Source organism: Enhydra lutris, unplaced genomic scaffold (assembly GCF_002288905.1).
Source record: "Enhydra lutris kenyoni isolate GAN:26980312 unplaced genomic scaffold, ASM228890v2 scaffoldscaffold1, whole genome shotgun sequence".
NCBI classification, from domain to species: domain Eukaryota; kingdom Metazoa; phylum Chordata; class Mammalia; order Carnivora; family Mustelidae; genus Enhydra; species Enhydra lutris.
This window is the reverse complement of record NW_019154085.1, coordinates 101664066-101808244: the sequence shown is the minus strand read 5'-3', so window position 1 is coordinate 101808244 and position 144179 is coordinate 101664066.

The following is a 144179-nucleotide window of genomic DNA, read 5'->3' as shown; positions in this document are numbered from 1 at the left end:
CATAAAAACAAGTCAGAAGTACAAATGGACTTAGGACTTGAAAATAGGCAATGATTGTATTCTTGTTGTTGTGATTCGTGTGAAGTAACATGAAAATTAATGGGGACATTTTTGAAAAGAAATAAATTAAAAAGGCAGTGAGTGCATCCTCAGATTCTAGGGTATAAATCACAATGGCCTAAAAAACATGGCAGAAGAAAAGTTATAAGAAGTGCCTCTTCTTACACTGAAAAGACTCATTTGCCTCTTTGCTGTCCACCCTGTACTTTTGTAATCTTTCACACTATATAAGGGTCCAATTTTATGTAAATATAATACACATAGTTTGTTTTAGAATATACAAAAAATGTATGAAATTCCCAAGCATGCCATAATAAGCCACAGTGATTTTTCATTTCCTAGACTAGCCAGGTATTGTGATGCAGGTGTGTAATGCCACACATTTTGTCTACTATATTCTAATTTGTTTGTCTACTTCTATCATATGTTTAGATTCTGCTTCACCAGCTAGGCTGAAAGATTTTGAGGGCAAGCACTGGAAGATAATGGTTATCTGTGTTCCACCTATAATAGCAGGAAATATGGCAGGAACCGAAGGCAATCAGAAATGGAATCAAGTAGAAAAATCTCTTCCAGTGGCTGTGATAATGCTGCTAATGAATCAGATTTTTGTCACTGAACTCTTGTCTATCTTCGGTATAGCACATTTTAATAGAATTAAAACTAGTGCTCTAGTTTTGGGCTCTTAATTTTATTAATAATGAATATGGTAACTAAAGGAACAAAGTGAGATGCTCCATATCCCTTAGCTAATTGGATTGGGCGTGGAGACAAGATCCCACAATGCAAATATCTAGCTCTAGATCAACTAAGATGCCCGACATGAGGACAAGCAAAGCTGAAGGTAGGATTTAGAACTGTTAATAGGACTGTTTCTGTCTTTCTACTTATTTCCTTGTGAGTGGTGAGAGATTACCTTTTTGGTCAGGTCTTGTGACTTGGAAGTCTGTCATATACCATTTTATTCAGTATTTATATTAAGCATCACTGATCTAGAAATGGAATATCTCCAACAGAGCTGAAAGGACTCTTCTGCTAAATATCTCTCCAGTGTCTCAGCTAGCAGTAAAATTTCAGAACATTCAATTTGGCCAAGTTAGAAGTTCTTAGCTGTTGTCTTTTCTTTCCTTTCTTTTTTTCCCCTCAGTTTTGTAGAGGGAGGCTTGAGATCTATTTTAACATAATTATTTTTGACAGGCCAACTGTACCAAACAGGATGAAATTATAACCTTTTCAGTTAATTGTTGTGATTATCTACTTAGCATAATGTGCTTGCCTGTCACATTAAGGTGATGCCTGCTGTGGGGGCTGCAGCTGGTAGTTAGGTATGAGGGGTAAGTCTTAAGGCTTCATTAAAACACACACACACACCCCAAAACCAAACCAAAGCAGGTATGCCTTTGGGGATACACTAGAAGAGGATCAACACCTGGGTAACTGGTCAACAAATCAAAGTTTTCTGCAGATGAATGAATGATTAGACAGTCTCCCAGTCTGACCTTTTTCTATTTTAAAAACTAGAAGGACAAGAGTGAATTAGGGATTTGGTGGCCCATGAAGGGCCATTTTCCAACACCATAGGGAGGCAGCTGCCTAGGTAGGTCAGGGTGTGGGGTGAGGAGAGATGAAGCAGTTCCTGAGGAAATGCGATGGAGCCTAATAGAAAAAGGAAGTAACCTCAGTAACATCTTCCTGATGGTGGGAGAGAAGTGGTCTTGAGGTTCATGGGGGTAAGAGCGTAAAGGAAAAAAGGAGCTGTGGAAAAGAAGAGGATAAGCGGAGAAAGCAAATTTGGAGAAAAAACCCTTTGGGACATTGTTCCCACCACATCAATTTCATCTGAGCACTCCTTTGTCTTTTATTTTGGTCCAGATACATTACTGGGATGAAGGACAATCAGGACATTCATTATTAATTTTTTTTCATGAAGGGATAATAATGTCCACATTACAATTTCAATTTCTATTAGCTAAGGACAAGGAGAATCAGGACTCATGATTATATATAGGTCCAGGACCAGGAAATCTCATGTCTAAGGACTCTCTTGGTGTTTGCTGTGAGAACCAGAGCCTTCTTTTTATGGGTCCACCCTTGAAACTATAACCTTATTCTAATTGGCTTCAATATTATTCATAACTCGAAGATAATTAAAGTGTGTTCAAGACTTCAGAGAGGGCACCAAAAGTCAAATCCTTACTTAGGGATCCCTCATATATTCCTTCTATGGTGTCTGACCTCAGAAAATATCAGTATAATATATTTTGGGCTTTGTAACCTAATAACCTGGTCTAGTGTCCTTGAAAGAGTTGGTAAGTTTTGCCTTTCTCTCTTCTAAAATACAGATGTGGGACTCAGGTAGTTCTCCTTCATTTGGTACAGAGCAGAAGGGGAAGTTAAAATAATTTACAAATGTCTAATATTTCCCATTTGAAGAAATTTCCTAAACTCCATATTGGAAAAAGTGGGTTTATTTTATATGAAACATGGTGGGTACCTTTTGTACCTTTGCAGAGAAATGTGATTAATCCATTCATTAATACGTATTTGTTATTTTCTTGTATATGCCAGGAATTATGCCCTGATTGTATCCATTTGTTAGGCTCCTGTTCACATAAAATAAAATTGGGCTGAGGGTGTGGACTTTATGTATCTAGTATATATGTTCATTTAACTCAAGAATTCATTTGGGAGAATTAATGGTAATAAAGCTCAATGGGACAATGATCTGAAGTTAGTCCTGGCAAACTGCTTAAAAAAAAAATCAAAATCTACTTGGTTATAAGAGGCACTGGAAGGGAAAGGGAGATGTGGTTGGAGGCGGAGCAGTCCTGGTGTTTGAGAATGTGAGCTATGGAGCTTGATAGGCTGGGTTTCTATCCATGCCCTGCCATATGCTACCTGGGTGACCTTGGGCAAATTGTTTAACTCTTTATACCTCAGGTTCCTCGTTGTTGTGATTAGGGCCACCATAATGTTTATCCAAGGGATTGCTTGAGTTCAGTGATACAACATAAGTAAATTGCCTAGCAAAGCATGTGGTCTGTATTAAGGGCTCAGTAATTTTTAAATTACTTATCACAGTAGTCTCATTTTGTATTTTCCAAGATTCTATTTTGCCCTTGAAAAAAAAAAATTAGACATTTCCTTCTCTTTGGTGAGGGCCAGGGCTCAAGATCAGGAAAGAATTGGATTAAATAGTTAATAGTAATTTTGACATCAGGAGAAGTGAATAATATCATGACTCCCTGACTTTGTCATCTTAATGTTTTTTGAGGACTGCTCTTGTGTTGGATGGTGTTCATTTTTCCTCAGCTCCATACTTGTCTTGCTATAGACTGTTCTCTAGCAATGGAGCTAGAAGGCTGCTTAGTACATTTATGTCATATTTCTGCCAGCAGGAAGTACCAACAGGAGATTGGCTGGTAGGACAAGGAGAAAAGAAGGTGCCTCTGGTCAGTGACGGCAATAGGAACAGTGGCAGCATTGGCATTTTAACATCAAACATCAGCACTCTAGATGAAGCAGGGCTTGATCAGATTTTCAACACTGAAATGAATTGCATGAGAAGGTAAGACACATTCCCTGGAAATCCTGCTGTATTGAAGTCACTGGTTATAACATCTACCATGTCTTTCTGAAGCAGTTGGTTATAAAGAATAATATGCTACTTTTGACACCCCTTAGAAGACAACACCTTGGGAGGTTGGGCTGTTTTCTTACTGGGTATGATAGATGCCTTTTTTTTTTTTTTTTTTTAAAGATCTATGTATTCATTTGAGAGAGAGAGAGAGCATGAGGGCAGGGGTTGTAGAGAGAGGGAGACAAGCAGACTGCCCACTGAGCAGGGAGCCGGACATGAGGCTAGATCCCAGGACCCTGAGATCATGACCTGAGCTGAACATTTAACCCACTGAGTCACCCAGGTGACTCTGATTTTTGCTTTGGACCTATGATGAATATATCATGCTGTTTTCCTCACAGCAAGAATACTGAGGTCTGAAAATCAAGAGTGGGAACAAGAATGACTCATTCACTAATGCGCTTAATAAGACTCACAAATATTTGCTTCCCATCCCCACAGTTTTGGACTTTACTGATTTAGGGATTTTTGTCCCCAGGAGGGAAATTTCTAAGGATCACAATACTATTTTCAATAAAATCCAAGTTGAGACTGCTACCTGGTTATTTTGAGCTCCTCATGCTGTTGAGCCTAGAGGCAAATAATGGGATTACTGTACAGGCTGGGGTTTATTTATTCTGTTATCCAATGGAAATAAAATGTTGCTATTAGAAGCAGGGGAAACTAAGAAACCCAAGGAATTCTCTGGGGTGCTTCTTAGTACTTCCATGCACAGTAAGTAAGCATTAATGGAAGATTACAGAAATCCAATAAAAGCAGAGCCTATAAATAACCAGAATCTTCAAAAATAAATATTTAGGTCAAACACCAGACAAAGAACACCAAACAACAAGTTGGAATATTGGCTGGGGCAAAGAGAATATGACATAAGTCATTGATTAAAGGAAATTATAAATGTCAACTATGTTCTCATAGATAGTTATAGAAATGAGGTCTGTAGTGACTACTCATATTTTCCTATATGCATATTTTATATATTTTTCATTTTTTCCTCTCCCCCTTTGCTACTATATTATGCGGGAAGCATTTCCATTTGTTCTTTAGGTAACAGTATATCTAGTGGGCTTATAACTAACTTAGAAATAGAATTAATAGTATCCACTTATTTGACCTCATGTGTGGTCTTTTTGGGGGGAGCAATTATACTTATGAGGGTTAACTGCTTTTTGCTGTGCAGAAAACTGATGTCATTAAGGTTGTTGTTAAGAAGTGCAATTATGGGAGGCATGGTGGGTATGGAAACGAATTGCCAGGAATGGACTGTGCCAAATGGTATCTGTATTCTCTCAGCTCTGTATGAACACTTTTATAATTTTCCCTTGCCTACCAGGGCTGGAAGACCCCCTTGCCAGCTGGCTTCCTGTCATGTTCAGCCAATGGGACGTACTGGAGCGAGATTACAAGGCAGGAGAGCGGGAGAGCCATCTTTTCCTACTTCCTGGCAGTGCTTTCTAACATGGCAGTGGTACCACTGGCAGAAACAGTGGAGATGCTAGCATTGGTTACTGGCAGGTGTGTGCCTTGGTTCAGGATGAGGCAGCTCAGATCTGAACACGGTTTTTTCAAGGGGACAGCGGTCATGTGTTCTGCGTGGTGACATACCTTTGTTTCTTCAGCCCTAAGGGAGGTAGCAGCCACGTTCAGTTATGAATTTGGTGATAAATCTACCTTCCTTTGTTGCTCTTCTGACTCTTTCATCTCCATTAAGCCAAAGTCTTACATTAAACTCAATTTTTAAAAGTACCTAGAATTTTCGTTATTGTTGTGGACTAATATAGTCTCACCAAGATGGAGTTTTCCATTGCCCACCATTCCTTTATCCTCTGTTTGAATTGACTAAGACTATTGCAGAACAAGGTCAAAATGATAGAATGGAGGGCTGGCGGGGGAGAGAGGGCACAGATTCAGTACCTCCCACTTCAGTTTTTGGTGGCTTTCTAGTAGGTTCTAGGCCTTCTGCCACCGCTTACTACTTCTGCAACCTGCTAACCAGGACCAAGCACCATCCACTTGGGAGCTGGACCACTAATTCAAAGCACTCATCACCAGTCCTATGGTGTTTCTGAAGTCATCTTTAAAATTCTCTCTATATCTCTGGTTTAGGAGATGGAATTATTGGACTTCACTCTTCTAGAAGCTTTCCCATATTGGTTTTTCAGAGATAGGATTGGTAGATAAAATACAGAATTTCTAGTAAATTTGAATTTCAGAACCATATTGCACAGAACATGCTTATAACCCCAAAATATTATTGTTTATGTTAAACTTAAATTTAATTGAGGCATACATGCATTTTTCTAAACATATATGCATATGCATGCATATATGTGTATCTTTATTTATATATAATTTTCTTTTCTTTTGGTAAATCTGACAATCCTACTCTAAGAATTTCAGTAGAGTTTCTTTAAGAGCTCCTCATGATATAACAGAACTGTATGATATGAGGCTTTATACTGTATGGGCCTAAAAACACTTTGAATGTGTTTACTCTTCAGCAGAGAGTTAAAGATAATAGACTTCTCAAATCCAGTGTTTTCTTTAGGTTCCTACAGTCCAACAGTAAGGGGATGGTACCCAACATTCAAGCCAATAGTTCTCAAGGTCCCTAACTAGTAACATCAGCATCACCAGGGAATTTGTTAGAAATACAAATACTCAAGCCACACTCAGACCAGCTGAGTCAGAAATTCTGGGGTTGGGGCCCAGTAATCCATTTTGACACACCTTCCAGGAAATTCTAATGCAAGCTGGAGTCTGGGAATCATGGACCAGCCTAGTCAAACACAGAGTACCTGCAGTGCTATCTTCTAGTCCTCTCCCCATGATGGAAGTTTTCACCTATGACTATATTATTTCTCACTCTTTAAACATAGAATATTTCTCATATTTCTCATTCTTTAGGCAAGCACTACTAATTTATTTCTCAATGCATTATCATCTCAGAGTATCCTTCCAACTTCTTATCCCCAACTTTGGAATCTCAACTAAAACTCTTTTTCTTTCCCAGAACAATGCTTTATATTCTGAAATAACTTTGCTTATAGCCCACAATTTCTTCAGCTACACATTTCCTTCAGAGATGGATTAAAAAGGCCTAGGCTCATAGTGAGTTAAAAAGAGCCTCATGTGTTAATGCTAGTTCTGAGTATCATAAATTCACACCTGAAGCATTGAAATTCATTAGCCAGAGGGTCTCTATAATGGTAAAATTTAAGACACTGTGGAAGGTAAGTTAAATAAATTATCTTGGCTAAGAAAGATTTAACAGTGGCCTGCAAATCACATTGAAACAAGTAACAGTTTATTATGTCTATGCATAAATTGTGCTTTTGGTCTGTTGCCTTGGGGAAATCAAGGACATAAAATTCTTGTGGTAAATCCATTTGGGTTGATTTGGAGATTCTAATAGAGACACTGTTTGAATTCGCAGAGAAGTCTCATTTCCCAATAGGTAAACAATTCTTGAAATAAAATCATTATAAATTACAGTGTGGCTTATTTACCATCAATAGACACCCCCTTAATTAGGTGTTGACTGGATCAATTGCAAGACAGCACTGGGTCAGGTCAACGTTTGAAAAAGAATGATGACAGGTTTCCTGGCAAGAGGCCAGTTCTAATGAATAAAATTGAAGTGATTTCTTTCTTACTGCAGAGGCAGGATTCACGCTTCTGGGAGAGAAGCTTTATCTGAACCAGGAGTGCTGGGCAGAGCATATGCTGTAGAATTGGTCACAAAAGATGAAGACAACTAACCAACCTCATTACTAATAAAAATATTCTTATTGAAATGAGATAGCATTTTCAATCTATATTATTGACAATTTTTTTAAGTGACTAAGGATTTGGGACTATCAGGGATGTGATGAGGTCTAAGTTCTCTGATTCCTCTTACAGGAATGTTGATTAACACAAATTTTATGAAGGTTAATTTGATTATATACAGCAGAAGTCTTTCAAATAATTCCTTTGACCCAGTAATTCAACCTATTGTAATTTATCTTAAATAAATAACTAGACATGGGTAAATATTTATGTCCAACAAGTTTTCTTGGAGATTTTTAAAATAGCAAAATCTTGGAAATAGCTAGCTTGATGTCTAATGATAAGATAATGACTAAATAAATTATGTGCTTATGAGGCAGAATCATTATATGGCCATTACATCATTTTTATATAAAATTCTTATGATATAATGTGACAAGGAAAGCAAGATAGAATATTTGACATATAAAAACCTCAGGTTAGTGTATATACACACAAATATTTTTCCAATAAAATGGAGGAGAACAAAACATGTCAAAATGCTTATAACTGTTTTATCTGAATGATAAGACATTGAGCATCTGCAGCTCATTTCCTAAACATGTGTCACATCTGTATTTTCTAAAATTTATAAAATAATAATTTATTATGTTTGAAATAAAAAAGAAAATTATAGTATTTTATTTAAAAATGTTATTGACATTTCACCAAGAATTCCATGATTAGGTCCAATAATTTATTTATTCATTATTTTACAAAACGAATGTTTACTGAGTGCTTAGTGTGTGTTAAGAACAATGATACCTATGGAAACATACTTATTCACACATAAATTATCTCAGGTACTGATAAGTATTATGAGAAGCAAATTTGGAGCTTAAGAAAGAAAAGAATAGGGATATGTGTATGTGGTAAGGGAAGGCCTTTATTAGGACACTTGAAGGAAATGGGGAGGCTGGTCATATAGTTAGTGAGGGAAGAACATTCCAAGCAGAAAGAAGAGCAGGTATCAAAGTCCTTGGGTTGAGAGTGTGTTTGGCATGTTCAAGGTAAACAGTGATATGTGACTGGGAAGAATTGAGCAAGGGAAATTGTAGGGGCAAAAAGCAGAAAATGAAGCTGAAGCCAGAGTATATAGGAGGTTTTAGGCCATGAAAAAATTGGATTCTCCTCTGAGTGAGGATGAGAACCAATCTAAAAATTCTGAGCAGAGAGGTAACATGATTTTACCTGTTTCAAAAGCATTACTCTACTGACAGTGTGAATGAATATGCCATAGAGGGGACCAAGGGAGAAGAGAGAAGACCAATTGGGAGGCTTTCAATATAATTCACGTGAAGGATAGTGATGATTTTAACTAGGATAGGAGTGATGGAGGAAGTGAGAAATGGTCAGATTTTGGATGTTGTTGAAAACACAGTCAATGGAGTTTTTGGTGGAATAGATAGAAGGCACGTATGCACAGATACACAAAAAAAGAAGTCAGGATCACAAGATTTTGGTCTGAACAACTTGAAGAATGTAGTTACTTTATGGAGATAGAGAATATGGCGGGAGGAACCAGACTGATGGCTGGGGAGGGATGGACAGAGAGTCAAGAATTCTCTTTTATAGATGTTTAATTTTAGGTACCAGTTAGACATCTCAGTGGGGATATAGTAGAAGACAACTGAATGCAAACATCTGAAATGTATTGACAGAATGTGACTGGAGACATATATTTGGTCATTGCAGTTCTACAAAGAGTTCAAAGGGATGAGCTAAACTAAGATGTTGAGTGCAGATTGAGAATGTGTCTGAAGGCTGACACTTAAAGCTTCCTAAAGTTAGAAGTTAGGCAGGTAAACAAGAATAGTCAAAGGACATTAAGCATCTGCAGCCCATTTGAAACAATTATCTGGGGTAGAGATTCCTGGATTTTAATGTATATGTACGAATCACCCGAGTTTCTTGTTAAAACGTAAATTCTGATGTGAGTATGGGTACTTGACAGTTTGTGATTCTGCAAGAATAACAACAAGCTCCCAGGTGATGCTTATTCTGCTGGCTGTTGGGCCACACTAGCAGAACCTGGGACAGAATGACAAAGTAAATTACACAGGGGAATATCCTTATATGTGTGAGAATTTCTAGAGATCCCTTAAAATTTGTGATCATGAATTTAAAGTGAGGCTATCAAAGACTGTGTGTTTTTGAAGTCCTCTTCTCTGTTTGGGTCTAGGTGTGGAGTAGGTGAAGATCAGGATTTAACCTAGGCTGCCATTTTCCTAAATGTGTAGAAAGGAGGGGGGAGAAGGACAAATGAGAGGACATAGTATGAAAAGAAGTATAATAATGATGGATTATGAGGTATAAGAACAACAGGGAAAGACATGAAGATGTAGAGGGTGAGTGATTGGCAGTAAAAATTTGCAGTGGATGGGAGATCCCAATGGGGTGGGTGAATGGTAGGGTTGGGAGATGGGAAGGGTTGTGATGGAAAGATTGGAGGTGTTAATAGGAGAATGGCATGCCTGAGATTATGGAGAGATTACAATCAGACTAATTTCAAGGTGTAGGTTATGACCATAAGGAAACTAACGGTGATAGAATGACAAAGTCAACTAACTGAGAGGCAAATATTTGAAAGATAATTTATGTGGAGATTAACATCATTGAGTATTGGATAAAACTATGGAAGAGAGGGACATGAACCATCTTTTAACATTCCAAGGACTCAGGGACAATGGTCCTGAGATCTGCAGATGACTGTAATAAGGAGGGACATCTGGGTGGTGGGGGAATGAGAATTGTTAAATGTTGTTCAGATATATTTTTCGTTCTCCTCTTTCAAGTTGTGTGGTAGAAATACCCTTGAGCTCCCTGGGTAGCTCAGTTGGTTGAGCTAACAACCCTTGGTTTTGGCTCAGGTCATGGGATTGACTCCAAAGGTGGGTTCTGCACTCAGATGGGAGTCTGCTTGAGTTTCTCTCCCTCTGTCCCTTCCCCCTTCCCACTCACACACTCTCTCTCTCAAATAAATAAATAAATAAATAAATAAATAAATAAATGTAATCTTAAAAAAGAAAGAAAAGAAATGTCCTCAAGAAGTTATGCCTATTTGGCCAGCATCACCTTGATCCCAAAACCAGACAAGGATCCCATCAAAAAAGAGAACTACAGACCAATATCCTTGATGAACACAGATGCGAAAATTTCACCAAAACAAGCCAATAGGATTCAACAGTACATTAAAAGGATTATTCACCATGACCAAGTGGGATTTATTCCAGGGCTGCAAGTTTGGTTCAACATCTGCAAATCAATCAATGTGATACAACACATTAATAAAAGAAAGAACAAGAACCATATGATACTCTCCATAGATGTTGAAAAAGCATTTGACAAAGTACAGCATCACTTCCTGATCAAAACTCTTCAAAGTGTAGGGATAGAGGGCACATACCTCAATATTATCAAAGCCATCTATCAAAAACCCACCGCAAATATCATTCTCAATGGAAAAAAACTGAAAGCTTTTCTGCTAAGGTCAGGAACACGGCAGGGATGTCCATTATCACCACTGCTATTCAACATAGTACTAGAAGTCCTAGCCTCAGCAATCAGACAACAAAAAGAAATTAAAGGCATCCAAATCGGCAAAGAAGTCAAACTATCACTCTTTGCAGATGATATGATACTATATGTGGAAAACCCAAAAGACTCCACTCCAAAACTGCTAGAACTTGTACAGGAATTCAGTAAAGTGTCAGGATATAAAATCAATGCACAGAAATCAGTTGCATTTCTCTACACCAACAACAAGACAGAAGAAAGAGAAATTAAGGAGTCAATCCCATTTACAATTGCACCCAAAATGATAAAATACCTAGGAATAAACCTAACCAAAGGGACTAAGAATCTATACTCAGAAAACTATAAAGTACTCATGAAAGAAATTGAGGAAGACACAAAGAGATGGAAAAATGTTCCATGCTCCTGGATTGGAAGAATAAATATTGTGAAAATGTCTATGCTACCTAAAGCAATCTACACATTTAATGCAATTCCTATCAAAATACCATCCATTTTTTTTCAAAGAAATGGAACAAATAATCCTAACATTTATATGGAACCAGAAAAGACCTCGAATAGCCAAAGGAATATTGAAAAAGAAAGCCAAAGTTGGTGGCATCACAATTCTGGACTTCAAGCTCTATTACAAAGCTGTCATCATCAAGACAGCATGGTACTGGCACAGAAACAGACACATAGATCAATGGAACAGAATAGAGAGCCCAGAAATAGACCCTCAACTCTATGGCCAACTAATCTTCGACAAAGCAGGAAAGAATGTCCAATGGAAAAAAGACAGCCTCTTCAATAAATGGTGTTGGGAAAATTGGACAGCCACATGCAGAAAAATGAAATTGGACCATTTCCTTACACCACACACGAAAATAGACTCAAAATGGATGAAGGACCTCGATGTGAGAAAGGAATCCATCAAAATCCTTGAGGAGAACACAGGCAGCAACCTCTTTGACCTCAGCCACAGCAACATCTTCCTAGGAACATCGCCAAAGGCAAGGGAAGCAAGGGCAAAAATGAACTATTGGGACTTCATCAAGATCAAAAGCTTTTGCACAGCAAAGGAAACAGTTAACAAAACCAAAAGACAACTGACAGAATGGGAGAAGATATTTGCAAACGACATATCAGATAAAGTGCTAGTGTCCAAAATCTATAAAGAACTTAGCAAACTCAACACCCAAAGAACAAATAATCCAATCAAGAAATGGGCAGAAGACATGAACAGACATTTCTGCAACGAAGACATCCAGATGGCCAACAGACACATGAAAAAGTGCTCCATATCACTCGGCATCAGGGAAATACAAATCAAAACCACAATGAGATATCACCTCACACCAGTCAGAATGGCTAAAATTAACAAGTCAGGAAATGACAGATGCTGGCGAGGATGCGGAGAAAGGGGAACCCTCCTACACTGTTGGTGGGAATGCAAGCTGGTGCAGCCACTCTGGAAAACAGCATGGAGGTTCTTCAAAATGTTGAAAATAGAACTACCCTATGACCCAGCAATTGCACTGCTGGGTATTTACCCTAAAGATACAAACGTAGTGATCTGAAGGGGCATGTGCACCCGAATGTTTATAGCAGCAATGTCTACAATAGCCAAACAATGGAAAGAACCTAGATGTCCATCAACAGATGAATGGATAAAGAAGAAGTGGTATACATACACAATGGAATACTATGCAGCCAACAAAAGAAATGAAATCTTGCCATTTGCGATGACGTGGATGGAACTAGAGGGTATCATGCTTAGCGAAAGAAGTCAGTTGGAGAAAGACAACTATCATATGATCTCCCTGATATGAGGAATTGGAGATGCAACATGGGGGGTTAAGAGGGTAGGAGAAGAATAAATGAAATAAGATGGGATTGGGAGGGAGACAAACCATAAGTGACTCTTAATCTCACAAAACAAATTGAGGGTTGCTGGGGGGAGGGGGGTTGGGAGAGGGGTGTGGGGTTATGGACATTGGAGAGGGTATGTGCTAAGGTGAGTGCTGTGTAGTGTGTAAACCTGGAGATTCACAGACCTGTACCCCTGGGGATAAAAATATATTATATGTTTATAAAAAATAAAAAATAAATGTGGGGAAAAAAAAGAAGTTATGCCTATTTATATGAATCACTTTGGTCCTTTAATGTGAACATAAGATGCAACTTCTGGAAGGCCATCTTCAAGAGCCAGTACATGAGTCTCCATGTCACTTATCTCCGCCACGATGAGTGACCAGATGCAGATTCTATCCAACTGGCTGCTAGATGACAGTGACATAGAGTAAAGTTTTTCATTGACCCAAGATGGATGCATTAGGTGAATGAGATATACACTTTTCTTGATTTAATCCAATAAAATAGTGGTTATTAGTGAATCACAATTAAGACTATCATAATTAATATGCTTTATTTGATCCCATGGATTTCAAAGAAACTTGGATTTTTTCAGAGAGAGAGAGAATAACCTGGAAGTGTCATGAAAAGCTGGGAGGATAGTATTTCCCATTCTAGGTTTAAAGCTACCAGCTCTGTGGGCAAGAAAAGAGGAATCTGTATCTTCAGAAGGTAAGGGGAGAGAAGATTTTGAGAATTTAGGGGATTTTGCTTAGAGCATGAGTATTTAAGGAGTTGTTAAATTGGGTCAGATTCAGAACTATGAGTGCAAGGGATTTGGGCAAGGGACAAGGGAAGTCCTGGGAGTCTTGTAGTAATCAACAATATAAGACAGAGGTCAGCAAACTTTTCCTCTAAAGAACCAGCTAGTAAATATTTTAGGCTTTGTGGGTCAAATGACAAAGGTAAGGATCTTCTGTAGGCATATGTATAACCATTTGAAATATAACCATTTATATATAATTTTTATATCTATATAAATTATATATTTAACATATTAATTATATCTATATGTTTTATATCTATATAAAGTATATATTTAATATATATTAATCATACATAATATTTATATAATCTATAAATTACATATTTATAAATTATAAATATATCTTTAATATGTTTAATATAAATGTTAAATATAGTTAATACATAATATAAATATATAAATATATATAAAAATCATATACATTTATATAGAACCAAAATATTACCATTTATATATGATTTTTATATTTATATATAAATTTTATATCTATAAAAATTATATATATTTAACATATAATTTTATATCTATAAAATTATATAGATTCGATATATATTAGTTATATATAATATTTATATAATTTATAAATTATATATTTTATAAATCATATATTAAACATATTTATTCATAAATACATATAAATTATAAAATTTATATATAAATGGCATATCTACATAATTTATGTATCATTATATATAATATTTATATAAATATGTAATTTTTATATATGTATATAATATAATATGTATATAAAATTCCTGGCCCTCTGGACATAGAAAACTAAGAGGCAGGCTGTAGTTTGCTGAGCCTTGTTACAGAGCATAATGGGATTAGGTCCCTTCTTGGTTTTCAGGAATGTCTACCTAATCAGTATATAATTACTGATAACAAACTCCCATTAGGTCTCTTCCTGGTGCTGTGCCTTTAACCTCCACTTCTACGTCCATGAACTATCAGTGCCATGACCACAGTAAACAATACTAGAATGACTACCATTCCTTTAACAACATCATGCCAATTACAGCTGGTGTTACCTACCAGTTCTGTGTTTGCTCTCTTCTATACTTTGCTAAGTGCCACAGACTCATTTGCTCATTTATGGTTTACCATAATCCTATGCAAATGGCAGTATTATTTCCATGGAAGAGTTGAAAAAACTACGATTTAGACAAGTCCAAATCTTCCTCGACCAGCTGTTTCGGTGTTGTGAGCAGCCCCGCAAGCAGCGTTCCCCTTTCCATATAATGTCAAACCTAAAAGTTATATGATGGCACTCTTTAATGCTTTTTCCCCTTTTTTAGACATTACTTGTGTTTTAATTTCCTTTGTTCAGAAATACTAGGGACAAGAAAGGGAAACAGTATAATTAGCTTTAAATAACACGAATCCCTGTGACTATTGATACATAGAAGTGTTCTTTGGTCCTACCTTTTATGACCTGAGTTATAATCTCTTCCAAATTAGTTGGCACCGGGCCTAAAAGGATGCCCTTGTTTTAGTTTGATCTTCTGAAGTAAAGTACTTGAGATTTTAAATATCAATGGGCAGTTTGAGAAAAAGAGGACTGATCAAGAGATAGGTATGTGACCTCAATTTCTTCAATCTCTTTGAAGTTGACTTTGTTTTCCTATAGGACTATAAAAAATACTGAAACTAAAACAGAAACCTGCACTTTTGTCATAGCCAGATAATGTGTATGAGCTGCTTGACCTGTCTTGGTGAAAAGAGAGACCAACTGAATAATATGATCAGATCTATGGGAGAGGAATATTCAAGCTGATAAGGCACAATAGGACAACACAAATAAGGTATGTTAACATCTTGCTGTTTGTTTATTTTACAAGCGGTTTGAAAAAAAAACAATGGAGTAGTACTGTTCATATTTTTCAATTTGCTTATTGCCTTAAACATTCTTTTCTGGACACATTTATTGGTGCCCATCCTTACTAAAAATTTGAGACAATTTTTTTTACACAGCATTACATGGTATGAATGTCATTGAATCTCGTTTTACATCAGTCTGTTAATACTTACTGTTTAATATGTAGGCTACCTAAAAAATTCAAATTATACATAATAAGAGGTATATACCATTATATATTAGTATTTGCAGACATCTGTGATTATTTCCTTAGAAGAATTTACTACAAAAAATAATTTTCTACAGATTGAATTTCTGATTAGATCTTAAAAGTCAACTGGATATTTCTTCCTGTTTTGTAGAGGATTATTTGCCCATAGAGTTGAGGGTCCATATCTGGGCTCTCTACTCTGTTCCACTGGTCTATGTGTCTGTTTTTATGCCAGTATCATGCTGTCTTGGTGATCACAGCTTTGTAGTAAAGCTTGAAATCAGGTAACGTGATGCCCCCAGTTTTATTTTTGTTTTTCAACATTTCCTTAGCAACTCAGGGTCTCTTCTGATTCCATACAAATTTTTGGATTATTTGCTCCAGCTCTTTGAAAAATACCGGTGGAATTTTGATCAGAATGGCATTTAAAGTATAGATTGCTCTAGGCAGTATAGACATTTTGACAATGTTTATTCTTCTGATCTAAGAGCATGGAATGGTCTTCCATCTTTTTGTGTCTTCTTCAATGTCTTTCATGAGTGTTCTGTAGTTCCTCTAGTATAGTTCCTTTATCTCTTTGGTTAGGTTTATTCCCAGGAATCTTATGGTTCTTGGTGCTATAGTAAATGGAATTGATTCTCTCATTTCCCTTTCTGTATTTTCATTGTTAGTGTAAAAGAAAGCCACTGATTTCTGTACATTGGCTTTGTATCCTGCCATGTTACTGAATTGCTGTATGAGTTCTAGTATTTTGGGGGTGGAGTCTTTTGGGTTTTTCCTATAAAGAATCATGTCATCTGCAAAGAGAGAGAGTTTGACTTCTTCATTGACAATTTGGATACCTTTTATTTCTCTTTGTTGTCTGATTGCTGTTGCTAGGATTTCTAATACTATGTTGAACAAGAGTGGTGAGAGTGGGCATCCTTGTCGTGTTCCTGATCTCAATGGGAAGGCTGCAAGCTTTTTCCCATTGAGGATATTTGCTGTGGGTCTTTCATAGATAGATTTTATGAAGTCAGGAATGTTCCCTCTATCCCTATACTTTGAAGCGTTTTAATCAGGAACGGATGCTGGGTTTTGTCAAGTGCTTTTTCTGCATCAATTGAGAGGACCATGTGGTTCTTCTCTCTTCTCTTACTGATTTGTTCTATCACATTGATTGATTTGTGAATGTTGAACCATCCTTGTAGCCCAGGGATGAATCCCACCTGGTCATGGTGGATAATCTTTCTAATGTGCTGTTGGATCCTGTTTGCTAGGATCTTGTTGAGAATCTTAGCATACATATTCATCAGCGATATTGGTCTGAAATTCTTTTTGGTAGGTCTTTGCCTGGTTTGGGGATCAGGGTAACAGGGTAATGCTGGCTTCATAGAAAGAGTCTGGAAGTTTTCCTTCTGCTTCAATTTTTTGAAACAGCTTCAGGAGAATGGGTGTTATTTCTTCTTTGAAAGTTTGGTAGAATTCCCCAGGGAATCCGTCAGGTCCTGGGATCTTGTTTTTTGGGAGGTTTTTGATCACTGCTTCAATCTCATTACTAGATATCGGTCTATTCAGGTTGTCAATTTCTTCCTGGTTCAATTTTGGGAGTTTATAGTTTTCCAGGAGTGCATCCATTTCATCTAGGTTGCTTAGCTTATTGGCATATAACTGTTGATAATAACTTCTGATGATTGTTTAAAGTCAATAATTTCTTCAAAAGCCATGTAGTCACCAAACCACAATGATGAAAATTAAGGAACTTTCCTTGAAATTTAAAGAAAGTAATGCAAAAATATCTTTTTTTCCTGTGTTAACTTGTGTGGGGTTGGCACTAAGTGTGGGGTTGGAATGGGGCATGGCTATATGTGAATTTCCTGGATAACAGAAACTGCATTTGCTAAATTCTGACATTTTCTAAAAACACTCACTGAGTTAGACTCATCAGTATAAACATTCAGTTTCTTTCACTTAGTCTAATTGTTCCAAGTATTTTGTATATAGTACATTGTGTACACACACACACACACACACACACACACACACACACGATGTTTTAATAAACTGTAGGATGATGGTTAGTGTATGTGGCAAGAGGGGCATTAATACCTCTTAGATGTTTAGGTTTGCTATGATATTTTGCACTAGAATGATGTTATCAAATGATAACATCGCTAATTAATGACAAATCTATTTTTAGACCTTCTCCACTCTGATACTGCATTTTCTTAAAAACATTAGAGTTTTAGTCTCATAAACAAATCATCATCCTTTAAAATTAAGTGGCTTCAAGAGACAGGTAATATAAGTAATTTTGGTGAAATGCATGTGTGGAAAGTGTTCATTTTTTTCAAAAATTACTGATGAAGTTATTTGGAAGCAGTTTTTTTTGTAAACAGATTTTTTAATTGAGTTTTAAAAATCTCAGTTTTATGCTGTAAAATGTAGCATGTTTTATTTTTAAAAATATTTATTTATTTATTTGAAAGAGAGAGAGGGAGCACATGTAAGCGGGGGACAGAGAAAAAGGAAGAGGGGCAGACCCCCTGCTCAACAGGGAGCCCAACTTGGGGCTTGATCCTAGGACCCCAGGATCATGACCTGAGATTAAGGTAGATGCTTAACCAACAGAGCCACCTAGGTGTCCCCCAAATGTAGCATATTTTAAAGAAAGTGAACCTTTAAAAAAAGGTTATTTGATAATTCCTTTGTGAAGTACTCATTATGTTTCCTTAAATCTATTCCAGCACCAACATACTCTGAAATAAAGAAGTTCCAGACATAGAGGACGCTGGCATTTCACAGCGCTCTCCAAGTGACCATTCTATGCATCCTGTGCTCCGATTCTAGAGACTCACAGGGAGAATCATTACATTTTCATTATGGGTATTTTCAGACTGATGGGATTTAATAAATCATGAGACTTAAAAGATGGACAAGTTAATAAAGTAATGAACATTTGTTTGAAAAGCTTTTAAAGACTGCTTTGCAGGAATAAAAGTGAAGAGCCATCAGAAAGGTTGATCAAGAAACCCAAAGTTGATTTAATTATCCTACTATCATTTTGAGGTCAAATACTTAACATTTCATGGCAGACATTGTGTAAGTTATTAGACACTAGAGCCAGAAGCAGTCTTCCAAACTAGTTAGTTCCACTGTCCCATTTTAAAATGATGAAGCTGAGGCCTGAGGACTCCCTAAAGGACATTGATGAGTTGTGATATATCTAGAATTAGATTCTAGGTCCCCTGATTCTCAAACCAGAGCTCTCCCACAAGTGGGCTTTCTTGTGAGGCCGGTGGCCAGTAACGCTCGTACCACGTGTCTACTTTCACTGAAGGGTATGTTGGATGACTCTTCCTGATGACATTTGAGTGGATAAGCAATATTAATGGCTTCTTCTCACTAAACCCAAGTGAAGGGATAGATTACATTACTTGGCCCCTTCCGTCTGTAATTCCCATTTTCTTTTTATCTGCCTGCAGGCCGATTTTTGGTAGTGGCATTTAATTTTCAGGCAGTCTGTGATTGGATCTATAGGTCTTTCCTTCTACTACCTTTTCTTTTTGTCAGCCGCTACACCTTCTCTTTATCTTCATTGTCATGAGATATTTCATCTGCTGAACGCTTTGCTCATTTGTAACCCATCACTTGATTTTATTATTTTCTCTCAGTCTCAGGCTCGTTTTGAGTAATGTGTTTTTCTCACTGTCTTTTCTCACAGGGAAATAAAGAGGAAGAAATACAAGACAGCAGAAGAAAACATCCTTTTTGAAAAGAGTGAAAAGCCAATCTCAGTTCACCCAGTGCTGTGTCTTGTTTTTCTTCCCCTTCTTTATTTTTGGAACTCCTTTCAGGATAAGTAGAGAGTAATCTCCTGCATCCCAGATTATACATGAATTCTCAGACATTTCCCAGTTACTCAGGAGTTCACTGTGTTCCTATCCATTTCAAAATTACCATGCAAGAAATTAGTCAAAACAAATCAAGAAATGAAATTAAGAGGAAATTGTGCTAATTAATTTACCCCCTTTTCTTGTCACTCTCTTATTAAATGTGTGACTGCGTTGTAAAACTTATTACATACCACATTAATTGCTATACTCATAATAGAGCTATTTTTTAAAGAAATCATTTGTAGACTGGCTGATTGTCATGAAATTTTGTTGCTTGAGATATGTTTGGAAGTAATTTCTGACCCACGCAGGAGAGTAGTCCCACTATTTTATGATGGCATCTCATTTTCTGACTCTCAGTCCCCATCTGATCTGAATGACCTTGTCATGGAGGTGGCCTCTAGGACACCTCAGAATATTTACAAAAATCAAATATATGCCTACAGTGGCAAGCTAAGGTTTGTGATCAGTGATGCACTATAATTCAATTTGTTGTAAATCACTGTTTATAAGCTCTAAAGACACACATTAACCTGCGCACACGCCTTCACCATGGCACACATCTGTGCAATTGTGTCTTCAGGAAGAAAATGCCCACCATGCCCACCATCAGCTTAAGTGGCTTCTGAGAATGACAGAGATGACAGTCTTCGTGTATTCTTTATCCATTAATCTTTTAGATGAAATAATGTCATCTTATATATTTCTATCTCTAAGATTGTTTTTTGTAGGGATTCACAGAATTCCCAAAATAAACAGGATTTGTTGTGAATGTTTAAGGGGGCTGCCTCACAAAATACCTTATCTTCAGACTCAGTGTCAACATGAATCAGTGCTTTCAGAGTCGGTCCGGTCCTTTTATCTCTCATCCCACCCTCCTGACCCCTTTATCTGTTTCTTCTGCACCTTGAGCTGTCTAGGTGCTTCCTTGTTAAGTCAATCTCTTAACACTACAGACATACTGTTCCAGATTTAACTTACTCAGTTCAGTTATTTACACCACACCACACTGCTTAGCACAGTCCTCGGATCCTCTTTTTTTCTCACATCTCTTGTCCAATCCATCAGTAGATTCTGTGGGTTCCACCTTCAGCTTCCTCCACTGTAATCACAGTGCTCTGTACAAACCATCATTATTTCTCACTTGGACTACTGCAGTAGTCTCCTCATTAGTTTCTCTACACTTACTTCTTATTGTTAGGACAGTGGCCAGAGAGAACCTCCAGGAATGGGAGTCAGATGGTGCCAAGGTTTTTCTCTACACTTGCCTGTGACCTCCCATGTCACTCAGAGGCAAACTCCTTGCGTTGGCTTGTGGGTCCCTAATGATTTGCTTTCCCGCTGTTTCTCTCATCTTCTCTCCCACCACTGTTGCCCTCTTTGGACTGTCTGCTCTTTCTTGGACATGTCCAGTGTGGCCTTGTTTTAAATCCTTTCTACATGTTATTTTTCTCTGCCTAGGACAATCTTCTTCCAAATTTCCACATGGCTGGTGGGAACATTTTCCTCAGGAACTGCCCAATTGTCACCTTGAAGACTTCACTGAGGTGACCACCTCCTTAAAACAGCATCATCCCTCTGCTACACCCCTTGTTCTTTCTTGCTTTTCTTTATGCCCACCCATAGCATTTATTATCTGAATATATTTGCTTATATATTATCTGTTGAATAGTTGTTGAAAGAATAAATAAATGAATAAATGGAAAGATATTAATAAAATACTTAAGAACATAGTCTTTGATGTAAAATATATGTAGGATCAAGTGACTGTATAATCATGGGAAAGAACTCTTTTTTTTTTTAAGATTTTACTTATTTGTTTGTCAAGGAGAGTGTGAGAGAACATAAGTATGGGGAGCAGCAGGCAGAGGGACTTGTGGGACTTGATCCCAGGACCCCAGGATCATGACCTTAGCCAAAGGCAGACGCTTAGCTGACTGAGCCACCCAGGCATCCCAGGAAAGAACTCCTTTGCAGAAAAGGAACAATAATATTGATTTCATAGGAGGGTTGTATGACTAAGTCCTTTGTAGGGTGAACTGTTTATCAAAGTTCCTATAGGTAATGAATGCTTACATAGAGCTCCCCTATGGCTGCTTCTCTTGCTGCCCCTTGAATTTGTATCTTTACTTTGATAATAACAGAGCAGAAAGTTCAGTGGCCACTGCCAGTGATCCTCCTTCCCTTCTCCCAGGACGTCAAATTGGGGAGCCATTTGCTCCTCTGGGCCCACAAGGTAGTATGGGTTATCACAAGACTGTTCAATGGGTACTGAGGAGGGCACATGCTGTGATGAGCACTGGGTGTTATAACAAATCATTGAACACGGCATCAAGGACTACTTATGTACATCCAGTGGCTATCCAATGAACATAATAAAAAAAAAAAGACTGCTGAATTTTATCTTTGTGATGCACCTCTTATTTTACTAACTATTGAGGAAAATCAACAAAGATATAACTGCTGCCCCTGTTGGCTTTTTACTGTTGAAATCAAATCAGGAAATCAACAAAATTGAAAGAAAATATATCTTTAAAATCCACTTGAAGCTGACGTCTTCCAGGGGAAACTTACGTTTCTGGATTGAGGATATTCACTATCATGGCCAGATGCATAACTGCCTCTTCTAGTTTGCATTTTTCTTTCCAAAGGAAATAAATACCCATCTGCCAAATGGATTTCCCAGCTCAAATACACTTTACTACACCAGAGGACTTCTTTGTCAAAATAGGTCACTTGGATCATTTGGGAGTGATTGTAACAAACGATATTGATAGATACAACTACCCCAGGCAGAGCCGCCCCTGGCTAAGTAAGTGCTAGCTTTGGGCTGGGCTTTGCTCCAGATTTTGATAAAACGTTCCATCAATAGACCCTCAGAGCAGCCCATTGAGTGGGATGTTATTTGTGGTATTTTGTAGACTCACCACAAGAGGCGTGGTAGGGTTAGTACAACTAGCAAGTGGCAGAGGCTGGATTTTACAGTGAACTTGCCTGGGCTCTTGCTATAATCACTCCAACAGTGACTTGAACCATTTGTAATACATGTCTGATAATAGATGAATTTAAAATGTATTGGCTGCAGGCAGAAGGTCAGTGAATCAGGATCAGTGCTCCTCTTAGCCAGGTGCCAGAACCTTCTTGATCCCATCTGCCAGTCAAATCTGGCTTTGCTTTTGGATTAGTGTTACCTCCTCTAGATGATTTCTGTGGTGAATAGATGAGTCCTTCAGAATCAGTGTCCTTTTTAAAAAAGTCCCGTGATAAAAATAATATCAAAATCTTAGTGGGTTGCTGCAATAAACATCTATTTTATTCTCATGATGTGTATGTGGTTTGGCTGATTTAGGCAAGACTTGGTTGGGCTCAGTTAGACTCCTCACTTCTGGGTGAGTTCCGGTTTATGCCTTCACTACCCGGGCCATGTTCCTTCCATGGTGGATTTCAGAAACGCAAGAGAGGAGCGGAGACACACGATGCTTATACATCTTCAGTCTGGAATCAGCCCACTGTCACTCTGGCCAAAGCAAATCATCTTCAAAGGCATGGGACCATATTCTCCATTGTCATGGGGACACTGCAAAGCCACTCAAGGTCATAGATGTCTAATTCTACTGGATGGAGAGAGTGAAAAAGGAATAATAATGTGCCAACAGTTTCTGCAGTCCAGAGAGCGAGTCCACAGCCCACACTCTGGTGGCATGGATTTATCTATCCAAAATGTTGGTGAGAACATTTATTCATGGCAATTTAGTGACGATGACATGGGTGTCTCAAAAACAAAGGGAACAATTTTTAGCATACTGAACGGTCAGTGTTTAGTGGTTTAGTGTTGTTTTTCATTCTGCAGTTCTATTTTTTTTTATATATTATTAGCTCTTTCATGCCCCTTTGATTCATAGGAATCAATGGATTCTGATCACTTGTTTTTTCCTTAATAAAAATTTTTAAGTAAGTATTTATTGAACTACTACTCTGTGTTGGCCTTGCCCATGAGTGATAAAATTGATCTGGTTTTCATTTGCTTGCTTGTTTAGTTTCTGTGCACAGTCAGATCTGGTCTCTGATGTCTCCTTTAACTTGCCACGATTAGCTTCCTTTCTGACTGCAGCTGTGCCTGAGTATATGCGAGTGGCCTTGGATGGCTGGTGATTAATTTTTGATCTCTACTAAATCTGTGAATTTTGATTCTCCATGACTTGCTGGCTTTTGTAATTTTTCATTCTTTATCATTTAAAAACTCTTTCAGTTGCAAGACAAAGAAAACGCAATGCCAACTGGCTGAAGCAAGGGGAGCTGACCTGAAGATTCCAGGGGTAAGGACAGCATATTGCAGAACTCAGTTCCCTCTCTTACCCTTCCTGGCATCTACCTTGCTGACTCAGCTTTAGGCTCATTCTTATTATTCGGAGACAGTGCCCTCTTTTGGAAGCCAAGGGCCTCAGCAGCTCTATACTAAATAATCTTCCTTAAGTTACTCTTCTCAAGAAGCTTCTGTGTAAGTTTCACTGCATAATGTTGTTTCTATTGGGAAACAAGTCCATCTCTGAACTAATGGTTATGGATTGGAAAACTACTCTGTCTTCAGCCTACGCAGCCTGCTCCAGTCCAGGGGGTGAGGGCTGACTTAGTCTCATCTGTATTCATGGACTAAAAGTAGGGGAATTGTGGTTAACAAAAATCAACCCTGGGAGGCAGGGGTACCTGGGTGGCTCAGTTTATTAAGCGTCTGCCTTCAGCTCAAGTCGTCATCCTATAGTCCTAGGATTGAGCCCCGCATTGGGTTTCCTGCTCAAGGGGGAGTCTGTTTCTCCCTCTCCCTCTGCCTGCCTCCCCACTTGTGCTCTCTTTCTCTCCCAAATAAGTAAATAACATCTTTAAAAATATCAATATTTACCGTACTTTCTGTCTTTTCTCTATCATTTTTAAGGCATTTGGTTTTCTGTCTTTTCTCTATTGTTTTTGAGGCATTTGGTCTAAAACAGTGCTCACTGAAAGAAAAATTCAGCAAATTACAGTTTAGGTGTATCTGTACAGACTGAGGTTCTGGGTTCTGGTTGAGAACTTCCTCTCTCCTCTCCGCCTACCCCAGTCTCCAGCGATCTAGCTCATGAGATGACTGACATTGGTTACATGCATTTATTCCACTGAGTGGAGCATTTAGATCTTGTCTTTGGGACTCTAAGGATCCCAGTGTCAAATGAACAGTCTGATTTCTGCAAACACTTAAATGCATTAATTTAGACTGTTCCAACAACAAAGATGAGGTTGCATAACACTTATTATTCCAGGTCCATTTTGCAGACAGTTCACAGACCTAGGGCTTTCAGTATCTTTTGGAAAATATTATCTTCCTTTTTCCTCCAATCCCTCTCACTCTAATGAACTATTAATATATTATGATCAACGTTTTAGTATCTATTGCTGATTATGATGATACTAATGTATATAATATTTCACACCACTGAGCATTGGCTCACCTATTCTTTTATTTAAATCTTATAAAAATTCTGGGAGGCAAGTATTATTATCAATTGAAATTGATAATAATTTGAAACCTATAAAAAGTCACACGAGGACTATGAGGTTTATGTTCTCAGATCTCACATTCAATACTCTTTCCCACTAGTGCTACCCAATAGTTAAAAAAAAAAAAAAAATCAACTCAGCCAGGAGCCTTGAGAAGAAGAAATAGAGGCTTATAGACACCTGGCAAAATAATGATAAGTGAAATGATAATTGAAATCAAAAAAATAAGTTTTGTCTTTGAAGTGGATTTTACTTGATCCAGTTCTATCTTCAGAGGAAAGATAATTAATAAAACTACCTATTCACAAAAGGTACAGATGTACTTATATTTCAGAAGTTTGAAGGGGTTATGTGGGGGTCTAAATCAATTATTTCACCTTTTCTGATTTTTAGATTCACCATCAATGTACTGTTAGAACAGATTGTATCTTAGACATTTTACCATGTATTAGAGATCATGGGCTCTGTAATTACATAATTTGTCTTGAAAAATTACAATGCTAGATAATATATTGTTACAACCATACATTATCTAGTCTTGCCTGACTAGACCAGATAAAGTAAATGATTTTCAGCACCACTTCTGCGGTTGTGAACAGAAATATTTCATTTGCTTTGTTCTTTACTGATCTATAGAATCGAGAAACGTTAAGTGGTATTGCACAGGTAAGACTATAGAATCTTCTTTGTCCCAAGGATTATTTATTCTTCCTGGTAAATTGCTGTCAATAACCACTAATTCCTGACTTAATTATAGCACTATTCATTGGAAAATGACTTTGCATATCACTAAATTATACTAAACTTACAATGAAATTGTTCTTGGTCTTCTTATATAAATAAATAAACCTACAGAGTACTTCCTCCAAAACATTGCTTTCTTCTTTTCCAAGCAGTACTGATAATGGGTGGTTCAGGGCCCTGAATATGGATATATGGTGGCAAATGTGAATAGAAGAGAGAGCGTGTTTTCTTAGTTTCACTGAATAGAAAAGGACTAAGATGAAATAGAAAAAATATTTTTTGTGTGTTTATTGCTTGTGAAAAACAAAATCAAAGTGATACATGTCATTCCAGATATACTTGAGTCTCATCTAGGCCGGTAAGCCGGCAGCTGCTGCTGTGCTGTAGAGGATCAGAGGATAGAAGGCTCCAACCACTGCTTTTCTGTCCTACACACATGGTTGGGAAAGCAAGCTATACAAAAGAGAACCAGGGATCTCATCAGTAGTAAAGTGTATAGTCAGGAACTTTTTTAAAACCATTTTTTTCTTTTTCTTTTTCTTTCTTTTCTTTCTTCTTCTTCTTTTTTTTTTTTTTAACAGAGAGACACAGCGAGAGAGGGAACACAAGCAGTGGGAGTGGGAGAAGGAGAAGCAGGCTTCCTGCCAAGCAGGAAGCCCAATGTGGGTTGACCCCAGGACCCTGGGATCATGAACTGAGCCAAAGGCAGACACGTAATGATTGAGCCATCCAGGTGCCCTGATTTTGTTTGTTTTTTAGGGAGAGAGGGAGAGTGTGTGTGCGTGTGCACATGAGCAGGGGACGAGCAGAGGGAGAGAGAAAAGCAGACTCCCTGCTGGGCAGCTCAGGTCTTGATCTCAGGATCCTGAGATCATGACCTGAGTCAAAGGCAGGTGCTTCATTGACTGAACTACCCAGGCACCCCTGCAATCAGGAATATTAATGTCATGTGCATATCTTTTTTTTTTCTTTTTTTAAAAATTTAAATTCAGTTAGCCAACATATAGTACACGATTAGTTTCAGATGTAGTGTTCATTCATTGCAAATAACACCCAGTGCTCCTCACGTCATGTGCCCTCCTTAATGCCCATTATATCTTTTTATTCTGTTGTGATCCAGATAACCCCTAACCCAAGTGCCATTGTGGGCCTCTTTGATTTCTGTTACCTGATAATTAAGGTCAATTAAAAGAATGCCTTTAACCCTAGAGAACTGGGGGACCTAAGGAAAAGGAACTTCCCCTTTCTGAACATATTTATATAGGCAATAACGTCAAAAAGAACTTGACATGCAGACATAACTGAAAAGAGAAATGCATTGGTAAGGACGGACAACAGAGCCGCATGGGGCCTAGTGAAGTTACGTTCGAGAGAGGGAAGCTGGCTTCTCTAGGTAGCCAGGGCCACCTCGCTGATGTCAATGTTTGGGAACTGGACTTAGTTTATAAAAATTCAAAGTTTCAGGGCCAGATTTGTCCCATTCATTTACTTTTCCGATTTGTTTGCTTGTTCGTTTTTTCAAAATTATTGGTCTTCAGCACTACCTGGTGCCAATCCTTGGAAAGCCTTCATTCTTCCCTTAACTTTGTACTCAAAAATTTGAAGGTATCATAGTAACTTCTCATTTGTCCTTAAAATTTAGATTTGGAATTCAGAAAACTTAATTAATCATTTCAAATATTCACTAGTTATATTTACTACGAAAAGAATAACTGAATCAACAAACATTTCTCTGTCTCTAAAGAGAGGGTATCTTTCCTCCCTGTGTTCTTTCTTTTTCATTACTCCCTCCTTTCTTGTCAAAAATGAGAAAGGAAAACTTAGCCTTATGTTGTGGCTTTGGGAATCCCAAGAAAGCTCCAATAACCTCCTTCTTGGCCCTAAATCCACTTCAGAATTCTAATGGCTTGACTTTAAAACTTCATCACACAAGACCTCCAATGTCTGAGGGATGGATCCCAAATCCAGACTAGACAAATCACTTCTCTATTAGACTTCCAATGGCTCCTGGTAGCCTACAGGACCGGTGTCAAATTCCCAGCATGGAAGACAAGGGTCTTTTCATTCGGTCTCTGTGGATACTGAGGGAAATAAGCCAGAGTCTGTACCTCTGAATCTCATGAAGAAAGACAGACGGGCAAACGTGGAGTTTCAACATAAATTGAAGGTATAGTGACAGAGTGAGTAGAAGCCCACATAGAAACACATCAAAGAGGCATTTTATCTAACCCAGTGATTCTTAAATATTGATGCGTATCAGAATCGCTTAGAGAACTGACTAGCCCCTTGGTAGGGCCACCTCCAGAATGCCGGATTCAGTAGGTCTGGGCTTGGATCCAAGAATTTGCTTTTCTAACAAGTAAGAGTCCAGCTACTGGTACAGAATCTACTGGCCTTAGGGATCCCGAGGAAGGTTTTCTGGAGGTGATGCATGATCAATTCTAAAAGGATAAATGAAGCACCAAAGGAAGAAATTTCAAGAAAGGGAAGAGCAGGCACAGAGACATAGTAGAACGCCTAGGGTATGGCCGTGTTTCTGGAGAATGCAACGAGCAGGAGATGAGGCAGGGGCTTCCAGACTTAAGAGAAATAAGGCATATCAATAAACCATGGAGGATTTCCACACACCCCCCCCCACCCCGCATTCAGTCCTGGAGTGGTTACTGTAACATTCAGTCCTGGAGTGGTTACTGTAACATTTCAATCTGAACAATCTGAAAAGGAATCACACAATTGACAAAAATTGTGGGTGATTCTTCCATCCTGGGCCACATTCAGAGATGGGCCTTATTTAATTGTGTCTCTGAAAGGTGAGGGTTGTAAGAATATTTTAAGCAGGCTGGAAAAATTTAGACACACAATGATTACAGCCTACATGAAAATGATGTAGAAATCCAGCAATATTCTGTATGGTACCTGTCAGAAACAGAAGGTTAAAAATGTTTGTTGGGTGGAATTCAAGAAATATGCTTTATTGAATGCCAACAGGAGCCTCAAGCATACATCTGTGACTATTATTTGCCATTTCTAGTTATATTGTCCAACACATGGAAGTTAAAGTACAATAAAATAAAATCCAGTCTAGAAAATCCTTTACATTTTTTTTGGTTTTAATTTGTGTAACTAATTTCTACTTATTAATAAAGTTGGAGTCTCCATTTATATAAAGAGAGAAATCCTCGTGCTAGCAGTGGAATAATTGTTTTTGTTCCATACACTTTGAGTCTTTATTTGCATTAATGTTATTGGTAATAAAATACATCATACCAAAAAAAGCATATACGGAGAGCAGGCATAATTTAAAAGCTTTTAATAATATGAATCTTATTTCGTACATTAGAACATTACCAGTGTCTCTGAGGCATCCAGATTACCGTTCCCCAATCTCATGCCCCACCATCCACCCAGAGGTAACTGACCACTAGCCTTACTTTTGTTTTAATAATTTCCTTCATTTCATATAGTCTTGCCATTTAGGTACTTATAAACTATCTATTTTTTAGTTCTGCCCCTTTTCTGAAATGTGCATAAATGGAACATCACTGTGTACGTGTCTAGCTCTCTTGCAAGTTTTACTTAACATGATGTTGCTGAGAATCGGCTCTGTAGACATAGATAGCTCTAGGCCATTCATTTCCACTGCTGTACAATTTTCCCTTATACGAACAGTCACAGCTTACTTGTCCAGAAGGTGGTTTCCATTCATGTGTGTGTTTCATTACAATCAATGCTCTTAATGTGTCCTGCTAAGTTATAAATCATGTGTATGTCTAGCTGCATTAGGTAATATTAAATTATTTTTGAAATAATTTGTTACAAATTTTTCATTGTTTCTAGAAGTGGATGAGAGTTCTCTGTCTTTTGGCAGATTTTTTATTTATTTTTTTGTCAAATTGGAAAAGTGTTAAATCATTGTTTTTTAATCAGCATTTCCCTGATAATTTACATCTTTATTTATGTGTTCTCTAAAAATCCTTGTTCACATCCTGTGTTCGCTTTTATTTAGGTTGATTGTTTATGGATGCATAGAGTTTTTAAAAAGCCTAGAAAACAGTTATGTTTTCCAAATGTTTCCTTATAGTTGTGGCATCTATCTACCTATATATGTATCTTCTGATAAACGGAATTTCTCATATTTCATATGGTTGATGATATCAAACTCTTCTTTATAATTTGTACTTAAAAAAATTTTTTTTTGAGAGAGAGAGAGAGGTGGGGAGAGGGTCAGAGGAAGAGGGAGAAAGAGACTCTTAAGCAGTCTCCAGGCCCAGCAAGGAGCTGATCTGGGGCCTAATCTCACAACCCTAAGATCATGATTTGAGCTGAAATCGAGAGTCAGACTCTTATCTGGCTGAGCCACCCAAGGACCCGTATAATTTGTGCTTTTTAAGCACAAACTCCAAATCTTAGATTTCTTCCTAAAGGTTTTTAAACTTCATGTTTTTCTTTTTACTTTCAAGTCTTTATTACATTTGGAGTGTGTGTGTGTGTGTGTGTGTGTGTGTGTGTGTGTGTGCATGCACGGGTGGGTGCAGTGTTATGTGTGATATAAAACAATCATTAACATATTTTTAATATTTGTAGTCAGTTGTTTCTATGCTATACACAGTGATCTGCAATTTTGGCTCTAGTTACACAAACATGATTTTTTGTTTCTAGAATTTTTTTAGTTTCATTGATCAGTCTATCTATATGCCACCACCACATTTTACCATTACTATACTTTTAAAGTGAAGTGATACTATTCAAGGCAATTCCCCATGCCAGGTTCTTTTATCCCAGAAACACATCAGCTATTTTAAACCCTTTTATCTTCTATATACAGTTTGGACTTTGGCTTTTCAAATTCCATTAAAACCAGGTTGAAATTTCATTGAGAAATTCTTTGAGTCCAGATAAATGGGGAAAAATCAGCATTTTGCAATACCGATTTTACACAACTAGGAACAGAATATTTATATATATATATATATACACAATAAGAATATATGTATATATATGTATATAATATATATATGTATATATATACATATGTATACATATATTATATATACATATATATACATATATAATATATATACATATGTATACATATATATATACATATATATACATATATAATATATATATAAGAATATATATATATAATTTAAGATTCTTTAGATACCTTTAAATTGGGTTTTATAACTTCTATATATGGGTATTATTTTTTCACATTTATTTTTAGGTTTATATTTTGTTGCAACAATATCTGGAATCTTTTTTCAATTCAATTTTGAGGAAATTATTGTTGGTCTATACAAATGCAATGAATGCAATACATGTTTCTTTTTATTTGAGAGAGAGAGAGAGAGAGAGAGAGCATGTACCCATGGAGGAGGGGCAGAGGGAGAGGAAGAGAGAGAATCTTAAGCAGGCTCCATGCCCAGCACAGAACCCAAGGCAGGGATCGATATCACAACCGTGAGATCATGAGCTGAAATCAAGAGTTGAATGCTTAGCTGACTGAGCCACCCAGGTGCCCCTGCAATAAACTTTTCTATATTCATCTTATATCTGGAAAATCTTCTAAACTATTCTTATTTATTTTTGTTATTTGTTGATGAAATTGATTGAATTTACAATATAGAGAATCATTCAATCTGTGATTAAAAACAATACTGTTCCTTCCTTTCTAATTTCTATACCTCCTTGTTTCTTTTTCTTATGTTATTACACTGATTATGACCTCTAACATTTACATACAGTAGGATACTATTTTTTATCAAATGTATCAGTCAGGATAACCTTGGCTGTTTAAACAAATAACTTCAAAAGTTAATCAGTTTAAACATTAAACTGTATTTGTTGCTCTGCTCACAGTCAGTTCTGTTACCCAGTGGCGGTGGGCACTTTACTACATTCAGTAACTTCCATCATATGGGTCTTAACCCTCAGAGTCCAGTCAATTTAATAGGCAGATAAAGAAAGTACACAAATTACGAGTGAGAGTTTATGGGCCAAGTCTGGAAATTGTGCACATCTCTTCCTCTCCCAATCTAATGGCCAGAAGTCTATCACATGATCACATCCAGTCAGAAGGGAGGTTATAGAGGTAAATCTTCTGTGCAGGGCTAAGAGGAGACCAAGGATGCTGAAAAGTCCTGATAATACCTGTCGTGGCATTTTGAGAAATTTATTTTCCATTCCTTGTTTGCTTCTTGCATCTATTTAGGTGATCATGTGGTTTTCTTTTTTAATATGCTAATTTGAAAAATTACGCTAATGCACTTTCTAATATGGAAAGCAATTTTATATCCAGGCAATAATCTGCTTAGATTTATTGTATTTAAAAAAATTTTTTTAATGCACCTCTCCTTTTCATTTGCTATTTTTGTTCATGAAAGTATAGTTGACACCCAATGTTACATGCTTTGTTTGGCATTTTTGTGTCTATATTTGGGAGTGAGCTTTGCCAATAGTATTCCTTTCTCATTAACATCTTTGTTTGATTTTGTTACTGAGGATGAATTAGACTCACAAAATTATCTGAGGATTTTTTCATCTCTTACTGTTTTTCCAATGGAGCTTATCCACTTACTGAATCATTTGTTCTTTGATTACAAGGCAGAATTCAAGAGATATTTGAATGTGTGCTAGAACTTACAAAGAAACTTCTCTGTGCCTATTTTTCATGGTCACAATTGGTAATTCATAGTTTTCCAAGAATTAATTCATTTATCTAAACCTTTGCATATGTAGGCAAAATATTGCTTATAATAAATTCTTATATATATTTTTAACCTCTGCTGTGTCTGTACTCCTAGCTTTCTTCCATTTCTAATCTTTTGAGGATGCTTTTCTTTCTTTTTCTCTATATCACTTGTTTGACTTGTTTTCATAATTCTTGCCAGAATTTTATTGTATTGGTTTTTAAAAGAATCAACTTTTATACTAGTTGTTTTTCTCTGTTGCTTATTTTTTTAATAACTAATTTTGGCTCTTATGTATTTTCTTCCTTTTGTTATCTTTGGGTTTATTCTTCAGTTTGTTCTTGCTTTGTAATTTGAATTCTTTGGCTATTATTTTCATTGTGTCTTCTTTTCTAACAGAGAAATCTTTGCTAAACATGGGTTTATGAAGATATCATTTTATGTTATCTTTTGAAAGTTTTGTCGCTTTACCTTTCACATGTAATTCTACAATCCATCAGGAATGTATTTTTGTTTATGATATGTGAACTAGGATTTAAGATTCATTCTTTTTCCTACAAATATGCAGTTAAACAAAAATCCTATTTATGTTTAAGCCTGTCTTTACATTTGTTCAGTGCCACTTTCTCATCCACCAAGTATACATGCATGTGTGGGTCTCCCCCTGAACTCTTTATTCCATTCCACTTCTGTTTGCATTTCTTTGCACCAAACCATGTCATTTTAATTGCTGTACATTTGTAATAAAACTTTCTATTTAATAAAGTTCCCCAATTCAATTTTTCCCCAAGATTCTTTGTGCTCTAATGATCTCTTGTATTTCCATAAAAATTGTTAAAAGCAGCCTATCGAATTTTCACAAAAACACTCAACAGAATTTTTAAAAATCCTGCATAATTACATATAGTAAAATCCACAGATCTTAAGTATACGTGCCAATGAGTTTTAACAAATTTATTCACCGTGGTTATTGTTATAATGGATGCCCCAAATCTCCTTTCAGCCTGGAAACTTCCTTCATGGCCATTTCTACTCCTGCTGCCTGGAGGCTGCTGTCTCAGTTATAGGGTCATTATCGAATCTCTCCAGAAATGTCAGTTTTCTGTATTTTAAGATAGAAAGGAGACAGATTGCTTGTGTTCTTTGGTATATTCAGGATTTGATTTTCAATAGCTCTCATACTCCCCATTTGCTGGAGGCATTTAGAGGATTTATGACTTACTGGGAGAATGGCTGGGAAGGCATTTTGTGCTTAGACCATACCTTTCTTACCAAAACTTGAAGGGCTGCTTCCCCATAGTACCTTCTGTCTTCAAAGCTCCCATAACTTGTTATCCTTCCCTTTCCCACCTGGGGCTGGATCCGATGCCTTTCCTTCAAGGAAAGTCTTTACGTAGAATGCTAGTGGGCCCTAAATAACTCGTGTCTAAAATCCCTGCCATTTCCACCCTCATTGTCCTGCTCCTTCTAGACTGAAACAGTCTGTCAGTAAAATCCATGGGCATCTTCTTATTTTTATTATATTTTTTTATCTTTGCTGGAAGCTACTTTAATTTTTCTTTTCTGAAAGATCTCCAGATGTAGGGAGATGAATGTGTCTCAACTTCTAGAGTAATTATTTGGGTTTTCAGTAGAGCAGAAATAGATCTATAGATCCACTTATATTTCTCTGTTTATGATCTTATAAAATTGTGTTCTATTGAGCAGTATGACCTATAAGTACCTAAGATCTTGTCGATTTCATTTTATATAATTTTTTTTTTAGTTTTCTTTCAACTTTATTAAAGGCTTGGAGGATATGATACCTTTAAAGGAAAGCTCAAAGATGTATAAATTGAACATGGGATCAATGATGTGAACTCTAACCTTCACCTCCAGATTGTCTCTCTGCCTGACACATGAGTGAACATTTCAGCACATGTGCTGGGATCACACACGACTTTTCCCAAAATGCACCTACTTTTCCTAACAACAAATAACTTATGCAGAATATTCTAGTCCAGAAAAGGGGGTTTATTATCCTGGAGGTAGAAACCAACTGTTCTGTAATATTGAAGACAGAAAAAGTAATGGAATTAAAACAATTCGGAGCAAGAACAAATGAAAGGAAACAGATGTGGCATTTAAATTCTTGAACAGGCTACAACATATGGAAGTGGGATTCTTTCAATATTTTGATCAAGTGCAAGAAATGTGTAAATCCCACGGACTGGAAAAGGTTGGCATTAATTTGAAGCCAGAGGATCTCAATTGCAGAGAAGAAGAGACTCAGATACAGTGTGAATAGCACAATTCTGGAATCTGCATTTTAACAAAATTACAAAGTCAGTCTGATAGAGGTAACCATGAGCCACATCTTGATAAATTGACCTTCTGATGATCTCTGTGTGTGTGTATGTATGTGAGGTGTACCTGTATTCAGATGCTAAATAAGCTAAAGATAGGTTTCTTTCTTTTAGAGATTATAAGCAACACACACACACACACACACACACACATGCAGGAAGTTTGCCTCCCATCCCAGAACATATCATTTTCCAGGCTGATCTTCCTAATGCCCCATTTAGGTATGGGGCCAATTGCGGAAGATGAGAGAAGTAGCAATTCCTCATCCTATAAGCCATTCAGATGGTCTATCTTGTTCTGCTAATGTACTCTTGATATTGCGGCAAAAAAAAATCAGATCCATAATGTATATAAAACCTATGAAAGATATCCCCAATGAGTTTAAACCATAACCGCTGCAGACTTCTTTTACCTCCATCTCAAATATATTTCAAGTGTGGAAGCTGAAAGGGAGAATATACTACATGTGACAACAATTTTTGGTAGTTTGTAGATATCCTTTTTTGTTTTTTCTTATCTTGTAGTCATCACTCATAAAATGATCTATCTTAGAGGTGTCTTTGGCTTTAAGCATCAAGCAACTTGTGAAACAAATTATAAACTTTATTTATGCCACTGTTTAATATGCTATTCTGGAGTGTCGCTTTCCTTTAATATATCAAAATAAGAATCACATCTGTTAATGCAGATGGCTAAAGATAGAACAGACCAAAAGCAGAACTCACGCATTCTCCTGCACTCACCCAGTTATGCCCCTTGGTGTAAAAACAAGACAACTTACTTGAGTAATGCACTGATGCAAAGATATGCATAAGTTCTGAATGGTCATATTCATAGAAGTTAATGAAATTCAGTCTCCCATTTTAATATGGGAAAGACAGGGAGAAAGAGAAGTTAATAAGAATCTGAACGAACACACTGGCCACTAATGTGTGTTCCCACCACTTGACAACACATCTAAAAATGAGGGAGCCCAGGACACTCAGAAAGTGATAATGACCATGTGGTCTAAACTATGTTAAAACCTCCAGCTTCAAGGGAAACACTAACAGACAGATAAAATGGAAAATAAATGTAACATGTTTAGTCCACCCAAAACTCTCCTCCTTTGTAGAGATCTCTGAGATGCAGAGGGACGAACATTTTAAAAGCTCAAAGCAAAGCATCTGAAACTTACTCATCACCCACTCAACCCAGAGTGAATGTAAAATCAGAAAGCTATAGGAGTTAGGGAGGACTGAGCAAAATATATCCAGTTGGTTATAAAGTTTTGGCTGTAAAATGAGGTTTTTAGAGGAAATTGAAAATGTAAATGCGATTCAACAAGAGCGAACATATGATACACACAGTATGCTTGTCTATAGGGAACCAAGAGCAAATTGAGTAAAATGAACACACGCGTGTTAAGTAGAAGTACGGTTGTCCACCATGGAGAAAAATGCTCCTGGGGTGTTTCTGTTTATATTTTTGGTGGAATGAGCTGTAATTGTGTCAGCATCTATCTTCACGTTTTGAGATTATTGGCTGAACAACAGAGAGAAGCCTTGCAAGTTGGGGCTTCCAAACACCGAGAAGCTTATATCATGTTCAACTGAAGCTTCTTTGTAAAAATTTGTACCACAACCTCCCTTCTCCTGCCCCATTGGCTCTGGTCCTCTCAGAGTCATGGAAAGAGATGGAAATAAAACTAAAGTCACATGAAATCAACCTTGGAAGTTGATATCATACAGAATAATTCTGCTCCTAAAGGTAAGTAAATGAATAGAATTATTTCTATAACAGTTATTAGTATTCAAGCAAATTATTTCCCGTATGTTTTAATCATAAAGTACTGTAAACAATTGAACTCCATTTGTGTTAAGGACTATAGGGATTAAAAAAATAAGATACATTTTGTGACTTCATAGATCTTCAAATATAGTGAGAAAAATGCAGGTGTGAATTTTAAAGCATAATGTACTTTAAGGTGGGTGTGAAGAACATGATAATGGAAATAGTTACAAAGTGCCAATGATGAAAAAATACTTAGGAACTGAGGTTTAGGGTAGGTTTCATGAAAGGGTAAAGTAACGTTTTCAAAAGGCTATAAATAATATTGGTGTTTGGATATGAACTGAAGAACAGAAAATATTTTTGGAAGAGAGAATGAAAAAAAAAACAAACAGTGAATACGTTGGTTTTAGGGAAAAAGGCCATGGGTTGAGGTGGCCAGCATCTTGGAAGAGCACATGCAGCAGAAATATGGGCTGGAAATAGAGTCAGTCTGTGAAATGTCAAGTCTGTGAAATGGCTGAAGTACCATGTTAGTGACCCTTGATTTGCAGATGGTGTGAGCAGCTCTGTGTTTTAGAGACAGAGTGATGTGCACATTATAAGGGGTAGAATCTGGGAACAGAGTGAGGAAGAGTAGAAGTGTTTAGAAAGAGATTCTTTAAAGGACATCATTAGGAAAATGTGGTGATAATGTAAATATGAAAACATTATGGAGAAGGAATAAGAAGGACTCCGTTGCCAAGTAGTTGTACCAAAATGGGAAAATATGTCATTTCCTAGGAGTCCAGAAATCCAGGGGAAGATATGCTGGCCTGATGGGGCTACTCACTAAGAAGAAACAGGACAGGTGCCTGTGGGGAGTGGAAGCTGAATGTGGGGGAGAGGTTGCCACTCTCAGCATGTGGGTTAACCCTGGTTGGAAGAAATAGTGCCCAGAGGGTATGGAAGCTGACAGATGCTGGATATGGTCTCTCCTATGTGGCACTCCCAAATCCTCAGGAAACTTACCACATTCACAAAATTGTTGACTTGAACATTTTGGGGTGGGGGGGTTGGAATTGGATAAACAAAGCATATCGAGTACCTCACTCATTGTAAAAACTCCATCCAAATTAGTCTTTCTTTTTTATGGCTTCCTCTCACTCTCATGACTAAGGAGCCCAAAAGAGAATGAGCCAGTGCAAGATAAAACGAAGATGACACATGCCGAAGAAGCAGCAGAGTTGGGAAGGCCTGAAGAAATAGAACAAAGAGTTAGGAGATGTTTGGCTACATGAGCTGGTGGAAAAGAGCTCAGGTGATGTTCACTTCAGTTTGCTACAGATAGGAAGGTCCCATTGGATTCTTGAGCTATTGAGATGTGAAGAGTAAGGAGCGAAAAGGCTGTGAGGATAACTCATGTTTTAAAATTAAATTCCTGGGGAAAAGGTGATCCTCTTTCAACAAAGGAGGAAAAATTAGATAAAGATGATGGGGAAAGATAGGATATCTGTGAAGCTCAAAGTGCTGGCGAGACATTAAAGGATGTCCAGGAATAGCAATCTGGAACTCCAGTGAGGAGCTCAGGGAACGGTGTGTACTTACACATCATTAGCACGGAAGTGCTCAATACCAGAGGGGATGGGAGGACAGATGGTGGAGACAGAATGTTGGAATTCATCCAATAACTATTTGCTGAACATGAGACACGTCCCAGAAACCCATCTCAGTGTTCGGGATTCGGCAGTGAACAAAGTGGACCAAATCCCTTTTTTATGAGGAATGTGGCTGGGGTGAAAGTGGGGCAAAGAAGATGATTTGGTAAGAGGAGAGAGTGAGGGAAGACAGATGGTAGAAATTCTTAATCAGAAGGAATGGGTACAGGAAGATCCAAAGGGAAAGAATGCACAGTTTGGAGTCAAGCAGAACAGAGTCAGGTCACATCTTACCTGCTTTGTAGAAAGTAGGATCTACATTAAGTTATTGAATCTCAGTTTTCAGCATAAAGGGAATTACAGCGTGGTGTGTGTGTGTGAGTGTGTGTGTGTGTGTGTGTGTGCGTGTTAGAGAAATAAAATTTGTTGAGTGCCTCACTCATTGTAAACATTCAATCAGTACCAGTCTCTTTTCAATCCTCTCACCCTGATTCCTGAGGAATTCACTAAACCCCTATGCCTCTCTCCCTGCCTTGGAACAGCACAGTGGCTTTCTTCTGCTCACAGTACAAATGCTAAGCTTCCTCCTGTGGCCAAGAGGGACTGGCATATTGATTTCCTCAGCCCCACATCCCCCTTTCCTTTGCTTCTCTCCGGGTGTGTGCTAGGGCACTGTTCTTCATGTGGCAACTTCAACATGTCATTACTGGTTGGAAACGCTCTCGTGTCCTTCCCAATTCACTACTCACGGATGGTTCATTCAGACTTCAGCATCACTTCCTCAGGAAGTCCTGCCTTCCCGGACCAGGCCAGGCCACACAGCTGTATTCTGTCTTGAAGCCCAGTGCTCTTTGTGACACATTTTACAGTTGTAAGTAAATAATTAACAGTGTAACTAGTAGCTAAATGTCCACAACCCCCAAATAGGACATGAGTTCCAGAACTGTCCATGCTCCAGTTAGCAGTTAGCTTGATCCACAGCCACAAAACAGATCCACAGTCTACATTTGTTGTGCTTATAAATAAAAGCACAAGGTAGACATCCAATAAAAGATTGTTGAATAAATGAATGGATAATGCCATTACAAACATGCCCTCGCTTCTACTTCTAGTTGGAAGCAGAAGGGAACATTACATAATGAAACAAAAACTATGAAATATGATAATGAAATGAAAATAAAAATTCACTATCCACAATAGTAACTTCAGGGTCTAGGTTCAGGTCATAAGGTAATCCCTCTTAATCATTGTATGTGTCTACCCCTCATAAACTTTTCTAAACACTTAAAATTCTTCATGTGTTTAGGTTGTGTTAAGTCTTACATAGTATTATTACAAGAACTTAATTCGTTCTTTCCAATATAATATTTACTTTATATGTAACAACTTACAGTATCAAACTTTCCCCCCCCTCTGTTGCAATTCAGAATTTCTAGTAGTAGCTCCACAGCTTGTCCGTGTTTGTTTCCTTCTGGATGGAAGATTCTGACACACAGAGCCCGAGTCTCACCTAGTGCTTTCCCATGATAGGCTTGCACGTGGAAAGCTTCTGTTTTTTCACTTGATGGACTAGCTCACTTCTTCCTTGGGCTTTTCTCTTCCTTTGAATATTTGTATCTTCTTGGAGGTACAAATGCAGTGATACATGGTGCGCTTTTAGGATTCACAGTGTCTGAGGCAGATAATTTCATATTGATTCATGGTCTTCTTGATGAGACCCTGGGTCGGACTAATGTTCCACTACCTGATAATTACAAATGACTATGTGGTCACAGTGAATACTTCAAAATCAGAAGATAAATTAGAGATTTAAAAACAGTCCACCATAATGAAATATACCACAAAGTAAAGTAACTGAATTTTTATAATCATTCTATAATGTAAAACAATGTGTGTTAGAAATGGATAGACATAGCCAAAAGTCTGGCTCTGTATTTTATTAATGATGTGACTTTGGCTAAGACACATTTCCTAGGGGTCAGGTTTATCTTCTCCAAAACTAGACTATAGCTAGTCTATACTATTGCTTTGGAGATTAAATAACAAACGATGAATTAGCAGAGGTGAGGACAGTTTCTCAGAAAATGGGACTTTGCTTCATTGTTTCTCTTCCTTTCAAATAAAACGATTTTAGAATATTCCCTCTCTCTGTCTGCTTTGCTGTTCTGTCACCTCTTTTCTTTGCATTTTCCTTCCAAATTAATGCCTTTATAAAGCTATCACAATTTGGAAAACACATCCTACAAATTATCTTTATAACATATGTAAGTAACAATTGTGACTTTGTCTTCTCGAACTGTAATATTTCTATACAACTTGTCTTGATGACCTAATGTAGCATTAAGGTATTCAAAATTCACTTTTATGCTAACAGACTTTTATTGAATCGCTGAATCAGGAATGTTCAAACAGAAGGGGTGGGCCATGAAAAACAGGATAATCAGAATTCTGAAAACATTTCTGACAATAGAATGTTTTATGCCTGTGGACTTGGGAGAGGGAGGGGCTGGTGGGTGTGAGTTCAAGCTGGAGATAGGGAAATCAGTCATTCATGGGAAAGAAATATTGTTAATAGTAAAATGTGTTAAGCATAGTACATCAGAATTACTCAGCAGTAGGCTTTTTTTCTTATTTAAATTCGTACTTTTAGTGCCTCAAGCGGTGTTTGGCACTTCCTAGGTCCTTGCTCAATAGGCGTGTGTTGAACTTGACTAAAATTATTACAATTCTCTATTATAAACCCTTCTTTATGTACATTTGTTTTTATCTTTAAGTTGATTGCCCTTCTCTTTTAAAAAGTAAAACTACTGGCAGCTGAGATTAGATACTTTTTACATCTTTCCAACTAATTACCAATTCCACATATGGTTAAAAATCAAAACATTGAGTTCACATCCCTGGAGTAAACACATTGTCATCTTCACCTTTTTTTTTTTTTTTAACTGTAGATAAGAAGTTTTCACTAATTAAGTTTTAAACATACACCAGCTCTAAGTAATAATGAATTTGGTTCTATGAGAAAAGTTGGCTTTTCAGTTTGAAAGTAAGTCATTTGACAAACTGATCCAAATGTCTGAGGAAAGAGAGTTGATCCTTGATGTATATGAGCCAATGAATCTGTGATCCCAAGTTCATGGAATCCTCTTGTCAGCCACAGAGTTACCATAACCTTATCAACAGCGGTAACAACACTAACAAGGATCCACCACTCCAGACAACAACATCTGCAAAAACTTTCACACAGCTGAGTGATTATGAGGGATAGGCAACATGCTAACTGCTTTGCAGGCATTTTTTAAGTCAACACAGTTATACAATCTGGAGAGTACTATTAGCTTGAACTAAAGACAAAGAAACCAAGATTAAGCTAATACTTTACTGAACTTTTTAAAAAACATCTTTGCATGTCCTCCAACTCCATTAGCTTCCAGAGTGGTAATATTTCCAATAAACTTGGGCCAATGAGCTAATGATTTAACTTATTGCATTAATCGAGGTCTTCACTTAATTAATTATGATCTCTGCCTAATCATCAGAAGGTGGCCATGAATAATAGGGAAAGGAGTCTAACAGGTGGGAACTGAGACTTCTGAAAATATTCATAAAAGCATGCAAATGCATGAATTTGGGGTTGGGATTTGATGTTAGGATAGTATTAGGAAAGGCAGCATATGGTTAGAATACTGAAAACCTCAATGAGGGAGTTTTAGAAGGACTGGGTCTGTCTTTACCACCTTTCTATGCTGAGTACTCAGCCTAGTATCTAGAACATAAGAGGAACTCAGTATATCTTCATTGCATCAAATCACATATTATTACTTCCTCTATTGTAATATATATGTGTGTATACATAAACACACACACACACACACACACATATATCTGTAGAGATATATATGTACTTTATATGTAGTTACAGATTTTGCAGTTGTATACTCATTTGTGAAAAATGGAATTTGTTTTATTTTCCTGGAATATCTTAATTTCTGCCTCGAGTTGCCATTTTGTCTAATAGCAAAATATTTAACTTAGTTACTTCCAAAAATATCGGTCAAATTCAGTGATTATTCCTCAGTTAATTCAAACTTGAAAATTACTCAGATATATTTTCTTTTTCTCCTTCTTGGGCTTATGCTTTCATGTGGTTAATAAGGTTAAGGCATCATTTACATGTGCCCAAATATTAGGCAGATTTTTATTTCTTCAAACTTATACCTCAGAAAAGACAAAGTTATCTTACTTTGCATTGTTCACATTTTCTCTTTCTCACTGTATGTACTCTCTCTCTCTCTCTCTCTCACCTTTCCTCTCCTCCCCCTTCTATTTTGAATAGTACAATACTAAGTAGGGGTGCTGATACACATAGCTTGAAATGGAAAGTTTTGGGTGCTTATGGAGATAAGAAACGGATAGACATGACCAAAAGTCTGGAGATCACCTGACAGTGTTGGTATCCACAAATAGACAAATAGCTTTAATACAGATTTATCTTAGTTTCCTGGGTGTATTACCTCATATTGCAAGTTAAGTGTTAGAATAAGTGAGGCTTTTAAAATACCTTTAAAAAGCAAAAGGATAAATGATTATAAGGAAGAGACCAACCATGTATTTCAATTGCAGAGGAGATAAAAAACAAATCTTTGAAAGTCTTGCAAAAGAATGCTTGGGACTTGGGGCAACTTTTTTTTTTTTTTTTTTCCCAACAACACAGTGTTGCACAAGACTTGAAACATTCTGTATACCAAACAACGGAGACAGAAGTGAGGGCAATGTGCCCCAGAACATGTATTTGGTTCCTCAAAAGATGATGATGTCCTGCCAGAGGTCATCATTTGTGTCAAGAACATGAATAATCTGTTTCATGACATATGAGATCGAACATCACTATCTGTGATTTTAGATGTGCATGTGTAACTAATGAACTCAATATTATTACAAGTGGCTATTTTGTGATTTCTTCTCTATTTCTAGAAGTCAATATTTATGCGTTCATGTTGACCAAGAGAAGTAGGGAAAGAGCCTCCTTCCTGGGATCACTTTGTGTTTGGGCACATGTAATGCTTCTCTGTAGTTGCTGGTCTGCAGGGACTACCTGCTGAGAAGCCTGGAGTTGTAGGTCATGGCTGTTGTCACTTTTCACCCGAGCATCTGCTGAGACTTCCATCCCTCTGTCTTCTAAGCATGTGGTTTAGACCAACATCTTTAGCCAACCTCTTTCAATAGTCCTTTTTGTGTTGTGTGATCCTCTTTGCTGGCTTCTGCACCCAGCTGGGTTTCCAAAGTTGCTGCTGGCTCATGGAATGTTGCCTGTTTCATGATGCAGGTTGTCTCTGAGATGACTGGCCTTCTCAGAATTCAAGGTAGAAGGCAGGACCTAAACCTCTTTTACCATCAGAATCTCAAATCAACATGGGGCTCTGATGCTGTTTCCCTCACAACTTCAGTCTGTAGAAGGGGCAAGGGACCGCCAGCAGCCATAGTCTACCAAAATCTAGCCTTCTCTGTTAATGCCTCTTCCTTCTCCTCTGTTCAGAAAACAAACAAACAACAAAAAAACCAACCAACCACCCCCCCCAAAAAAAAACACACCATCTTTTTTTTTTTTTCTTCTTGTTCTTTCTGGGAACTCTTGTCTTACTACTTTGTGAAAGCTAAGATTCAGTCTTAGCCTGGACCCACAGACCCACAGATCCACGGACCCACGGCATATACATGTTTCCTGGTGTGACATAAATGGAAATATGCCTATGTGTACAAAGAAACTTGAACTCAGATTACTCAAGCTAACTACCAACCTACAGAATTTACTGGAGAGAATGGACCAAGTTCAAGACACCACAAAGCAGCAACTGGCCACACCCAGAATGTGATGAATGCTCTATGACCCCATTTTTTTTTTCAACAACCATATAACTTAAAAGGGGAAGGAAGACTGCTCGAGATTCAAAGAGACCTAAGAGACAACTAAATGCAACATGGGAAACTTGTTTGGATCCTGAATTAAATAAACCAATTTAAAAAGCACTTCTGAGACCAGGCAGGCAAATTTGAATGTAGATGGGGTATTAAGGAAGAGTAAGAATTTGTTGGTAATTTGGTTCGATGTGAGAACAGTATTGCATTTCTGTAAACCACCAATAAAAAAAATAACAACAAACACTTTCTTTGAAAATATTTCCAGAAGAAAGACATGTCTGAAATTTGCTTTAAAAGAATGAGACCATAAAGTGTCATAAGATACAACATAAGATTGTGTTGGAGGAAGTCATCGAAAGGACATGGCTGGTGGTTGACCCTTGAGGCTGACCTGGGCAATCAGAAGCTCCCTACCCCTCCTGGGTCCCTGAAATGTCCATTAGAGCACATCGTACCATTCCCACAGTGGGAGGCATTTCAAGGACTCAGCTTTGAGACAGTGATGTGTTGTTGAGACTATCTGGACTATATACATGGTTGAACCTTGGTAAGGCCTCTATTTAAAGATTTTAGCAGGTGGGGGGAAGATCTACTCTTTCTTTGGTCTGTCTTCACTCTCTGTTTATAGGGGTTGGCTTCAGCTCCTAGCCAGGGATCTTCCAAGGCTGTGAACCAACATCCTAGGATGTTTATCTAGTTGTTGAAACTGAGTGATGTCTATAGGACAATCATTCTTTTTTTTTTTTTAATTTATTTATTTGACAGACAGAGATCACAAGTAGGCAGAGAATCTAGCAGAGAGAGAGAGAGAGGAGGAAGCAGGCTCTCTTCTCAGCAGAGAGCCCAATGCAGGGCTCGATCCTAGGACCCCGAGATCATGACCTGAGCCAAAGGCAGAGGCTTAACCCACTGAGCCACCCAGGCACCCCTAGGAGGATCATTCTTATAGGCTTTGCTTCTGTAAACATATGAATGAACACAATAAAATCTAGAATCCAAGAATTTGAAAGCTGTGTCTCAATTCTAGATTTTCTCCTGCCAACACCACCTTTCACCATGATGATCAGCACTTGTGGCTGCAGGGAACAAGGGCTTAAGGGTGCAGGAGAACAAAGAAAATGACAAAAAGTATAAAATTGAACCCCACCACATGTACCTTTTAAAATTCTTTTCAATTAAAAATAAAGCAGACTTGAACATTTTCTGTTGTCTGAAAAATTTGAGTTGACACCAACGTTGTTCAGTTCGTCATCTGTGTGCAGAAGTTCTTGGGGTTCATGTCCTAGACCACTGTTTAAAATATTATTGGATTTATGTGGTTATTTGCTCGCTATATAGGCTCTCAGTCAATCACTAGTTGGTATAATCAGTGTTCTGGGAGATTAAAAACTTTTGTATTTTAAAGGGAAATTCTTAGGCTAGAAAAGGTTGGAATCCACTTATGCACACAAAGTCAACTGTTTGATAAAAGTTTTTTTCTTTCTTTTTTTTTTTTTTTCTTTCCCACCCTAGGGGTTTTGACCCCAAGATAAAGGGAATGTTAGAAACAAATGTCAGCTTTCTGGCTGGTGTCTGCGACTATCTTCTGTGCCCTGGGGTTGCGCCTATTAGCCTTTCTGTTTGCATCTCTGCATTGAAGGCGGACAGCTTGAAGGCCTCGTCAGTGTTCTTAGACTTGCCCGTGGCCAAGCCTGAACCCCAGAGGGTGGAGAGGGTGTTCTTTGAACCTAAAGATAATCCCATGGACCATGTTGCAACATAAGCATTGGGGTATGGCAAGGAGCTTTTTGTGATTTGCTATCCTGGGAACACTTTGAGCGTTTTTCCCTGGTTTTGCCCCTTGGCCATTCTTAGAAGCAGCTTCCCCTCTATGCTGTCTGTGGGCTGCAGGATGAATACGTTTAAGAGAAAACTCTGCTCTAGGATGGGTTTCCTTGCATTGCCCGAACTCCCGTTCACTAGTGGGTCTTCATGGGGTTGTTCTTTCCTCTCTTGGGGGCCTGTGTCTTTGGGGCTTGTTTGCCTTCGGCATTTAAACCTCTAACACCCCAAATCTGGTCACTCTGGGGACAATCCGTTGGGAGCTTCAGGTGGAATGAGGGAGAGGAATGAGAATTCACTTATTCAGTTACTTGAGGGAAGAAAAAACATTTTTATGAAAATTGTCTCTTATTACCCAGGGCTCTGGATACAAATAATATTTGACATTGGCTGAAAAGTTGCTTAATTATTCAGTTTCGGACATGAACACTTGTTTATTGACATTTAGACCTTTATCCGAAAGAAGAGAGCAAAGATGTTTTTAAAAATTCTTCTTTCTTTTTTTTTTTTTTTTAATTTGAGAAAGTGAGACAGAGAGCATAAGAAAGAGAGAGAGAGCATGAGCTGGGGAGAAGGGCAGAGGGAGAGGGAGAAATGGACTCCCCACTGAGCAGAGAGCCCGATGTGGGACTCAATCCCAGGACCTTGGGATCGTGACCTGAGCTGAAGGCAGATGCTTAACTGACTGAACCACCCAGGGGCCCCCATTTTGAAAAATTCTAATTGTGTGCTGGATAGTTAGTGGAGTTTGATATCTCTCTCTGCGTTTCAATGTCTGCAACACTTTCCTTTCCTGACTAAAACAATAAACATTTCCAGATTACGCTTGGAAAAAATAAATGGCAAGAGCTTATTTTTACATGACAGGTCCTGGTTTTTTTCATGAGCCCCTTTTGATCCTGTATCTACATGAATTATAAAACGATCATTCAAGGGGAAGTGAATTGGCTTGATTCAAGGAACAGACTCTGAAATTCTATCCCTTTCCATTTCAGATTTGGAGGGCCTTCTATGCTGATGGATTCCGTCTGCTTCTTTCCTTTCCTTATTCTGAATGCGGAGTGCAGCCATTTCCACAGGCCTCCCAGCAGTTTTTGACTCTAGCCCTGTGAACACTTCATTAGGGATGCCTACCGCCCTTGATTTAGTGTTTTGATATTTAGTCACCATGATTTTAATATCATTTCTATGACAGCTCCCATTCCTCATGTCTTCCCACACTATGCTCTCTCTGGACTGCCCAAATCAATGTACCTGGAATTTAGGCCATGACTTTCATCACCAGGGAATCCCTGGGCGTGCTCACATTTACCATTCACCCAAAGGGCATGCCTACCTCCGCTGGCACCGAGCTCAATAAGCCCTAGGCTTCCCGTAGGTCAATCCTAGGACGCTAGGTCGCCGATGCAGAAAGCCTCAGCCTCCAGGGATGATGGTAATCAGCTCCAAAGCACCAGGCAGCTGCTCTATGTGGTGGATTTAATTCACATTGCATAGTAATGCTCATAAGATGAGGTCCCTGGGGATATGTTACGATGCAGGACTTTTCACAGAGGCTTATTGCTTTTCTCATCAGCTTCTAAGGCTGCTTATGAATTCCACACGGGTTCCTCTTTCCCTGCAGGAAAGCATTTGCATAAAAAACAAACTACTGGATAAACAAGACTTCACCAGTTATCATTCCTTTTAACACCCCTCCAATGGAAGGTTAGCAGGTGTGTGTCTGGGTGTCTTTTACATATCGTGTGTACCTGAGCTCACGGCTCCAACAGCTAAACTGCTTCACAAACTCATGGTTTTTCTCTTGCCCCAAAGGAAGCCCTTGTCCTGAGAAAATGAACCGAAGTCACAAGGAACAGGGCTTCTTCCTCTTATGTCCTTGTGCTGGGTAAGGATTTTCTATGCCTGCTCCAAATGGTGCCACTGTATTATTCTAATACTCTTAGCACACCACTGGATCTGGCTTATTGTAGTTAAATGTTGCAGAAAGAAAGCAACACCGGGTAAATGTGTTCTGTGTGTTTTCTTACTGGGTGGGCTCAGGGAATCCCACGTGAAACAAATGGCTTCCGGTGGGATGAAAGGAACAAGAAATGCTCTCCTCCCCCACAAAATACGCTACCTGTTCCCTTGAAATGTACATTTCACAAGGCCAGAGGAGATGGGGGTAAAACAAGGACAGCTTTGGAATCACACAGACTTGGCTTCAGATAGCACTTTAATTATCTCCTGATTAGGTGTGGGCATTTAGGAAGCTCTTAGGTTTACTTCTCTTATCTGGTAGGATAAAATATTAATTTGTATTTATTTTGTATTTGTTAATTATATATATATAATATATGTATATAATTTTATATAATAAAATATTAATTTTGCATTTATTTTTATTGAAAAATTACAAGTGAAAAGCATGGCTGCAGTAAGAAGTCTTAAAACTCTGCAAATATTTGCTGGGAAAATAAATGACAGTCATACCATAACCCTTCCCATCTGGGCCACCACCCTAAACACACACACGGATATGGCTAAGTCGTCTCTGTGTGGTTATCCTTTGTTGTGTTTCCATATTTAAATATACATTAGAAAAGAGTATATATAGGTATTTTCTTTATTTTTATTTTTCCCAACCAGATTGTATCATGTATCATGATATCGAGGGGATGTTATACACAGTCTTTTCCAACTCAATTTCTTCACTTCAATTTCATGTCCCCTGCAGGGACTCTTCTGCTTTAACAGCTTAAAAATATTGCAAAATCTAGATGTTCTGTAATTTACCTGACTATTACTTATTTATGGAAAAATCAGATTTACCTTTTTTATCACTAAAAATGTATTCAAACAAATGTTCTTATAGTTACATGCTTACGTACTGGTGCTTTTTTTCAGTATGGCATATTTTTTAAAGTGTAAATACTGAGTTCAAAGATTGAACATTTTAATATTTTTATTCACTGTCAGGTAACTTCCAAAAATTCATTATGATCTATAGACCCACCAGCAATATAGGAGAGGGTCCATTTTCCCACAGGCTTGTCAGATCTGCTGTTATCAATATTTTTAGTTTTTGCCGGTTTCCTGGTTGAAAATGGTTATCTGGCTTTTAGTTGAATTTGCATTTCCAACAACCTAAAATGTGAGGTGAGATTGTTCACAGAGAGGTCATATAGAGGTGCTTGATGAATCAGGGGAATTAGCAAGAAATTGGCTTAGAATATAGTTTTCCCAGGAGAGAGCATAGTGTTACACAGAATCTTTCTTGAACTTTGGGAGATGAAAAATCACCATTAGGAGAGTAGATTACAAAGAGTACAGAAACAGGGTGTAGTCATGGTGGTTGGCCAACCCAGGGGAGTATTGCCTTCCACAGTGTTCCAGAGGACTAGCCTGGGGCAGCATCAGACTTGAATCCTGGGCCAGGCTTTTGGCCTTGCCCTCCGACTGCCGGTTGGCCAGCCCATTCAAGTTCAATTTTCAACAAGTAACCTGGCAGCTATGGGTCAGAGTTGTGTTGTGAACTTTGTATCACACACCCATATGTAGTACTCAAAAAGAAGTAAATAAAATTACTTCATGTATTTCATATGCTTTCCCTGATGCCTTACTAAGGTTTTCTATGCAAAAGAAATCCAAACAGTGAGTTCATGTCCCCAGAATAAAAGCACTGCTTTCCGCACAGACCACAGGTGACTACTAACTAAGCCTCATAGCCTTATTCTCAGCACTCCCCGTATCCTAAGCACACACAAGTTTGGTTCAATGAAGAAAGATGATTTGTCAGATCACACAGCTTGGAGGTCAGATGAACCCTTTCAAACTGTGATTAGAAATGCACACACACCCAGCTGATATATGTTAGCAATAAAATACTCCGAATTCCCACATTTACATGGTAAATGACAATAGAAAAGGAAGAATGTACTGCACATGTATTATTATAGGTCAGGTGTGTTTCTAATTTTTTTAAAATAAATTACATCATCTGATCCTCACTACAACCTTCTGATTGCGAGATGATAATTACCCCCATTTTACCAACGAGGCAGGTGTGGAAAGGCTGTCATTTAAGCAAGGTTCACAGATTTGGTAAGTAGAGGAGGTATGGTTTGAATCGAGGTCCTACTGGTTTGAGGCCAAGTGTTTCTTGGACTGTTCACTGGTTCAGACTCACCAACTAGTGAGCGGGACAGATATAATCACCATATCCCCTGCCCTCCCCCAAAAAACCCCACACTAAAGTTTAAATGAATTGCCCAATAACAAAGAGCAGTAAAGCTGCTTAAAATGATAACATTGGACAACTAGTTAGCCTCATCCATGATATTCATAAATTAATTCTGCTGCTCACTTTCAATGGACAGGATTAAATTCTAAGCCTTGTCATGAAACCTCCTTATGGTATCCACTCAGCATGGTTAAGAATGAAATTGCACCAGATATTGTTAACGGAGCTAATTGAATACAAGGATTTGGTAACCAGTTTTTAGAGAAGTGAAAATATTCAAAGAGGACACCGAGTTTTCACAGAGACAGTAAGTGCCAACAGAGACTCTGGAAGGTTTGGCTATTAGCCCAGTAGCCCTGCACACCTGGGATCCTGAGCCTGATGAGGGCACGCCAGCTGGCTGTCTCTCAGGCATGATGAGGCTGGTTTGGGATGCGGAGAAAATTGCCAATAGGAACCCCTAGCCAATGCCCACCATAAGAAGGACGAATGACAAGGAGAGGGAGCAAGCAGAAAGTTCCAACATCCTCCAGTCTTCCTGTCACCCCCAAGAGCCTCTCCTGACTGAGTCTACCAGGGACCCGGTGACAACACAGAAATGAGCTTTGTAGAGTTTCATCTCCAGTTGTACAAGCCTGAGCTCAAAGCTGAGAGAAAAACATCTGACACGAGCCCATTCCACACTTTCAACTACTTGACATTCTTTCTGATCTTTCTACATATATTTCAGCTTCCATATGGTGACAAAAATAACTTTGTACTTCCCCCTAACGAGATGCTATTTCTTTCCTACAGACAAAGATGCTCTAAGTCTCTTCTTAAAATGAAGAGAAAGAGAAGAAATTTATCAGTAGAAAAATATTTTTTAAGTTACTTGAACATATATATTAGTAATATTGAAAAAACACATGCTTTAGGCTGTTTAGGCTGCTCTGACACGTTACCATAGACTGGGGAGCTTTAACAACAGACATTTATTTCTCACAGCTCTGGATCTGGGAAACAGAAGATCATGGTGCCTGATGTCACCTGAGGACCCACTTCCTGGCTTGTAGATGGCTATACTCCCATTGTATCCTCACATGGTAGAGACTAGAGGGTAAGGTTCTCCTATCACTTCTTATAAGCACACTAATCCCATTCACAGGGGCTCTGCCTTCATAACCTATTTATTTCCCCAAAGCCCCACCTCCCAATAACATCACACTGGATATTAGATTTTCAACATGGGAATTTTGAGGGCACACATTTGATCCCTAGCAACACTGAAGTGGAAATATTCAGGGGTGAATGGGCAGACTACTCTGTTGATCTAGAAGCTGGTAAAGAAGATGAGTGATGGGGCATCTGGGTGGCTCAGCGGGTTAAAGCCTCTGCCTTTGGCTCAGGTCATGACCCCAGGGTCCTGGGATCGAGCCCCGAATCGGGCTCTCTGCTCAGCAGGGAGCCTGCTTCCCTCTCTCTCTCTGCCTGCCTCTCTGCCTACTTGTGATCTCTATCTGTCAAATAAATAAATAAAATCTTAAAAAAAAAAAAGATAAATGATAAGAAAGTTGGCTCTCCTGAAGGGGTTTTTAAGGACTTTGATTTTGACTTCATGTCTAATAAAGGGTTGGTGAGGCTATTTGAGTCAAGAATAGTGATAACAAAAAAATATGGCAATTTACATAATGACTATTTCAGGGGCAGTGAGAAGGATTTTATGAAGACCAGCACAACAGTCCAGGTCTGAAATGATGTGTGACTGGAAATCGGGACATGGTGGTCATAACAAAGTCTGGTGTGACTCTGAGCCCCACTGCAACTTCTACAATAGGCTGATGTAGAAGGAAAGACCTTGGGTGACGTCACCTTAAGGATTGGCTCACAGGTTTGCCGGGCCCTTAAGGGGATGGTCAGCCTTCAAAACTCCGTGTTTCAGAGAGGTGTGGAAGTATGAGGATAATATCAGTGAGAATAAAACTGTGAGGGCTTCAGCAGTCCATGGGTTCCAGCAGGGTCCAGGCTCTCGTTAATTTTCATGTGGATCACTACAGAAATTTCATCTCCGATTCTCTTCCTTTGCCACACATCCCCTGTAGACGGATTAATTTTCCATATGGCAACTAGAGTGATCCTTTCCAACATCACCTACAGCACAGTTCCCTCCATGGTATTGTCCAGTAACTTCTCAGTGCACTCAGAATCTAATCAAGACTTAATACCCTGTGCTGCATGGTCTTGCTGATCTGGCCCCTGATGACATTTCTTTTATTCTTCCTTTTTACTCACTCTAGCTACAGTGGCCTTTTAAATGTTCTTGTTTCTTCCATGCTGTCTCTACTCCAGGGATCTGACCATGCCGTTCCTGTGTGAGAATGCTTTTTCAGTTGGCCTGTCTTCAACTGTCCAACTTCTAGACAGCCTTTGCCGACTGTTACTAAACTCTGCCACTTCTTCTCTTGAAAGCCCATCTTTACTTTAATAGGTTTTTTCCACAATGCTAAACCATGACAAAGCTAAATAAAACCTTTCTTCCCCTTTTGCCTGAATCTGCTGATAAGGCTAGGCAGAGCCCAACTTCCTGTTCTTTGTCTCCTGATTGATGAGCTAAGATGAGAACAGTTTGTCATGATTGATTACTAAGATTAGAACTCTTCATTCTGAACTAATTACCCAGAAACTCACTTTCCACAGAAAAAAACACGTGCTGAGGGCAACTTTCCATGCCTACTGAATAGCCCCACTGGACACCACCCCATGGGAAACTTGTTTTCCCTTCTTGAGGCAAAACCTCCTTGCTGAGACCCTCCAATCTTTGGATCTGAAATGCTTTCTCTATTAAAATAACCTGAATAAAATCAATCCCCCTACTTCACTGGTTTCTGTCTTTGAGAATTATATATTTACTGATGCGTTTTCTTGTTTACTGTGTTCCTGCTGACATTTCTTTTCTCCTCTCCTTTTACATACATTAGACCCTAAGCTTTAGGAGGGAAGGGACCCTGCCCTTTTGGTTACTTCAGTAGCACCAATGCTTCTCAAGTGGCTGACCGTAGGAGACACTTCATAAACATGAGTGAATAAATGAATGAATATAAAAGCATCAGCTATTTCCAAGTAGTGACAAGACTTGTGGTGATGCAAGAGGCAGTATCATTGAAGCAGCCAGGGGTGTGTGCAAATAGAATCTAGAATCTAGAATCTAGAAAGAGGGGCTATAGGGAAAAGTAGGTTGTTAGGACAACATCCTGGAAGCCTGGAGTTCAGGAGAGGAGTTCTACCCCAGCAGATGATCTAGAGTAGAGATTACGAACTTTGGCCCAAGTTCAGACGACAGATATCCCTCAGGAATAGTAAGAATAGTCTATGGCAAAAAGATGCCAAGGTTCACACTGGCGTGCTAAATCTAAAACAGCAAAATCAACTCCAAAACTCAAATTTAAGAATGTGAATATATTGATCTCCTGGAAGCCTGTTTCAGTTTGGTTCAGGGTATACAGGGTAGAGATACTGGTCTTATATGTCAGCTTCAGTGGGGAAACACAGTTATAATGGGAAAGGAAGAACAGAAAATGATATAACTTGCGGTATGATCCAAGAAATGAAAACATTGTTTTTCACTTATGAGTTTGGCAAAGATTGGGTAAGATTGAGTGTTCAGGAAACGAGGCATTCTTATACACAACTTGTTGAAGTTTACATTGTTTGAGGACTTTTTGAAGTCAAGTTGGTAATATGTACCAGGAACTTAAAATGTTCATTCATTGAATCAATGCAGTTTCTGGTAACATGTCTTAAAGATACCTGTATGCACAAAGATTGATCTCTGCATAGAATTACAGCTCTCTGTATACTGCAATTTGAAAAGCACTTAGTATTCCACAATAGTAGAATACTTATATATTTTTTCATTTTATTTTATTTCTTTTCAGTGTTCCAGCATTCATAGAATACTTATAATTTATTTATATGTGATGGTGCACTATCTCAGATTATGCTTGCTACCTTAACAATAAACCCCAAATGTGATTGGCTTTAGGGAGTGAAAGGTATTTTTTTCTCAAGAAATGTGTAAACAGCAGGTGCAAAGCATGTGACCAGTTCTAGAGTGTGTTAAAGTGATGATGAGTCAGCATCTCTCATTTCTTGCCATTGTGTGGGTGGTGACTCCCTAGGCTTCCCCCCTGAACTCTGAGGGCTATGCACGGAATTCTTAGGTATGCACTGGCGCCATTTCCAGCACAATTTAAGGGACTTCCCATAATTTAGAATCATATCTCTAATTTTCAGTCAACAAAGTACAGGCTAGCATCTATCACTAAGCTCTTTTCCAGGTATCCCTTTGAAACCTTGACCCCTCCTAAACAATTTTGGGTCATTCATTTTGTAGGAACCCAGGGAGCATGTCTCAGAAAATGACTGATGTTGGCACTGTAGAGTACTGTGTTAGTTTTATTGTCTGTGGTTGTTTCATATATGGGCAAATGGTTTGACTTGCAGTGCCTTGGAAATCATATTTAAAAATGAGAAGTGTTTGTGATGATTCTACTACTGCTGTGCTTTCTTTTTGTGAAAAGAGTTTGACTCCTTTAATTTTTTGAGCAGCTCATCAAAACTTTCATTCTATATTAGATGATATTCTTTTTTTTCCTTGGAGAAATTAAGGAAAAAATATGTTTTGAGATAAAGATTAAAAGATGTGAAACCTGATGTCCATTAGCATGGTAAATTCTTTTCCACTCCCTCACTTTAAACCTGGAGGTGTCTTCAGGTTTAAGATGAGTTTCTTGTAGGCAACATATAGATGGGTTTTGTTTTTTTATCCATTCTGATACCCTGTGTCTTTTGATTGGGGCATTTAGCCCATTAACATTCAGGGTAACTATTGAGAGATATGAATTTAGTGCCATTGTATTGCCTGTAAGGTGACTGTTATTGTATATTGTCTCTGTTCCTTTCTGATCTACTACTTTTAGGGTCTCTCTTTGCTTAGAGGACCCCTTTCAATATTTCCTGTAGAGCTAGTTTGGTGTTTGCAAATTCTTTCAGTTTTTGTTGGTCCTGGAAGCTTTTAATCTCTCTTTCTATTTTCAGTGATAGCCTAGCTGGATATAGTATTCTTGGCTGCATGTTTTTCTCGTTTAGTGCTCTGAATATATCATGCCAGCTCTTTCTGGCCTGCCAGGTCTCTGTGGATAAGTCTGCTGCCAATCTAATATTTTTACCATTGTACGTTACAGACTTCTTTTCCCGGGCTGCTTTCAGGATCTTTTCTTTGTCACTAAGACTTGTAAATTTTACTATTAGGTGATGGGGTGTGGACCTATTCTTATTGATTTTGAGGGGGGTTCTCTGAACCTCCTGGATTTTGATGCTTGTTCCCTTTGCCATATTGGGGAAATTCTCTCCAATAATTCTCTCCAATATACCTTCTGCTCCCCTCTCTGTTTCCTCTTCTTCTGGAATCCCAATTATTCTAATGTTGTTTCGTCTTATGGTGTCACTTATCTCTCGAATTCTCCCCTTGTGGTCCAGTAGCTGTTTGTCCCTCTTTTGCTCAGCTTCTTTATTCTCTGTCATTTGGTCTTCTATATCGCTAATTCTTTCTTCTGCCTCATTTATCCTAGCAGTGAGAGCCTCCATTTTTGATTGCACCTCATTAATAGCTTTTTTGATTCCAACTTGGTTCAATTTTAGTTCTTTTATTTCTCCAGAAAGGGCTTTTATATCTCCCTAGAGGGTTGCTTTAATATCTTCCATGCCTTTTTCGAGCCCGGCTAGAACCTTGAGAATCATCATTCTGAACTCTATATCTGACATATTACCAATGTCTGTATTGATTAGGTCCCTAGCCTTTGGTACTGCTTCTTGTTCTTTTTTTTGTGGTGAATTTTTCCGCCTTGTCATTTTGTCCAGATAAGAGTATATGAAGGAGCAAGTAAAATACTAAAAGGGTGGCAACAACCCCAGGAAAATATGCTTTAGCCAAATCAGAAGAGATCCCAAATCGTGAGGGGGGAGAAAGGGGATAAAAAGAGGTTCAGAAAGAAAAAAAAAAAAAGAAACAATTAAAAAAAGAAAACCGATAAAGAAAAAATATAAAAAGGAAAAATATATATATATATATTAGATAAACTATTTAAAAAACGTTAAAAAAGAAAACGGTAAAAGTTAAAAAAATTTAGCAGAAGAAGAGAAAAAAAAATTGAAAAAGAAAAAAAAATTAAATTAACTGCAAGGCTAAAGAATCATGGGGAGAAAGCCATGAGTTCCGTGCTTTGCTTTCTCCTCCTCTGGAATTCCGCTGCTCTCCTTGGTATTGAAACTGCACTCCTTGGTAGGTGAACTTGGTCCTGGCTGGGTTTCTTGTTGATCTTCTGGGGGAGGGGCCTGTTGTAGTGATTCTCAAGTGTCTTTGCCCCAGGCGGAGTTGCACCGCCCTTACTCGGGGCTGGGCTGAGTAATCCGCTCGGGTTTGCTGGGTTTGCTTTCGGGAGCTTTTGTTCCCTGAGCGCTTTCCATAGAGTTCTGGAGGGCGGGAATGAAGATGGCAGCCTCCCGGTCTCCGGCCTGGAGGAGCTGAGAGCCCGGGGTCCCACTCCTCAGTGCGCCCTCAGAGAATAGCGCCCAATTACTCCCGTCACCCTGGTCTCCAGCCGCGCTCCGAGCTGACCGAGCCTGCGACCGGTTCAAGGTAACGCCAAGCTGAGAGCTCACTCCTTGACTCTGTCTCTGTAGCCGGCTTCCCCGTTCTAATACCTGTAAGCTCTGCGACACTCAGACACCCCTGATCCTTCTGTGACCCTGTGGGATCTGAGGCCGCGCTGACCCCGCCTGGGCTTCACCCCGTTTAAGCTTCTGGAGCGATGTCCCTCAGCGGAACAGACTTTTAAAAGTCCTGATTTTGTGCTCCATTGCTCCGCCGCTTGCCGGGAGCCGGCCCCTCCCCCCGCGGTCTATCTTCCCGTCGCTTTGGATTCACTTCTCCGCCAGTCCTACCTTTCAGAAAGTGGTTGATTTTCTGTTTCTAGAGTTGTTGTTCTTCTCCTCCATCTCCCGTTGGATTGGTAGGTGTTTGCAATCTTTAGATAAGCTATTTAGCTGATCTCCCGCTACCTGAAGTAGTCTCAGCCTGCTACTTCTCCGCCATCTTGACTCCTCCCCAAAAGATGTGAAACCTAATCACCACGAATGATTAGCCAAATGTTTCCGCTATTAGCACCTACACTCTAATTGGCTTGTCCTAATAATGATCAGTTTGTGCAGCTTTGAAGACACCAGGAAAAGTAGATTAGGATGAAGAAATAAACCTTCCTTCTGATAAAACTGTTTTCCTTACTTCCAATATTCCTTTTTATATGAAAAACCCATTTTGAATGCTAAAATATTTGCAATGGAAAAATCAAAATTAAATATCTACAGTCTCCCTAGGCACCTCTATCTGTCTAATAAGCCAGGCGGTGTTTGATCAATACAGTAATTACATTTCTAAATCGAACCTATCAGTAGATGGGTGATACTTATAATTCCAATGGTCTCATATTCTAAGATATTGGGACAAATGGCAGAAAGAAATGAATTCATTTTTTTGTACTTTTATTCAATTTTAAAACCTGTGTTTTTAAAAAGCCAGAAATAAATAAAACATGGAGGCGATTTTAAAAATTTATCATTTAATCATTAGTATTATGTGATGAAAGTCAATATCATTTTTTTAAAGGAAAATTCAGATTTTTTACATCATTGACATACTAACATGAAAGCATAAGTTCTTAAACTATTTGGAGAAAGATTTTATCTTAATTGTTGCAAGCTGCTAGTCCCCTTATCCTGGATTTCCCAGTGTTTAAAGCTAGAAGTCTGTAAGTAAAAGATAACTAGTTAATGCCCTTACTTCATTCCTTTAAAATTCCCTCAGTGAGTGCTAAGAATTCCCCAAGGCATGTATCCCAGCTGTACCAATGGTCATACATCTTGGTGACAAGACTCTTTATCCCATCTCTTGTTCTGGCTTATTGTGGTGACAACTCCCATAGCTACAATACTTAATGTGACAGTTATGGAGTGAATACCTACAAAACTGTCACCATCCTGGTTGCCAGCGAAGTGCCACCACAGTCATCTCGGGTGCTCACCCATTTCTGGAGCAAAGCTCTGCTTCCCCAATATCAAACATGCAGATGTGTGCAAGCATCTCTTCCTAATACTGCTGGTTTAGTAAGTCATCCCTGCAGAAAATTTTGGCAAGTTCCTTGTGAAACAGTCCTTTTTATATTTTATTCTTCGCTGAATAGTCTTAATCTCAGGCATATGTTCTGGGGGCTGGGTTAGAAGGTCAGTGAAGTAACTAACGTTGCTACATTCACTCTGATGCAGGCCCATGGTCCTTGGACCACACTAGTAAACATGATTTCTTCTTCCCTCATGGTAGGTTTATTTTTTTTTCAGAAGTTTCATGTCTTATCATGGAACTAGAACTATAAAGACTCACTCTGTAAGTCCCCCTCTTCCTCATACACAGACAAGGTTGAATCCTCAGATGAACAAAAGGCAATCTCAAGTTGGGATCCTGTTATAAATATTGATGATATAATATGATAAAAGAGAATTGACTAGCCAGAGTAAATGGAAAAATTAAGGTGGAGATTGCATTTACTGCTGCCATAACAAATAATTTGAGAGATATTTTAACATAAACTAAGTAGAGAATTCAATATCTATGTTTCAAAAGGGGAGGGGCTCTAGCAGCTTGCAAAAATGAAAAAAACATTAGTAAGGTCAATTCAGGTAACATAGTTATTCTTCACTCTCACATCCTGACTGTGTCTTTTAAGGAGAGTAGAGACTGGGAAATCAGGAATCTTGAGACATTATCTTATCAAACCAAGTCCTCTTCATCCTAGATACAAAGTATAATTAGTATAATTAGAAAGTAGGTGGAGTGATATACCAGTGAGGATTCCAAGTGAAAAGACCCATAGACTTAGCATACTAATGCTACTTAAAATATGAAGATTACAGCAAGAAAACTCCTGACCTGTACAGAAGAGCCTAGGTGGACCCTATCATGCATACTTCTGTTTCACTCTTTAGTATATATTCCTCCATTCATATAATCCCACAGGATAGTTGCAGAAACTTGGGATAAGTGATGCCTGGGTGGCACAGATGGTTGAGCAGCTGCCTTAGGCTCAGGTCATGATCTCAGGGTCCTAGGATCAAGTGGCACATCAGGTTCCTTGCTCAGCAAAGAGCCTGCTTCTCCCTCTGTTTGCCACTCTTGTGTTCTTGCCCTCTCTCTCTGACAAATATATATATATATATATATATATATATATATATATATATATGTATTTTTTTTTTTTTAAAGTTGGTATAAGTAAGCTCTGGGGAATTTCTAGTGTTGCTGGGGATTCTGAGAAGGATAGAGGTTCTATGGCAGGGATTACCTTGCATCACTTCTGTGAGTAAAGCAGCTCAAGTAGCATTGCTAGAGACCAAGAGGGATATTTCTCAATGAGCTGTGTCAATCCAAAAGAAAGACATGATCATAATGAACCGAATTGCCATGTAGCCAAGAATATACCTCTAAATCACATAAAACAGAAGAGGACAGAAATCAAAGGCATAGAAGATATACATAACAATAAATAAAACCTGATCTAATCTATACACGCACGCACACACTCACACACATATATAATTACGTTATGTTAGTCACATAGAGTACTCCGTTAGTTTTTGATGTGATGTTCCATGATTTATTGTGTTTAACGCTCAGTGCTCCTTGAAATACCTGCCCTCTTTAATACCCATTACCAGACTAACCATATATTTTTATTTATTTATTTTATTTATTTGACACAAAGAGAGAGAGAGAGCTCACACAAGCAGGCGGAGCAACAAAGGGAGAGGGAGAAGCAGACTCCTGGTCGAGCAGAAAAGGCTTATGCTCAGCCGGGCTCAGCTGGGATTGTGCATCCAACAACTGGGAAAATAGCCCAGGTGTTTGAAATACAAATGGAATAGTCACAAAATTCATGACAGAATTGATCATTGGCTAATCCATTAAGTAAGCCACAACAAAATTTTAAAAAGTGAAAGACATTAAATTATGTTCTCTCCATTGGAATTAAGCTAGAAGTCTGTAAGTAAAAGATAACTAGTTAATGCCCTTATATTTGAAATTAAGAAATACATTTAAAAAAACCCATGGGTCATAGAGGAATCCTAAACAAATAAAATTTTGAAATGAATGATTATAAAACTATGACATATAAAAATTTGTGGAATACAGATCAACCAGTCATATAAGGAAACTGCTATATTTAGATGCATATTAGAAAAGCAGATTGACTGAACAATCATAATCTAAGTATCTCTCTAATAATGTTGAAGAAAAAGAAGAGAAAACTAAATCAAAAGCAAGTAAAAGGAGATAAATAATATTGATAAGGAGGGATGGATAAAGTAGAAATCTATCATGGACAGCATCCATATAGCCCCAAACTGACTCTTTACAAAAAAGGTTGGGGGCACCTTGGTGGCTTAGACTGTGCTCAGAGGGGAGTCTGTTTATCACTCTTCCTTTGCCCCTCCCCATGTTCATACTCTATCTCCCTCTTTCAAATAAATAAATAAATAAAATCTTTGAAAAAATAAAATAAGAGGTTGATAAACTGCTGGTACCAACAACTGAGAAATAGAGTAAGAGTGTGAGAGAGAAGGTACAAACAGTAAGTATGAAAAATAAAAAATGACATAATAAAACAGATCTCAAAACATTCAGAAGTTATTGTTATATTATGAACAACTTTTATATCAATAAACTTGAAAATGTTGACTAATGTACAATTTCTCATAATTTTTCTTAATTTCTTAAAACAAAACTAACATCAAATTTGACACAAAAGAAATTGAAATCTTTAAAATTTTTTTTAGAAAGGGGAAGAGTCAAGGGAGAGGGCAATAGAATCTTAAGCAGTTTCCACTTCCAGCATGGAGTCCGACTCAAGTCTTGATCTCACAACCCTGAGATCATGACTTGAGCCAAAATCAAGAGTCAGATGCTTAACTGACAGAGCCACCCAGGCATCTAAGAAATTGAAATCTTATTACTTAATATCTAGTGGCTGAATGGAACCCACAATTTAAAAAACTTATAAAATTCAAAGCAAAAACAAAATGAAGCAAACAGAACACCAGTCACAGATAATTTCTGTGGTGAATTCTAACATCAAGAGAGGGAAGGATAAGAATATTACACAAAGTCTTCCTTTACGCAAAGGAGACATTAGGTCATTTTATAGATCTAGGATATCACTGATAAAAGTTTATATATATATGTATATATAGAATATATATAAAATAATAATAATGATATAATATATATCATAATGTATATATGATATATATAACTATAAAATATATATCATATATCTGTGATGAAGGACATTATAGAAAGGAAAAATATAAATTACTCTCATTTATTATCATAAGTGCAATTCTTCACCTCAAATGTTAGCAAACAGAATCCAAGTGATATACAAAAAAGGTAACCACATCAGTTAACCTTAGTTTACCTCAAGCTTTCAAAATTAACATTCGAAAATACAATCAATGTAATCCATTAGAATAATTGAAGGAGGAAGGAAGATCACATGGTCATCTCAAAGGATTAGGAAAAACATTTCAAAGAACTAAACATCTATTCAAGATTAAAAAAAAAAATTCTCAGATAGCTATTCATATAGGGCTCTCTTTAAACTATAAAACCCATAATACCCATCATATCCTTTGGTAAGGTATTGAGATTGAAAATGAGAGAAATATGTTCACTGCAATACTTGAACTCAATAATTTACTGAATCTCACAGCTAGTTCAATAAAGTTAGAAATAGCAAAAATGGAAGAAAAAGAAAGCATCTAAGGGCTGGAAAAAACCCAAACAAACTAAACTGCTGTTATTTGCATATGAAAAAGTTCCAAAGGACCAACATAAACTATTAACACTAGTAAGTGAACTTGTCAAATTTGCTGGATGTAATATTAATGTATAAAACTCAAATTTATAACTAAATATCACCAACAATCAGAATTCTACTTGAAGAGTATCACTTAAAATAGTATAAAAAATCTAGATACCTAGAATAAAATGTGTACAAGAGCTCAATATAAAAATTATAAAACATTACTGAAAGAAATTAAAAAATAATAGATACAAAACTTAACATGTATACTTCATATTAATGGAGTAGAAAAACTAATGATGTAAGGATGCCAGTTCTCTCCAAATTGATTGTTAAGAAAGTTAGAAATGTTAAAATTTAAAATTTACAAATTGCTTTCAAAAATAAAGTGAGATGCAAAGGACTGAAAGTAGAATTAAAAACTTGACAATAAAAGATGGGAGGACTTTCTTCCCTGGACATCAAGATGACAATAAAAATATAATATTTAAAAAATACATCTGTACCCCAATGTTTATAGCAGCAATGGCCACGGTCGCCAAACTGTGGAAAGAACCAAGATGCCCTTCAATGGACGAATGGATCAGGAAGATGTCCATATACACTATGGAGTATTATGCCTCCATCAGAAAGGATGAATACCCAACTTTTGTAGCAACATGGATGGGACTGGAAGAGATTATGCTGAGTGAAATAAGTCAAGCAGAGAGAGTCAATTATCATATGGTTTCACTTATTTGTGGAGCATAACAAATAGCATGGAGGACAAGGGGAGATGGAGAGGAGAAGGGAGTTGAGGGAAATTGGAAGGGGAGGTGAACCATGAGAGACTATGGACTCTGAAAAACAATCTGAGGGTTTTGATGGGGCGGGGGGTGGGAGGTTGGGAGATCCAGGTGGTGGGTATTAGAGAGGGCATGGATTGCATGGAGCACGGGGTGTGGTGCAAAAACAATGAATACTGTTATGCTGAAAAGAAATTAAAAAATATATATAATATTTAAAAAATACATACATATAATATTTAAGAGAGTGTAGTATCAGGAGAAGGATGATCAAACAGATGAATGGAATGAAGTAAAGAATTAATAGATGCTTGATTTTTGCCAAAGATTTCACTGCAGAGCAGTGGGGATAGGATAGACTTTCAGGTTAAATGTCATGGGGCAAGTGAATAACCACAGCAGATATATACCTCATCCCAATAAAGAAGTCATTCCATGACTGTTGTTTGATTTAAATTATAAGATAAAACAATATAGCTTCCAGCAGTTAATACACAATAATATCTCCATAGTCTAGGGAAGGGAATTATTGCTTCAGTAGGATATAATGAACACTAGGCATGAGTAAAATATTAACATATCAAGCTATTAAATTAAGACTTCTTTTTATTAATAGACTTGAGAAAAACAGTGAATATACAATGCACAGATGGGGAGCAAATATTTTCAACTAACATAACTGATAAAATGATTATATCCAGAATATATATAAGTGTATTCAGAATATATAAAAACTTCTACAAGGCTATAAGCAAGTAAAAAAGAAAAAAAAATTTAAAAAAATGTTTGAGTGACATGAAAAAACACTTTAAAAAGGTCATTATCCAAATGGCTAGTGAACACATAAAAAAGTCAGAGATAGGGCGCCTGGGTGGCTCAGTGGGTTGAGCCGCTGCCTTCGGCTCGGGTCGTGGTCTCAGGGTCCTGGGATCGAGTCCCACGTGGGGCTCTCTGCTCAGCAGGGAGCCTGCTTCCTCCTCTCTCTCTGTCTGCCTCTCTGCCTGCTTGTGATCTCTGTCTGTCAAATAAATGAATAAAATTAAAAAAAAAAAAGTCAGAGATAGTCAAAGAAAAACCATTATGGTTTATATAACAATTTTATTAAAACTAAAAATTAAAATAGCAAAATTTGGCAAAGATGTGGTCCAAATGGAACTTCCCTGTCCTGTGGCAGTTCAGATACTATAAATATTTGGAAGAACTGCTTTCTATTATCCAATGAAATTGAACAAATATTTACCTTTTCCCCAGAAATTCCACTCTTAATCCTTTGCAACAGACATGATCACAAATATGCACCCAAAGGCATGCATTAAAATTTTAATGATAGCCCTATTCATAATAGCCAAAAATGTGAAAAGAATGGCCATCAGCAATAGAATGGATAAATCAATTTTTTTCTTACACAGTAGAATATTATACAGCAAAGAGAATGAATAGCTACAGAAAACTACCTGGATTAATTTCATAATTATAGTGTTGTGTGAAGGGAGCCAGACACTAATACATATTCTATAATTCAATCTGAATGAAGCTCAAAAACATGATACTTTACCTGTGGTTTCAGAAGTCATATTAGTGACTGATTTTGAAAAAAAGGAAAAGTTAAAGATTGGGAAAGAACATAAGTTGGTGTTTACTAGGTGGTGGTGATGATCTTAGTTCTGACTTAGCTGATAATCACACTGGAAGATTCATGAAGTTGTACTCCTAAATTTTTTCATTTTCTCTTCTGTGTGTTATATTTCAAAAAAAATTGTACAAGGGCATATTTTCTTCAACTGGTGACTCAACATTATTAAGAATACATCTTTTCATCTCTTAGAATCATCTTTCCTCCTACACCTTGAGACACGACATTATTGCTCAAAGTTTATCTTTGTCAACTTCTGGGAATGTAGAATGTGAATTCTATCATTATAAACTTCTGGTACTGGGGTCTTTCTTGTAGGTCAGGCCCCAAATATTAAAGATCTCTTCTTCCTTCTGACTTCTGAATGTGGAAGTAAATCCCAAAAGTTTTCAATATATTTTTTAAGATTTTATTTTTTATTTATTTGAGAGAGAGAGAGAGACCATGAGCGGGAAAGAGGGGTAGAAGGAGAGGGAGAAGCTACTCCCTGCTAAGTGATGTGGGGCTCTATCCCAGGACCCTAGGATCATGACCTGAACTGAAAGAAGAGGCTTAACAGATTGAGGCTCCCAAGTGCCCCAGAAGTTTTCATTCTTAACCCATTTTTCTTGCCCAAAACTTCATGGTGGAGATTATATACTTTCTGGCATGTTTTAGATTATTCTAGCATTTAATTATCTTTGTATACCTATTTATTTTCTGACATTATGATGTAGTACAGCTCAATGAGCAAAAACTCATTGCTGCCATACAGCCCTGGTTACAAATCTTACCTGTGTGTTTTTTAACTGAGAGATTTAGGGAAACTTAGTTAAACTCACGGGGACTCAATTTTCTCATTTCAAAATAAGAGTAACAATGCTTACTCAGTAATTTACAGTAAGGAATGGAATAAAATAACCTATGAACAATGCTTTATACTGAATTCATCTCATAGAATACTAATTCCATTTGCCTCATAAATTATTTTCTGAATCAGAGTGGTCAATGGGAAAATATCTTTTATGTAATAGAGAAATTAATATCTTTTTTTTCTTTGCAAGGGTATAGAATATTTAGAGGACATTGGTATTTTTAGCATGAAAAATGTAGAATGAATTAAACTCATTAATTTTTCCTATATTCTCTAAAATTATTTTTCATAAATCTTGCTTGTCAAATAAGAGGCTCATAGAAAAAGCCTCATAAGAAATTTCAATAGGAAACAAAACGTATTAAAAGTATTATTAGGTCTTTAATGGGGTTCCAGTTTCAACATTTATGTAAAGATTTTTATTTTTAATGTGGCTAGAGTTTCATTAAAATCTAAATTAAAAGAAGAAAAGAGATGCTTTTCTTAAACTGACCAAATCTGTATATATTTTTTTCCCCTCCAAGCATGAGAGATGGGGAAAAGGGAATGAAAGCACACAAGGTTTTTAAGGCCTATGCTTAGAACTGGCATATTGTGATCTTTGCCTCCTTGCCATCAACCAAAACCAATCAGAAAACATAGTCCGAAGTCAAGGGACCAGGAAACCACAGTCACAGCCGACCCCAAGCCTGCAGGGGTGGTGAAGACACAGTTTCAAGTATCACAGGTACCATAACTTTATGTAAGGTTAATTAGCATATAACGAATTATGGACTTAAATAAACAAATAAAAATCATTAATTAATTTATCTACTCATTAAATGCAACCAACAAGTAAATAAATACTTAAGGGTTATCACTGACCCTGATTTTAAAAATATTAGAGTTATCATTTCATTTGGTCATGTATTCAATAAAAGTTCTTGAGCTGCTATTATTATACCAGATGTCAAGTTGTTTGGCAAATGTTTTCCAAAATTCAGCTGTCTTGTACCCAGTGATTTTCTATACTGGATAAAATAATTCAATGACCTAGGTTTGTGATATACTAATAATATACTGATAATTATGATATACTAATAATTATTCCTGAAGAGTTCATCAGAATTCTACATTAAGGAAAAGCAAGCCCTTTTTAATAGATGATTTCTGAGATTGTCTATAAATGTGGATGAGATTCATAGGATCTCTTTTTAAAGAATTTTGGGCTAACATTTTTATGGTAATTTTTTTTTGCCAGGTGTTGCCAACCATTGGCCTACAGATGAGTTTTGTTTGGTCAGTGCAGAGGTTAAATATTCTTGTATTTGAATATATTTAAGTGTAGTATATATCCACCGGTTCATCACATCACCCCCTACTTGTAAACTAAGGACTTGTTCTTCTGTATACTTGTTAACCTTTCATGCCCCCCTAAGTATTTGATTTTGTGATCTTTGCCAGATGGCCTATAATGTTATCATTCATGCATATATTTGAATAGTTCCAAAACAAATGAGAAAGATTTGAGTTTTTCTTCTAAGTGTTCTCAACCTAATAAATTATGTGAGCTGACCATTTAGACAGGCACCTTAAGCTGAAACATGTACTATCTGCATTTCAGTTGGGGAATATAAACTAAGTAAGCATTCAAGGCCCTGGTCTAGTTAAAAAATACAAAGGCAAATAATATCCAGTTATTGTCCTCCCTGAGTTCACTTTCTAGTAGGAGATCAGCAAACTATTTTTGTGGAGCAGGATAGAGCTTCCACCTGGACTGAGCCTTGCAGGCAAATAGTTTTATACGTAAATGAGGAAAAATAGGTAATTCTGGTGCAAGGAAGCATATATGACAATAATCACACACATGACTTCTTGGTTGAAAAGAGGGTACCTTTGACCTCCTGAGACCAGATGATGAAGGGTCTTCTCTTCCATGCCAAGCATATTTTCCCCAAACTCTACCCACTTATCAGTCACCTGTATCTGGACAGTTCTGTGTCTCTGTAATAGCTATTACTAATGGCCTCTCCTAGATCCATTCTGCCCTTCTTTCTTATTCAATTCTATCTGGGAGAAGGCACTATGTGTGAAAAAAAAAAAATCTTGATTTTCCTACATGTCCTCTTGCAGTTAGGTTTGGTCAGAAGCTCTCATTCTGGCAAGGAAAATGTAAGTGGAGATATTGGTCAGGGCCTTCAGGAGGCCCAGTGCTACTGCATTACAGACAAAGAGAGACAGACTCAGCTGAGATGTATCCTTTTCACCTTTGCTCTTTGTTTTTACTTTTCTTCCCACCTGAAACATGGACATAATACTTGGCGTTGTTGTTGCCATCTGGAGAGCATAAAGCTGAAGACCAAATGCTAAGGTGGGATGGGGCAGGAAAACAAAATAGAAGGCATCTAGAGTGCATGATGACATCATGGAACCACCTCATCAGCCCTCAACAGCCTCTTTCCGATCCTTTTTCCTTCTGAGGAAAAAAATAAACCTACTACTTGGTTATACCACATGTTGTCAGGTGTTCTGTTTCTTGCAACCAGATGCAGTCTTGATTGATAAACCATCGAGCCACATAAGAGACACTGGGAACCCATAGTGTCTTTAGAATCGTGAGAATTTCTATTTGTAGGAGATACAAAAATAACAAGGATGTGGTCTTTGATTCTCTTTAAAGTATGTTCAACAAAAGAAATCTGTGCTTCTATACTGAATACTGTGTCTGTGAACCAGGAATCCAAGCACCTGAAGACATCCACTAACTTTCTCTGGAAGGCTCATTCAGAGAGTCATCAACACACTTCATACTCCAGTTAATTTAATATTCCTCCAACCACTGCTTTGTTTTAAGAGAGAATCTGAACATCCTGAGATGCCCTCACTTAAGTAACAACTTCTATATAGAAAACCTTGTATAAGATATATTCACTTTGGAGTTAAATTTTCCTGTGTACAAAAAAAAGATGTGGATCACATGTATGGTGTGCATTGGCTATAGGGTGTTGGTGGGGGTAGGGAGGTAGATAAGAAGAGCCTCACATGGGGAGGGATGGATGGACACTCCAAAGGAGGAAAACACCAAAATATATTCATTTCCAGCAAGGCTATTCTTTTTCTCTGAAGTATAAAAGAAGATGTTTGGTGCATGGAGTGGGGAAAAAGAACTAGCATTTCTCTCTGGGTAAATCTGCTGCTTTTTCTCACAAGAACCAGCATAGCACCTACTCAGTGGTTTTCTATGTGGAAGTAACAGTAGGAGATTTTCTTCCTCAGTTGGAAGGAAAACTTTTGCTCTTTGTAACTGATTTGAGAAGAACCCAGACCCTCAGGCATGTGTTGGGCCCGGTGCTGGCTTGGTTGAATCACATACCTCGGATTCTCCCAGTAGAATTCTAATGCCAGCATGAACAACTGTGCGCCTTCACGTAGTTGGAACATTCTCACTTTCTTGGCTAGGAATGAACATTTTCAGAAAAAAAAAAAATAAAAGCAAAAACAAAAACAAGATGACTGTGGTCTGATAAAAAATACATTGTCCAAATGGGAAGGAAGTTATAAGAGAAACTGTTTTCTTTCTATGACAACTTACTGTATCTTTTACAGACAATTTTAGTTGACTCTGTGGTAAACCAGGTTTGAAAACCCTACTGCAAAATCCCACATGTTTATGATTTCCTTGAAGATCAGGCTGTGTTCAAGTCTCACACCACTGAGCTGTAAATGTTTAAACATAAAATGTTTTGGCTTGTAAAATGTGTCAATTTACCAAGGAACGTTGCCTTTATATCTCATGAGAAACTTTTTATTGGAATACTAGGGAAATAGGAAAAACAAGGTTTCAGACTTGGAGGTAGTTTTCCAGGTCATCTAGTTTGACTTATAAAATCAGTTTTGAATAATTCCCTGGGATTCCAGAATGATGATGTTTTTCCATGATATCTCAAAGTGAGAATGTTTTAACCTTGAGAGTCTTTTGAACAAAACATTTTTACTAAATAATATGAACCCCAATAAATGTTATTTACAAAGAGTCTGTTAGTCCATTTGATTTCATTGGTCAATTTTGTATTCATCACAATTAAAAGATTTCCATTTATTTATATCTTGCTGAAAATATTTTCATTAGTACAAATGCTTTCTCAATTAAATTGCTAATAAAAATTTGAATTGTTAATCAATTTTTTGACCAAAACCAATTTTTAATCATCAATTCTGATATTTTTTTTTCTTTTGTGGCCTTTATTTCCACTACACTAATTCCAATTTTTCTGAGTCAAATAATGGGGTATATTTAGTTCTTAGCAATGTGGGGAATTTGTCAGGCAGATAAAGGAGAGATAGGTATGAGAAGGAGAGTGAGTGAGTGAGAGGAAGAGAAGTGATGAGAACAAAAGAATAAAGAAGTCTGTTAGACATCAACATTGAGAGGAATAATGTGGTGTCAACCAAAATTAGATAGCCAAAAAGTCATGTTGGCTAGATCACAGATGGTGGCCAGACTCAGGTTCTTCTTCTGACTGAATTCATCTCCAGCATAAGAAGGTGAGATTTGACCTGTCCTTCCCTGTTGGGGGTATCCCTTCAGTCCATCATCCAATATAGACTGAACCAGGAGCCAAGCATGGCTTCCACTTTGGCTCTGAAGTCCGCCTTCACCAAAGTTCAACTTGTGTTTGAGTGTGGTGTAATTTTGTGACTGTCTGCCTCCATTTGTGCTATCATTGTTTTATATTTGAATAAATATAAATAAATATATATTTATTATATATAATATATAATTATATTATATTAATTATATTATTTATATTATGTTAATTATATTATATTTATATATTATATATAACATATAATTATATATTATATATTATAAATATATAAATATAAATAAATACAAATATACTTATATTTATTTTTTATTTTTATTTATTTTTTTAATTTTATTTTTTATAATCATATAATATATTTTTATCCCCAGGGGTACAGGTCTGCAAATCGCCAGCTTTACACACTTCACAGAACTCACCATAGCACATATCCTCCCCAATGTCCATAACCCCACCCCCCCAACCCCCCACACCCATCAACCCTCAGTTTGTTTTGTGAGATTAAGAGTCACTTATGGTTTATCTCCCTCCCAATCCCATCTTGTTTCATTTAATCTTCTCCTACCCCCTTAACCCCCCATGTTGCATCTCCTCTCCCTCATATCAGGGAGATCATATGATAGTTGTCTTTCTCCGATTGACTTATTTCGCTAAACATGATACCCTCTAGTTCCATCCACGTTGTCGCAAATGGCAAGATTTCATTTCTTTTGATGGCTGCATAGTATTCCATTGTGTATATATACCACTTCTTCTTTAACCATTCGTCTGTTGATGGACATCTAGGTTCTTTCCATAGTTTGTCTATTGCAGATATTGCTGTGATAAACATTTGGGTGCACGTGCCCCTTCGGATCACTACGTTTGTATCTTTAGGGTAAATACCCAGCAGTGCAATTGCTGGGTCATAGGGTAGTTCTATTTTCAACATTTTGAGGAACCTCCATGCTGTTTTCCAGAGTGGTCGCACCAGCTTGCATTCCCACCAACAGTGTAGTAGGGTCCCCTTTCTCCACATCCTCGCCAGCATCTGTCATTTCCTGACTTATTAATTTTAGCCATTCTGACTGGTGTGAGGTGATATCTCATTGTGGTTTTGATTTGTATTTCCCTGATGCCGAGTGATATGGAGCACTTTTTCATGTGTCTGTTGGCCATCTGGATGTCTTCGTTGCAGAAATGTCTGTTCATGTCTTCTGCCCATTTCTTGATTGGATTATTTGTTTTTTGGGTGTTGAGTTTGCTAAGTTCTTTATAGGTTTTGGACACTAGCCCTTTATCTGATATGTCATTTGCAAATATCTTCTCCCATTCTGTCAGTTGTCTTTTGGTTTTGTTAACTGTTTCCTTTGCTGTGCAAAAGCTTTTGATCTTGATGAAATCCCAATAGTTCATTTTTGCCCTTGCTTCCCTTGTCTTTGGCGATGTTCCTAGGAAGATGTTGCTGCGGCTGAGGTCGAAGAGGTTGCTGCCTGTGTTCTCCTCAAGGATTTTGATGGATTCCTTTCTCACATCGAGGTCCTTCATCCATTTTGAGTCTATTTTCGTGTGTGGTGTAAGGAAATGGTCCAATTTCATTTTTCTGCATGTGGCTGTCCAATTTTCCCAACACCATTTATTGAAGAGGCTGTTTTTTTTCCATTGGACATTCCTTCCTGCTTTGTCAAAGATTAGTTGGCCATAGAGTTGAGGGTCTATTTCTGGGCTCTCTATTCTGTTCCATTGATCTATGTGTCTGTTTTTGTGCCAGTACCATGCTGTCTTGATGATGACAGCTTTGTAATAGAGCTTGAAGTCCAGAATTGTGATGCCACCAACTTTGGCTTTCTTTTTCAATATTCCTTTGGCTATTTGAGGTCTTTTCTGGTTCCATATAAATGTTAGGATTATTTGTTCCATTTCTTTGAAAAAAATGGATGGTACTTTGATAGGAATTGCATTAAATGTGTAGATTGCTTTAGGTAGCATAGACATTTTCACAATATTTATTCTTCCAATCCAGGAGCATGGAACATTTTTCCATCTCTCTGTGTCTTCCTCAATTTCTTTCATGAGTACTTTATAGTTTTCTGTGTATAGATTCTTAGTCCCTTTGGTTAGGTTTATTCCTAGGTATCTTATCATTTTGGGTGCAATTGTAAATGGGATTGACTCCTTAATTTCTCTTTCTTCTGTCTTGTTGTTGGTGTAGAGAAATGCAACTGATTTCTGTGCATTGATTTTATATCCTGACACTTTACTGAATTCCTGTACAAGTTCTAGCAGTTTTGGAGTGGAGTCTTTTGGGTTTTCCATGTATAGTATCATATCATCTGCGAAGAGTGATAGTTTGACTTCTTCTTTGCCAATTTGGATGCCTTTAATTTCTTTTTGTTGTCTGATTGCTGAGGCTAGGACTTCTAGTACTATGTTGAATAGCAGTGGTGATAACGGACATCCCTGCCATGTTCCTGACCTTAGCGGAAAAGCTTTCAGTTTTTCTCCATTGAGAATGATATTTGCGGTGGGTTTTTCATAGATGGCTTTGATAATATTGAGGTATGTGCCCTCTATCCCTACTCTTTGAAGAGTTTTGATCAGGAAGGGATGCTGTACTTTGTCAAATGCTTTTTCATCATCTATGGAGAGTATCATATGGTTCTTGTTCTTTCTTTTATTAACGTGTTGTATCACATTGATTGATTTGCGGATGTTGAACCAACCTTGCAGCCCTGGAATAAATCCCACTTGGTCGTGCTGAATAATTCTTTTAATGTACTGTTGAATTCTATTGGCTAGTATTTTGGTGAGAATTTTTGCATCTGTGTTCATCAAGGATATTGGTCTGTAGTTCTCTTTTTTGATGGGATCCTTGTCTGGTTTTGGGATCAAGGTGATGCTGGCTTCATAAAATGAGTTTGGAAGTTTTCCTTCCATTTCTATTTTTTGGAACAGTTTCAGGAGAATAGGAATTAGTTCTTCTTTAAATGTTTGGTAGAATTTCCCCGGGAAGCCATCTGGCCCTGGCCTTTTGTTTGTTTGGAGATTTTTGATGACTGTTTCAATCTCCTTACTGGTTATGGGTCTGTTCAGGCTTTCTATTTCTTCCTGGTTCAGTTGTGGTAGTTTATATGTCTCTAGGAATGCATCCATTTCTTCCAGATTGTCAAATTTGTTGGCGGAGAGTTGCTCATAGTATGTTCTTATAATTGTCTGTATTTCTTTGGTGTTAGTTGTGATGTCTCCTCTTTCATTCATGATTTTATTTATTTGGGTCCTTTCTCTTTTCTTTTTGATAAGTCTGGCCAGGGGTTTATCAATCTTATTAATTCTTTCAAAGAACCAGCTCCTAGTTTCGTTGATTTGTTCTATTGTTTTTTTTGGTTTCTATTTCATTGATTTCTGCTCTGATCTTTATGATTTCTCTTCTCCTGATGGGTTTAGGGTTTCTTTCTTGTTCTTTCTCCAGCTCCTTTAGGTGTAGGGTTAGGTTGTGTACTTGAGACCTTTCTTGTTTCTTGAGAAAGGCTTGTACCACTATATATTTTCCTCTCAGGACTGCCTTTGTTGTGTCCCACAGATTTTGGACCATAGTGTTTTCATTATTATTTGTTTCCATGAATTTTTTCAATTCTTCTTTGATTTCCTGGTTGACCCATTCATTCTTTAGAAGGATGCTGTTTAGTCTCCATGTATTTGGGTTCTTTCCAAATTTCCTCTTGTGATTGAGTTCTAGCTTCAGAGCATTGTGGTCTGAAAATATGCAGAGAATGATCAATGTTTTGATACCGGTTGAGACCTGATTTAGGACCGAGGATGTGATCTATTCTGGAGAATGTTCCATGTGCCCTAGAGAAGAATGTGTATTCTGTTGCTTTGGGATGAAATGTTCTGAATAGATCTGTGATGTCCATCTGGTCCAGTGTGTCATTTAAGGCCTTGATTTCCTTGTTGATCTTTTGCTTGGATGATCTGTCCATTTCAGTGAGGGGAGTGTTCAAGTCCCCTACTATTATTGTATTCTTGTTGGTGTGTTTCTTTGATTTTGTTATTAATTGGTTTATATAGTTGGCTGCTCCCACGTTAGGGGCATAGATATTTAAAATTGTTAGATCTTCTTGTTGGACAGATCCTTTGAGTATGATATGGTGTCCTTCCTCATCTCTTATTATCATCTTTGGCTTAAAATCTAATTGATCTGATATAAGGATTGCCACTCCTGCTTTCTTCTGATGTCCATTAGCATGGTAAATTCTTTCCACTCCCTCACTTTAAATCTGGAGGTGTCTTCAGGTTTAAGATGAGTTTCTTGTAGGCAACATATAGATGGGTTTTGTTTTTTTATCCATTCTGATACCCTGTGTCTTTTGATTGGGGCATTTAGCCCATTAACATTCAGGGTAACTATTGAGATATATGAATTTAGTGCCATTGTATTGCCTGTAAGGTGACTGTGATTGTACATTGTTTCTGTTCCTTTCTGCTCTACTACTTTTAGGGTCTCTCTTTGCTTAGAGGACCCCTTTCAATATTTCCTGTAGAGCTAGTTTGGTGTTTGCAAATTCTTTCAGTTTTTGTTGGTCCTGGAAGCTTTTAATCTCTCTTTCTATTTTCAGTGATAGCCTAGCTGGATATAGTATTCTTGGCTGCATGTTTTTCTCGTTTAGTGCTCTGAATATATCATGCCAGCTCTTTCTGGCCTGCCAGGTCTCTGTGGATAAGTCTGCTGCCAATCTAATATTTTTACCGTTGTACATTACAGACTTCTTTTCCTGGGCTGCTTTCAGGATTTTCTCTTTGTCACTAAGACTTGTAAATTTTACTATTAGGTGACGTGGTGTGGACCTATTCTTATTGATTTTGAGGGGGGTTCTCTGAACCTCCTGGATTTTGATGCTTGTTCCCTTTGCCATATTGGGGAAATTCTCTCCAATAATTCTCTCCAACATACCTTCTGCTCCCCTCTCTCTTTCTTCTTCTTCTGGAATCCCAATTATTCTAATGTTGTTTCGTCTTATGGTGTCACTTATCTCTCAAATTCTCCCCTCGTGGTCCAGTAGCTGTTTGTCCCTCTTTTGCTCAGCTTCTTTATACTCTGTCATTTGGTCTTCTATATCGCTAATTCTTTCTTCTGCCTCATTTATCCTAGCAGTGAGAGCCTCCATTTTTGATTGCACCTCATTAATAGCTTTTCTGATATCAACTTGGTTAGATTTTAGTTCTTTTATTTCTCCAGAAAGGGCATTTATATCTCCGGAGAGGGTTTCTCTAATATCTTCCATGCCTTTTTCGAGCCTGGCTAGAACCTTGAGAATCGTCATTTTGAACTCTAGATCTGACATATTACCTATGTCTGTATTGATTAGTTCTCTAGCCTTTGGTACTGCCTCTTGTTTTTTTTTGTGATGAATTTTTCTGCCTTGTCATTTTGTCCAGATAAGAGTATATGAAGGAGAAAGTAAAATACTAAAAGGGTGGCAACAACCCCAGGAAAATATGCTTTAGCCAAATCAGAAGAGATCTCAAATCTTGAGGGGGAGAAAGGGGATAAAATGGTTCAGAAAGAAAAAAAAAAAAAAAAGAAAAAATTAAAAAAACAAAACCAATATTGAAAAAATATAAAATGGAAAAATATATATATATATTAGATAAACTAGTTAAAAAACGTTAAAAAAGAAAAGAGTAAAAGTTAAAAAATTTAGCAGAAGAGAAAAAAAATGATAAAGAAAAAAAAAATTAAGTTAACTGCAAGGCTAAAGAATCATGGGGAGAAAGCCATGAGTTCCGTGCTTTGCTTTCTCCTCCTCTCGAATTCCGCTGCTCTCCTTGGTATTGAAACTGCATTCCTTGGTAGGTGAACTTGGTTCTGGCTGGGTTTCTTGTTGATCTTCTGGGGGAGGGGCCTGTTGTAGTGATTCTCAAGTGTCTTTGCCCCAGGCAGAGTTGCACTGCCCTTACCCGGGGCCGGGCTGAGTAATCCGCTCGGGTTTGCTTTCGGGAGCTTTTGTTCCCTGAGCTCTTTCTGTAGAGTTCCAGAGGACGGGAATGAAGATGGCGGCCTCCCAGTCTCTGGCCCGAGGAGCCGAGAGCCCGGGGCCCCACTCCTCAGTGCGCCCTCAGAGAACAGCGCCCAAGTACTCCTGTCACCCTGCCTCCGGCCACGCTCCGAGCAGACCGAGCCTGTGACCAGTTCAAGGTAACCCCGAGTTTAGAGCTCACTCCTCAGCTCTGTCTCTGTAGCCAGCTTCCCCGTTCTAATACCTGTAAGCTCTGCGACACTCAGACACCCCCGATCCTTCTCTGACCCTGTGGGATCTGAGGCCACACTGACCCCGCGTGGGCTTCACCCCGGTTTAGCCTCTGGAGCGATGTCCCTCAGCGGAACAGACTTTTAAAAGTCCTGATTTTGTGCTCCATTGCTCTGCTGCTTGCCGGGAGCCGGTCCCTCCCCCTGCGTCTATCTTCCCATTGCTTTGGATTCACTTCTCCGCCAGTCCTACCTTTCAGAAAGTGGTTGATTTTCTGTTTCTAGAATTGCTGTTCTTCTTCCCTTCAATCTCCCGTTGGATTTGTAGGTGTTTGCAATCTTTAGATAAGCTATCTAGCTGATTTCCTGCTACCTGAAGTAGTCTCAGCCTGCTACTCTGCCATCTTGACTCTCCCCCTAAATATATTTATATTTATATTTGAGTGGAAGACAGATGGAGCTCCAAGAGTGAACTTTCGAGCCACCCCAAGTATGAGACAAATCAGGATCATATCTTTAATGGATGAATGAGCACAGATATACTGTGTACACTTTGCCATCATCATTTTAGTCACCTGGAAGTACTTAGTTTTATTCTTGGAGATTAGAAATTTTCAACACTCTTTAACCACCCCTTTATATATTTTGGACTTTGTTTCTTTTATAGTCACATCTATTCATCTCATTCAATATTTGGAATTAAATTCTTTCTCTAAGACTTTACTATCAATAGGGATGCACAGTAGAGAAAAAGTTCTCTTAAGTATAGCTATTTCGGTCAATCTACAATTCAGGAATATTGACTGAGTACTTATACAATATTAGGTCCTATGGTTGTTTATAAGGATTTGGAAAGCTTACAAATTATTTGGCACTTTAAGTTACTTACAAATGCCCTTTTTATTTGCTTGACAATGTGATTCATTTTCCCATAAAGGGATGATTTACACTGGCTTTCATTTTTACATTATCTATGGACTCTAGTCAAATGCCAGTGTCACCCACCAGTTCCTGGGGATTGTGAATTCTACCTTGAGAGAGTTATTCCTTTAATTGGAGTGATAGAGTCTGGAATTGCTCCCATGACTTGGCTCATAACCCCAGGGTGTCCTTAAATGTTATGTTGTCATCAATTACCCCAAACAGGGCCATTATGGTCTATGCAAATCAACAAGAGATGGATGAGCTCACCACTGGGAGAACAGTGAAGGCAGCTGCGTGATGAAATGCTGGCCAATACATGTAATATCTTTTCCCAGGAAACTGGGGCAAGAAACAGACTGTGATCCAAAATCATGGCAAGTATCAGCAAGACTTTCTTGCACGGGATACATTTCTGAAGCTTAAATCCTTTTCACTTGTCATCACAGTGATGCAGAGACACCTGGAAGTTGAATGAGACACTCAGGTTTTCATTTTGGTAGTAATTTTCTTTCTTCTAATTCAGCAAATATCTATTGTATACCCACTATGGACTTGGCACAGTGCAAGGTGTTAGGGATACAATTAGGCTCAAGACTCTGTTTTCATGGAACTTAACTGAGTGATGATAAAAATTATGATTGAAGTAGAATTGTGATGAGTTCCACACAGAAGCAAAGCATAGGAAAGTGCCTACCCTGAGAAAGCTTAACTCAGGTTAGAAGAAGTTGGGAGAAATCTAGAAAGGTTTTCCCCAAGATATAAATTTAACCCAAAACTTGAAAGAGTCAGTTAAAGACAAGACAAAGTAGGGACAAGATATAAAGGAGCATCAAGAGCTCTGGGAAGAATAGCAGGTGGGAATACTCTCACAGGGGTGGTTGGTACACCCAGGACATACGGGGTCTATAGGCAATGCAAGCTGTTTATATCACTGGGTATAAATGTCCTCTTCCATGAAATACCATGATAAAAATATCTCTCTTGGACTGACATAATAGAAGAGCATGAGTTTACATAAAATACCTAGTGCACATACTACACACAGGGAGAGACAGCAAAATACAATCACAGTTTTGACATATGAAACTGAATTTTATGTGAATTATAGAATTTTATAACCATGAATGGCCATGAAAATCATCCTAGATGACACTTTCTTTATAGATGAAGTCAATATAATCAAAGCTTGTTATTTACCAAGATTACAGCATTGCTTAAAGGTAGAGCTAGTAATGCACTTTCTGATCCTGAATTCATTGCTCTTTTTCTTATACAGTGAGTTTCAAAATACATTATTTGTTTGTATCACATATTATTCAAGATTGCATATTAACTGTTGAAGTCAGAATTTGAGCCCAGATGTACCTAAGAGTAAAACCTATGTTATCTATACCAAATCACAGTGATACTCAATAAATCAATGAAACAAATAATATAAATGAATGAGCATATGAACTCACAAAGCTTAACAGGTAGCATTATGGATTAGGCAGTGTTTTGACTAAACATACAATAATGGTTTTGAGAAGAATATTTTTATCATTCAAGAATTTTTAAAAACATAATCCATTTCTGGTATATGAGATAAAGGGGAGATGGTTGTTGTAAGAACCTAAATTGATGAGAATCTTGGAAGATTAAGAATTAAGGAGTTGAGGGAAATTGGAGGGGGAGATGAATCATGAGAGACTATGGACTCTGAAAAACAACCTGAGGGTTTTGAAGGAGTAGGGGGTGGGAGGTTGGGGGAGCCAGGTGGTGGGTATTATGGAGGGCACGCATTGCATGGAGCACTGGGTGTGGTGCAAAAACAATGAATTTTGTTATGCTGAAAAGAAATAAAAAAAAAAAAAAATCAAAGAGAATATTACCAATGTGAAGGAATAAATCAAAACCTTTGTCCTCTGAATTATATAGTTTCCAATTTAATGTTTACTTTATAGCAGAATAAAGTATAAAGTATTTATAGCAAAATATAGCAAAAGTAAAGTATTTATAGCAAAATATTAATTTCTATCTCTTTTATTGCTTTCTCTTTTGTTCGATTATTACTCCTCCATGATAGCCTGGAGGGATTTTATCTGAAGTCACTGAAAATCACCAAATATGCAAAATTTCTCCTGAAATAAAACTCTTTTTTTTCCCCCCATGTTTTCTTTCTAGGCATTTTCTCACATACATAAACTTTAAGGTTATATCATTCACTTAATGTAAATTTTAAGAAAATATATTTATTAAAATACATAAAATAAATTTTAAGAAAATACAAAAAAAAAAAAAAAAGAATTCCAGTTTGGTAGCAAGAACAATGGGACTGGGATTTTGCTGCTGCTTTCAGTATGGACTTCATTGCAATAGAGGACAAAGTCCAGCCATTAACTCATCTCTCTGGTGCTTGCTGTCAATACTAGGTGACTTAGAGAGAATGTTTAATTGGCTGAACATGGTTCAAGTTTCTTCTCCCAGGGCATAAGGAGACAAAAGAACACCCACCTTCAGTTTCTGGTGAGGGAGGTAGGACATTATGTCCCTCCAATAGTATAAGCAATAGGAATTTATATAAAATAGTGAAGGAGATTGGATGTTTGACAACCAAAATAATAAAATATTTCACCACAACACTTTTCTGAGTACCAATGAGAGTAGGAAATAAAGTGAAAAATAAGTTTAAGTCAACTGATACTTTGAATTTGTCTTAGAGGAGTTTTCAGTCATACTATGAGAAAGATTCATTCTAAATAGTTAGCTGAATGCAAGAGAAGAAAGAAATCAATATCAAAGTTAATGATTCTAAAGCCACATTGAAATGAAAGCCAAGAATTAAATATGCAAATGTCCTTTTTTATTTGAAAGATAGCAGCTTTATTATGCATACACTGACGTATTACGTGAGAATAAAGAAGTATTAGTGAAGGAGACAAGAACAAAACTAAAGGCTTAATAAATATATATATATATAGAGAGAGAGAGAGCGAGAGAGCAAATTACAGCTCTATTTTAGAGGCAATAAAGAACACTACCATGTACTCAAATAAATTATTCACATTGTGGGAATGAATAGTAAAATGTCCATCACATTTTTTAGCAAAAAATAAAAACAAAAAACAACCCCCCCACCAAACCAAACACTCACACACAGATAAAATGAGAGTTGTTTTTATTATCTATTTGGGCAGAATAACAGTTCTAAATATAGGAAACAATAGTGCGTTTTTTTCATCATATACAGGCACATTTATTCGTAAGAAGGGATTTTGTAATAATTGGCTAGAATAAGAGTTGTGTTATTTGTGGGTCTCATCTTTCCCTCATTCTATATCCTCTGTCACTAGCACCCCTCCCCCCCAAAAATAGTTGGTTCAATGCTTTATTTCTCAGTGAGGTCCTTAGACAAGGAGGTCTCAAAAATGCACTATATTCATAGGTCACAGAATGCTATTCTCATCGTCTAGGAGGATTTGAACAAATATCAAAGGTTATGGGTGTTTCTTGCATGTGAATTTCTAGAGAGAAATATCTTCATCAAGAATGCAGGCAATTCTGGGTACTGTCTGAACCATTACATGCTCCAGGTAGCTCTTCCCTGAGTGCCATAGTTCCTTCTTTCTAAGACTTTAACAAGCTAGCAATTAAAGAAAGATGTCCAGACCACTGAAAAGAGACATGGTAAGTAACAGTTAGCACATACTCTTAACATGGTACCAAGTGAACAACTTCTACAGATTCACTCATTTAATCTTTACAAAGATCTTACAAAATAGATATTATTGTTCCAAATTTCTTTGAAAAAACATAGAGGCTCAAGGAGGTTAACTCAGTAGCTAAATGACTCAGTATTACACAACTTCTAAATGGTGGATTTGAATACCATTTAGTGTTCAAGGTGTTTGAATACCATTTAGATTTCAAGGCCTAAGTCCATCTGCCTAACCCTTTCCCCCTTGGGGAAAATTTATCAGATTTATTTTGTGCCTCTCCTACTTATGCTTCAGCATTTGGACTTTACAGTTTGGTTGGAAAATAATCAAATAGAGAGGCTTTCCATGCTAGGCATTTTGGGAGCATTTTCATCAGCTATGGACATGTTGGCCCTCCACCTGAAGTAGGGTAGGGTTGGGAGGTGGCTGTCCTATGTTGCCAAATAGCCTAAAGTTCATTGTGTAAGACTGATGAATCACAGACTTGTACCCCTGAATCAAAGAATACATTACATCTTAATTAAAAAATGAATAAAGTGGGAACCCAAGTGGCTCAGTGGGTTAAGCCTCTGCCTTCTGCTCAGGTCATGATCTCAGGATCCTGGGATAGAGCCATGCATCAGGATCTGTGCTCAGCAGGCAGCCTGCTTCTCCCTCTCTTTCTGCCTGCCTCTCTGCCTACTTGTGATCTCTCTCTCTCTCTCTCTGTCAAATAAATAAAATCTTTAAAAAAATTTTTAAAAATGATAGTAAATACAGGTATTAGTTTGGGTTCCCTTTCAAATTCTCATACCTCTGATGTTTTCCTGATTCTTCTCTCTGCTGTGCACATGCCCGCTGCAGGGGAACCCTAGCTCTCTCTGTTCTACTCTTACTGGCAGCTACTTAGTGAGTCCTGACAGTGTTGCTCATGATACATGTAAATATCACAGAATTTTAAATATTTATAATTACATACCCCTTGTGGACTCTGATGAGTACTATAAAACTTGTCTTCCTACTACTAACAAATTAGCACATTCACATAAAACATTCAAAATCTTAATTTACTATCCAGAGGTGAAGATTCTGGCATGGTGGTGAAAAGATCAAAATATCAGCAAAAATAACCACTTCAGGGCTCTGGAAGTCAACCGAAAGCAAACAAGTTGAGAAGCACTTACTCATAAAAAGCTACTGGAAACTGCAAGGACGGTGGGAGCTAGAGCATTTTCTTCTGGCACTGCTCTTATCTCTTTTCCCCAGTTCAGGTGGTGTGTTAGTTTTACCAAGTGATGGTTTTGCCACTGGCTCTGAAAAACAGTACTCCTGTGGCCGGAAGGGGCTGACTTGATTTGGCACAAAGGTCAAAAATTACATTTACATTACTAATTAAAGTAACAATGTGGGGAGGAAATGAATTGAGAAATTTGCTCCTCTCTTATCTCAAGGTTGAAAAGAAATCAAGAAGCTCTACATTTGATGAAGAGAACTGAGAAATAAGGGAGTTATAGCTGGACAGGGTAAGATCCTTATGCCTCTCTCACTGATGGGGAAAATAAGCACATGTGCAAGGAAGATGAAAATGAAGCAAGCAGAAAGCAAAAGTCTAGGCAGAGTTGAGAACCAGTTGAATTTTTAATGCATTCCACAGAGACAGTCTTTCTGCCAAGGGGCGTAGGCCTTATGGAATCCATGTGTTTAAGCATAACCTCTTCCCAAAATATTGACTGGCCACTAAGCCACAGAGACATGGGAGTGACCCTGAGATAGCTGGGTTAAAAAACAAAAGTAAAGATTAAACAAACAAACAAACAAACAAACAAACCTAAACAAAGACACTAGTGGCCATATTTCATGGGAGTTTAAATCTGGGCAAATTACAAAACAAAGAAAAACAAAAGCCCACACACCTTAAGAAGGAAATCAGATTTGAGTAGTGTGTTATCTAAAATGTTTGGTTTATAATAAAAATTCTGACATATGATAGAAAGAAAAGAAAATGTAATCCATACTCAGGGGAAAAAAAAAGTTTAATAGAAACTAAGAAGTTGGATATAGCAAAACATAATTACATTAAAAGGATTAAAGGGACTAAATTTAAAATGAAGAAAGCCATATTCAAATAATTAAGGGAAAATATGACAATGATAACTCAACAAGTAAGGAACATCAGTAATAAAGTAGAAATATGTGTATTTTTAAAAAATGGAGTGGAAACTCTGGGGTTGAAAATCATAATAATTGAAATAAACATTTCACTAGATGGACTCAACAAAATATTTAAATGGTGGAAAAAGTAATGCATGAACTTGACAGTAGAGGAGTAATTATTATTTAATGTGAAGAGCAAATATTGATCAAAAGTGAGCAGAGCCTCAGAGGCCTGTGGGACACCATCAGCCATATCAGTACCCATGTAATGGGAATTCCAGGAGCAAAGAGCAAGTGGTACAAGAAGAACTTGAAGAAATAATGACCAAAGACATCTCAAATTTTGAAAGCCACCAGGGAAGATGTTAACAATGTTATCAATGAGTTCCAATCTAATTTAAATTCTCTAGCAGCTAGGGTAACTGAGGCAGAAGATAGAATTAGTGATCTAGAGGAAAAACTGATAGAGAAAAAGGATCAGGAGGAGGCCTGGAGCAAACAGCTTAGAAGCCATGGAAACAGAATTAGGGAAATAAATGACACCATGAAATGTTCCAATGTCAGAATTATTGGAATCCCTGAGGGGGAGGAGAAAGAAAGAAGACGAGAGGATATAGTTGAACAAATTCTCTATGAAAATTTTCCCGGTCTGGGGAATGGAACCAGCGTTTGTGTCCTAGGCAGAAAGATTTCCCCCTAAGATCATAGAATCTAGAAAGACCTCAAGACACCTGATTGTGAAAATGATGAATCATAATTTTAGACAGGAGCCCTTGAAAGCAGCTAGGGAGAAAAGATTCCTTACATACAGAGGAAGGCCCATCAGAATAATGTCAGACCTGTCCACAGAAACCTGGCAAGCCAGAAAGGGCTGGCAAGATGTATTCAGGGAACTAAATGAAGAGAACATGCAGCCCAGAGTACTTTATCCAGCAAGACCGACATTCAAAACATATGGAAAGATAAAGAGCTTCTAAGACCAGCAAGATTTAAAAGAGTATGTGACCACCAAGCTGGCACTACAAGAAATAGCAAGAGGGGTTCTATAAAAAAAGAAAGAACCCAAGAGTGTCATTGAACAGAAATTTATGGAGACAATCTATAGAAATAAGGACTTCACAGGAAATATGATGTCAATAAAAACATATCTCTCGATAATCATTCTCAACATGAATGACCTAAATGCTCCTATAAAATGGCACAGGGTTGCATAAAATGACAGGACCCATCCATATGTTGTCTATAAGAGACCCGTTTTGAACCTAAGGATACATTCAGCCTGAAAGTGAAGGGATGGAGAAGCATCTTTCATGCCAATGGGCCTCAAAAGAAGGCTGGGGTAGCAAATCTCGTATCAGATAAATTAGATTTTAAACCAAAGACTGTAGTCAGAGATACAGAAGGACGCTATATCATTCTTAAAGGGTCTATCCACCAAGAAGATCTAACAATTGTAAATATTTATGCCCCAATATGGGAGCAGCCAACTAAGACAACTGTTAATCAAGATAAAGAGTAATATTGATATGAATACATTAATAGTAGGGGATCTTAACATGCCACTCTCAGTAATAGGCAGATCATCCAAGCAGAAAAACAATAAAGAAACAAGAGAATTGAATGACACATTGGATCAGATGGACCTCATAGATATATACAGAACAATCTGCCCTAAAACAACAGAATACTCATTCTTCTCAAGTGCACATGGAACCTTCTCCAGAATAGACCACATATTGGGTCACAAATCAGGACTCAACCGATACCAAAAGACTGAGATTATTCCCTGCATATTCTCAGATCACAATGCTTTGAAACTGGAACTCAACAAGAGTTCGGAAGAACAAGAAAAAGTTCAAAAGGAATTCAAATACTTGGAAGCTAAAGACCACCTTGGTTAACAATGTTTGGATCAACCAGGAAATCAAAGAAGAACTTAATTCATGGAAACCAATGAGAATGAAGACGCTTTGGTCCAAAACCTATGGGATACAGCCAAGGCAGTCCTAAGGGGGAAATATATAGCCATCCAAGACTCCCTCAAAAAAATTGAAAAATTCAGAATACACCAGCTCTCTTAATACCTTAAAGAATTGGAGAATCAACAATAAATTAAGCCAACCCCACACAAAAGAAGGGAGATAATCAAGACTAGAGCAGACATCAGTGAGATAGCAACTAGAGATACAGTAGAACACATCAAGGAAACTAGAAGCTGGTTTTTTGAAAGAATCAATAAGATTGATAAACCATTGCCCAAACTAATCCAAAAGAAAAGGGAGAAAGCCCAAATTAATAAAATTATGAATAAAAAGGGAGAGATCATGACTAACACCAAGGAAATAGAAACAATCATCAGAAATTATTATCAACAGTTATATGCCAATAAATTAAGCAACCTAGAAGAAATGGATGCATTACTGGAAACCTATAAACTTCCAAAACTGAATCAGGAAGAAACTGACAACCTGAATAGACCAATATGTAATAACAAAATTGAAGCAGTGATTAAAAAAAAAAAAACAAACAAAAAAAAAAACTTCCCAAAAAACAAGAGCCTGGGACCTGATGGATTCCCTGGGGAATTCTACCAAACTTTCAAAGAAGAAATAATACCCACTCTCCTGAAGCTCTTTCAAAAAATAGAAACAGAAGGAAAACTTCCAGATTCTTTTTATGAAGTCAGCATTACCCTGATCCCAAAACCAGGCAAAGACCCCACCAAATAAACTTTAATCTATAGATCAAAGAAGCATAATAAGTAGTCAGAGGAACAGAAAACATTTACATCTAGATATTTTATAAACATTTGTTGCAGCAATCAAACTTTTGCAAGCTAAGACAAGGAGAAACTCTTCAAAGTAGAAAAAGAAAAATGACTTAACACACACAGGGGAAATGACAATACAATTAATGCCTGGATTCTCATTGGAAATAGTGGAGATTAGAAAGAAGCAGATCATGTTCAAAAGGCTTAAGAAAACAAACAACACAAAAACTCTTAACCAATGTATATAACAAAAGTATTATTCAAAAATTAAAGTGAAATGAAGCCTATATATTTATAATTATATTCTTATTCATTTTTTCCTTGTAAGCATATATATATAGGTTTAATTTATATATATGTATAACTACAGTAAATATATGCATATGCAGTAGCAGATATACTAGAGCTATATACATATATTTATACATATTTATATATAGATATAAATACATTTATATTTATTTACTGTAGCAGGCAAACTCAACAAGAAATACTGAAGGGATACCTTTAGTCTGAAAAAAAATGACACCAAACAGTAAGTTGAATCTAAGGAAAGAAATGAAAGTCATCAGAAATGATGGGTATATGTGTAAATACAAAGCATATACTTTATTTTTTAAATTTGTCTTATAAATTTGTTTTAACAATATGATATTTTATAAAAAATAAATAAGTCATTCAATTTTGGGCTTTATGACATATGTAGATGTGTGGTACATATCAGTAAGAGCAGGAAGGGGGAGGAAATGGATGATTATTAGAACAAAGGCGTTATATATTATTGGAGTTACATAATTACTAGTCTGAATTTGTTTGTGATAAATTAAAATCTGTATTGTAATCTTTAAAGCAAATCCTAAGAAAATAACTTTAAAAATACAGTTAAAGGGGCGCCTGGGTGGCTCAGTGGGTTAAGCCACTGCCTTCAGCTCAGGTCATGATCTCAGGGTCCTGGGATCGAGTCCCGCATCGGGCTCTCTGCTCAGCAGGGAGCCTGCTTCCTCCTCTCTCTCTGCCTGCCTCTCTGCCTACTTGTGACCTCTGTCTGTCAAATAAATAAATAAAATCTAAAAAAAAAAAAAAAGACATACGGCTGACTAAATTAAAACTCTAAAAAAAAATACAGTTAAAACATCAAGAGTGGAATTACATTGGTGTACCAAATACATTTGTTTAACATAATGAACAAAACAATGTCAGTGATATGTCTCAATAAAGAAAAACAAAAGTCCCATCTTTGGAAATAAAATCAGTATTGGTGAATTACCTTTATTCCTTTTTATCTGCCTTGATAATTTTTTTGAATAATCAGGTATAGACAAATCGAAAGCATGGGCCTAGCTTAGTTTTGCCTTATGTTCTTCTAAGATTGACTGTGGAGGTTGGTTAGTAAAATATTATTGTCAAGGTTATATTTTAAACAATATATATTAAAAAAAAAGTTAGGCAGGCTTCTAGTGATGCTCTAAGATACAAAGGCCTAAAACAAATTTCTAATATTCTCAGTGGTGAAGAATTAGCTTTACTTTTATTTTTAAATCTGTCACCAACCAATATTTTTATAAAATATAAGAAAATAAATTGCTACAAAAATGAATTTTTTTAAAAGACCAAAAATCTAAAGCAATTTTTTCATTGTTAGAATCAACATATTTTGTCACATTGCTATCAAAGCTTCTAAACACTCAATTTCTATACATATTGCCTTATGATGGTTAATTTTGTGTCAACTTGACGTGGTTAAGGAAGGTACAGATAGTTGGTAAAACATTTCTATGTGTCTGTGAGGTATCTTGGAAGAGATTAGCATTTGAACTAGTGGTTTAAGTAAGGAAGATTCACCCTTACCAACATGGGTAGGCATCATCTTCCGCGATGAGGGTCTGAACAGAACTAAAAAAGTGAGGGATGGGCAGATTCTCTCTCTGACATAGGAATTCCTGGTTTCTAGATGGGAATTTATACCTTAGGACCCCAATTCTCAGACTTTTGGATTCAGACTTATACCACCTACTCCCTGGTTCTCAAGCTTTGAGACTATACCAGTGGATTCTTTCCTGATTCTCCAACTTGTAGATGGCAAATTGTGAGACTTCTTAGGCTTCATAATATTGTGACCAAATCCTATAATAAATATCTTATTATATCTATCTATCTATCTATCTATCTATCTACCTACCTATCTATCGTCTATCTATCTCCTATTGGTTCTCATTCCTGGTCAACTCTGACTGAAACACACAGTCTGGACACAGTTTAGGGAATAACAATAGGCCACAGAACACATGTTGGGTAGTTCTGATCTGAAAGACCACTTCTAGTTTTGAGGGGAAAAGGGTAGTTAACAGAGTGTTCAAATGATGCTTATTTGAACTCCAGTGATTATCCAGGTTTATGTTGCTTAAGAACAGAGCAGATGGTCAATTGTATGATGTAACATCAAAATCAGAGAAGGAATTACCCTGTTCCCCCTTCTAATGCTTCCGAACTCAAATACCCAAGGTTTCGTCCTCTTTTGCTTCAAGAATTTGCTCTTCTCAAACGTGAAAATGTAAGAGACACTTGAGCACAGTTAAGAGATATGAAGGAGTGACTTGCGTAGAGTGGAAATGGAGTTAGCTTGAGAATGCTGGGTTGGGGAGAGGGAAACAGGAGATGGAAAATAAATTATCCTACTGAGAAGCAGAATTTGGAAAACATGCTTATTTCCTAAAGAAGTTTTCTTGGAATGGTGATAAAATCCAAATTGCCTTGACTGGTAATGAGTTTCTTTAGCGGACTTTATTAGACCAGACTGTAGCCATACAGAAGGCTTATCAAACTGGTAAGATGCTGTTGCTTTATCAGTGAACTCTGATCCCCTTTAGCCTAGTTTAACAATAGTTAAACAGTATCTTCTGAATTTGTATAAAACAACTTACTGCATGGCCTGCAAACATACAGCCCTAATTGCTAGATGATAGCAGATAGAAAAATAAAAAAGTAGATGGAATTTTGGAAGCAGTACAAATCAAATGGAAATGAGGAAATTGTGCATGAATGTAATTTATTTTTTAGACAACCTCATGTGCTTTTTAGATATAATCAGTTCCTAACCATTTCTGAATGGTGTCTTTTTTGCATATAAACTCCCTTTTAAACAGGGATGAGGAAAGCTAATGGTTTTCTTTATCAATGCTAAAATTGGGTTATAATACAAACATAAATGTAGGTGTATATATGCAAAAATTTGTAAATCACACAGAAACAAGTGTTTGCTTATGTATGGAAACAATTACAGTTGAAATTTCTTCTGAAACCTTGTTCTCAGTATATAAAACTTCTTTGTAAGAAATGTTTAATGACAGACTAGTTCTTATAGTTTCATGGAATACTCCCACAAGGTCCCTTCCCAGTTACCTTCTGTGATTCAATGAACAATACTTTTGTACAATAAAAGAGAAGCTCGCTGTGCCTTCTAAGGGACCATGTAATGCTGCAGAAGAAATGACATTGGGAAATTTAGTCTAGGCTTTAGAAGTTTGAACTGCATAAAATTCAAAGAGCAGGTTCACGAATTGGTGAAATTGAGTCAATATTCAATCTTGAAAAGATAGTTATTGTCTTTTTTTATGTAATCTTATTTTTACAAATATTTACCTGACATCAATTGTGGGTAGAACCTGTTGATAGAATGACATTGGGTCTGTGCTGCCCAATCTCTTGTTGGAATCCTACCCAAAGGTTAAAATGTAGGAGAAAAACAATGGTTCTATATTTAGAACCACATAAAATGGATTTCTCCAAAGTGAAACCTTAACACAGTTCAAATACATAGTAGATATTGAGTAAAATTTGTTGAATTAATGCACAATAGCTCATTGTTAAGAGGTTCTCTCTTCATAGAAAATTCACTTTTTTAATATAAAATGTTTAACAATTGTTAATGTGATTTTTTTTTTCTCTTTGATTTCTTAAGTATGTGAGTTTCACCCTAGTTGACCCATAGTATTCACATTCTGGGCTTGTGGGAAGGAGAGAGAAAATTAGGAATTTTGACATTCAGCCTCTTATAATAAAAATGGGGATTTTATAGCAAGACTATGATGTTTAACCTAAACTGCTTCCTGGAGAAAACTGCTTCTATTTTATTCTTTGTTTTCCTCTTTCAGCATATGAACAGACAGGGACATCAGACTAGATTTTACCCAAGGGGAGATAAATAGAAAGAAGAAAGCAAGTTAGACCCTTTCTTGAACTAAGGTATTTAGGGACAGGAAAGGGAGTAAGGAGGAAGTAGAATGAAAAAGCCAGATAAACATCAAACTCAACATCAAACTAGAGAAACATCAAACTAGAGAAAAAGCTGACTCAGATACCGAGAGAAGCACTGAGAAGTGATTTGCTGTGCTGCTGGAAGAAAGTCATCTCCAATATGCTCCTGTATCATCAGTCATGTTGGCCAGTGTGCTTGGGCAGAAGGAGCTGCTGCAGCTGAGCCATCCTGACCAGTCATGGTTCCGGGTAGTATGGCTGCTGACTTGCTAGACAGTGACCTGCCATGAGAATACTGGTGGAAGGACAAGGTGACATCATCAGAAGACTCAAGTAAACATCCATGCCAGGAGACAAGAAAGAGGATGGACCAGGAACCAGCATGAGTTAAAGCTGAGTTGAAGTGAAGTCAACAGGAATACCCCAAAACCATCACAGAAACCTAGAGAAGCCAGACTATGAATTAAACTGGCTGCACCTCTTTCCACCTATGTTAGTAAGACATGGAACAACAGAGATGCAAAAGAAGTATCATTCTGGAAATCCAAGGATGGGCATGAGGTCAGAGAACACTTACCCACAGCTTCCTATGTTCCATGAAGCATATGGTGCTTGCTTTAACATATAGTTAGATGTTGGGGAAAAGAGTCCAAAGAGATGGGGAAGGTTGTTCCAAAAACTGAGCACATTTATGCAAGAGAGACTGAAAACTCTCCCCTTAAGGAAGTTTAATTATAGAACTGGACTAAAATATAGTCCAGATTAGATACTTAGTAATTTTTCCTGTTAATTAAAGATGTGAAGACTCATATAAAATAACATACTCAGTTTAATCAAGAATAAAGAAATAATCTTTAATTTTGAATGTCCAAGTGGCATTGTCAACTAAAATGTATTACCTGAAGGCCTTCTTCCTCCGTACAATTTTAATTTAAAAATTAGAATTATCTCTCAAAAGCAACAAGTATTGACAGACCATGTTATTTTTTCCCCTTAAATCAGTTGGTTTCTCTTTTCTTTCTGAGTATCGAATCTCAACAGAAGTCTTTCAAAACAGATACACAATTAAATAAGATTGGGTCCTGTCTCTTCTAGCAAGAGGTGGCGGATAATTTTAGAGGCTCACCTTTATAGCATCGTTAAGTGTGACTTGTTAAGTATGTCATTGTGACTTATACAAAATGTCATGAAAACACCGAAAGCAGAGTGACTTCTTCCCCGCATCAGGGAAAGTTTTGCAGCTGAAGTGATGTTTAACCCAGAACTCAAAGAACCTGTGGTAATTGGCCAGGATGGGAAGAAGAAAGAAGGATATCCCAAAGAGCTTATTTCAAAGCCCAGAACTGAAAAACAGACAAACAAACAAAACACACACACACACACACACACACACACACACACACACACAACAGGCATGTTTGGGGACTCTGTGAGTTTGTTGTACTGAAACATATTGAACATGCACATAGAAGGGGAGAATAATTAGCTATAAGGACAGAAGCAATGAGCCAGATGTAAAACTTGTGTACAATTAAATATTGAATAGTGAGCCATTTGATGTTTGAGTATTATTGGAGCTATGAGTATTAAGGGAATTTAGAAAAAAAGAAAACTAATGGCAACAGAGTGCTTACTGGAGGCTTCATGGAGTAGGTAGAATTTATTCAGATGCCCTCAGCATTACAGTTCTTATGTTAGCATTATTCTTATTATACCTCATGATATCTGTGGGTAATCAGTCAATCAAAGCAACAGGACTGGAGGGAAGAGTATGTGGACTTTCTAATCAAGGTGCATGACTGTTAGGCTGGCTGATCCATCTGTAGATGTGGGAAAAGACTAGCTTTTTCTGGCAGTTACATCTATGGCAGCATTTCCTAAGGACGGCTCCTCAGGTACCATTTCCATTGGTGGATTAGGTGTTTCTTATAACAAGGATTTTGTAGTCAAAACTCAATGGCATTCTAAGACATTCCTTCTTAATATTCTAATGGATTTTGGAATGATTCAAGTGGTGATAATGTAAGTAGTGTTTCCTGAACAAATTCAACCACAGAACCCTTTCCATGAACATTTCACAGGATTAGCCTTCCAAAGAATACATTTTAAGAACCACAGACATGATTTGGCTGTTGACAAGAGGAGAATCTAGCATATCATTTGGCAAGAAAATAATTCAAAATATAACAGGGTGCCTTAGCACAGCGTGGAGTTCTGCATAAGGAAATAATTAAGTAGGTAACATTTAGGTAGAAAAGCAAGGAGATGTACAACTTTTATTGAGGATGCTCCACAGTATCCTGTCTGACCTAATTTATTTTTTTTTTTAAGTATTAGTTTCTATGGAAAGTCTTTCTGTCTCTGAAATTTGACATTCAACCATTTTGACTAGTTGCTCCTCAGTCTCTTCTGCCTTGTTCTTTGGTGTTTGGTACTGCACTTCACCTCTAACATTCCTCTCCCCACACCCACCCCCCTTTGCTCTCGTAGCTGAGTATAAGTAATTTCCTTCAGCCAATTTCAGAAATTACAGATTTATAGGTTCATGTTATAAGACCATAGGTAAGGTAAGGTAAGATATTCCATTACTATTTCCAAGGTTCTGAGTAGAGGTGGGAAGATCCATCATTTAAACCAAAGCAAGGCTGGAGTATGAGCAATGGGCCCCTAATTTAAAGGATAGTACTCATAAGAGTTAGTCAAGATCTCTGCTCCTATCTAGTCTGGATAAGAAGTAGGTGATTCATTCAAGCAGTTAGGCAAAGGGATGAAGATCAGAACCCACTTACGTGAGCTGGAGACCAAGATAAGGACTAGAGGGCAAAGTCAGAGTCATCGTTGCACCAACAATGACTTGAAGTTCAATTCTAGTGTATTGTTCTGGATTTCCTTAAATCCCAACTGCTTAAGATCAGGATTGGTCTAAATGTGTATCTTCAGACTCATTCCTGGTTAATATGTAATATTATGTCATATATTGTAATGACATGTGAACTTCACATCCTATTTGGGTATCTTAAGAGATATCCCAAATTTAAAATTTTCAGAACTGAACTGTTGGTCCCCTCACCACCATTTCCAATCTTGATGCTCCTACAGTATTCCCTATCTCAATAAATGGCACCACCAATAATCCTTTTTCTCCATTTTAAAACATAAGGTCTAAGCTCACATCAAGATCCTTTGTACTTTGGGAATTTCACCTCTGAAACATTTTTCCCAGATAGTATACTGTCTTGATTTTTCATATTCTTTAATTCTGTCTTTATTTTTTAAAAATTCATTAATTAGTTAATTTTTTTAGGAAGAGAGACAGCCTATGTGAGCAGGGGTGGGGGAGGGTTAGAGGGAGAGGGAGAGACCGAATCTTTAGCAGGCTTCATGCCCAGCAGGTAGTCCCATGTGGGGCTCCATCTCAGGATGCCAAGATCATGAACTGAGATGAAGTCAAGAGTTGGATACTTAACCGACCGAGGCACCGAGGCACCCCTCATATCATTTAGTTCTTTAGTTCTTTTAGTTCTGTCTTTAAATGTCATCTTCCCTGAGCATTCTTCCCTGGCATTGTGATGTAAAATAACATTCCTCTTCTTAGTTTTATTATTTTTCATCACACATTAACACTACATGAAATTATATCATTTATATATATATTTTCCAACTAAATGCCTCTCCCACCAGAAAGTAAGAAAGCTTTTTGAGGCCCGGGACTTTGTCTTGATAAGATCATTGCTGCATCCTCAGTATCTGGCACATAGTAGGTCTCAATGTTCACTGAACAGATGGAAGGATGGATGAGTTAATTAATTAACCCGAGCATCTGGAAGGTCTTGAAAAATGGTGATCGTATATTGTTTCGTCATCCTGTAAAAAACTACGAGTAAAGACTCTCCTTCCCATATTCTTGAGTTGTTTTTTCATTGAAAATCCTTGGGGTGCCTGGGTGGCTCAGTTGGTTAAGTGGCTGCCTTCGGCTCAGGTCATGATTCCAGGGTCCTGGGATCGAGCCCTGCATGGGGCTCTCTGCTCAGCAAAGAGCCTGCTTCTCTCTCTCCCTCTGCCTGCTGCTCTGCTTACATGTGCTCTCTCTCTGTCAAATAAATAAATAAGATCTTTTTAAAAAGTTATTAAAAAAAAGAAAAAGTCCTTTAAGCTGTCTCATTTTTGCACATGTTCAAAGATATTTTCACACAACATTCAACAGTCAAATTGATACAGTTCTTGGAATGGAAATTTTAATTCTTCTTCCTTTATAATTATACTTAGCATATGTTTCACACGTGCTCCTAATAGTGAGAAATGCTGCTTAAAGTGTTTTTTGGTCTCCTGGTGTCTTCAATTAAAGGGAGCCTCCCATACCAGCTGCAGAGCCATGCAGATGACATTGTTGTTATAGTGTTATTTCTAATTATTTTAGCATATGTTGGTGAAAGAACATTTGTATTTTAAAAATCCATAATGAAATAATCAATCTGGGCAATGATCATAATGGCCATTAACATAAAATAGAAGAGAACCAGACATTATCTGGCTTCTGATGTAAGTGTACATCTTCTTTTCTGAATGAATGTTGCAACTAGTTCTTATGATAACCAGTGTCCTGTGGATAAAGAGGACAGATGAATAGGTCACATGACCCACATGTAAGCGACCAGTGAAATCTAGCCTGTGGAAAACTCTGCCCAAAAAGCAGCCCATTTTTTGTTTGCTTTTTTCCCCCAACAAGTAAATTGCCAGAAATAAATGATGAAAACAGGTATAAGAGACATAATAAATACGTGTGATGTGTGGACCTTATTTGGATCCCAATTAAAAAAAATATCAATAGTAAAAACAAAATAAAACCAAGAAAAAGCACTCTCCTGAGACAATCCTAGAAAATTTAATACCTTCTTTTTTTCTAGAAAATTATCAGGCTGATTTGAGAAGAGCCAGCTGAGAGATACAAGTTACTGTACTAACCAATGGACCTTTCATACAGTTATTTTAAGCCATCATTATGTAGATAAACTTAGAAAAGACTGAGTTGCAGATTTCCATGTACAAAAACATATTACTAGAGACCAAAATAGTCTCAGGGAGATTGAAACTTCTGGGAAAAACAAATAAACAAACAAACAAAAAAGACAAAAAACTTGTAATCTAATTATTCTCAGCAATTTCAAGGTGGTAGTTAACAAAAATTTAAAAATTTTTACCATTTCTCAGGAGAAAAAATTTGTCTTCTGGGGCTTGATGGCAATGAATCCTAATCACTACCACTTGCTTAATTCATAATGCACAACTCAGGGGTAGATATGTTTGCTGTTTTCTTTCATGCATCAAATGAAAAAAAGGCAGTCCCAAATTTCCAACAGTTAGGGGGTAATCTTAGAATGTACTTCCCAGCTCCCAAAGTGGAAGTTTTAGACCAATAAATGAAGTGGTGAGATGCAAGGTATCTAGAAAGCTCTGGGTAGACTTCCTTTTTGTCCTCTGTAGAGGGGAGTGGTTACTAAAGACCAAAAAATGCCAGCCATAGATAAAACTCAACCTTATCTCAACTTGCCAACTTGTCCACCTTCAAAACTTTTATGGGAAGTAGAAAAATAGATTTATGTTTAAGTCACCATTTTCTTCCTCTTTTTCTCCTCACTGTCTGTACATATGATATAATTGGGGAAGAAATACAATGCCTGACAAGAAGGAAAGGAATGACAAAAAGTGGGCTGAAAGTGAGGATATTCACCTTCTGATGAAGCATTAGCTGTGCTGATGCTGAAATAGAAAGACACTCATTTATTTCATTTGCTATATATAACATGCATGTGTGTGCACATATGTGTTATGCATGTGTATATATAAATGCAAATACATACACCCATCTGTACATATAATACACACACACAGTGTTTACATGCATAGAGACAGAGATGATAAAATTCCAAAGAACATTCTTTTCTCCTTAGAAAATAATTTAGTATATTTCTTCATTTCCTGTATGTTTTCATGCTGAATGTATAAGCTACATTTTGCTGGATGCAAGACATATTTCTAAAGATAAAATGCTGATACTTTTACTTTCATAAAGAAGATATCATTATTATTAAAGCTAAATATTGTCAATAATATTATATATTATTATTTTATTAATAGAAAATTTTATGGGCAATGATACTAAACTTTTTTTTTTCTTCACTGGAAAAATTATCATTAAGGAAGGTATTGGAGAAAATAATGCCCAGTCCATTGTTTTTATTTCCACATGTAGGTATACCGAGACACATGGTCATATAAAGTTTAAATTACCATTTAAATCATGTTTCATACACAAATATAAATAACAGAGCATTCTTGGGGATTGGTTCAGTTGGTTAAGCGTCTGCCTTTGGCTCAGGTCATGATCCCAGCATCCTAGGACCGATCCCCACATCGGGCTCCCTGCTCAGCGGAGAGTCTGCTTCTCTGTCCCTCAGCTCCTCCTGCTTGTGCTGTCTCTCTATAAAATAAATAAAATCTTTAAAACATAGAACATTCTTTCATATTTAGGATTATGAAAGTAAAACATATTTATAATTTATATGGGGAGGGGAAAAAGGGTAGAAAATTCCAATGTGAACTATAACTTTCTTAGAATAGTAATTCCAAAGATATCAGGCTAACACGTCCACCTCTACCCAGTACATACTGGGTACTCAAGATTATTTTTGAATGAATCAACTGATTAACAAAGGAACGTCAGCCTAATAGGAGACAGGGGAGGATAGAAAACATGAGGATTTTCAAGGGAAAAATGGGTACAAAGTAGTGGAGTCAGAGGCCTTCCAGTAAAGAGATGAGAACTAACTCAGAAAATGTTTTCTCCGCTTATAAGTATAAATGCAATGCCAATGCTTTTCTCCCTTCCCTTAAGAGCATAGAGAAGTCTTAAAGGACTTTCTAGACTTAGTATTGACAAGCTGATCTTTTGCTGCAGGATTCTAGCTCTGTGGTCACGACCCCTGTCCTGATTGCATAAAACCACCAAGACCAGGATTTACAGGCTTACCACAAAGATATATTATAAGACTCAACCAAGATGGATGTGTCAGCACTTTGAAACAATTAAATACCCACAGCTCCAGAAGTCTTACTATTGTTACGATAATTATAACTACTATTAATAACAAAAGAAGTGGCTCCAAAATTCACAGTGTTCAAAATCAAGCCCACCTATTTTTGATAGTTACAATACTTGTGACCCTTTCATTTGTCTCCTATATTAACGTCTAAATTACTAATCATTACCTGGCATTTAGACCTGAATTTAAAACCCACCAACTGCCAAAATAATGACAAGCCCCTTCCCACTTTTGCCTCATATTTGCTGAGTACCTATGCGTTTCTCTAATGATACTCTACGTATAACCTATTATTCTACGGAGTTTTTGTGTTTTAAGAAACAAATGCATTGCTGTAGAAACATCTCAATTTTATTATGCTCTTAATGTTTTAATTAGGCCTCCAGGGAAACATCTAGGCACATGAATTAAAAGTAAAAAAAAAAAAAAGAAAGAGGCAGCAGGAACCCTCGTTATTAGGTATCTTTAGATTTCATTATACTTTGAAGTTGAGAATTTTACCACGGACGTTCCAAACAGAGGTTTTTTACCTATAGCACTCATACATAAAACACCACCCCACAGGTGTAACTTCCCGGAGTCCTCCACTATATCCAAGCTTGATCCAGCATTGGGTGGCATGGGCTCTCAATGTGCTAGCTCTTAGCTGCATAAAAAGTATCATCAGCCTTTTATCCTGCTGTTGTTCATGCTGACTTCTGTTTCTTAGCAGTATCACTGCATGCAAAACAAATGAAAAGGCTAATTTGCCTTGTTATATTTCTTTAGAAATCCCTGCCTCCTCTTCCATTTCCATAGGCCAATGTCACTTCGAAAGGCATGCTTTTTTTGATTTTTGCTAATCAGTTTAGGTCGTGCTAATTAAGAACTTGTATTTGAAGTTGAGTGTTAGGCCCAAGAATGTACAAGACCTTCTTATCATTAAGGAGCCCAGGGTAAAGGAGAGGAGACCAGTGTGTAATTAATTGCTTGCAATGCGACTGGATATCTGTAGTGGTTTAAATGGTTGTGGAAAGGGTGTGGATAATGTCAATCTTGAACTTTTTTTTTTTTTTTTTTTTTTTACCATTGACATGCCATCTAACAAATTTCACAATAAAATATGGTTTCTCTCATCTCCCCTCAATTAAAACTTTCTGTGGGTCTTTTATTTTATTTTATTTTATTTTATTTGCAGTTTTCTCAACAGTATTAATTGATGTCCCTGATTAGAAACATCAGCAGTCTAAGACAGAGTGTCTTCTAACATTTAATGGCTTAATTAAGCCCTGGGTTATTTTGTTATCAAAATTTCATCGTTGTTATATTCTGTTCTTCCAAAAATTGAAATTGCTTATCCAATACATAAAATCAGTTTTCATATGGCCAGTTTATTAAGGAGAAAACAGTTCTCTAATTATGCTAGAAACCGAGTTTACAGTTTCTCATGTTTTGTGAAAATGTACACAATAATGACTATCTACCAAAAATTATTCACTAGGCTTTAAGCTCTGTTTATGCGTATATCCTCAGGATTGAACTGTTTCAAAGAGAAGAGAGTATTTTGTATTAATAATTGTAGGTATCGGTTACATATACTTGATTCTGTCATGTTTTGATATACAAAATTCTAACCCATCGAAATTTTCTTTGTTACCCATATATTTCCTTTTTTCACATCCCTTAAAAGTATAGCAAAACAAAACAAAAGAAACCACATCAAAGAAAGTTTCCAAAACTGAGTTTTCAAATAGGACTTTCCTCTATTGTCAGTTTTGATGTTTGCACCAGAGAACGATTTCTATTTTGTATTGTCTACTTTCCATTGTTGTTTCTGAGTTTAGGTTTTCTGTTTTCTACACTTGACCTTCCCTTCTTGTCCACTTCTGTTCCCAAAAGGAAGCCTAAACTAGTTCTGCGTTATCTCTATGTGTGCTCGAGATTATCAAGTTATCAACAGATCGAGGAATTGATGAAAGTTGGCCTTTGTTACAGCTCACCAGAGATCTTTGTATAATCACCAGTGATTAGAATTGTATGGGCAGTTTGTTTCTAAAAATCAATCAATCATCCATCAGTCAATCAATAAAAATAAAATTGGAAGTGTTGACAATCTTAAGAGAATATTCTTATTAAAAAGATGGAAAAGCAGCAACCGCAATAGACTGTGTTGATCCCTGTCCTGAGACTGACCTCATGAAGTGAGATTGACAATTTTTCTTTCTAACTAACCAACAAGCCAACTAATTAACATAAAAACTCTCATCACTACTTTCTTCCTAACATCCTTCTTTTGCTGACCTTTGCTTAGGCTGCTGAACAACAAAACAAAATCACACTGCAAAGAAATGTGTCATCAAATCAAAATAATATTCACGAAACTCACCCATGTCTTCAGTGTATCTTTCAAATCTATGTATACATATGGCATCATCCCTCATCTTCCAATCTCCCTCTATTCTCTTGACACTGTATATTCCAGCCATTTGAAATTCCAGATTTTGCTCATGTTCTCCTTTATTGTATGATATAATTTTTCCTTCTCTTTATTGGGTCAAGTTCAAGTGCTAGGATATCAGATCCAAAATGTGTGACAGCCAGCACACGGTGTTAGAAGCCCCTTCTTTGTGCTGTTTGAGATTCCCCTGAAACATCTGCCACTCCTCAGAAAATATCATAAATTATCTGTTTGTTTCTCTTCTCTGCTGGACTATGAGTTCCTTGAAGACAGACCCTAAGTCTTTTAATTGTCTCTCCACTTTTCAGATTTAGCAAAGTTTCTGATGCTGAAGACATTCCTTCAAGGTAAATTGAATGCATTTGAATATTTGGAAGATGTTAAAAAGACATCTTAAAAAGACATTTAACTCAATGATAAGGAAGAATATTTTATACACCAATGTGTTGAAAACCCCATCTGCTAGTGATTGGGCCCTAGCATTTTGTTGAAGGCAATGCTGAATGCCCACAATACTGAATTGGAAACTAAACCTCATGAAATTCGAATAAGGCCTTAAGATATGCTTATATACCAATTTTGCTCTGCTTTTGATTAAAATCATATAATTGGAAATTAATTTTTGCAACAGCTGATTAAGAACTTTGTAAAGTTCTATATCTCTTAAAAACACAACACATGAAGCAGTAAAACATACTGGGTATATAAAGTAGCAAACTGATTTCTAAACCACCTCTACAGATATGTCTTCAAAGAAGATAGACATGGAAGCATCATCTCTCAAAAATCTAACTCCTGTCAAATATGACTTGGGATCTGTTTAATGTGAAAGAGTGTTGCTTAGCTACTTGTGAAAGTCAAGCCCAGTGCTTCATGCCTGAATTTTTAGGAAGGAAGGAGTCAGCAGTATATTTAGTTTTGATAAGAAGCCAGATTGTCTAGTTGTTTGAGGGATTCTTAAAAGATGAAAATCATTAAAGTCTACCTTCTATTGAGTGTGCTTATCTACTATTTCAAATATAAGTGTGTTGCATGGAGACCTCAAATAAACCTGACCCTGCTTATTTATGTAGTATTTGAGTCATTGAAGTCTCCATTGAATCTGGATACTCAGAATAAGGAAAAGGAAGAGGGTAGGGGAGGGAGAGAGGAGAGTGGGAGAGAGAGGGAGGGAAGAGAAAGAGAGAGAGGGAAAGAGAGAGAGAGAAAGAATGATGCCAAGTTAAAAAAAAAAGCCAAAATAAAAGTGCAATATATTACATGATCCTACTTATAAAATACTAGGCTATTCTGGAATAGGTAAAAATAGAATAGAAAATATCTAGTTGGTGGTTAGGGACTACAGGTGAAGGGAAGTCTTCATAACAAAATGGCATGAGGAAATTACAGGGATGGGGAGTCATTCTATACATTCTGGTGGTGGTAGAACTGAATATTTGTAAAAGTTTATAAAACTAAATATGAATAAGGGTTAATATTTAAAATTAAACCTATAATTTTGAGATAGTTATAGATTAACATATAGTTGTAAAATGTCACAGAGCGATCTCATGTCACCTTCATGCAGTTTTCTCTGATGGTAAAATCTTGCAAAACTGTAATACAATACCAAAAATGGGATATGGAGATTGATAAAGTTGAGAAACAGAACATTTTTGTCTCCCTAAATATCTCTACTCTTGCCCTTCTACAGCTATCCTGCTGCCACCCAGTTCGTAAGCCATGACAACTACTAATACATCCTTCATTTCTAGGTAGAAAATATGTCAGCTGCAAATAAGGACAGTTCCATTTCTTCTAAATTTGTTGCTTTCTAGTTCCTTCTCTTGCCTTGCTGTCCTGGCTAAAGGACTTCGGTAACATGTTAAATCAGAGTGGTGAGAGCAAAAAATTCTGTTTCTGATCTTAAGTGGAAGCATTCAGTCTTCTGCCACTAAGTATGTTAGCTGTAGGTTTCGTGTAGATGCTCTTATCAACTTGAAGAAAAGTTCTGCTCTCTTTCTACCTTGCTATGTGTTTTTACTGTGAATCGATGTAAAATTCTGTCAAATGCTTTCTCTCTATCAATTGATAATATCATGTAAGTTTTCATCTTTAGCCTACAAATAGGATTGATTTTTGAATACTGAACCTTATTGCAGAATTGATTTGATTTGATTTAATTCAATTATTAGTTAATGCTGTTAATTTCTGATTGTGCCAAAATTAGACATTAAGCCTATTCATAAGTACGTATGTATAGGAAAAAATAGCATGAACAAGGTTTGATACTATCTGTGGTTTCAGGCACCTACCCAGGGTCTTGAAATATATCTCCCAAGTGAAGGGGAATTACTGTGTATGATTTACAACTATCATTTCCCATTCAGTATGCTGCTTTTCATTTTGTTGATGGTTTCGTTTGCTGTGCAGAACCTTTATAGTTTGACGTGGTCCTATTTGTCTATTTTTGCTTTGGTTTCCCTTCATTTAGAGTCAGAGCCAAAAAAAAAAAATCACTAAAACCAATGTCAAGTTGCCTACTACCTATGTTTTTTTCGAGGCGTTTTATGATTTCAGGTCTAGCAGCCAACTCTTTTTTATTGTATTTTTTTTATTTCTAAAGTTTCTATCTGATTTGTTTTTATGCCTTTAATTTCTTTGCTGAGATTTTCCTCTTCTTTGCTATGACTTTCTGTTTTTCTCTTCTGTTCCAGGCTTGTCCATCATTGCTTGTTGAAGCAATTTGATGAAGCAGGCTTTCAAATCCATGTTAGAGAATTCTAAAATATTTGTTAAGTCTTGGCATCTATCAATTGATTGTCTTTTTCATTCAGCTTGAGATCTTTCTGTTTTGAGTAGTTTTATATGATTTTTATATATTGAGTATATATACTCATATATTATAAATATGAGTATATTTTTATGTAATGTTATAGACCTCTGGACGTTATTTAAATTTTCCGTTTTCATTGTTGTTGTTGTTGTTTTGATACTGCTCCAATAGTAGAAAGAGGGTACTGCACTGAATTGCCAGGTGGGGGCAAAAATCCAGGTTTCCCACTTGGCCTCCTTTACCATCCAGAGGAGGGCTCCTCGTCACCGCTCTTTGATGGTGACAGTCCTGACTCTACCACAAGCCTCTTCTCACACTGTCCCAACCTGATGAGGGAGGGGCACTTCTGTCCCTATTGAGTGGGAGTGGAAGTTCAAGCTCCCATGTGGTCTTACACACGCTCTGGGTCAGGGGTTGTTATTGGTTGTCTTGACGCCCTGCTTTGCCTTCTCTGACTCCACATCAGTGGGGTTTTTGGGTATCTCATTACACAGGTGCCAATATGGAAGTCTAGTTTCCCCACTCAGCATTTGTTGGAATGGTTGGGCCTGGACCACTGTTTTTGTTTTGTTTGCTTTTTTCTGTGGTGTTCGGCTGGAATTCTTATTGTCTAAGGGATCATCAACATGGATTAGTCTTGTGAATAGCATGTTCCCTGTTGTAATAAGAAGCACACTTTCCTTCTCCTAACATCAATCAAATTACAAGAAAAAATTGGACCAATCCCAATACAAGGTCATCTACAAAATACCCAGTCAGGTCTCAAAACCATCTCGGTCACCAAATACAAAAAAATTCTGAGAAACTGTCACAAGTACAGAAAGTCAGAGCCTAAAGAGACATGACAATGGAATATATACCCTGGTTGAGATCCTGGAACAGAGAAAAGACATTAGGTAAAAACTAAGGAAGTGTGGAAAAACGTGGACTTTAAGGAAGTTTTAATGGTAAAGGAAACTGGGAATGGGTATACAGTAAATTGCTGTACCAACTTACTGTAATTTTTCTGTAAACTTAAACTATTCTAAGAAATACATTTTATGTGAAAAAAGGTGAAGAATGTGTTTCCACTCTTATTTAATCATGTGCTTTTTTGGCAAGCCATTAATTATTTTTAATTAGGCAGAGTCAAAAGTTATAATAGTACATTACAGATGAAATTGTCTGTTATCCAAGAGAATCATTATGTAACCCCCATCTTCATGTAGGTTTTCTTAGCAAAGGTGTGGGTGAAAATACTGATGAAGACTGACAACAGCTATGGTACTGTTATTTCTAATAAGGATTTTGAACTGAATTTACCAAGAATGATCAACATATACTGGATAGATTCTGTTGTTGTTTTTAAATATCACTTGTGGTGATATGATTCTTTAAAGTTGTTCATTACGTAAAGAACAAACAGCCCAAATCTTATTATAGCTAGAACAGCCCTTTCATCGTATTTCAATAAATATACATTATTGATGCCTCTGACTCAAACCCTATTTGTGCTCTTGATTCAAATATAAATATGCATGGTTAGTTACCTATTTGGTTAGTTTCTTAATCAATACATCTAGTTTCCCTCACCTCATTAATGTTTATTTTCCTTCCATTACATTATTTCACTTTGTAAATTCAATGCTGATAAATGCTTTTTATAAAAGTTCTCTTTTTTGCTTTATGGGAACTCAGAAGTTCATCCTTTGCAATTAGGACTGACATTTGGGTGCAATTTCAGTCTTCCTCTGATGATGCCTTTTGTGATTTGGGTTGGTACTTCTAATCTGCAATTCATACATTCCCAAATTAGATTATAAATTCTTTGTAGATAAGATCCATTTCTCTTTAGTATCTGTATTGTGCTGGGGTAGTAACAACACTACATCCATATTAAATATTGACAAGTAATTTAATTACACAAAGATCATTTTTGCATTACAATTTGGACAGACTAATGCCAATTAATTAGAATTTTAAAATATTAGAATGAGTCTATTTGTACATGTGCTGCTAAATTGAATGTTACAAAATGGATTTAAATTTTGCATATATTTATAAATTGCAGTAGAATCACAATATTTGTATGTTATCTGTTGGTGTTGATAGTCTGTGCATATCCATACATCATTTTCCATGGCAATGATCTTGTATAAGTTTGGGTGTTCCCCAAATACTTGGGACAGGTAAACTTCCTTTATATAACACTTTCCTGAAGTGGAGCAGATGGGCGATTCCACAGTTGTTCCTGTGGAATTGATAACATTATGACTTTTAAGAGATATAAACATTTGTCTTGCCCACCCTGGCAAACTTCACTCCAGAGCGGTGACCTGCATTTGATGTCCATAGCATCTATAAATATGAATTCCCTTTATTTTCTATATCAGTCCACAAAAAGGCAAAAGTACAGTAGCAAAAAAAGAAAAAAAAGGAATAACATTCTTTTAAAACTTTCTCTTTTCGGTATAATAGTTACCATCAATATGTCCTTAATTTTTTTTTTAAGTTTTTAAAAGATTTTATATATTTATTTGAGAGAGAAAGAGCACGAGGGGGGCAGGGAAGGGTAGAGGGAGAGGGAGAAGCAGGCTCCTCGCTGAGTAGGGAGCCTGATCCCAAGACCCTGGGATCATGGCTGGAGGCAAAGGCAGACACTTAACTGACTAAGCCACCCAGGTGCCCCTGTCCTTAATATTTTTAAATCGTTTTGTAGATATGACACTTATTTGAATTATGATCATACTCCCCTTCTAGGTGTCCCATAATGGGTGCCCAGCCTTTTTGGCTTGCACTGAAACTCACTCAGACCTGTGTGATTTCTGTTCTTCTGAGAGGTTGTCCAGAAGGTGTTGGATGATGTGTGGGGATCTCTCCTTGCGGGTGCTGGGATAGATTTTGGCCACCGAGGCTGGTATGTCAGGATAAGACTTCATCCAGCACCTCCAGCTGAGAATATCACAGACCACGGCCATCATCAGGGGCACAGGCGCTCTTGCTCTGCCTAGCTTCCTTCTGACACCTGAAGCATTTGTAAGAGGTCGCATCTGTGCCATATCGGAGACCCAGCAAACTCTTAAATCAGAATATCTCCAGGAAAAAAACAAAAAAACAAAAAACAACTCATCTTCTAAACTCAAGTTGGAAATCTTAGAAGGGGAGCTAGTTGGGGAGGGGCTGGCGGACCCTCCACACTGGTTGGGGGGAAAGCCAATGCATTTAAAAGGCAGTCCCTTTGGATTCCTTTTCTACATGTCTCAAGGTCCAACGGCTGTTGTTTAATCATGTGACAGATTAGTTAACCTTTTTTCACCCTTCAGTGAACTTCTCATTATCATCTTAAGCATTATTTCAAGATACTACCTATATATTGCTGGAAGGAATGACTTTGAGAGCACATGTTTGAGGGGACTCACCCCTCACTCTCATCTGGATGAGATCTCTCAGGGATAACCTTGCTCCCTATTCAGAAGCTCGTCAACAGCCGTGAAGGTTTTGAGTTCATTTTTGGCCTCGATGAGAATGGGACTTATTTCCAGAGAGGATGCCAACTCTGAAATGTTAGTATGTGAGGCAATGATCCAGTTTTCTCAGTGTTCCTCTGAATCCTCACTAGGCAAAGGGGGCAAAATGTCACAGCTTTCTCTTCCCCTCTTACGCAGCTTGTTGACTTGCCTGACTGGATGTTTTGTCTCTAAAGCAGACCTGTTGTTAGAAAGACATCATCAGAGTGTCAGGCAACATCCATAAAATGCCTCATTTAGCTAACCTCTTTATCCATATGCCTTCCTGATGACCAGACCTCACCATCCCCCTGGTACTTGGCTTTTCCTCATGCTGCTCTCAGGAGGAAAACACCTTCTGACATATATGCTCTATGCTTCCAAGAGTCGGGGCTCCATGGTATAGTACTCTGATCATTAGAACTACTCAGAGAGCTTCTAAAGACTCAAATAACTTTCTCAATCCCTCCTCACAGAGATTTATGATAATGGTTTTGGAGTAGATCTAGGCATCAGAAATGTATAAAAGGGACCATGGGAAGTCCTCAGCTATTTTTGCTGCTCATTTCTATGATTTTATCAGTTTTTGTGTCTTTTCACTAATTTTTCCTTCCACATTCCTCCAAATTTAAGCAAATGTAAATAAGCCTAAGTAGCCTCCATCACCAACATCAGCTTATAGTAACTAGAAAGCACAGTGGACTAAAGTTATGGAAGGATCTTTTATATTAAAGCATCTTCAAAGATGAAAAATACTTTCTTGGAATGCAAGATTAACATTAATTATCCTTGGGGCACCTGGGTGGCTCAGTTGGTTAAACATCTGCGTTCAGCTCAGGTCATGATTCTGGGGTCCTGGGATCGAGCCCCAAGTCCATCAGGCTCCCTGCTCAGTGGAGAGCCTGCTTTTCCTTTTTCCTTGCCCTTTCTCCCACTCATGCTCTCTCTCATTCTCTCTCACTCTCAAAATAAAGAAATAAAATCTTTAAAAAGTTTAATTATCCACACCTGAATTGGGCTCTTCAAAATCACATTTATATTTATATTACAGATTCTTGTTCTAAAGTTTTCGACTTTTCTAATGTATGATAAACTCAAGATGAAAAAGTGTTAGTCTCCAGCATTTATAAAAGTAACTTCTATAACACCATCTAACTTGGAGGTTAACAAGTGTGTTTGCTTTTAATTCCAAGATGTACATATATATGTGCCTAATACTAGTTGCACAGTTATGTCTATATTCATCTAATTAACATAAGTGGGCCATTAAGGGTTCGAACAGAAATGTTGATTACAATAAAATTATGGGTAAAGGTCACTTTGCTTCTAATGTATATACTTCCTATGAGCTCTGATATTATTCTAACTGTAAAGTTTCCTTGGTTAAAATCTTCAAAGTCCCATTGGAAGGATCCTGTTGGAGGTCTTTGAGCTAGAAGTTGGCAGTGTTCAGTTGTATAGTAGGTCTCCCTTTGGCCAGTGGGCAGGGATATTGGATAGAAACTACTTTTTGAGGGGTGCCTGGATCAGTCAGTTGAAGGTCCAGCTCTTGGTTTAGGCTCAGGTCATGATCTCAGGGTCATAATCTCAGTCTGCTTCTCTCCCTCTCCCTCTGCCCCCACAATCACTTATGATCTCTCTCTAAAATAAAAAAAATCTTTAAAAAGACATTACTTTTTAACAATTGAAGGTAAGGCAAGCAGACTGGCCCAGAAAGTGAGAGCATGGTAGAAATAGAGGAGTTTCTGGATATGCACCTTTTGAGGAGGGTAAAATAACTTGAAAGTTCAAAGGACCTGATAACATGTGGAACCAGGATCCAGCAGCCCTGTAATGACCTCATTCAAGGGATGCCTAAACAGAGCAGGAAGCATGTATATAATTATATATAAAGAGAGATTTTAAGGAATTGGCTTACATGATTATGGGGGCTAGCAAGTCTAGAAATCTTCAAGGCAGGATAGAAGAGGGGGGAATCAGGAAGAATTCACTTTGAAGTTTGAGTCTGAACCTCCCAAGGAAAAATTGCTTCTTTTTAGGGCACCCTTTGTCTTTTCTCTTAAGTCCTTCAACTGACTGGATGAGGCCCACCCACATTACAGATGGTAATCTGCTCTACTCAAAATCTACTGGTTTAAATGTTAATCATATCTGAAAAAGACCTTCACAGCAACATCTAGACTTATTTCTGTCCAAACAAGTGAGCATCATAACCTGGTCATGTAGATACGTAATTAATCACAGCCTGATTCACCAAATAGAGGCAGAGAAAAGGAGGGCCAAGACCATCCTTCAGGCAGACTCAAGGGTATCTGGGGCCATACATTTCACAGGTCTTGGCACTCCATGTGAACTGAGAGTCTGAAATTCCTGTGACTGGTCCTCCCTCACATATACAATGATAAGAATTGGTGTAATGGACACTTCGTTGCATGCCCACCATTTTCCTACGGTGATTAGGGCCAGCAATTCATTCTAGAGTTTGACTGAAGGTTTTAAAGAATCAACTTTAGCCAGTATAAGAGCAAGCAGACTTCTGACACTGGTTAACTTAATAAATAATTTTAACTTCTTTAGACACCTGTAGAGACCTTTATATTCCAGTAGAAATGAAATTTTTGATTATCCGGGTAATCGTCTCCTCTCTTCACTTCCCTGAGCCTTTGTAGATACAGTCTGAATAAGCTGTGGTTGTATTTTGGAACCATGAATGTGTCATCTAGCTGTGAGCACCTGAGCATAAGAACTACTGAGAGGTGTTCTACGGTTCTTAACATAAATGTTTGGTGACATTCAGTATTTATTTAGAATAACACCTTCCTAACCAGGGCAACTTAGCTGAAAATCCGAGGAAAGAGGAAAAATAGAACTATGATTTAAAATATAAAAACTGTAGTTGAAGTTGGGCATTGGATAGAAACAGGGAATGGTATGAGGTGGCATAAGAACTTTATGGGGTATTAGCAGCAATTTATCACCAGTACAAGAGAGGCAAGCATTTTAATTAACTCAGACTTAGAGGCGGTTCAGATGGACTACGGCAGTGAAATAAATATTATTGAAAATTCTTTTGTAATATTTAGGGCAACAAATAAGTTCACAGTTCTTTTTGTATTCAAGTGTTCTGTTGGATAAATCCAACTTCGTGTTGCCCTTGGATTTGCGTTGGCCAGAAGAAAAAGAACTATTTATTTTATTTATTTTGACTTATCCTGGAAGGTGAAAGGACTCTCAGTTGTTCTAATAGAAGAACCTAGAGAAAAGTTAGAGCTGCTGCCTATTTGTTCACAAATAAATATATTTTCTTAACAGTACCTCTGTTCATTATGTTCTTCTGACCTGGTCATGAGGCAAAAATATTCTCTCATTTTTCTCATCCTTCTGAGGATGCAAGTTTCAAAGCAGCATTTAAACTTTCTAAGGCTTCTTTATAAATACAGTTATAAATTACACTTTTTATTAGCAAGACTAGTCCACAAAATTATTCCACAATATGAGGTATCATTTATTTATCAGTTCTGTCCCAGTTTATTTGTTATCACGTGGCATTAACTGGAATGTCATCTTTGATACTATATAACATTTAAACACTAAAAGACAGGGCTTTGAAATTGGCTGGAATATATAGTGTCTAATATTTCTCTCTTTTGCTGTGTGATTATCTGGCACTAATTCAATTTAATCAGTTTGCAGCATTTCTAGAGAATCATAGTGGTTTATGTAATTTGAAATGAAGTTAAATTTTTTTAACTTCTCCTTACGTTAATTTTAAATGCCAGCAGAGAACCAACTGCTGTGAAAATTAATGAATGAGCTACACCAGCCTGTCTACATTTTGCACTTGAGTAATATTATACTCAGAGAACATGTGCGATAAACAAAATAAATCCAAATAATACAAATCACACCAGAGAGACTGTAATCTATCTGCTTGTGGCTAAGAAGGCAGACTGACAATTCCATTCTCTCTCTTTTTTTTTCTATAGACAATTTTTGGTATGAAAATAAAGAAATGATTTTGTTGTTCTTATTGTGAATCTTAGAGAGTAGTGTTTGGATATGTTGCTGTAAGATTCTATTGTATTACTGTTACTTAAAAAAGTATTGTATTTATTAGTTGTACTTCTTTGTGTCAATCATCACAATGAGATTCATAGAAATGAGTGAAATCCTAAGTTCTGAAACCCCACAGCCACAGTACTCCATGTGAGCAAAAGGGCAAAAAGCAGAGAAGGAGAGTTCCCTGTGCCTGGGTTCAAATCTGGGCCCTACCCTGCCATTTCTCAGCTTGAGAAACTTCTCTAATGGCTCTGGGTATCGCTCTCCTCATTTGAAAATGGGAAATAATGGCTCGAATCATATCAGATTCTGGTGAGGAGTAGAAGTCAGATGTGTTAAGGAACTCACCCATAGTAGACACTCAATCAGTCATAGTTATAATAATAACACTCATCATCATCATCATCATTACAATCCCAGAGAAATTCTAATCCAAAGACAATCCTAGAGAAAACAATACACATTCTTCCTACCCTGTGCTAACACTCAGTACAATACATGTGCATATTTGTAGACAATGAACAGACTGCCTCTAGATATTTCATTCAAATACTTCTGCAGCAAATGATCTCTGGTCCTAATGAAAAACAAACAAACAGGATATCTGACATGAGCACTGGGAAAACATCTTTTTATTCTAATATTTTGATCCCAGAATTGAATTTGGGGACTTAATAATACTGTGTTTCTTTTTCTTTACTGACCCAGAAAAAAAAAGATTTTTCTTTTAAGAACAGGATGTGTGCAGGGGCACCTGGGTGGCTCAGTAAGTTAAGCGCCTGCCTTCAGCTCAGGTCATGATCCCAGAGTCCTGGGATCGAGTCCTGCATTGGGCTCCCTGCTCAGCAGGAGTGTGCTTCTCCCTCTACCCTTCTCCCCTGCTCATACACACACTCTCTCTCAAATAAATAAATAAAAATCTTAAAATAAAAAGAACAGAATTTGTGCAGAGTTAAAAACATTTCAGAGGAATAAAATGTAAATTATAATTCACCGAGTGCCTTTTGGTGAGACCAAGTACATTTTCTTTTTCTCTTCTTGCTAGCAGAAGTCACCCATGTTAGAGTGGATGACTCTGGAATGTATTACTAGATCAGTTACAAAACTGATTAAATAAAGGGCATCATTCCCAATAAATCTGAATGGCACGTATGCGTGTGTGTGGGACGTAAGTCGCTATATTCAAAATCTCTCCAGCCATGTAACAGTCCTGCTATGTAACAAATCCACGTGCTTAATTAAAACACTGGCTTATCTGTACTTAAGGGAAATAATGAAAGGCTAATAATGGGCTTTTTGAAGAAATAAGCAGATGTTTACTATGTTTAATCTTGAGTCTGTAGGATCTGAGTTCCCCGGAAGCCCGCCCAAGCCCTGTCACCGTGTGTGTGTGTGCATCAGAGGACTACTCAGCTCACGTTTGCCTTCACCTCCTGACAATTGGTGGGAGCTAGAAATGCTTGTTGCCATTTACTTCATTTAACTTTCCCTTCGCGGTCCCACTGCAAGTGCCAGGAGACATCAAACAAACCCTAGGACTTCATGGATATAAACTTCTACCTGTCCTCTGACAGGTGCTTATGGTTTCTACCCTCTGCTGTGTTGTAATTTCTGGGAATAATTGGCATTATCTCATCTCATTTGCTGTTCTCTGGGGCTTCAGAGCTGGGGCTCAGTCTGGCCCTGCTTTCTAGCTATCCCGATCTCAGATTTCTCGGTATGGATTTATTTATTTCTCATGGAGATCATCACTCATCCAGCAGACCCTGAGATTTTTTTCTTCTTTTGCATTCTCATTGTACATAATTCTGCTATTCTACTGCATCTGCCTCTGACTCATGAGGAGTTAAAGAACCGAAGAGTGGAAAATATGCTCCTATTTCCATAATTTTACAGAAATTTCTATCTTCTGTTTTAGTTTGTGATCACCTAGAGATCAACTAGAGATATCATTTCAGAGTATGAACAGAGCCATAATATAATATTATTCAGATCATGAAGCTACAGTGAATTAGAGTAAAATTCTACCTCAGTTGTTTATTAATTATTTGGCCTGAGAGAACTCTCCAGGCTTGAGAAAAATATCCTAATCTGTACAATGGGGTAATAAGAGTGTTAACCTTGTAGAGAAGTGAACATGAGTAGAAGAGATAATGCATATGAAGTCCTGGTTTCTTGGTCCCTGAGAAAGAGCTCAGCATATAATAACCATTATTTTAATAATCATTTTAGGGTTTTTTAAAAATTTGTTTTAATTTTAGCCCTTCAGGGAATTCATAACACTTTGACAGAAATTTTAGCTTTAAGCATTTTTATCTATTGCTATTTCTGATAGCCATTAAAGTAATGACCTCCCCTCACTGTCTCCAGTCCAATCTTCCACTTACTTGTTTAAAAGGAAGAAAACCTAGACTTTATCCCTATACATTCTCCACAGGTCTCTATATGGCAGAATCATCCCTTCTTAAGAAGAAGGCCTGTAGGGGCGCCTGGGTGGCTCAGTCAGTAAAGCACGAACATGTGTCTCTTGATCTCAGGGTCAAGAGTTCAAGCCCCATGTTGGGCATAAAGATTACTTTAAAATAAAGTGTTCTTATATACCTACCGTACTACTATGTATTAAAGGCGAAGACTGTTTTCTTCTTCTTTATTTTTTTCCCTCAGAGTATACTTTCCATTTCCACTTTCTGGTACTGTCTTCAACTAAATAAACTGGTACAATGTCTGTGGTGTCACCAAACATGTTCCATATCCAAAAGCCTTTGGTTTCAGTTTCTTGCATCTGCCCAGCAGCTATGGTTCTCATCATTGTCCTTATAGGTGTATATTTCTAAGAGCAAAGGTATAATTCTTTGTCAGTGTCTGTCCCGTAATACTGTAAAGTATAATGAAATTTATAAAGAATTATAAATATATAGTTTGGAGGATAAGGAATATCCCTTTCCAACTTTGAGTGCATTTCTATTACTATAATAGTGTATTTCAGAGTCCATAGTCTCTCATTGTTCACCTCCCCTTCCAATTTCCCCCAAATGTCTTCTCCTAACTCCCCATAACAATCTGAAGGGTTTGAAGAGGTGGGGGGGTGGGAAGTTGGGGGAACCAGATGGTGGGTATTGGAGAGGGCACAGACTGCATGGAGCACTGGGTGTGGTGCAAAAACAAGGAATACTGTTATGCTGAAAATAAATAAAAAAATGATTAAAAAAATAATAAATAAATAAATAAACAGCGTATTGAGTAGGTTTATGCAATTATTTATTTGGACCGTGAAAAGTGCCTCTAACTAATCAGGGTTAGAAAGAATTTCCTTTTCTGGGCATGGAAACTGAGACAACTGATTTTCTCCAAAGCAAAGTTAGTGTTGTAAGCGGACTAGAATCCAGGCTTTTGATGACAAATTCTAGGATGATTCTGTAGCTCTCATCTCTTACACATGTTTTGATAACAGACCTTCTGTTGATCTTGGAATTGTTAGTGGATTCGTATCAAGGGTAAATTCTCACAAGTGACCTAGTCCATTCATAAGAAAAAGGGTTCAGTTGCCCTATCTTACACTTGTGAAAATCGTCACTCTACTATGCATGGATTTTGAACACTTTAGCTGACAACTGCTGTTTCTAGTAATACCTGGTTAACCATAGTCATGTGTCTAAAGGGTTTTCGAAGCATAGAACCCATATAACTGAAATTTCTGAAGTAAATAATTAGAAGACAATAAGTAAAACAACATACAGATATACAATTGCTTCCCTTCTGATTTGGTTTAGCTCAAAGTGTATTTTTTGAACTAAAATATGTATTCTAGCAAATCCGATATCTTAGTTTAATGCTAATGATTCCTTGAGCAGCTTCAATTTTGAAAATTACACCATTGTGTTGTACTTCATATTCTAAACAAAAGGGTATTAGGAGGAGAATCGTTCTCCATGCTCTTGGTCAAGACTTGGATGGAAAATGAAAAAAAAAGTGTTGGGCACCTGGGTGGCTCAGCGGATTAAAGCCTCTGCCTTCGGCTCGGGTTGTGGTCCCAGGTTCCTGGGATCAAGCCCCACATTGGGCTCTCTGCTTGGCAGAGAGCCTGCTTCCTCCACTCTCTCTGCCTGCCTCTCTGTCTACTTGTGATCTCTGTCTGTCAAATAAATAAATAAAATCTGTAAAAAAAAATGTGTAATGCTTTGAGTGGTATTATAGCTCTACCCTATTGTGGTAACAACTGGCATCCCTTTTACGAACCTCTTTGGCATCGCTTTGCAAAAAGTGCAATTTTAAATACTCAGTAATGCTTGCAATATGCTATTTTAATTGTGCAATTTACTAAAATCTTCGTTTACAAAGTGCAAACTGGGTGTGACATGGTTCCACTTCCAAGCCCATTGCACATAGGGATATATAATAACTTGTGTGAGTCCTTCCTCTCCAGTTTTCCTTGCCCTTCTATAGCCCTCTCTCCAAGTTTCTGTGACTAATGATCCCCACATTCATGTCTTTGAGAATTCCAACTCTCCAAACAAGAGTTTGTATCCCTCTTGACCCCCTTCTTACACTTTGGGAAATTGGAGCAAGGTTAGTCTTCACCAGGACCCTCGGAGGTTTTCCTCCTCTCTGTCACTGATGCTTTGGAAAAGTATGGGCCGTGGATTCATGAACCAAGGGGAATCCGGACCACCCAACTCCAGTCAATTTTGGTACTAATGCAAACTTTAGCATGCCTTGTTACCTTTCCCACATCACTTGTTAAGTAAACATATTTTGCGAAAACACGCATTCCTTTTGATAAGACACATCAGCATCTAACCCCACATCAATTAGATTTATATTGTTGAATTTTTATCATCAGTACATGACCTACTAGGGAAAAAAAAAAAAAGATCCTTCAGTTATCCTGCAGGGAAACATTAGACATTTCCTGCATTGTCTGAGATGAACTGGCCACAGGAAAATCACATCCATTAATGAAACTACAAAAGGGACCATATTATATTGTTTTGCTTACTGGTGTGTTATCTTGTTGAATCCTTTTTGATTCCTTCTGTGAAAATAATATGGGGGAAATTTGACTTGTTTGGTTCCTTTTCTCTAAAAAATGAACAGTGACTAACAACACTAAAAATGAAGTTCAGTGATAAGCTTAGAAGGAAAGATAATTTCTTTGGTGTCTGGACATCAGTGCATCTCCACTAAATTTTATTATTGCAAGGAAAAATTAAATCGTAAATCAAGGTATCATGGAAATATGACAAACTTCCAAGTGGGACTAGGTTCACCTGCTGGTTTTACTACTTGCTTCCTTGATGCTCTTGTAACTGACAGCACCTTGTGACTGGTCAGTTTCTCTTGAAACAAAATGGAGCCAACCGTGTCTGACTACTGCATCCTGGTGGGTGTTTGGTTTGGTGTAGACTCTCAGCATGTGTTCAAAACTTCCCCTCTCCAGCACAGGTTACATATTGTAAATAAATGAGATTGGGTCAGTCATTCATATGCAACATTTTTATGTCTGTGGGGCCACATAAGTCCGTGTGTCCTTACTTTGCTTCTCCTTGACTCGCAGGCTATTTTGCAGAGCTGTGATGAAATAATCTGAAAATGCTTTGTAAGCTAGAACATACCTTTCAAAAAATACAGTACTCTTATTTTTCTGAAGATGTTGCATACCTGATGTCATATATGACTTTCATGACTTCTGTGAGCTGAGTAGGACAAATAACATCCTCATGAGATAAAGAAAAGAGACTCCTCAAAGCTAACATTGTAAGACGATGGTCAATTCCATCATCAACTCTGGCCTTTGAGTTATTTCTATTCTCAGATGCTCTTTTTTGCTTTGTCTATTTTGCAGATCACAAAGGGAGAAATTGTATATTGCATATAAATGTTGAATGTATGTGCTGGAACTTTTTTTTTTTTCTGGTTCAATCTGTAGTTAGAGAATTCAGTTCCCTCCCTCCTTGAGTTCTCCTCACATGTCCCAATGAGTTCAGCTAGCAGTCCAGCAGTTTTGGAGAAAATATTCAAGCAGGAGAGATAGGAGCTGGATCTGATAGTTTGACTTTTCTGAATGCTTACTGCATTGTGGTCTCTGCTATGTTCTGGGCAACAATATTTTGCTGATATAAGAACCAAGGATAAGCTCCAGGGAATAGTAACTATGCACATGCTTTTCTGCACTGGCTTTAACCTGCCAGTATCTGCAAACAGAATACATGGGTCCTTATTAGGGAGTTAGAAACTGGCTGACTCTTTTGAGCAATTAAAAAATGACTTCCACTGGACTCTCAATGCCATTAAAAATAAATTTTGAAGGGGCGGGGGGTGGAAGGTTGGGGGAACCAGGTGGTGGGTATTAGAGAGGGCACGTTTTGCATGGAGCACTGGGTGTGGTGCAAAAACAATGAATACTGTTACGCTGAAAAGAAATAAAAAAATTAATTAAAAAAATTTGAAATAATAAATGTTATTGAGGATGTGAAGAAAAGGGAACACTTGAGCACTGTTGGCAGAAATGTAAATTGGTGCAGTCATTACCCAAAAAAAGTATGCAGATTCCTCAAAAAATTAGAAAGAGGACTACCACCCAATCCAGTAATTTCACATCTGGGTATTTATCTGAGGGAATTGTTAGCACTAATCCAAAAAGACATATGCACCCCTGTCATCTCTGTAGTGTTATTTACAATAATCATGACATGGAAGAAAGCTAAGTGTCCACTGATAGATAAATGGATAAAGAAGATGTGATATGCTTGCACGCACGTGCACACACACACACACACACATATGTACAATGGAATATTAATCAGCCATAAAAAAGCATAAAAACCTTGCTATTTATGACAAAGATGGCCCTGAAAGGCATTTTGCTAAGTGAAATAAGTCAGACAGAGAAAGACGATAATGTATGATTTTACTTTATAGACTTATATGCTTATAAACAAAACAAATGAATAAACAAGCAAGAAAGAAAACGAAAAGCAGAAATGGATTCTTAAATACAGAAAACAAACTAGTGTTTGTCAGAAGGGGTAGGGAGGTGGGCAAAACAGAGGTCATTAAGAGTGTCAAACTTCCAGTTATAAAATAAGTGAGTCAGAGTAACATAAAGTACACCATAGGGAATGTGGTCAATAATATTGCAATAACTCATTATGGTGACAGATGATAACTACAGCTTATCATGGTGATCATAAATAAATGTCTAGGTGCTATGTTGAACTGCTATGTTGAACCTGAAGCTAATGCAATATTATATGTAAACTCTTTGTCAATATAAATCAATCAATTAACTAAATTAACTTTGGCATGCTGAAAATAAATGAATAAATACTGTGGACTACTTGATAACATAGCAGATGAAAGTTGCCTCTTTTTTTTATACTATCCAAAACAAAAGAATGAAAGGAAAAGAAAAATAAAACTCTGCCTTCAAAGAAGCAGGAATATACCCTAATTTCAAAAATCCATCCCATAAAAAGAAGTCCCAAATACTATATAAATTTTACCACGTGTTCCTGCAGAGTGGCCATGCTTGATTAAGAGGGCTAGTACGCATGAATTAAAATCCCTGTTTCATCACTGAATAGGCATCTGAGTTTGGAAAAGTTACTTCGTCACTATCTGTACCTCAGTTTCCTTCTATGCAAACTGGGCATCTTTAAGGGATACCTCACGTGAATGTCAAGAAGAGTAATTGAATCCTTATGTACACAGTGCTTGCGACTGTATCTGTCACATAGTAAGCCCTTGAAAGTTAATGATCTTTATTATTCTTTCCTGCAGAGCAGATGAAACATGAAGTTTCCCCAGGAAGTCATATAATTTAACAGGCAAAGCCAATGACTGTAGTTTAGAATAGCGAGCTTGGCGAGAGGAAGAAAGACACTAAAAAGAGTCTGAACACTGTTCAATGCCATAGGGTCAAGAAAGAACAGAATGAGGAAATCTGCAGGCACATCATCTTTGTAAGAAGCAAGTTGCTGGAATAACAAAATAGAAGAGACATTTTGTGATTTATAAGCCTTTGCTGTTCTTGATCAGCAGAAGGGAAAAAAAAAAAAGGCTTATGCACCACATAAAGTATTTGACGAAAAGAGGGTGGGATGTGGGAAAGAGCTTCACTTTGCGAACTGGGAGAATTCCCACCGGTGCAGAGTGGACTCATAACTACAACGTTAAGTGTCGATGAGCAAATCAGCCATCCAGAGACCAAAATTTAAGTGCCTGGGACTAATGCTTTATTTAACACTATTTTCTTAACTGTCAGGCATGGAAGATATCTTCAATTAATAACTTTAGTCATTAAAGTTATTTTAATGAAAGAATTTAAAATAAGCAGATCATAGCAGTTTCTTCTAACATTCAAAATCTGTAAACAGCAGTTGGTGCCAATGGACAACAAAATGAATAAACACATTGTTGTATAATGACAAGCCAAATCAACTCAATAAAAACAATGAGTTACTAATGCATGAAATAAGTATGAACTAAAAAAAAGAAAACAACAAACAAAAGGTTATTTTTTTATTAGTAATAACTAGCCCAAAGAGCTTTGGAATCACCCTTGTCTGGAGATGGATGAGAAGGGGAAGGGGGAGAGGGTTGGAGAAAGGAGCAAAGAAAGAGGAGAAGGAAAAGAAAAAGAAATGATGTTGAGTTGGGGAGAGTTGAAATAATGAGGTCTCTAAAATGAAAGGGAGAAAATATCAATGAGAAACAAAAAAAAAAAAAAAAGAAAAGTCAATGGAATCATGATGTTATTTTTCCCTACTTTACAAATATGCTGTGTAAAGTCAGGATCTCCATAGTGTGCTTAAAAAAAAAAAAAAAAGAGGTCCTTCTTACCACGAATGATAGACTACAATTCTGTGGACTAAAAGTCAACATTGGATTGTCTCATGCACAGGGTGATGTTGACTGTGGCCTCAAATTTGATTCTGTGCAACTCCGTTGGCTGAAAGAGGCCATAGGAAACTCAAGAGATTTCATGGGGTGATGTACTGAACAAGCTGCCATGAACGTCTCTCAGCCACCCCCAGTCTCCCTGCACCAGAGTTGTGTGTCCCTTCTTCTCCAGCCCACTGACTTCAACACAGCTGGACTGACAGGTCTCTTCCCACTCCTGTGGTTTTTGTTGTTCAGTTTTGCTTTCTCTTCAGCCGAGGGAGGTAGAGCAAGTACAGCCAGCAAGGATTGGGGGAATAGCATGGCGGGGGACACCATTCTACCAACGAGGACCTCAGCCTCCCATCTTTCAGTGTCCTCCCATCTCAGTGTCCTCTGTGGGCTTGCACTTCAATGGCCCCTGGGGAAAAGTAGCTTAACAACACACTCTGAATTAGCGTTCCCCTCCAGCTTAAATAAAATATGAAATCACTCCTGAGTAGTTTTGCAAATGGAAGAAAATAAATGCCTTCAGTTTTCCAGGAAATGTAACAGCATGGTCAGAATGACAAGGCAAGGTATGACATCAGCCCGGGCTCCTTCCCATAGTGAGAGGGGAGAATAAATTGAATTGCACAAAACTTCTCTGCTATATGAAGCAACGGAGGGATTGCTAATGGCCACTGCTTTCTGAAAAAAAAAAAAAAATTAATGAGATTCTCTTTAAAATCCTCCTCAAAATGCCTTCAGTTTATTTTCTCATTAAACAGAGGTCCCAGAGTGGCAGCTGTGATTTTGTTGGGTTAATGGCAGTTGAACACACACACACACACACAAATATCCAGACTTTGAGGGGATGAAAGGATAGGAGCCTGGAAGATAAAATTGTAGACGAACAATCGTTTCTGATAATCTTTCCACCCCAGAAAGTTCAAAAATGATTTATTCTGGCAAAATGGCTTTTAAACTTTCACTTTCTGTTCTTTCCAGCCCCCTCCCCCCAACCTTCTTCATCTTTTCCTGATCTATACAGAGCTCACTCCCCCAGGGAAAGTTTAGTGGAAGCTTTCATATCTCGATCTTTCATGGAGGAAGTGTGAAGGGTTTTCATTTAACTTTGAGGGCAGCCAAGTTCCCTCATTACCATGTTAGCAGGTCTCTGGAGAAGGGCAGGCAGCAGTGTGTCCTGGTTCTGGGGACTTTTCACATAAACCTTTCTTTAAAACACCATGGAGCTTGCTGATTTCTCCTATCCATACCGCCAGGGTCACCAAGGGCACAGGAAAAGCAAATCAGCCCCAAGTGGAGAACAGCTATGAAAAATCTGAGTTTTCATGAGATAGAGAGATCAGACATTTTCATGTTTACTGTGCTGAGACCTAACTTTGTATAACACCATAGTTAACTAAACAGTTTCTCATCCATATAGGGTAGAAATAAAAATTAACTACCAAGGAAGACATGGAAGAGCAGAGTTACACATCAAGAATAAAATGTCAGCGTTAAAAGGGGAAAAGGCAGCCACACGATGTCATGTTTATAGGTCCTCAATGTTGTCTATTCCCAATCTCTTCTATGACTCGAAATTCTCTCAAGAAATTTATGAAAGGAGAAAGACTAGTTGGAAAAATGTCTTTGTACCAGAAGTAGCCTCTAGGTTTAAGAATCATAAAAATATAGTCTGTATTTCTAATGAAAATTTATTCAAATTGAACACTGTTGCAATTATTGATTGATGATATTAATTAAGAGCAGGCAGGCCACCTATAATATGTTTCTTGTAAAGGGCTAAAATGTTTCAATGCCAATTACAACAGAATTTATATTAATATGTTGAATAAAACTGCTATTTTTAAGAAAGATATTTGGAGATTCCGGAAAACTTTAGTAAATGGGAAGGATGTCCCACTCTCCCACATACATCAGTAAGCTTATTTTACCTAAGATAGACCTGGATATGGGATAATTATTTAATATATACTTGTTAATTGATTTTAAATCATTGCAGAGTACGAACAATGTTATGTGTAGTATGTGAACAGTTATATGTCAGGGAACTATACTCCTTGCTTTGGGCATAAATAACTGAATCTTAATTAAGTTTTTCACATATTAATGGTGTTTAGGAAGAAGTAACTGGCTGTTTTCCTTCTTTAATAATTAAAATACTTAAATGGCAACCACATGGATTAAGAAAATGTTTAAAAACTTGGTTGGAGGGGTGCCTTCGTGGCTCAGTGGGTTAAAGCCTCTGCTTTCGGCTCAGGTCATGATCCCAGGGTCCTGAGATGGAGCCCCGCATCGGGCTCTCTGCTCAGCAGGGAGCCTGCTTCTCCCCCACCCTCTGCCTGTCTCTCTGCCTCCTTGTGATCTCTCTCTTAAAACAAACAAACAAACAAAAACAAACAAACAAAAACTCCAAAAAAAAAACCTTGGTTGGAATACAGTGAAAAGTCATCAAACCCTTTTAATAGAAAATCAGAAGTATATCTTTTTGAAACCATTTGTTGGGGGGGGGGGGAGTCCTGAACTTGACTTTATGATTCAGTAGAGTTTAGTGAGATATGGCCACTTAGTACATACATTAGTTCTTCCATAATATAACTATTCAGGGATAATTCTGTCTGGCTTTCAGATGTACTCTATGCTGACCTTTCAACCTGAAGGAGGAAAAGCATGCCCAATCCAGGAAGGAAGGGTGTGGATCCGCAGAATCCTTGCCCTGGATCTTTCTGCCTCACTGTGTCCTCTGACAATCGGTATCCTTGAACCTGGCTACAGTCACTGGTGAACATGAACCTGATTGGACCATCCCGTCCTTTGTGTCAACCCAGCTATTCTGATTCCTCGTAAGTCTCCTTAACTAAACTCTTACCAAATACCCAGTTTGAATCTGCTATGGCTCTCCGCCTGGGATCCAGACTGAAATTGCATCATTGTTTTTCCTTGTCGTTTTTATTGCTGTGGATTATTCCCTTTGTTTGTTTCTTTGCTTGAAGTGATGTAACATAGCTGCACAAGCACCTAACTTGTTCCAGGAGCAAGACAGCCAATCCACAGATAATTCATGTGTGATTTCAATGTGTTGGACTCTTTCCTGAATTCTGTGATAGCTAATAAAATGGATGGTGCATTGTTTCTGCCCTATTCAGGAAACAAGACAGACGGATTATATAAAAAGATAAGTAACAATGCAGAACCACACGCTGCAGTATAAAAGATCATGGGCTTTGGAGTCAAACATCAGAATGATCAAATCCCCTGTAATGTGACCTTCTTGTGTAGCCCGAGGCTAGCTTCTTCCTTTTCTACGCTCTCAGTAGAAGTAATAATATTGGTCTCACAGGATTGTAGTGGGAAATACATTCAATAATGTTCACATGCGTGGCCAGAAGAGCTTGGCACGCACAGGGGAGTCTGAATGTTTGCTTCCCTCCTTGCTTCTTCCCTTTCTAGTGGAATTTACCCTAGGCAAAAAATGTAACCCAGGCTTTGGCTTGGGTTGTTCAATGACTCTCTTAGTTTTTCAGTATCTGTAAAATGGGGACATTTTACTGAAATGATGGTGGATGGCAGCTGTTGTTCCCTTGGGAAGGAGTGACACATGTTTAAAAGAAGCCAGAATGCAAGTGAAAGGTAAGAAGGTAGGAGGGTGTTCAGAGCTGTGGGAGCAGCTCCATCAGGCAGATCCATGACAGCAGCTAGGGAGAGATGACAAGTGCATTGAAAGGCATAAGTCACACTGACTGTGATGGTGAATGGGAACGATGGGAGCAATAGAAAATGGAGCTCATGGTGGGGGTAGTTACCCACTCCCAACTGTCACTAGGGACATCAGCCAGGGTCAAGGACAGCTGAAAATGGAAAGGGGGCATGAGGCAGAGGAAGGAAGAGAAATACACAAAAAGAGAAAGATAGAGGCCAAAGGGAAAGCAAGAAAATGCTCCTGGTTTGCTATCTCCATAGGTTCCATGGCAGCTGATATAGAAGAAAGAAATACAAATGAAAGCAAATAAAAATGAGAGAATTTCAGTAAATGGAACAGGAGAATCAACCTGACCAGGAACGGAGCCTGATGTCGAGCACAGGACCATGATGAGTAGCCAAGGAACATAACCTTCGGTAACCCAATTCCCACGTGTTAAGGATTTGGTGTGACTCTCCAGATCAGTAGAGAAATTAGATAGATACTGCTGATTCTTTTGAGAGAAGAGGTATTATACCTGCATAGGACACATTATGGATGATGTTAGTGAGGGCATCATGATAATGCTTGAATGGTACACACGGTCAAAATATTGGAATGAGTGAATTATTGACTCTAGCCATTTTCTATAGGATGGAAAATCAAGTGAATGGCAAGAAGACAGAGTGATACAGTCTTGGCACTATCGGGGCTCAGAAAACTTTGTCAAAAGCCAGATAGTAAATATGTTTGGCTTTGTGAGTGTGATAGCTAGTTTCATGAGTCAGCTTGATCAGACTAAGGGATGCCCAGATAGCTGGTGTGTTGTTGAGGGCATTTCTGGAAGAGATTAGCCTAAATAGAACAAACAAGCAGAGGAAGGGTGAATTCCCGCTCTCTCTTCTTGAGCTGGGACATCTTCTTCTCCTGCCCTTGGACATTGAAGCTCCTGGATCTCCAGACATGGGACTCCAGAACGTATGCCAATAGCCTCCTCCCCCCTCTCCCCAGATTCCCAGGCCTTCCACCTCAGACATGGAGTTACACCACTGGCTTTCCTGGTTCTCAGGCCTTCAGGCTCAGACTGGATAATACAACCAGCTTTCTTGTTTCTCTAGTTCACAGATGACAAATTGTGGCACTTCTTGGCCTCTATAACTTCTTGATCTCAATTTCTGTAATGTCCTTTACAGGACATTATCAGGCTGAGTCCCCAAACTGGTGCTTAGTGCACGATCTCCTTGCAGTGTCAACCTTCCCCAGAAAGGTAGTCTCAACCTCTCAGAAATTTTTCCATCAGCACTAGTAAGTGTGCCACATGGGCCCTCTCCCTCCCTCTCAAAAAGATGAGATAATCTGCAGTGTAAAACCACTTGCTTTTCTCCCCAAGGGAAAGATTGCCTAGAACAATCCCTTTCTTTTACTGTTAACTTTCTTGCCCCACTGTCCTTTTATAAAAACATTCCATTTTGTATAACTCGTCAATGTTGCCCTCTACATGTTAGATGGGTTGCTGCTCCACTCATGAATTGTTTAATAAAGCCAATTAGATCTTTACATTTATTCCATTGAATTTTTCCTTTTAATAATACTAAATCAATCTATCGATCAATCTGGCCTAATGGTCCTGTTTCTCTGGAGAACCCTGACTAATATCTTGAGCCATATGGTCTTTGTCACAACTGATTTTTTTTTTTTAAGATTTTTACTTATTTATTTGAGAGAGAGCACGAGTGGGGGAGGGGTGGAGGGAGAAGCAGACCACCCCCCACCGGACAAGGAGCCTGATGTGGGACTCGATCCCAGGACCCTGGGATCATGACCTGAGCCAAAGGCAGATAGATGCTTAACTGACTGAGCCACCCAGGCACCCCACCACTGTTGTATTCTGCCATAGCTCAAAAGCAGCTATAAACAGCATGTAAATAAATAACCATGACTCTGTTCTAATAAATCTTTATTTATGTAATATAAGAAGTGGGCCAGACTTGGCCTGTGGGTCCCAGGTGCAGACTCCTGTATAGTAGTCCTCGCTCTGGTGGGGAAGAAGGAGTAGAGCCTCTAAAGAAAAGGACTAAAGAACATCATCAGACAGAAGAGCAGCACACACAGAGGTAAGGTGTATAGCTCGGGCAGATTTCAGAAACACCTCCAATCCATGTGATATCCCACCTCATTTATAGTAGAGGATTAAGGAAAGTTTCCTCGAACATCTCCTCCACCTTCATCCCCATCTAAGTTATGAAAGTTCCAGTGGATTTCTGGAACCAAATCAAAGCTCCCTCTCAGTTAATTCTTAGGAAAACAGCCTGCCCGTGAGGAGTCCAGGGCACGACACAAGTTTGAAATGGGGAGGATACGGTTAACTATCTGCCACGTGTGAGTTTCTCATTTCAGGATTACTCATGCTGTCATTTTTACCAAGGAAGATAGGCGAGCTCCAGGGAGCATCTTAATAGAACATGCAGTCAGGAATGGTGTTCCCAGGGTGGAGAAACAAGAGCCTCGCCAGGCCTTTTGCAGAAAGTGAATGGTGTATCGCTTTTGTAATGAGAAAGGCCATATATCTACGCACAGCACATGAAAGCCTGTCAGCTGGGGAAGAAGGCATCCCCACCAGCCAGTGGCACAGCCTGGAATGAAAGGGGACATGGAGGTGAACTGGTCACACTTGCCCCAGTGAACATGATGTGGGGGGAGAGCGAGGCTTTGAAAGCCATTGCCAAGAAGACATGGGAAGAAAATAGAGAAGGTAGATTTGGGGTTGTAGGTGAAGATTGTCGAGTGACAACATCAGTGGCCAGGGGAACAATGCACAGAGCAAAGGAAGTCAGGGGCAGCGGAAGAAACTAGCACCTGCTGAAGGAGACAAGCAGGGCCCGTTTTAGTAAAAAGGGGCTTGTGTGAGAGCCACAGGAGAGGGGCAAGCAGACAGGGGACACAGAGGGAAAACAAGGGAAGGCAAGGACAGAGGGAAGGGATTCCTTGTCTCTCCATGCCCAGAAGAGAGGGTTCCCGAGGAGAGCCACACAAGGAGCAAATAACAGAAAATCTGATCTCAGAGGAAATGCAACAAAGATATCAAAGGCAGAAATATAAAGGGGAGTTCAAAGCAAGACTCCAAAGAATATTTCAATTGACAGGAAAATGTAGCAAAGCATCACTGAGAGTAGGAACGTATACAACGGCTGCGGGAACAAAGAACTGTGAAGGAAGAAGGGAAGGCTGGGAGATGTGAAGGGAATGAGCATCTGGTACACCGGGTTCGTGAAGAACCAGAATAAAATTTAAGTTTTGAAATGTTTGAGGGAGACTTCTTTGTTCTGCTGGGGAGGAATGATAAAAAGCTTAGCATCAACTTCAACTCCAGCACGGTTCTCTTGAAAATATTCTCCATATGGAAGATGTGGTTGTATATTTGAATTCAGTACTCGTGGTTCTGAACAGTACTACCCAGTGGGGTAGAGAGGAGTAAGTATGTGTAGGACTGCAAAGCAAATGTGTGTCTATGCACACACACACATTGATAACATATACACGTGGATAGGTGCACGGAGGTGCTTGTGCAACATCGCACAAATTTAGAGAATTAATTAGCAATCACGAATACCTATTACTCAGTTCATTTATTGAAAGAAACAGGGGACAGTGAGGTAATGAACAACGCAGCTACACATCAGAATTATTATTTCTGTGGCTTAGATGCTCATTTGTTGACATTTACAGGTGGATAATAAAGTCATAGTGGTGAGATGGATGATTTGTCACTGATGGGAATAAGAAACTGGGCTGTAGGCGTTATGACTACATATTGCTGTTTCCCAAGGCAACGGAGTGTCCTTCTCTTTGGGGAACCATCACCACTGAAACCTCTCTTTTGACACATTTCTATTGTTTTTCTTCCACTGGCTACCAGCCTTCTTCATAGCCAGAATCTGCATTTATCCTACTGTTCCCAGTACCATCAGTTTTCTGTTTTGTTTTGTTTCCATCTGTCACTGATCCATCCACATCACCTTACAGAGGAGAAAGCTTGAACCAATCCTGGGGAACAGAGAGCTGCTAGGATATAAGAGGATAGGGCAAGAGCAGCAACTGCTCTCCTAATTGGCATCTCATGTAAATATCACAGAAATTGCCTCTCTCTTGATTCCATCCCCATAGCAACCTCAGTGAGACACTGTTGCTGTTTTGTCTTTCTTTGCTTTTGCTGTAGGATTACTGGACATTATCATTTAGTTTAAGAGATGACCTTCAGTTTAATACTTAGGAACAATGTAACATATGGAGGAGGCATTCTTTCTTCTCAATAATTTGGGTACTGGGTGATCACTATTCCAATCTTTTTTGATTCATAAAGTAATTTACATTTTAATGCAGATTTCTTCAGACTGTACTTCTACAGCTTCCTACTTTTTCTATTTCTGTTCAGCACCGTGCAGACCAAAAATGGCAAGACCAGAGCATCATCATGGCTCTCTTTAACTTAAAGAAGAATGGTCATCGAGACTGATTGATCTTGAAACTCATCTCATCAATGAAGTAGTAACTAAACCCCCAGAAGATGACCTTCCCTTAGAAATAAGATTGGAAAAACATTGTAAAGAATTTCTAATGTGTGGCAAATGTATGACATAATGTAAGAATTGCAAATAATGCCTAATTTCTGTAACTAGAGACCTGCTAACATAAATCTAAGAAAATTATGGGGTATTGAACAGATGGCTTGTGGACAAATGGAAAATATTCATTCATTCATTCAATGTTTGTTGAACACCTACGTTGTACCAGAAACTTTGGATTAAGAAAACCTTACAGGGCAGTGTTTTTTCCATGATCTTTCTTTTAGAAATATAAAAGTAATTCATAACTATAATTTAAATGTAGGCTTTTTAAAGAGTATTATTATGTGAACACAGAAAGGAAGCAGCAGAAGGAAAAAAAAAAAAACCCTCAGTATAGTTTAGAAGAATCTGCCCAAAGTTAAGTTCATGTTAAAACATTATGGTAACTATAATGTTTGCTCTTAGCCTTTGATAGAAAGTAGGTTTATCTAAGTAGCTCCTTAGATCACCTGTTTTGCAGTTTAAAAATGTCTATGTAATTGAAAACATCATCTAGAAAGTTTAAAAGTGTATTTCTTTTACAATTTTTATATGAATTTCACATCCCTAGGAGGAAACATTTTCATAATGTAATTTTTCAAGACTTTTTCCTCAGAGTCTAAACTGCTCCAAATTCAAGACAATTTTCTCCCTAATCATATGAATATTTTATGTAAGTATAATATTCCATTGTATTAAGATAAATCAAACTTGCCTCAAAAATTTAACTTTGGGCAGATTCTTCTTTGGACAATTTATCTGATATATTCTCCTAATTCTGAGGGAATATACTTTTCTTAGGGTTCAGAATTTCATTGAATTCCTGCAAATAAAAATGCAAGCAACTCATTATTCTTCCCTATAGGGAAAGGAGTGAGCAGGGATAAATGAAATCCAAGGGTAATCCCTAAAACTCATTTTAATGATTACTTTCAACTCCTTTCTTAAAGCCTCCGTGGCAAGGCTTACAATGGGCAGGAAGAGTGGTTGCCTGTGTCTGTCTTCACCCCTCTTCCTGTTTCTGGTCACACTGTGTCTGGTGAAAGGGAAGCAAGGCAGGCATCACAAGAGTTAGAAAGGAAAACCTTGGGATGGAGCACAAATATAAATTAAATCAGTCCTTCCCACACCTTGTTCTACTTTTATCATATCCCTTCCCACACTGCATTATAGTTGGTTATGTGGATGTTTGCTTAGATCCATTGTCATTGCTTCATTAAGAAAATGTTTATTAAGTGTTTTCTGTGTGCAATGTACCGGGAACCCCGAGAGAATAATGGAGATTGTGCCTTACATGAGCATCTTATTTTGGTACCTTTAAGATACCCTAATAAGGGGCAGAAGCTTGCCTGGGTTTCCTGGGTTGTGTCCGGTGAGCCTGCCCACTAGAGCAGAAACCGTGCAGAGTTCTCTTCAAGGCCCCGTGCATGCACTTCTTTTCATTCCAATGGGACTATGTTTGTGAGCAAAATTTGGTTTCCTAGTTATTATTTCTGTTGCCTTCTACTTTTGTGATAAAAGAGTACTGATGTGACGTTTTATTTTAAGAGTATGTGGGATTTGTTTTAATCAAATATGATAGGACACAGACATGGACATGATTGTCTTGAAGGAAGAAGAATTTTATACTCACAAATCCCTAGAAACAGGAGTTGTGCCATACCACACTGGGCTACACAGGGAAGCACGAGGGTCAGTCAAGACACAGAAGGAATGAGGGAAAAATGTGGGCATAGCTTTTATGTGGTTTCTATAGGAAGAATGGGCCAGGTAGGGAAAGTAGATTTAAGATTGGCTAGTTTGCATAATTTCAGTGTGCTGTGGGGGTTAGGAGTTGTCCCTATTTTTCTCATACCTGGCCCTGAGTGATTAGGACGGCTAATAATGGCCTTGAGAGTGAGAGTCCCATGCGAGACGGTGACTAGTATGGGCTCTATATTGTTGGTTAACCTATAAAAAACACACTCCCAGGGAAATTGTCTCTATCTCTAGGAACAAGCGCACCTTGGAAGGGGCAGCAAGTCCCCAAGATGTGGAAGCATCAGAAAATTTAAAAAAAATTCATGATTAATATACCCTTTTAGATTTATGATGTCTATTTCTAAATTTTCTCATTACCATGAACTTTCACCTCTAGCCAAGTCCTAGCTTTTGATCTATGAGTAGATCATAGATTTCTGTGTCCCAACTCAGTTGATTTCTTCCTACAATGATACCTCTTTATGCCAAGATTTGTTTAATGGTTTATGCTAACCAAATCATGCCCACTGACTCAGTCACACACACACCCATACTCATACACATGCAAGTATCCCCAGCACAGTACTATTAGTAAAGCCAAAATCTGGAATTAGCTTAAATATCATTCAAGACTAATTGGTTAAATAATGTATGATACATCCATATGATGGAATTCAGCATAAAAATTTTTGGACATGTGTTTATTAATATTTGAATTATCTAAAAATATCCACAATAATGATAAAAATAAAACCTTATCTTCACTGTTCAAGCAATCTAGTGGGCCATTCCAAAAGCACCTTGAGTTTCATCAGGACAAGACAGACTGAAAAACCAAGCCATGATGAGATAAATGAAAGGCAGAAAACATACAATATTGCACACTCATTTACTTGTTTGGGGCACTGTTACATGTTTATGTCCTACAAAAGGAGAAAAGTTAGTATATTCTATTTCATGTCATTCCTATCAAATAAGAACAGTATAAGGTGTGTGAGTAATTGTTCATAAAACACTGCCAAGTATTTTCTGGATAGGAGAAAGCTATTTTTTTCTAGGTATGAATGATCATTGAACTCTCTGAATGAAAGCTTATATGGCTCATGTTTAAATATGTTTCCGTGGTTCTAGTTCAATATATTTCAAATCCTCTATTTCTTCTGCTACTCAAAAACTCCTGGTGCCTGATACCACAAGATATTTTTTTTAAAGATTTTTATTTATTATTTATTTGAAGGACAGAGATCACAAATAGGCAGGCAGAGAGAGAAAGGAGGAAGCAGGCTCCCCGCTGAGCAGAGAGCCTGATGGAGGACTCAATCCCAGGACCCTGAGATCATGACCTGAGCCAAAGGCAGAGGCTTAACCCACTAAGCCACCCAGGAACCCACCACAAGATATTTTTATATAGTGATAGGACGTCTCCCTGTGCCCCTTAGGTCATGACACAGTGAGCAGTTTGAATATTCTCAAAAGAGGTTCCTATGCTATGGTGGCTAGCAACAGCCTAACTACACGTGGAAGCAGGTGGAAGCCACATTAAAAATATCCCACTGAGCTCCAACTGAGTATTTCTTGAGTTCAGTGTCATGTTTAATACAAGTTAACATTTCCCACTGTCACTCAATTATCAAGTGTAAGTAGAGGCAGAGAAGAGGGGGGAAAAAGCCAGAAGTTTTCACCAGTTACAATTATTTTACAAAATATTTTGTAAAATTTCTAAAAACATAGGGCTAAGGAGTACATTGCTTGAACCTCTCTCCTGGAAAAGGCTCATACAAAGGAAGGCCTTGAAGTTTCCATTTGTTCTTCCATGCCATTGACGGGGTGACATAGGAGGCACGAAGACAGTGATGAAATACAGAGACAAAATAAGGTTTATACTAAGTAGAAGGAGTATGAATTTTCTGTTTTGTTATTCCATAGAACTCGACAACTTCTCAAGTTCTACTCATTTTCTACTGCTGCATAACAACTTACCACAAGCTCGACAGGTTAAAACAACATAGATTTATCATTTCACAGTTAATGTTGGTCAGAAGTCCTCCACAGTTCATTTGGGTTCCCTGCTTAGGGTGTCACAAGCCAAATCAAGGCGTTGGTCAACTGGGCTCTTAGCTGGGGGGTCTCGGTATGAACTTGCTTCCAGGCTCATTCAGGCTGTTGGCAGAATCCAATAATCAGCAGCTGTAGGTCTGAGGCCCCCTTTCCCTGCTCGCTCTCAGCCCTGGGTTCACTTTCTCAGCCCTGGGTTCACTTTCCTCCTAAGGGCCTCCTGCATACCTTTTCATGTGACCTTCTCCATCTTCAGACCAACAGAACGCAGCATTCTTGTTCTTCAAGTATCTCTGAGTTCTTTCTCAGCTCCTTCTGTCCCCAGCCATAGGAAACTCCCAGATGTGAAGAGCTTTATGATTAAATCAGGAATTCCAGGATAATCTCCCTACCTCAGAGTCCAATAAGTCTCACAACTCATAATTATGTGATAGATATTTAATTATATTCACTGGTTCTGGTGACTTGGGGAGGGTCATCTGTGGGAGATCATTGTGGAAATTCTGTGGGCTATGTGTACTAAATAGAAAACAAATTTCCTCTCCTTCGTGATCATGGAGTTTTCACCCTGTGCCAGGCATTTGTATTTATTATTTCATTTACTCTTTCTAGCAAGGCTCTGAAGTTGATGTTAACCAATAAGGAGTCAAAAATGTGTATACTAGCTTCAGAAATGTAGAAGAAATGTACATTTTTTTTCTCCTTGAGGTGATCTAATCTTCTGGTACAACTAAATTATTTTAGATAGGCGAGTAACCTTAGTATGAACCAATAACTTAAAAATTCTCACGAGGTAACATTTTTCAGTATCTTTTTAAATTATTATTATGGTTGACACACAACGTTACATTAGTTTCAGGCATGTGACTTTTTAATAAAATTCACTTTTGGGTTCCCCTCTCCCCCCTTCTCCTTTCCACAATGTCAGCCAATGTTACAGGGGAGAGTGTAGCTTGAACTCATTGTGTTTAGTACCTGGTTGTTCTGCTAGCCAAGATTGCTGAAACCTCAAGTTCTGGTAATGCCTCTCCTCCACTTCTTCCCGCCCTCACCTTTCCTCTCTTCTCTCTTCCCTCTGCTGTCCCTTCTTTCCCGAGCCTTCTCCACTCCGGACTCAGCCTGCTTCAGCCCTTGCCGGTATGGTAGAACACCCAGATTTGTGTAGTAGCTTCTGGGACATTGAGACTCCCCTGACTTGACCAAATGTACCACCCACCGTGGGAATATCTAGCCTGAGGGAGGGAGACTGAGACAAACACTGGACTGCCCACTGTCTTGAGCCCTGGGTCCCCTGTTGTTATACAACTAACCTGAGCCTGAAGAGGAAACAGAATCTTTCACTTCCATTTGCTCTCTGTTTGAAATACCTCATGGCACCTTCAGGCTGGAAGGAAGGCGCTCTGCTTTCTGTCCATCATATCTGCTTTCCGTGTGGTCAGGCTTTAGTGGGGACTGGGAGTCTGAGAAATCAGGGCAGAGTTTCCTGGCAGCTGTACTGTTGATATCTGGGCTAGATAATGCTCTGTTGTGGGGTTGTCCTGTGCCCTGGAGGATAATCAGCAGCATCCCAGGCCTCTTCCCGGCAGATGCCAGCAGCCCAACACTTCGATCCTAGTTGTAAGAACTACATCTATCTCTAAGGCATGGCCAGATGTCCCCTGCGGGACTAAATTATCCCCATTTCAAAACCACAGTTTTAAAGGTAAAGGTAACTAAAATGAGTAGATTAAAAATTAAATATGTATATATATATATATATATATATATATATATACCCATTATGCTTCCCATTTTCAGGTTTAAATTTTTTTAAAAAGAATTATATTTTTTGAGAGAGAGAGGGAAAGAGCACAAGCCGTGAGGGTAAGAAGGAGAAGCAGACTCTCCAATGGGCAGGGAGCCCAGTGTGGGGCTCGATCCCAGGACCCCAAGATCACAACTGGAGCGGAAGGCAGATGCTTAACTGACTGAGCCACCCAGGTGCCCCCCATTTCAGGTTTAAAAAAAAAAATGTTTGCCAAAAGTCAAGCAGGTCTGAAAGAGTAAAACAGGAAGTCAGAGCCACGTCTGCCTTCAAATCCTATTTCCATAGCCAGGGGACAACCTGGTGACCTTCAGGTAACCTTAGTGTTACAGATACCTAGAGGGAGGGAGTCTCCACTGGGCAGATGAGAGAAATAAGAATATGTTCTCCAAGTTGATAACTTATTTTGATCACCTGTTCATTCCTGTGAGGATCACATCAGTGTCTCTGATGGAAATGCCCCCCGAGAAAGGGAGGTCAGAGAGGATGTCGGAAGCTCTTAGAACTGCAGCATGCCTGATTATAGGAGACCCAAGAATGGCCAGTGAATCAAGAGACACTTCACTTCCCAGAAGAGAGAAAGTTGACCTGCGCCGAAGGATGCATGAAGTCTGAAATGCACCTTAGACACAACACTTGTTAGCTCCTCCGCAGCAACAATGTGTCCAACAGATGCTCTCATTCTTTTGAAAAGCATTTTCTGAATTGACTTTAGTCCCAGAAACCTGAAATGTGGCCTCATGGCAAGGGTATGACATTATCTCTCCTTCATTCCCAAAGCCCAGTACAGGACCTGGCAGACAGTAGGGAGGAATGACAAACTTTTATGGAATGAATTCCTCCTGGCCTGCTGTCAGCTCCTCTGACATTGTTAGTAGCCCCCCAGGACAGCCTGCAATAAGACGTTTTTCCTCCTTTTTTTCAACTTTCTCCTTTTCAAAAAAATGAAAGTGTCAGGTTTGGCCTATGGTGGCCATTGACCCAGAGGTGGATTGTCCCATCTGTGGGCAAGGAAACGTGTTCTCCCATGAGTGACAAGCTGGTAATGCTGTTTGAAGACCAAATGTATGGGAAAGCCTGGGAGTTCACTGGCCAGCTGGATCTGTGGAGGAGAACCTGTGAATGAGAAACTTTTCCTTGAAATTATACAGACTTGGGTTCAAGGGGCAGGTTCATGGTTCCCTGGCTGAGTCATTCACTTTCCTTCAGCATAGTTTCTTCTTTGCAAAATGGGTAGAGTCATCTTTAACTTCAAGTACTGTTGCAAAACACTTAAATTAGTGAACCCAAGGCCGTTGGCACACTTTTAAGGTCTACACATTCTTCAGTCACTGACTTTCTTTTCAGAGCTCCCCCCATCAATAAAGCATTTAAATCACCTAATTATAGGTTTTGCTTGTGTCGTGATGAAAAGAAGACATTAAAGTTTCCTTGAGATAAATTTGATATTTTATTATCCTTGGCTTGTCACATTCACTAATTAATTACTCTCTCACATTGGCCTTGAAGCAAGCCAGATCAGAATTATGCCCCTGTGAAAAAGCTCCTGGGCTTTGAAGTACATCCGGGAGAGTGGAAATGGACAGCGGCACTCCAGAGGCCAGAAAGAGTGTTCCCGTTCATGTCCGGCTCTACCACTAGCCCTGTGATCTTGGGCTACTTGCTGCCAATCTCCGGTTCAGGTTATCATCTCCAGGGGCATGATCGTCATGGTACCTACATCACTGAGAGTTGGCAAAGGCAAAACAAGTTAATACAAGGGAAGCCCTTTAATAGTAACTGGGTTGTAAGAATACTCCTGAAATATCTGTTCTTCTCATTTGTGAATACTAAGGGATTACTCATTTTTCCTGCTGTCATAGGAGTGAAAACCAGCTTTCTTTGCCATTTTCCCTGTTGCCCCATGTACATGCAGCACATTCCCTCCAGGAGCATGGTGGCTTGAGTTCCTTAAGGGCACCAAGCCTTCCCCCATAGATCCTCGAAATAGACTTTCCTTGAGTGCCACATCACATATTTAATTCAGGAATGCTAATAGTTTTCAACCCTCATGCCAATGCTGAATAATTGTCCTGAGTTCCCAGACTGCTGTTTTATGAGGTTTCCAAGACATGTTCCTGTTGACTGGACCAAGGTCCTCTGATGGACCAAGAACGTCCTCCATGAGCAAAATAAGAAGCAGTAAAGGCTATATAATTTTCCATCTATGAACTTGTCTATGACTGGGGCATGAGAGACAATGCTTCTTAAAATTTTACAGTTGGAAAGAGATCCTAAATGATGTCCCACATGAAACTATCTTTGCTAGGCTTTGGAACCCCCTTAGCCTTCTGTGAGTCTCCCAGGGCAGGTGTGCAGACGCAGGGAACAAGGAGCAGTCCACCCAGGTGTAGGTGATAATGGTGCATTTCATGATGAACAAGACATGAAATGATCTAAAAATTGGTCTACTTTTTATTTTCACTATGCTCTGGCAATTTTAAGCAATGTCAGTAAAAACCAACCAACCAACCAACCAACTAAACTTTCTTCCTGAAAAATATTTTGTTCTTCTAAATGCTAAACAAGTACTATGGTCACTGTGAAGTTTTTCATAATATACACTTTTTTAAAAAAAGGTTATTTATTTATTTATTTGACAGACAGAGATTACAAGTAGGCAGAGAGGCAGGCAGAGAGAGAGAGGAAGGCAGGCTCCCTGCTGAGCAGAGAGCCTGATGTGGGGCTGGATCTCGACATTTTGAGATCGAAGGCAGAAGCTTAACCAACTGGGCCACCCAGGTGCCCCTATACTTAAGCCCCAAATGAACACGCTGTTAATATCCACCCTTTAATAATCATTGTATTCCACCGGAAGTTCATTTGGAAAATCCCCAGTTATAAATTGGCCCCTGACACACAGGGACTCAGCAACACATGTTTATACTAAGCAGTAAGAGCCAGAAAGTAAGAAAATAGTTCAGAATTGGGCAGGCTTGTCTCCAGTGTGGGCTGGGCCTCCCACTGCTGCCGTACTTCTGTATTCAGAGAGCAAATTGGAAAAAAATCAATGATAACACACTGATTGTAGAGAAGAAATGGGTCTTGGGGCACCTGGGTGGCTCAGTGGGTTAAAGCCTCTGCCTTCGGCTCAGATCATGGTCTCAGGGTCCTGGGATCGAGCCCCGCATCGGGTTCTCTCTGCTCAGCAGGGAGCCTGCTTCCCCCTCACTCTCTGCCTGCCTCTCTACTTGTGATCTCTCTCTGTCAAATAAATAAATAAAATCTTTAAAAAAAAAAAAAAAAAAAGAAGGAATGGGTCTTGAGCCACTTCAATTCTGTCATTCTAGGTGCACATCATTCTGTGAACTGGGAGGAATTAGCAGTTTGGGGAGCATTTTTCACAACCCTTTCCCCTCCATTTATGAAGAAATGTAATTAAAGTGATAAATCTAGTATTTTTCACAATATTATTATATTCTGCCCCGACTATGTAAGCAAATTCAATAAAAGCTTCTTTTCTGATTATTATTTTTATTTACTAATTTTCATGACCAGTACTGAAAATCACCTGGTCATGGAGAGGAGGAGAATGCCAGAAACTTCTACTTCAAATGTCAAGTACACTTGATGCGGTACAGCTTCTGGAATGTCCTTCTGCCCTTACTACCACACCAGACTGCCAGTTTATTGGGGAAAGACTATTTGGTAACTGCTGACTGTAACATTTTCCCCATCTTTATTATTGTGCCTTTAAGCAAGCCACTTTTCAGTTGTAAAAATGGCCCTGAATTTTATAGAAATGAGCCCTATTTGCTTTTGACAGCCTTACCATCACTCTTTCATATTAAACTATAAAAGTAACTCCCATGTTAATTTGCACAGAAGCGAAGATACATTTTTGGCCAATATGTAATTTTTGTTATTAACCATAATAATCATCCATCAGAGACCACAATGTGCTAAGACTTAACATAATAAATTTTCCTTACATTCAAGAGTTTACATTTAAAATAGATATAATAGAGGGACACAGATGGTGAGGGGAATGGTACCAAATGCTCTCTCATAGGGAAAATGACTTTCAAAAGATGCATGCAGAAAGAAACGCAAATATATAACATAACTATGAAGTCATGCTACTGATTATTTAATGTCATGGGAAATAATTATCTAAATTATCTAAATGGTGGTCTCATCAAAGAAGGATCTTTGGGGGACTGTGTACATATCACCATGACACTGCCTTTTCTCATATAATTTTTGGAACTCATCTTTGGAATGCAAAAAGTCTGTGCTTGATTAATTCTTATATGTTTTGTTGTATATCCTTGTGATTTATCAGATGTGGTTCCATTCAGATGGATTTGTTCTCCCAACGAGGGTGTAAGTTTTAAAGGCAGAATCTAAGTTCAATAAATCCATGGCACATTTTTGCCCATGTTTTCTCAGTTTCGCCAAAACCTTAATTTCTGATTTAAGGAGTTTCTACTTTACACCAGGGGTTGTACAGGGGGCTGCAGACAATTGGGTTCCACAAATGTTTATGAAGTGTGTAATCTGCAAGAGCGATCATCACTTTCCAGTAAGATTAGTGCATATGGCAAAGTACAATTTTACAAGGTATCTTTTTGCTAGATTTGCCAGCCTTGTGGGTGAAGTAGGAGGGAGAGTGGAATTGAGGACCTGGGTAGGGGAAACACGCACATCCATGAGGCTGACGTGTGTGATCTGGCTCAGGAAGTAAATGTGGGGTCAGGCGCTTCCCCCAGCTTGGTAACCAGACCTTGGAGAGGCTCTTAAGAGAAGTCAGACTTTGAAAAGACTGCATTCTGCCTGAGGTCATGAAAAATACAGCTGGGTATACTCCTTCCTCATCACTGCTTTTCCACAGCACCATGTGCCTGTATTTTTTTTTTTTTTGAAGATTTTATTTATTTATTTGAGAGAGAGAGAGGACAGCTGAGGTGAGGGGCAGAGGGAGAAGCAAACCCTGCTGAGCAGGGATCCTGATGTGGGGCTCAATCCCAGAACCCTGGGATCATGAGCTGAGCCGAAGGCAGATGTTTAACCCACTGAGCCACGCAGGCGCCCCTGTGTGTTTGTATGTTGTGTGTGGACGGGCTGCATTGTGATCAGGTTTCCCTATAAACACAGCTCCCGGGTACCTTATTCCAAGCATGGCTGGGATTGAAAACCAGGAAGAGGTACTTTACAAAGCTCCCTGAGTGAGACTTATGAAAATTACGTTTTGCTTTGAAATACATTTTTAATGTATATACACACATCATTTGACACTAACTAATGCATGACTGAAATCATCACAAGTGCTGTCCGCAGTCTTTACTATCTTTTTTTTTTTTTTGGTGCTTGCCTTTCTGCCCCCTCCCTATTTGGATAAGTTATGTTAATCACCTTGGAGGTATTCTTCTATATTTTTTCATCACTCTTGTTTATATACATCCCCACATAAACACAAATATACAAGCACTAGCTTTAATACCCTATGTGGTTATATATGCATTTAGGGTGGTTGTAAGTATTCTAAAAGGGAATCATATTATACATAATTTTCTGTATCTTTTTACCCTCAGCCAACCATACTTCCTTGAAATCTCCCAGTTAACTGATATAATTATAATTTACTGTATAATAGCTACAGAATTTCATTGTGTAGATATAAAGTAATTCCTTCAACTATTTCTCTAAAATGGGCATTTATTTGTTTTAGGCTGCTTTGTATAATACTGCAATAAATACTGCTGTCTTATATATCATTTTTATGGACTCTTGATAAATTCCTTGAAGCAGAAGAGCTGAGTCAAATTATTTGTGCAATTTTAATGTTAATAGCATCACCAGTTTTTTTTTTAAAATAAGTGTGGCCACTCACCTTTCAATCAGAAATGTTTAAATGTGAATTTCAGTAATTTCCCTAACAGAAATAGATCTTTAGTCTTTTAAACATTTGCAATTTCCGATACCCAAAATATGCAATATTATTTTACTTCTCCGGTTTCTGACTACCATTGAGCTTAAGCAAATTTTTTCCTGTTTGGTAACCATTTGGATTTACTTTTCTGTGAAGTGTCCGCTTGTATTCTTTGACAAATTATTGGACATTTATGATCATTTTAGTTTGTTATTATAAAAGTTTTACAATGAATAACTTACAAATTTTATTATAGGCTGTTATTGGTGGTGGTGATGTGTGTTTTCTAACACAGATTTCTATTTTATTTTATTTACATGTTTGACGGGGGGGTGAGGAGAAAGCTCAATCAGGGGGAGCAGCAGAGGGAGAGGGAGAAGCAGGCTCACCACTGAGTAAAGAGCCTCATGTGGGACTCGATCCCAGGATCCTGGGATCGTGACCTGAGCTGAAGTCAGACACAGCCAACTGAGCCACCAGTTTTAACAACAATTTCTAGAAGCACAATTGGTTGGTGAAAATAGATACATTTTTTAGGTCTTTTGAACACATACAAAATTGTCCTATGGAATGGTGTCATTAGTTTACACACACATTTGCCATGCACAAGAAGGCTCACGTCTGTTTACGTAATCTGTGCCAGTTTGATAGTTTAAAAATGGGACTTCATTTTTCTAGCTTATATTTCTTACTTTTAATTTACTAGTGATGTTCACAATTTTGTTTTATTTATTAGCTATCGATATTCTGTCTTATGTCTACTTCATACATCAAAAATACTCAGCAGTCCCCATATTAAATATAGTATCTATCTACATGGTAGAGAGACATAATAAATTGCAACTCTGAAATGTGATTGCCTACATATATTATAAGTGTAACCACTTTAATTGTTCTGACAGTGAGAACACTAGTGAGTTCTTTTCTTTGTTCATTTGTTTGTTTGAAACTGAGCTAGAAGAGTGAAGCTCCAGAATTCTAGTGTGTTTCTAAAACATCACGGTGGCTCATTAGATTGTTTCTGCTCTTTAGCTTGTTAGCTTTTCCCTTTTGCCTCAAATGAGCTACATGTGAGGGGGTGGGGTGGGGTGGTCTAACTGTCTTCATTATGGAAGAACTTTAAAGATCTAAAAAAAGAAATTACTTAGAGGGGTATCTTTCAAGCTGCAAGAGCTAAAAGGAAGGTTGAAGCTTTATGCATCAGTTCCAAACTAAGTCCTGTTCGCTAATTCATCATCAGCTTAAATTTGGAAGCTGCAGAAGTAGTTGCCTTAGAATCTCGATTTTAGAAACAGGATGATTTACGCTAATCCCACCAGGAGAGCTCTTCAGGCAAACAATAATACGCATAGTTATGTGTTGTTCTTGCCCCCAGGATTTGGCGGTGTTTTCACTATTTAACCACACATTTTCAGTGACCTTGCTGCAGAGAAGCCAACATTGTTCCTTATTAGATACAGACAAGAGGATCCCTCTGCAAAGTCCAGTGAGCAGGGGGTGGAGAGGGGAGTGTCAATTCCACACTGTGATGCTCTAATTTTAACCCAGACAGAACCAGGAAATGAGACTCCAGGTGAGTCACAGATGACAGCCGAGGGGGTGGGCAGAACCTTCCTGGAATGTTGGTGCAGGGCCTTCTGTCTGACTGTGCATATGTGAGCATCAGCTCGGTTGTCGTAACAGCTGTTAGGAGTCTGTCCTCCTTCCTTACTGATTACCTCCCTCAGAGTGTGTCCAGCCAGAAGAGCATATGGCCTAAACTCCACTCGATTCAACTGCTATCATTTCCAGATATGAATTTGACTCTCCGCAGAGAGGGGTGCCTCTCCTCAGTGTTCCCATGGTGCCCTGTGCCTAATTATATCACACTTTTTACCACCCCAAACAGTAGTATGTGTCTGTCTTCTTGTCTGGGCTGTCAGCTACTTCAGTCCAGAACTTTCCTTCACCTCTACACTCTGTTGACCAAGAAGACATCAAGGTTGTCAAACAATCAAAAGCATTCATTTGGGGTCTTAGGGATTGCAACCTGGAAAAGACACAGGGTGGACTGACACCGAAAGTGCATTCTGAATTTCAAGCAGAGAGTGCAGGCTTTTAAGGCAAAATCCCCCAAGTTACATAACTTGTTTTGAAAGAGTAATGATTGGTTCTGACAGAGTTAGACTCTCAAATACACCACTGGCAATTTAGCTAACAGATGTTAACGGGATCTCTATTTCAGTCCAAAGTAGAAAGATATATTCCAGGAAGTGGTGGAATTGCCATCGACAAGTTGCAATTGACAAATGCCAAAAAGTTCCTGGTGTCCCAAGAACAGAAAGAGGAGACATGCATAGGTCCTGCTTGTTCAATATCCTCCTGATCCTATTTTCAATGACTCTCAGCAAAGCTTACTGCGCTTTGGAATCTTCTTTCACAACCCTTCATGCCTAGCATGGTGTTTGCCCACACAGTAAACGATGTAATGAAATGTGTTTGAATTAATAAATGATTAAGATATATAAGAGCAAATGAATACACTTTTTTATTTTACCAAATCTTATATAAGGCTCTGGGCTCCCACCCAGGAAATTGAGTTTTTTTAGAAATGATATGCTGAGCTTTCAAGATCAGACTCCCTGGGAAGATGACTCTGAGGTGGAGATTAACGTGCAGAAAGTTTATAGGAGAAAAGTCATCACATTAACAGTTGGGGAAGAAGTGAACACAGGAGCAAGGAGTAGGGGGAGAAAATCTATGTTACAGTCACAGAGACTGGGCCACTTCTTCAGCGATTTCTGCATCTTATGGTCCCACAGAGCTGTTCCCAGTTGGGCCATCCACCCAGGTCTGCACACACCCACAGAGACTAGCCCTTGGATGTCGGGCATATAATAAGCTCTCAGTAAGTGCTTATTGAACCATAAAATCCTAAAGAGAAAATAGAGTGACTAGCTTATCGATTTGGGAAATCCTCTTATATAAGGACTGTTCAAAGAATTGTTAACCAAGCCGAGACTCTTCCTTGGCTCAATTCAAGCCTGTCACATGCCGATCTGGGGTAGCATGTCATTGTCGCAGCCCTAGTAGCTGTGTCTCACCTGAGGCCAGGATCGGGGTGTCACAGCTGACATCCCTTGACATTCTCTCTAGCACACCACAGCTCTGCTTCCTCATCTCACTTTTAAAAGGGAGCAGCTGCTTTGTCAAGCATCTGGCTTCTCCTACATGCCTTTTGTCATCCTGTTGTGAGGCCCTGATCAGGAGAAGAGCCACTCAGCAAGAAAATTGACCACATCGTAAATTCATAATCCATTTTTCTCCATATGCTCTGACCAACTCACGACGTTCATAATTAAAACCTTATGCAGACTTACAGCTACCAAGACAGGTTGATTCAGTGCCGGTTGTAGAACGCCATAAGTCACTGCAGCTTATTGTATAATTGGGCCCTAATAATTATTCCATCAACGTTAAGCGGGGCTGGCACTGGGCAAAAACACAAGGCAGACACACTCTTCTCTCCGGGCTCCTGCAACACTACGCCATGCCCTTGTAACACCAGCCTTGGCCTGACTGCCATTACCTTGTTTTATTCCTGGTTCCCCTGTCTTCTTTCATATGAAGTTCTGCCCCATTTTTCCAGGCACCATTAAACGGCACTTCCGGCAAGAAAGCGGCTCAGCAGAGTCCACCTTCCAGGAAACTGAGTCCCGCTCCCTCTGGGAACAGCAACATGCCTGTGGAGGCTTCTTTCTTAGTGACTCCTCAGGGATGCACTCTGTAGATGGTCTCTAGATGCCCGTCTTTGTAAACAGCATCCCATGTCTTCAATCCCTGCTCTTCCTTGACCGTGCCTGAAATGGTCTGTTTACCATTTCTTCTGAAATAGGGAGCTCCGTGTCTTGAAGAACACACGTGGACTGGGGCTTGACACTAGGTAATTCTTTGACTCATTAGCTGAGAAACTCTGGGTGTTCCTTAAAATCCCGATCACAGTGTTCTTTAGCTACACAACAGAGATTATGCAAATATGATAGATTTCCCTCTTGGCTTTTAGCTCTGTGAATTTGCACAAGTGATTTCAATTCTTTGAATCTCTCTTCTCTTAGCTATAAAAAGGAGAAAAGAAAACATAACTTAAAGTCTTTCTGTCTTCCTAGTGGGGATTAGAACGAAGTAAGACATGTAAAGTCCTTGTCATCAAGTATGGGTACAATAAATATCATAATTCCCTTTTTCCTCTTACCTGTTTAAATTTGAGTGAGTAATCATGGTTATTTATGTGAATTTAAGAGTGACCGATCCTGGAGGTTTCATGGCCCTGGAAAGGTCAAGAGGTGGCAAATATGTAAATGCTTTGGGGACCTCTTGTCTCTCTTCAATTTGCTCAATATAAAATATTACTACAGTGGAACACCAAAGCAAAATATTCTAAAGACAGTTTTAATATCCATCAAACCACTGGAGAACTGATACCTTCCAACTTTGTTGTTAAAGGATTTATAATCCACCAAGACCAGATGGGATCTATCCATGGGATGCAAGGGTGGTTCAACATTCACAAATCAATCAATGTGATAGAACAAATCAATAAAAGAGAGAAGAACCACATGGTCCTCTCAATTGATGCAGAAAAAGCATTTGACAAAATACAGCATCCGTTCCTGATTAAAATGATTCAAAGTATAGGGTAGAGGGAACATTCCTCAACTTCATAAAATCTATCTATGAAAAACCCATGGCAAATATCATCCTCAATGGGGAAAAGCTGACAGCCTTCCCTCTGAGATCAGGAACACAAGGTTGTCCATTCTTGCTACTGTTATCCAACATAGTACTAGAAGTCCTAGCAACAGCAATCAGACAACAAAAAGAAATAAAAGGTATCCAAATTGACAAAGAAGAAGTCAAACTCTCTCTCTTTACAGATGATATAATACTTTATATGGAAAACCCAAAAGACTCCACCCCCAAACTACTAGAACTCATACAGCAATTCAGTAATATAGCAGGATACAAAATCAATGTACAGAAATCAGTGGCTTTCTTATACACTAACAATGAAAATACAGAAAGAGAAATTAGAGAATCAATTCCATTAACTATAGCACCAAGAGCCATAAGATGCCTGGGAATAAACCTAACCAAAGAGGTGAAGGATCTGTACTCGAGGACCTACAGAACACTCATTAAAGAAATTGAAGAAGACACAAAAAGATGGAAGACCATTCCATGCTCATGGATCAGAAGAATAAGCATTATTAAAATGTCTATACTGCCTAGAGCAATCTATACTTTCAATGCCATTCCGATCAAAATTACACGGGCATTTTTCAAAGAGCTGGAACAAACAATCCTAAAATTTGTGTGGAACCAGAAGAGACCCCAAATTGCTAAGGAAATGTTGAAAAAGAAAAACAAAACTGGGGACATCACATTGCCTGATTTCAAGCTTTACTACAAAGCTGTGATCACCAGTACA